The 144,179-nt window shown below is 42.2% G+C and overlaps 2 protein-coding genes across 7 annotated transcripts; both read right to left on the bottom strand.

The window, feature by feature from the left end:
• Positions 1 to 63,812: 63,812 nt before the first annotated feature.
• Positions 63,813 to 110,222, bottom strand: LOC106610669 (procathepsin L). 6 transcript variants are annotated; one of them, XM_045723357.1, is made up of 10 exons: positions 109,953 to 110,222; positions 109,765 to 109,798; positions 106,005 to 106,105; positions 89,909 to 90,051; positions 83,144 to 83,341; positions 72,880 to 73,077; positions 69,924 to 70,089; positions 69,212 to 69,320; positions 68,828 to 68,929; positions 63,813 to 64,655 (listed from the first exon to the last, which is right to left on the bottom strand). In XM_045723357.1, the coding sequence occupies exons 1-9, from the start codon at positions 110,032 to 110,034 to the stop codon at positions 68,830 to 68,832; spliced, it is 1,131 nt and encodes a 376-aa protein (XP_045579313.1). In that variant the 5' UTR covers positions 110,035 to 110,222; the 3' UTR covers positions 63,813 to 64,655; positions 68,828 to 68,829. The 6 variants fall into 6 exon arrangements, with proteins under 6 accessions (XP_045579313.1, XP_045579315.1, XP_045579314.1 ...); XM_045723359.1 differs by having other exon boundaries at positions 109,622 to 109,798; positions 109,953 to 110,204; XM_045723358.1 differs by having other exon boundaries at positions 63,813 to 64,574; positions 109,953 to 110,204.
• Positions 110,223 to 122,026: 11,804 nt separating this feature from the next.
• Positions 122,027 to 127,758, bottom strand: vgll2b (vestigial-like family member 2b). Its single transcript, XM_014210111.2, has 4 exons — positions 127,442 to 127,758; positions 126,592 to 126,934; positions 124,206 to 124,634; positions 122,027 to 123,245 (listed from the first exon to the last, which is right to left on the bottom strand). The coding sequence occupies exons 1-4, from the start codon at positions 127,526 to 127,528 to the stop codon at positions 123,202 to 123,204; spliced, it is 903 nt and encodes a 300-aa protein (XP_014065586.1). The 5' UTR covers positions 127,529 to 127,758; the 3' UTR covers positions 122,027 to 123,201.
• Positions 127,759 to 144,179: the final 16,421 nt, after the last annotated feature.

Genomic DNA, 144,179 nt, shown 5'->3' with positions numbered 1-144,179 from the left:
AATGAATAAACGTTGGTTTGATTTGATGTACCGAGCTGTGATACCATGATGTACCGGCAACATTTGAATGTACCATATACAGTAGGCACAAAATGTGTCAATGCCTTCAAATTATGTAGGCTATCTCACGCACATTTACGTTCACTACAGGATTGCTAAAAGAAGTGAAGTGTTAATATAAGGAATGTACCTTCGTATTTTGTCTCAAATTTCGAGCGGCTGATGGACCAACCACACAGACAACCAGAAGTGTAAGTTCAAATAAAATTGTATTCAACATACTGGCTTGTAAGGAAAACTTTGACGATTTTGCATTGCTATGTTTCAGATTGTATATCAAGTGTTGTTATAAAAGTCAGATTCATTAGGCATCCCATCTAGATGCTCAAGAAAGGGCCCCCATCACATACTAGGGTTTCCTGTAGCTCCCCCCTCTGGCATCAATGGCAACTTAGGGCACCCTTCAATGGGCTATAGGCTGCCTCTACTTGACACACCGGGTCACCATCCCCTGGGCTATGGCATGCTCCCCTTCAGGCAGAACAGAAACAGCACTCCCCATCAGTCATAGCGCCCTCTTTGGGCTCCGCTGCCCCGCCTCCGATTGGGCTAACAAACAGCCATCTCCAGCCACACACTGACATCATCCAGGATAACAGCTCTGTCCACCTCACTCAGTTAAAAAGCCTTTAAAAACATGGGTCAACCCAATGGACTGGGGCTAATCCCAACTGAGATAAAGAGGTTAAAAGTACTTCATTTATTTTAAAACTGCAGAACAAGTAAAACTACTGGCAGTAAAAACATCACCTTGCTTGGAGAACTCTCCAAACACATCTGACACACAGGTTAACACTAAAAGGCCAAGGGGATAGTTTTGACCCAATATGAATTTAAAGTTTAAATAACTCTACCATTTTCTAAGTCATGCCCCCCTCCGTCCTTGACTTTTCCCCCAAAATATATATTTAAAATGGCAATATGTAACTTTTTGGGCAACCCGACCAAATTCACATACTGTAGAATAGTTCTAGATTCATCATGTGAGTTATAGATCTATCATTCTACTTGAAAGCAAGTCTAAGTAGTGGTAAATCTGTTCTATGTGTGCTATTTCTATTCTTCCCGTTCTTAAGTTTAGTCTTTTACTTTCGGTCTTTAAACAGCTGAAACAGTTTTTTTGTTATGGAAAATATATTTCACAGCGGTTTAGATGGTACAAGGATTCTCTACACAAACACGTTACTTGCTCACAACAGCTAAATAAGTTATATTAAACGGAGGTTGAACTTCCTGATTTGTCTTGGGGGTGTGGTTTGATGTGGGTGTCGCGTTTGTCTTTGCCATTCAATAACAACAAACAAGGGCAGTGGTGAGTAGTGACATTAAGGTAAGCTAAGCTAGCTTTGCTATGGAGAGAAGTTCTGAAGTAGAGGACTTCTCCCTTCCTGACTAAGTCACCATCTCAAGATGGTCAGCTAATTCAGTTCTATCTGTAGGTTAAAGCCTGCGCTGACCTTGTGTTTTGCCAAGCTGACAGCAGCTAGCTACTGAAGCATAGCTTGGAGATAGGTGCAATTGGCTATCTAGATAGATGATATTTTTCTGTCAAATCACAGTTATGCTGAGATTTCAAGAGCCAGCGTCGGGAATGTGTTTCATTAAACATTCATTCTACAACACATTGCTACAAAAGTAGCTTGCAACTTTTCATCACATCATGTCGGTCTTCAGCTCAATATTCTACAACTGGCTAGTTTTGTCTCGTCTCTCCTTATGTCTGTTGTTAGATCTTTCCTGGGGGATATAATATAATTGGTACCATTGGAAAGAAAACACTTTGAAATTTGTAGAAATGTTAAAACAATGTAGGAGAATATAACACAATAGATATGGTAGGAGAAAATCCAAAGAAAAAACAACCAGAATTCTTTCTTTTTTGAGAGACCATGCTCTTACAATAGAAAGTATAAGGGCATAATGGAAATTAGCTCCCTGGATGCAATTCCTATGACTTCCACAGGGTGTCAGTAGTCTATGTTCAAGGTTTCAGGCTTGTAACTTCAAAAACGAAGAGGAAATATACATTTTTAGTACAGGGACAGTCAAGGGAAATTCGTGTTTGCGCGAGCCATGAAGAAAGGACGCACCTGCTAAAATCGGTTTCCTATTGAACATACTTCTTTCCGTAAGAAATATTATAGTTTGATTACATTTGAGGGTATCTGAGGAGTAAATAGAAACGTATTTTGACTTGTTGAAACAAAGTTTAGGGGTAGATTTTTGGAATCCTTTCTCTGCATGTTGAACGAGTGGATTACTCAAATCGATGGCGCCAACTAAACAGACTTTTTGGGATATAAAGAAGGATTTTATCTAACAAAACGACACTACATGTTATAGCTGGGACCCTTTGGATGACAAATCAGAGGAAGATTTTCAAAAAGTAAGTGAATATTTAATCGCCATTTGTGAATTTATGAAACCTGTGCCGGTGGAAAAATATTTTGATGTGGGGCGACGTCCTCAAACAATCTCATGGCATGCTTTTGCTGTAATAGCTACTGTAAATCGGACAGTGCAGTTAGAGTAACAAGAATTTAAGCTTTCAACCGAAAATAAGACACTTATATTTACTTACATGTTTAATATCCATAATTTTTATGATTATTTATTTTAATTGCGCGCCCTCCAGTTTCACCGGAAGTTGTCCTGCTAGTGGGACGCCTAGCCCTAAGATTATTAATCACCTTTTGTCCCTTGTGTTTGCCAGCCCCTGATGGGCATGGCAGCGTAGATCAGCTCCAGGCCACTCTCATCACAGATACTGGTCATGAAGGAGTCTGACTCACAGATCTGACCCAGTTCCTATCACAGAGAAAGAGAGGGAAGGAGACAGAGAAAACTGTCACCATTCAGTCATGGAAGGCAACAGTAAATACACCGTTGAACATAACCAATCAGAGATGATGAATAACAGCTAATTCACAAGGGATATGTGCCAGAATGGCACTTACTCATTGACATTACTCACCCGGGCCCAGGAGGAGTCCATAAGGGTAAGGGGGCACCTCTGTACAACATAAAGACACATACAAACACACAAAGGGCTGATTACATGATCAATGGTGCCTCGCTCCCGTACGAGCCGAACACCTTCTTTACCGGCTTCGAGGAAAACAACATCAAGCGGTGCTCATGAGGTCTGTGTGCTCTCGTTCTCTTTGGCCGACATGAGTAAGTCATTTAAGTGTGTTAACCCTCGCAAGGCTGCCGGCCCAGACGGCATCCCAAGCCGCGTCGTCAGAGCATGTGCAAACCAGCTGGCTGGAGTGTTTACGAACATATTCAATCTCTCCGTATCCCAGTCTGTTGCTCCCACTTGCTTCAAAATGTCCATCAATGTTCCTGTACCTAAGAAAGCGAACTTAACTGAACTAAATGACTACCGCCCCGTAGCACTCACTTCTGTCATCATGAATGGTTTTGAGAGGCTAGTTAAGTACACTATCACCTCCACCTTACCCGACACCCACTATAATTTGCATATCGCCCCAACAGATCCATGGACGACACAATCTCCATTGCACTGCACACTGCCCTATCCTACCTGGACAAGAGACATGCCTACGTAAGAATGCTGTTCATCGACTAAAGCTCAGCCTTCATCACCACAGTGCCTTCCAAGCTCATCACTAAGCTCAGGGCCCTGGGTCTGAACCCCTCCCTGTGCAACTGGGTCATGGACTTCCTGACAGGCTGACCCCAAGTGGTGAAGGTAGGCAACAACACCTCCGCCCTGCTGATCCTCAACACGGGGGCCCCACAGGGGTGCGTGCTCAGCCCCCCTCCTGTACTCCCTGTTCACCCATGACTGTGTGGCCACACACGTCTCCAACTCAAATCGTCAAGTTTTCTGATGACACAACAGTGGTAGGCCTGATTACCAACAATGATGAGATGGCCTACAGGGAGGAGGTGAGAGCCCTGGTGGAGAGGGGCCAGGAAAATAACCTCTACCTTAACGTCAACAAAACAAAGGAGCTAACCATGGACAACAGGAGACAGCAGTGGAGAGGGTCAAAAGCTTCAAGTTCACTGCCAACTTGAAATGGTCCCTTCATATAGACAGCGTGGTGAAAAAGGCGCAAATAACTTCTATCTCCAGGCCATCAGACTGTTAAACAGTCACCACTAGTCGGGCTCTGCCTAGTATCTTCCCTGAACCCTAGTCAATGTTCTAGCCGGCTACCACCCGGTACTCAACCCTGCACCTTATTAAAGATTGCTGCCCTATGAACATAGTCGTTGAACACTGGTCACTTTAATAATGTTTACATACTGTTTTACCCACTTTATGTGTATTTTCTTTATTCTAGTCATAGCTTATCCTACATAACTACCAGGATTGGGGAGTACTGGATTAGGATTACATGTAACCTGTTACATGTAACTGTTAGCTGATATGTTACCAGCTACAATATTGTAATCAGATTACAGATACTTTTGAAAAACAAAATTATTACTTCTAGGATAACTTTTAAATTCAGAAAGGATCTTTGCAAAAACAATATTTGACACTTTTCTGTTAATGACATTCAAATCAGCATTAAAAAAAGGCTCAAGGTTAAGTTTATTCTGTCTCAAGCGCGTCCGAGGACAAGACAGATACCACTATGATACCAAATACGTTCGATGGATCGCGGGAAAAGAGCGGAAATAGGCTTTTGTAGGCTCCAGTTCAAGCTGTCATCCAATGGTGTGACTACTGTCGGCATCCAAAGATGATCCAACTTGAATAAACATTTGGAGGTAAGGACAACAGCAGTGGTGTAGTCTACGGCGATACGGATATCACTTATTATTGATATCTACATAACGCATTGATGTGAAGTACACTGCTGCTGCTCTCATTTAGTTATTTGCACCTTGCGGATTGTAGTCGATGTGGATGACTGTTCAGTAATGTATATGTGTATTTTAAATCAATAAATGGTTGAATTGAAGAAGTTTAAGCTGCCTATCAATCATTGTTTTTGCGACCAGTGGACAGCCAGTGAAAAAAGTGTTCTTGCAACAGCTGCAGTGCAGATCACAGCCTATGGAATAAAAGTTTAAGGGAGTTCCTCCCTTCTAAACTCCCCCGTGGTGTTGTGCTCCATACTGTCAAACAGTTGTATAATTCCAGAAGGACACGATTGGGGCTTTTATTGCTCAATCTAATTCGTGCTGACACATGCTCAAACTCGTACACTTTTGATAGACTTAAGCAGCTGAAATTGTCAAGATATCAAAGTGTCACCCAAAACAAACATTTTAAACAATAGGCCTATAGGAAATGCAGCATATGGCAAACCTTTTTCAAATGCATATAGTACTTTTCAGTAGTGCTCAAAACATGCCATTCTGAAAGCAGCATTTATTTTCCAACTCGAAGCAATGGGCCCAATCAATCCTCCATCACAACAAAATCATAAACAACAGAGTAGGCTAATAAGTCCTTTGTTTTTGGGTTAGGCTCAGGTAAAACAGTTTGGCTAATCTACATTTCCAAATCCAAATCGTGAAGATCAAGGGGTGTTAAATATATTGGAATGACTGGGAATCTGACAGACTGTGTTTTTTGTTTTATGTAAAGATGTAGCCTAATCATATTATTATATGTAGTAGAAGCCTACATAACCAACCCATAAGATAAAATGCAACATCCATTTATGGTCAGCTATGAAATCTCTAACATTGATTTGTCCTGCAATAGATGTCGTTGAATTGGTAATACTAATTTGTGTCTTCTTCTAATACCTCTTGAGCAGGTTGGCGTTTATCGGGATGAGTCTTGTCCTTGAAGCAGAACTTAGCAATTTCCGCTAGATGGGGCAGCTGCAAAGTCAAAATTGGCTATTGTAAAAATGTATGAAAACCAAAATGTACTTTATTTTAAGGTTAGGGTTAGATTTAAAATCATCTGGTTTTATGACTTTGTGGCTGTGCCAGCTAGTGACCACTCAGCAGAGCTGCCTCCAGAACAACATTCATGATGAAAAACAGTAACCTGCACCACTTAATAAAACACCACCTCGGTGTTATTTTGTTAGTATCCCCGTTAGGTGTTGCAAAAGCAGCAGCTACTCTTCCTGGGGTCCACACAGAACATGAAACATGACATAATACAGAACATTAACCGACAACAGCTCAAGGACAGAACTACATTTTTTTATTTTTACAAAAGGCATGTGATGGAAAATTGTATGTTTGTGCTTTTCTATAAACCAATTTCTGTGTTCATGCAAATGACTGATTGAATGAATCCTCACCATCAGTATGTGCAATTTGGCAGTACGCCCATAACCTTGTTTAGAGAAAGGGATATCTCAGTTTCAAGGTCTTAGCTTAGAGAGAAGAAGCCTTGTGAGGTGTTGTCTGTCACATGCATGACAAAGTATTGGCCGTCACATGAATGAAGCAAACATTAATTATGAATGATGAATAACATAAATCATTGAAATATAACTTGTCAGTATATAAGGGAACTAATGGGGCTGCCCCGTTAGAGCTCACTTCTGACCGGTACTTTATGCATATAAGTTTGACTGTGACCTCTCCAGCTCGCTGACAATAAAGAGGGATTCATTTGACTGTCCCTGTGTAAGAATTTCTACAACAATTTGGCATCAACAAAAAGGATGATTGATTCTGCCTGCGGAGCTTTCCAGTGGGGGTCTATGAGGAAAACCGGTGGCGCATTTTATGAAGCGTGAGGAAAATTCCAATCTGACCAAAATTCGACGCGATCCGCTCAGGTCAAACCCAAACTGTGAGCTGCCCAGGAGGAGACACATCATCGGCGAACAATTGAGGGACGGCAACTGATTTCAGTAAGTCAATTTATATGAATTTGTATAAAAACATTATGAAACCAATAAAACTAAACATAAAGATGAAGGAGGGAATCAATCAATCAATCAATCAATCAATCAATCAATCAATCAATCAAATGTATTTATAAAGCCCTTCTAAAGGCCTTCATGGTAGTGTACAGTACATATCTAACCCAATTACCTCGTACCCCTGCACATCGACTAGGTACTGGTACCCCGTGTATACAGCCAATTCATCGGTACGCATTGTTTATTTTTTCCTTGTGTTATTATTTTATACTTCTTTCCCCTCTGCATTGTTGGGAAGTCAGCATTTCACTTAGTCTACACCTGTTGTTTACGAAGCATGTGACACATGTTTATTTTTGATGTCCTGGCCATCTGCCCAAGATTGTTGAACAACTTTATGGAAGCCCATTTTCACTAGAGCATTTCCAGAGCAATATGTGCATTGCACATCAAGCTACCGGCAAAAATAATCTGTGGCAGCAATTCTCCCTAGGCATTGCCACCACGTGTTAATGGTAAAAAACGGGGCATGTATGTTGACATAATTGGAATCCAAACCCAACCCTCGTGTATGGCATGACGAACTCACAAATGATTGGATGTGACTGACTTTATGGCCAAAGTGATCCTATTTACACGTTGTAGTAGGTTTTGACACTAGAATACATGTTTCTGACTCATATCGATGCCATATAGGCTGTTTTCAAACAAAGAAATAGCTTTTTTTTGGTGCAGTCGATCATTAAAAAGAGTCTAGTCCAAGTGAAGGTCTCCTTTACAAGGAGAAAATATACAGCTCTATCCTTGAAATGCACCGTTTTCAAGTGTCAGCAGGTTTGATCATGACTGGGGGTGCATTAAAGGCTTTTTATATCTGCCATATATTATGACTTTGTTTTGGCCCCATTTGGTTTGAAAGCTTTTTCCCTTTATGGCATTGCTCCTAACTTGCATCAATTTGTCATGGCAGATATTAGCCTGTCTCGATCGAGAAAAATATATTTTGTGGAACGATTATCGTATCCCTAAGCCCGAACCTCTACAACTTTCTGAAATGTTTTATTTAACCTTTATTTAACTATGAAAGTCAGTTAATAACAAATTCTTATTTACAATGACGGCCTACCCCGCCAAACCCTAACCCGGACATTGCTGGGCCAATTGTGTGCCGCCCTATGGGACTCCCTATCACAGCCAGTTGTGATACAGCCTGGAATCAAACCAGGGTCTGTAGTGACAACTCTAGCATTGAGATGCAGTGCCTTAGACCGCTGTGCCACTTGGGAGCCCAATGTTGTTTTATACTTTCTGGTTCCTTCAGGGTCAAAAGCTGAAGTCTTAAAGGGATACTGAGAGATTTGGGGATTTAGGTATTTTTTCTAGTTACCCAGAGCCAGATGAACTCACGGACAGCATTTGTATGTCTCTGCGTGCAGTTTGAAGATAATTGACGTTAGCTTAGCACAATTCCTGGAAGTCTCCAGGTACAGTAGCCAGCTCCTCTCAAATCAGGGAAACATACATGAACTACTCCAAAGCTATGTTTTCTTTATATATGAAGTATATATGAAACTATACGAAGTTGATTATAGATGTTTTAAATGCAGTTTATTTTGTAATTATTTTCTCCAAAGTACGCATTTCATTCATTTGCCATGGGTGCAAAAATAGGCTGTGTGTGACCTCTCAAGTCAACACAGCTAGCCAGCTGCAACAACGGGACTGCTTCAGTTTTGAGATTTCTGGTACTACCATCGTTTTTGCAATATGGTTCGTGAGTGTGCTGTGAGAATTTATAAAATATTGACTACTATGTCAGACTATAAATGACCAACCACCCAGCTTTGGAGTAGTTAGAACAGGGATGGGCAACTGGTGGCCCCCCTTTTGTAGGCTTGTGGATAAATAATAATAATAATAATAATAATAATATACACTGAGTGTACAAAACATTAGGAACAAGTTCCTAATATAGAGTTGCACCCCCTTTTGACCTCAAAACAGCCTCAGTTTGTGCTTCCCACAGTTGTGTTTAGTTGGCTGGATGTCTTTTGGGTGGTGGAACATTCGTGACACACATGGAAACTGTTAAGCATGAAAAACACAGCAGCATTGCAATTCTTGACACACTCAAACCGGTGCTCCTGGCATCTAATACCATACTCTGTTCAAAGGCACTTAAATATTTTGTCTTGCCCATTCTCCCTCTGAATGCCACACATACACAATCCATGTCTCAATTATCTCAAAGCTTGTCTCAAAGGCAATTGTCAAAAAAATCCTTCTTTAACCTGTCTTCTCCCATTCATCTACACTGATTGAAGTAGATTTAATAAGGGATCATAGCTTTCACTGGGATATACTTGGTCAGTCTATGTCATGGAAAGAGCAGATATTCCTAATGTTTTGTACACTCAGTGTGTGTATATATACATATGCACTGAACAAAAATATAAACGTTGGTCCCATGTTTCATGAGCTGAAACAAAAGATCCCAGAAATTGTCCATATGCACAAAAAGCTTATGTCTCTCAAATTTTGTGCATTAATGTGTATACACGCCTGTTAATGAGCATTTCTCCTTTGCCAAGATAATCCATCCACCTGACAGGTGTGGCATATCAAGAAGCTGATTAAACAGCATGATCATTACACAGGTGCATCTTGTGGTGGGGACAATAAAAGGCCACTCTAAAATGTGCAGTTTTGTCAAAGAACACAATGCCACAAATGTCTCATGCTTTGAGGGAGTGTGCAGTTGGGATGCTGACTGCAGGAATGTCCTCCAGAGCTGTTGCCATAGAATTTAATGTTCATTTCTCTACCATAAGCCACCTCCAACGTCGTTTTAGAGAATATAGCAGCATGTCTAACCGCAGACCATGTGTAACAACGCCAGCCCAGGAACCTCCACATAAGGCTTCTTCACCTGGACAGTTGATAAAACTATTGGTTTATACAACTGAAGAATTTCTGCACAAACTGTCAGAAACCTTCTTAGGGAAGCTCATCTGTGTGCTTATCGTCCTCACCAGGGTCTTGACCTGACTGCAGTTTGGAGTCGTAACCGACTTCAGTGGGAAAATGCTCACCTTCAATGGCCAATGGCACGCTGGAGAATTGTGTTCTTCACGAATTAATCCCGGTTTCAACAATACTCGGCAGATGGCACACAGCATGTATGGTGTTGTGTGGGCGAGCGGTTTGCTGATGTCAACATTGTGAACAGAGTGCCCCGTGATGGTGAGGTTATGGTATGGGCAGGCATAAGCTACGAACAACAAACACGATTGCATTTTATTGATGGCAATTTGAATGCACAGAAATACCGTTATGAGATCCTGAAGCCCATTGTTGTGCCATTCATCCACTGCCATCACCTTATGTTTCAGCATGATAAACCATGGCGCCATGTCGCAAGGATCTGTACACAATTCCTGGAAGCTGAAAATGCCAAAGTTTTTCCATGGCCTGCATTCTCACCAGACATTTCACCCATTGAGCATGATTGGGATGCTCTGGATCAATTTGTATGACAGTGTGTTCCAGTTCCCGCCAATATCCAGCAACTTCGCACAGCCATTGAAAGGGAGTGGGACAACATTCCACAGGCCACAATACACAGCCTGATCAACTCTATGTAAAAGGAAATGTGTCGCGCCGCATGAGGCAAATAGTGGTCACACCAGATACTGTCTGGTTTTCTTTTCCATGACCCTACTTTTTTTTTGAAGGTATCTGACCAACTGATGCATATCTGTATTCTCAGTCATGTGAAATCCATAGATTAGGGCCTAAATAATATATTTCAATTGACTGATTAACTGTAACTCTCAGTAATTGATATATATATAAAATGAGGAACTCAGTCGGGGTCTCAACTTACTGTTGAGAGCTAGAATAGTAGAATAAAGGTACAATCAAGGTACAATTTCAAAATTTGCTTGTGCATCAGCGGTTTTTGTTTGGTTATGACAGTCACTCAATTAACAGCAAAACATTTTAAGGTTAGTAAGTTAGTCTAGCGGCCAGCTATCTAAACTTGTAGTAATCATGGTCGAATTAATGACTGAGTGGCCCCCATAGATTTTGTTAGTCACTTTCACTCAAATATCATATTAAAAATGGCAAACATTTCTCTCCACTTTATGGCAAAATGTGTAGAATTGCAGCAAACTTAATTTAAAACTGCAACATTTTCTCTATGCCCCATGGCAAAATGTGTAGAATTGCAGGAAAATAAACTCTAAAACCAATTTGTTCTCTCTAATGTCAAGAGGAGGGCCACTAAAATGTTATGCTCGCAAGGTGGGCGGGGCCATGCAACAAAAAATTTCTTGGGGCCCCCAAAAGGCTATGGCCGGCTCTGACTGCATGTGTGGGGATGTGGGTACACAGACTGGGCCAGCGCTGGGCCAGTTATTGAAAGGTCGCTGGTTTGAATCCCCGAGCCGACTAGGTGAAAAGTCTGTTGATGTGCCCTTGAACAAAGTACCTTCATTTCGCTAAATTACTAACATTTATGTATATTAAAACATGTTTATCCTTCTTTCAAGTATGCTTATTTCCATATTCATGGGAGGCCCATCTTATCTATGCAGTCAGCCTGGTATGCCATCCCATGTACATTGCAAGTATCACAGATGGCCAGCTCTGTTGGGTAATGACTGGAGGGATGGAGAGATGAAGGGAAGGGAGTGTTCTGGCTTACCCAGGTGATGCAGACCTGGCGTGGTGAGTTCATGCTACCACAGAGAGTGGTTTGTGGGATTAGGACTGACCGACGTAAACGACCAGGCTCATGTTGTGGCCGAGCCACCTGGTCATCAGTGGGGCCGCAACGGTCCATCTGCCTGTCATCTGGTAAACATGTAGGAGGCCAAGGCTATTCTTACATTTGGTGGCAGCAGTGAAATACAGGCCAGTATCGCTACATCTTATTTGTCTACCTTTCTACCGAAGTGTGAATGTGTACACTCTTCACTATGGATTTAAATGTACCTTCCTTTAAAATCTGTGAAGGGAAGTGAACAAACGCACACTTAGGGTAGACAGGTAGAGAATCGTGACGTTGCATGTGTCATCATAGAGTTCCTTTTTTGTTCCACAAGCGTTCTCATCCTTCTTAAAGCAGCTAGAGCATTCATAACAGTATTGTTGCCTATAGTAGAGTATTTCAACCAAACTCAAGGCATTTATTCTGGATTTCTGCTAAATCCATGACAACTATTGTTGTTGGTGGCTGTCAAAAATAGTTTTTAATTTCTGTCTCCGAGTAGGAAGTTGCACAAATGAGAAATGCATAAACAGAGGAAAGAGTGGGAAGAAAACATCAACAGTAAAAATGAAAATGTCTCAGTCTGACGAAGTCTGGCTTGACACGATAGTTTGAACTGTTTGTTTCCGCATCAATATCTTTTAGCTGGAAATAGAGCATGAAGAAGTGAGATAAACAATAAAGTCATTACATTGTGTAAGTGGTCTAGCTTTTTGGATGTAACCTATTTTGTAAATGACTGTCTCTGCATGGGACTACTATATTGAATATGTTATTCTATAATTGATTGACTAGATTGACTGATGTTTTTTAAGATTGTCATTGCTTTATTTGTATAGCATTATAATCATATAGTGAAACTAACTACTGTAAAAGCATGAGCAATTTTGCTCCTGAGATTTTGGCAAAATACCTAGTTTCTATCACACATTCCTTGGGAAGCATTGTCTCTCTTAATTGTTCAAAAAAGAAAGAAAGAGGAGACTGGGAAAATAACAAGCTGTCAGTGGAATCTGTAAATAAAACTGATTTAAAATCTCTCTCTCTAACACAAACACACACACACACAAATGTTTTATCCCTTTTCCAGATGAATGAAATATTCTGTGAGCAGGTCAATTTGTGGTTGTGATGCACACGCTGGGACAGACACACAGACAGTCATATTAATTTGGTGGATGAGCGCCCAGATTTGCGCATGGTCCATCCATGGCGTTGTCCAAAAGACAGAATAACAGCTTTATCATATGTGGCATCATTAGCCTGTCTCATTGTCAGGAGGGGAACATGTATCATTAGCATTAACCCTGGATGAGGCAGTGTATTACACCTTTTGACTTTCACTGTGCAACACAAAACATGGCACATACATTGAGTTAGGGAGTGAGGCACAGTTGATTGCGAAATATATTATTCAAAGCTAAACATGGACACACACATGTGCATGTATACACAGACACACACACGGACACATGTGCATGTGCCAGCAAGGAGGGTGTGGGAGGTGCTGGAGCATGGCCCTCCCCTCTCCCCTCTGCAGCAGCCTTCATCTATATTCATGACCTCCCAGAGCGATGGAGGGAAGGAGGAATGGAGAAAGATAAATTATCACACACACCTCTCACACACACACTCCTGCCCAGAGGCAGTGTCAGAGGTCTCCCCAGCAAGGGGAAAAGCATTCATTTTAAAGTCAAAATCCCCTGCCCCTTCCCTCCCTTTTCTTCCCTCTTATCTGATCACTTCTTATCTCCTCCGCCATCTCTCTCGCCCTCTTTTAACTGTCTATAGCTCTGTATTCTGACAAAAAAAGACAACTGTACAATTTTTAACTGCTTGTTATAAGAAATGGCTCACACAAACATACACATACTGTATAGAAATGCACACACACAATGTACGTACATACAGTACTGTTCAAAAGTTTTCGAACACCTACTCATTCAAGGGTTTTTCTTTATTTTTACTATGTTCTACATTGTAGAATTAGTGACGACTTCACAACTACGAAATAAAACATATGGAATCATGTAGTAACCAAAAAAGTGTTAAACAAATCAAAATATATTTTATATTCTTCAAATAGCCACCTTTTGCCTTGATGACAGCTTTGCATACTCTTGGAATTCTCTCATGTGCTCTCTCTCTTCAGGACACTGTTGTTCAGAGGAGCTAGTCAACAACACAGCTAACACAATCACTTCAAACTGAAGCTGGAAAGACTGCAAACTAGCTGCACTTTGTTTTGTTTTACCTTTTTTTCAATTGACATTTCTTTGTATATATCAATACAAATGATGCCATCTAATTCACAATTTCGACTGGATTAGAAATGCTGCCTGCCTGTCTGCCTAGTCCCGACTAACGACACGCTCAATACTATGGGACAGCTGGAGATCAAATTTGAATATTGAAACAACGTTGCAAATGTCGGAGAGACAGACTGCAAGGTCCATACAAATCTCCGCCATTGAAAACTAATTGTTAATCTAAAAGAAATGTGAGAATGTCTAGATGCTTTTTATAGTGGAGATCAAGTTTATAAATTGCCTGGCTGGGCTGATGATTGCGCAGTCAGATGGAACAGAGTAAATAGGCATTTTAACGTCATAGATTTAGCTGGTGGTAATTTGTGGAATAGACACTGGCAGGAATGCGGTTAACCAAATCAGCATTCAGGATTAGACCCACCCATTGTATCAACACACATATGCACACCTACCCAACTACACACGCATGCACACACACCCATATCTACCCCAAGACTTCTCCATAATCTTCAGTAGACCTACCACCAGCACTTCTGTTATCACTACTCATATAAATATATTTATTTACTGTAGTACTGTCCCTTTACTGACAAGTCTAAGTATATAACCTTGTTATTTAAATTTTATTGTGTTAGTATTTCGTATTTAAATATATATATATATATATGTATATATATATGCAAATGTTTTATTTTTTATCTTACTTTTCAACTCTGCATTGTAGGGAAAGGGCTCATAAGTTAAGTCTACACCTGTTGTATTCGGTGCATTTGAAAAAATGTATTTGATTTGACTCAATTCCCTTAATATTGCACTACTTTTGACCCGGGGCCCATAGGTTGCCATTTTGGACATAACCTCAGAATACTGCCTATGAGGGAGGAAAAGCAAATTGGTTAAGATGAGACAGGCACGATCTAATTAGGGTATTTATGTAGCTGGCTCTTGTCACGACTATCTTAGGTAGCAGGAAAGGGGCAGAGTTAAGTGCAGGAGACTGAGGTCTGGTAACACAGATGTGTATTACACCGTTGAATAAGGTAGCCGCAAGGCAGGGTGCGCACAACACCAAAAAGGAGAATAGCTCCAAAAACGCAAACGCACGGGGCGCAGCCCGGCAATACAAAATTACTGATCCAAAAACACGCTGTGATACAAAGGCAGCGCAAAATACCACCTGCTTTCTTACATGACAATGAAAACAATCCCGCACGAATTCCTGAACAAAAAGGACAAACTAAATCCCCCCATCCCCACTAATGACAAAGAAGGAACAGGTGCGGACCTAGACAGACAAAACCAAAAGACACAGAAACATAGATCGGTGGCAGCTAGTAGGCCGGCGACGACGACCGCCGAGCACCGCCCGACCGGGGAGGGGCGCCACCTTCTGTGGATACTGTGACAGCTCTTTAGTTTGGAGATATCCAAACTCAGTAGGAGAATCTTATTCACGTATGCTGAGTGATTTAGCATTGCCCGTGCTGTCTATTAAACACCTCTCCTCCAGTTAATTACTGTCATTCATCCCTTATCAATGAGAGCTGTGGTGTAGAGCCGCCTGGATGTCTTGACACTCACACACACATACACACATAGACATATACACAGACAGAAAGATGTGTACATATACACAAACATACACGCACAAATGTGCTATCTCATCTCACACCCCTCTCACAGCATCATACGTCCCACCTGGACAAGAGAAATACCTTTGTAAGAATACTGTTCATCGACTACAGTTTATCTTTAAACACCATAGTGCCCTCTAAGCTCAGGGCCCTGTGTCTGAACCCCTCTCGGTGCAACTGGGTCCTGGACCCCAAGCGTTGAAGGTAGGCAACAACACATTCGCCATGCTGATCCTCAACACAGGGGCCCCACAGGGGTGCGTGCTTAGCCCCCTCCTGTACTCCCTGTTCACTCATTACTGCGTGGCCACACACGTCTCCAACTCAATCATCAAGTTTGCTGATGACAAAACAGTGGTAGGCCTGATTACCAACAACAATGAGACGGCCTACAGGGAGGAGGTGAAGAAATTTGTCTTGGCCGCTAAGACCTTCCAACTTCTACAGATGCACCATTGAGAGCATCTTGTCGGGCTGTATCACCGCCTGGTACGGCAATTGCACCGTCTGCAACCGCAGGGATCTCCAGAGGGTGGTGCGGTTAGCCCAACGTATCACGGAGGGCACATTACCTGCCCTCCAGGACATCTACAGCACCCGGTGTCACAGGAAGGCCAAAAAGATCATCAAGGACCTCAGCCACCCAGTTACCCCGCTACCATCTAGAAGATGGAGACAGTACAGGTGCATCAAAGCTGGGACCAATAGACTAAGAAACAGCTTCTATCTCCAGGCCATCAGACTGTTAAACAGGCACCACTAGCCGGCCTCCGCCCATTACCCTGCCCTGAACCTTAATCACTGTTGCTAGCCGGCTACCACCTGGTACTCTACCCTGCACCTGTACATAGACTCATTGAACAGTGGTTACTTTAATAATGTGTACATACTATTTTTATTTTACTGGATTATGTGTGTATTGTTTTTTTAATTGCTAGACATTACTGCACTGTTGGAGCTAGAAACACAAGCACTTCGCTGCACCTGCGATAACATCTGCAAATCTGTGTAGGCGACCAATGAACTTTGATTTGATTAGGAGGCTCTTCCTGTGCCTCTGACACCTAGATGTTGAGTCTCTCATTAGAACCTGCTGTGTAAGGGCCTGTGGACTAGTCTCACCTGAGCCTATGTGAGCACTACAACTCTCACCTCACTCTTCCTCTCTTCTCCCTTCCAGCCCTCCCTCTAATCCTCTAATCATCTAACATCTCCCAGCCCACCCTGCAATCCTACCATCACATCTCCCCTCCCCCTTGCCCTGGTGTCCCATGGCAACGCGCTAATTAGACCCTGCCACGGCAACAGAGGCGGCGTGGTGTCTCTTCCTCCTCTCTTCCTCCTGTACCTGTCACACCAGCAGCTCCCACCAGCCCCATGCCTGCGGGTAGCGTGTGGGGGCAGATAGGGAGGGGAGTGTGGGCGCTGAAGAGACAGGGGAATGTGGGGGCGGATGGGGAGGAGGGAGCGAGAAGGCCACTGCATGCCACTCCCCACGGCGACTAATAAAACGCCTGCCGGACCTCCTGATCGATTGAGGCGTGCTTTGGGCTGACGTCCTGCGAGGCCTCATAGATATATGCGACACATCTGAAAGTGAAGAAAGAGGGGGAAGGAGAAGAAACAGATTTGTGTCACTTTTGTTTGAGGGAGGGAGGGTATAGGTAGTCTAAGACGGGTGGATTTACGACCCAGACCAACGCAGAGGAGTTTAATTGACTGATTAGCTATGTATAAAAACATAAATGTACAGCCCTTTTATGTTATGGAGATACTCATTAGTGTTTAGTAAGCTCTATATTGCTTCACTAATTTGAGAGTCTTTGCCTTATTGTCTCATGGATGCTTACATTACTTTGATATGATGAAAAGATGGAGACAGAGAGGAAGAGGGAGAGAGGGATGTATTGTTGATAAAGAAAAAAGTGTTGAAAGGAAAAGGAGAGAGGGTCACAGACATGGGAGAAATAGAAAGAGGTGGTGGAAACAAGAGCAGGAGGTAGAAGAACACAGATAAGGAAGAGAGGGAGTGAGGAAAGGGGGCATCATTAGTGCCAAAAGAGCTCTAATATCATCCAACAAATGTAAACGCCTGGAATTTGCTAAACGGTATCGGCACATCGATTGGAACCGGTGCTATGGTCAGATGACATGAAAATCGAGCTCTTTGGCCACGCACACCAATGGTGGGCTTCGCATCGAAATAAGAATGCATTAGCAGAAACAATCCACATACCTAGTGTAAAATATGGAGGTGGATCTTTGATGTTACGGGGCTATTTTGATTCCACTGGTCCTGGGGCCCTTGTTAAGGTCAAAACACACACACACACAAAGTCATAAACAAATATGAGAATACTTCCACACACTTAGGCTGCAGACACAAATGAACAGAAACATATCCTACAAATCCAATAAAGTGAAAACACATTTCATAATTATGTCAACATTAAAAACACTGCAGTGACAATAACATATACATACTACACTCTATGGTTGCAAAATTCCAGTAAATATTCCCAAAAATGTCCCAAAGATTTTCTAGAAATTCCAGTTGGAAGACTCCTGGAATCAGATGTGAATAAGCAGGAAATCTGTGAATCCTTCAACCGGTATTTCTGGAAAACCTGTGAATCGGGAAAGTTACCAGAACTTTACAACCCTACTGCACATACACACCTCAAACACACATATTTGACACCTCAAATCTCTCCATACTTGTGAATGATAGCGAATTTCATCCAAGGTAACATTTGAGACAGCACCTCTCTTCTCAGTGTTGACATCCACAGTATGAAGTGTATACAGCCAGTCAGGCAGTATGCCAGGCCCAGAGAACAGACAACAGGGTTTGAAGAGCTCCTGTTCAACACACAGGCTTTGCTCCATCCATCATAACACCCTGGGCTCCTAGCTACTGTAGCTCCCCTGGCTGGCCCTGTCACTACCAGTCAGCCAAGGTAACGCTCATATCCCTCCGCTTCACCAAACAGGGCCCTGTGGAGAGATATGGCTCTGCAGACTTGTGTATTACTCCACTACAACTGTCCTGTGGAGAGTTTTGATTGGGCCTCAGGATGCCTTGGCTTGGGTTTGATTGATGTGGGGGATGTTTGGGTGTTGCTTGTGTTTACTATGTGGATAAATTAGGGCAAGCTGGATATTGTGCATTCTTCTATGAGGGGTTTTTATAGGTGTTATCTTTTTATCTTGTATCTTGTCTGCAGAAACTATGTGGCGTAGTGAGGTTGAGGGTGCATTGAAGAACGCTGTGCTGTTTTAGAAGACTCTTGCCACTTAGAGATGTTGATATCTGTCATTGGCATACCACAGAGCAAACACACACACACACCCATATGCACATGAATATAGACACACACACACAGAACGGATGGTTGTGTACACGTGGGGTCAAGTAAAGGGATACACACACTGACCTCAGCTGTTGACCTCTGCAGATAAACGATGGAAGAAAAACACAAGGAGGGCAGATGAAAAACTTGATTCCTCTCCGTCCCTCCCTCCCATAACAGCTCATTCATCATAGCACCTCAGTGGTGATTGTGGTGATTGGGTGCGGCGCAAAATTTATCAGAGCCTAAAAATATGAAATATGTGTTACGTTTCTAGCGGCAGGTGACTCAGGCAGCAGTGAGGCTGGAATCGTTGCTGGCCAGCAGAGTTAATTGGATTTATTTGTGTGGGCTTTAATAATGTTAGTTTGAAAATAAACATAGCAGCCATGTTTTTTGGTTGTATTTCTTTTTGCCACCCCTCTCCTCTGGCTCTGTCATGCCCAAATGCAGATTTGTGCTGTCGGGAGTGTTGACGTTGTGCACATTCTTTTTCCAGGGAGAATTGCCCTGTTTAAAGGCTTAATTAAATGGTAGGCCAGGAGTAAACACTCCTGTAGCATTGTGGAAATTTTTTATTATGGTGTTTTATTAGAGACACGCAGGCACACAGAGCTGTTAGAAGTTTCTCTGCTATAGTCAGGTCGTTCCATGAAAAGAGTGCCTTTTGAGTCCCTTTGATATGTTAAGTAGAGATAATGCACCAATAATGAACTGTAAAAGTCTGATATACAGTGCCTTCAGAAAGTATTCACACCCCTTCACTTTTTCCACATTTTGCTGTGTTACAGCCTGAATTTAAAATTGATTAAATTTAGATTTTCTGTTGCTGGCCTACACACAATGTCAGAGTGGAATTATGTTTTTTTAAATGTTTGCAAATTAATAAAAAATTAAAAGCTTAAATGTCTTGAGTCAATAAGTATTAAATCCCTTTGTTATGGCAAGGCTAAATAAATTCATGCGTAAACATTTGCTTAACAAGTCACATAATATCAATACACCAAATCACTACAAAGATACAGGTGTCCTTCCTAACACAGTTGCCGGAGAGAAAGGAAACCACTCAATAATTTCACCATGAGGCCAATGGTGACTTTAAAACAGTTACAGGGTTGAATGGCTGTGATAGGATAAAACTGAGGATGGATCAACAACATTGTAGTTACTCCACTATACTAACTTAAATGACAGACTAAAAAGAAGGAAGCCTGTACAGAATACAAATATTCCAAAACATGCATCCTGTTTGCAATAAGGTGCTAAAGTAAAATGTCCCCAAAAAATTGCAAAGAAATTAACTTTATGTCCTGAATACAAAGCATTATGTTTGGGGAAAATCCAATACAACACATCACTGAATACCAAGTATGGTGGTAGCTGCATCATGTTATGGGTATGCTTATCATCGGCAAGGATTAGGGAGTTTTTGTTTTTAGGATAAAAATAAACAGAATAGAGCAAAGCACAGGAAAAATCCTAGAGGAAAACTTGGTTCAGTCTGCTTTCCACCAGACACTTGGAGACAAATTCACCTTTCAGCAGGACAATAACCTAAAACACAAGGCCAAATATACATTGGAGTTGCTTACCAAGAATTTTCCTGAGTGGCCTAGTTAGAGTTTTGACTTAAATTGGCTTGAAATATATGGAAAGACTTAAAATGGCTGCCTAGCAATGATCAACAAACAACTTGACAGAGCTTGAAGAATTGAAAAAAGAATAATGTGCAAATATTGTACAATCCAGGTGTGCAAAGCTCTTAGAGACTTACTCAAAAAGACTCACAGCTGTAATCGATGCCAAAGGTGATACTAACATGTATTGACTCAGGGTTGTGAATACTTATGTAAATAAGATATTTCTGTATTTCATTTTGAATACATTTGCAAAAATGCCTAAAAACATGTTTTCAATTTGTCATTATGGAGTTTTGTATGTAAAAAATTATTTAATAAAATGTTGAATTCAAGCTGTAACACAACAAAATGTGGAATAAGTCGAGAGGTATGAATCATTTCTGAAGGCACTGTATTAAATGAAGTGCCCCTTTAATATAGACTACATGGACAATTCAATAAATCAGATTTTTTATACGAATAAAGACTTGCTAAAGTGCCAAGAAATTCCGCATTTTGGTATGTCCCTCGATCTGTGCACACGCTGTGACTTCTTGGAAGATAATTTTAACCCCCATAACCATGATTTTCACCATCATTGCAAGGCCCTAGTTATTTTGTTGCTTTGACAGTCATTTCTGAAGATTATTATTTATTTAATGTGATTAGTGATTCATTTACTTATGTCCCTCATTTAAGATCAACACTTTTACGTGAACTGAACTCTTGATTTAATATTGTGAAACCTTTAAAAAAAAAATCTAATTAAACATTCAGCATAATTGTCAAATCATAGTGTAAAAGCAGGTGCTGGTTCTACTCATTTTGGCCATTTCCTGGTGTTTTGTAGTGGAAAACTGAGTGGGTTGAGCATACCATGTCAACCCTATTACCCATAGATAGACAGGGCTAGAAATGTTTTAACACTTTAAATGTTTTTGTGAAGCTTGCATTCAATTGCCACTCCCTGTTGCACACAGCAAGCTTCCATTCCCCCTGTCACAAGGGGATCTATGACTAATTTAGAATTAAATCATCACACTGTTACATTATTTGGCACTTAATAGGCACTTACTATAGTACTTTTTGAAACCTCTTGAGATGGGAAAACATATTTTTTATGTGCGCTTTACGACAGAATGTTGAAATTAAGTGAAATCAAACATTTTTTTTTCTCTCCAAGATACACTTCTCAAAAGGCACCAAATTGGTAGAACGACCCTTTCGTCAGTCACCCTCCCTCCCTCTCTCCTTCCTGGCATTACCTGCCACTCAGGACTGTAAAGCCCACTCTTATGCTACCACACACATACACATATGTCCACGTTGGCACATGAACATGCACAACACACACACACAAACAAACACACACACACACACACTAAGCCCAAAATGAGCATCAATGTAACCTACAGAAGGAGTGTTATTTTTCCTGTTTTAGCACAGAACTCAAAAAGTACAATAATGGAGCCAGCTAATTTATAGAAAGCTGCAAGAAAACAGAAAGCCCTACAGCAGCAATATTTGCTTACCACCATGCTCCTTACCAGGTACATCATTATTTTGTATGATCATGAGGGATGCCTCTCAACTATGCTGCTTTGATGTAATCCTCCTAACCAACCCTACACGTACTCACCTTACAAAGAGCAAGACCAAAAGTATATCTTACGAACAGTAAGGGCCCCATCCCAGGATTCCCAGATTTCCTGCTTTTTATTGGGGGGGGGGGCACACTTCCTGCTATTCTACACATTTTGTCATGAGGTTAACCTCTTACATCTAGATGTTCCGCTAGCGGAACACCTGCTCCAATATCCAATGATAGGCGTGGCGCGAATTACAAATTCCTCAAAAATACAAAAACTTCCATTTTTCAAACATATGACTATTTCACAGCATTTTAAAGACAAGACTCTCCTTTATCTAACCACACTGTCCGACTTCAAAAAGGCTTTACAGCGAAAGCAAAACATTAGATTATGTCAGCAGAGTACCCAGCCAGAAATAATCAGACACCCATTTTTCAAGCTAGCATATAATGTCACAAAAACCCAGAAGACAGCTAAATGCAGCACTAACCTTTGATGATCTTCATCAGATGACACACCTAGGACATTATGTTATACAATACATGCATGTTTTGTTCAATCAAGTTCATATTTATATCAAAAACAGCTTTTTACATTAGCATGTGACGTTCAGAACTAGCATACCCCCCACAAACTTCCGGGGAATTTACTAACAATTTACTAAATTACTCACGATAAACGTTCACAAAAAGCATAACAATTATTTAAAGAATTATAGATACAGAACTCCTCTATGCACTCGATATGTCCGATTTTAAAATAGCTTTTTGGTGAAAGCACATTTAGCAATATTCTAAGTACATAGCCCAGCCATCACGGGCTAGCTATTTAGACACCCGGCAAGTTTAGCCTTCACCAAAATCAGATTTACTATTACAAAAGTTTGATTACCTTTTGTTGTCTTCGTCAGAATGCACTCCCAGGACTGCTACTTCAATAACAAATGTTGGTTTGGTCCAAAATAATCCATCGTTATATCCGAATAGCGGCGTTTTGTTCGTGCGTCCCAGACACTATCCTAAATGGTAAATCAGGGTCGCGCGCATGGCGCAATTCGTGACAAAAAAATTCTAAATATTCCAATACCGTACCTCGAAGCATGTCAACCGCTGTTTAAAATCAATTTTTATGCAATTTATCTCGTAAAAAAGCGATAATATTCCGACCGGGAATCTCCTTTTCGGCAAACAGGAAAAAAACGGCCACTTGACAAAGGCGATAATGTGTTTCAGCCTGGGGCTGGAATGACACCATTCAGGTTTTTCCCGGGCTCTGAGAGCCTATTGGAGCCGTGGGAAGTGTCACTTTACCGCAGAGATCCTTTGTAATTGAATGAGATGTCAAAGAAAGACAATAAATGGTCAGACAGGCCACTTCCTGTAAAGGAATCTCTCAGGTTTTGACCTGCCATTTGAGTTCTGTTATACTCACAGACACCATTCAAACAGTTTTAGAAACTTTGGAGTGTTTTCTATCCAAAGCCAATAATTATATGCATATTCTAGTTACTGGGCAGGAGTAGTAACCAGATTAAATCGGGTACGTTTTTTATCCTGCCGTGAAAATACTGCCCCCTAGCCATAACAGGTTAAGAGAAAATGTTGCAGTTTTAAAGCTAATTTCCTGTAATTCTAAACATGCTTATGAATGACTTTACAGTGCCTTCGGAAAGTATTCAGAGCCCTTGACTTTTTATAGCCTTATTCTAAAATGGATTAAATAAAGAAAATTCCTCAGCAATCTACACACAATACCCTATAATGCCAAAGTGAAAACAGGTTTATAGAATCTTTTACAAATGTATACAAAAATAAATAACAGAAATACCTTATTTACATAAGTATTCAGACCCTTTGCTCAGGTGCATCCTGTTTCCATTGATCATCCTTGAGATGTTTCTATAACTTGATTAGAGTCCACCTGTAGTAAATTCAATTGATTAGACATGATTTGGAAAGGCAAACAACTGTATACGTACATAAGGTCCCACAGTATGTCAGAGCAAAAACCAAGCCATGAGGTCAAAGGAATTGTCTGTAGAGCTCCGACACAGGATTGTATCAAGGCACAGATCTGGGGAAGGGTACCAAACCATTTCTGCAGCATGGAAGGTTCTAAGAACACAGTGGCTTCCATCATTCTTAAATGGAAGAAGTATGGAACCACCAATACTCCTAGAGCTTGCCGCCCAGCCAAACTGAGCAATCGGGGGAGAAGGGCCTTGGTCAGGAGGTGACCAAGAACCCGATGGTGACTCTGACAGAGCTCTAGAGTTCCTATGTGGAGATGGGAGAACCTTCCAGACGGACAACCATCTCTGCAGCACTCCACCAATCAGGCCTTTATGGTAGAGTGGCCAGACGGAAGCCACTCCTCAGTAAAAGGCACATGACAGCCAATTGGAGTTTGCCAAAATTTACCTAAACACTCTCAGACCATGAGAAACAAGATTCTCTGGTCTGATGAAACCAAGATTGAACTCTTTGGCCTGAATACCACGCGTCACATCTGGAGGAAACCTGGCACCATCCCTACGGTGAAGCATGTTGGTGTCAGCATCATGCTGTGGGGATGTTTTTCAGCAGCAGGGACTGGGAGACTAGTCAGGATCGAGGCAAAGATGAACGGAGAAAAGTACAGTGAGATCCTTGATGAAAGCCTGCTCCAGAGCACTCAGGACCTCAGACTGGGACAAAGGTTCACTTTCCAACAGGACAATGACCCTAAGCACACAGCCAAGACAACATAGGAGTGGCTTCGGGACAAGTCTCTTGAGTGGCCTAGCCAGAGCCTGGACTTGAACCCGATCTAACATCTCTGAAGAGGCCTGAAATAGCTGTGCAGCAACGCCCCCCATCAACCTGACAGAGCTTGAGAGGATCTGCAGAGAAGAACAGGAGAAACTCCCCAAATACAAGTGTGCCAAGCTTGTAGCGTCATACCCTGGAAGACTCGAGGCTGTAATCGCTGCCAAAGGTGCTTCAAAGTACTGAGTAAAGGCTCTGAATACTTATTTAAATGTCATATTTCATATATTTTTTAAATGAGCAAATATAAAAGAAATTAAAAAATAAAGGTTTTTGCATTGTCATTATGGAGTATTATGGGGTATTGTGTGTAGATTGATGAGGGAAAAAAACTATTTAATCAATTTTAGAATAAGGCTGTTGTTAGGTTCTTATTTTTCAGAGTAAATAACTCACGGACACTAGAGAAGCTTTAACCAAGTTTAATTCTTCCCAAAGGTTCTGTACAGTTGTAATCAGACAGTAAAAAACATTTCTCTCCATTGGTTATATACATCCTACTTAAGACACTCCCTCTCTCCAATTCTTAGTTTATGCCCCAGAGAAAGAAGGTAACCAGATACTAACCCTAATTACTCCCTTCAGGGGAACTGACCTCACCCCTCACCTCCTGACCCCAACCCCTCCTTCACCTAATCCACAGATATCCATCTGTCTTCCCTATATCAACACATTGCTCTCCTCCATCAAACACATTCCAAAGCCTTCTGGCTTTTTACAGAGAACCCTTAACTTCTGACACAAAACTCATTCTCTTCCAATCTTCCTATTCAAGGCTTCTTCTTCTCTATCATATATTTAATATCTCAATGTTCAAAGTTTAGCCGATTCCAACACTGTAAATTAACAAAATGTGGAAAAAAATCAAGGGTTCTGAATAATTTACGAAGGCACTGAATATACCAAACATTAGCAACACCTTCCTTTTGAGTTGCACCCTACCCCTTTGCCCTCAGAACAGCCTCAATTCATTGGGCATAGACTCTACAAGGTGTTGAAAGCATTCCACTGGATGCTGGCTCATGTTGACTCCAATACTTCACACAGTTGTGTCAAGTTGGCTGGATGTCCTTTGGGTGGTGGACCATTCTTTATACACACAGAAACTGTTGAGCGTGAAAAATCTAGCAGCGTTGCAGTTCTTGACACAAACCGGTGCGCCTGGCACCTACTACCATTCCCTGTTCAAAGGCACTTAAATATTTTGTCTTGCCCATTCACAATCCATTAATTTATCATGTGACATAAGGGATCATAGCTTTCAGCTGGATTCACCTCGTCAGTCTATGTCATGGAAAGAGCAGGTGTCCTTAATGTTTTGTAAACTCAGTGTACGTACAGAACCTTTCATTGCAAAGTTTGCTGTTTTAGTATACCCAGTGCACTCGGGCTCCCGAGTGGCGCAGCGGGTTAAGAAATTGTAAATAAGAATTTGTTTTTAACTGACTTGCCTAGTTATATAAAGGTTAAATAAATAATAATGTATATACTTGTAACGGTCTTCGTCGTCCTCGGATGAAGGGGAAGAGAAATCAGACCAAAATGCAGCGTGGTAAGTGTTCGTCATTTCAATGATAAAACTGAACACTAATGCGATAAGCAAACAAAAGAACAACCGAACAGTTCCGTCAGGTGCAAAACACTAAACAGAAAATAACCACCCACAAAACCCAAAGGAAAACAGGCTGCCTAAGTATGGCTCCCAATCAGCAACAACGATATACAGCTGTCCCTGATTGAGAGCCATACCCGGCCGAAACAAAGAAATACCAAACATAGAAAAAAGGACATAGAATGCCCACCCCAACTCACGCCCTGACCAACCAAAATAGAGAGCTCTTAGAGATCTCTAAGGTCAGGGCGTGACAGTACCCCCCCCAAAGGTGCGGACTCCGGCCGCAAAACCTAAACCTATAGGGGAGGGTCCGGGTGGGCATCTACCCATGGTGGCGGCTCAGGAGCAGGACGCAGACCCCGCTCCACCGCTGGCTCACCCCACTTTAATGGATCCCCTAGAGCGTGGTCTCTTGCCGCCGACCACGGACTGGGGACCCTCGCAGTGGGCCCCGGACTGGAGGGCGACTCTGGGAGCTCCGGACTGGAGGGCGACTCTGGGAGCTCCGGACTGGAGGGCTACTCTGGGAGCTCCGGACTGGAGGGCGACTCTGGCTGCGCCGGTTCCGGACTGGAGGGCGACTCTGGCTGCGCCGGTTCCGGACTGGAGGGCGACTCTGTCGGTTCAGGACAGTGGGCCGTCTCTGTCGGTTCTGGACTGTGGGCCGTCTCTGTCGGTTCTGGACTGTGGGCCGTCTCTGTCGGTTCTGGACTGTGGGCCGTCTCTGTCGGCTCCGGACTGTGGGCCATCTCTAGACGGGGCACTGTCGCCGGAAGCTCTGGATGGAGCACTGTTGCCGGACACTCTGGACGGGGCACTGTTGCCGGACACTCTGGACGGGGCACTGTTGCCGGACACTCTGGACGGGGCACTGTTGCCGGACTCTCTAGACGGGGCACTGTTGCCAGACACTCTGGGCAGGGCACTGTCGTCGGAAGCTCTGGACGGGGACTGCGCACTGAAGGGCTGATGCGTGGGGCTGGCTTTGGAGGCGCCAGACTATTTATATGCACCACAGGGCTAGCCCGAGGAGCAGGAGCAGAACATACTGGACTGGGCTGACGCACTGGTGGCCTGGTGCGTGGTGATGGCACTGGAGGTACCAGACTGGAGACACGCACCCCAAGGCTAGTGTGAGGAGTGGGAACAGGGCGTACTGGACTGTGGGGTCGCACTGGAGATCTGGTGCGTAGGCTTGTTACCCATCTTCCAGGCTGAATACCCAACCTGGCCCGGCGCGGGCAGAGCGCAGGCACAGGACGGACTGATTCATCCCAGCTCTCCGGAGACACAGTATGCAGCGCCGGCGCAGGATAACCTGGACCGAGACAGCGCACCGGAGACCAGATGCGCTGAGCTGGAACACTCCGCCTCGGCTCAATGCCCACTCTCGCCCGGCAGATGTTAGGAGCTGGGATGTAGCGCACCGGGCTCTCAACGCGTACTGGGGACACCGTGCGCTCTACCGCATAACACGGTGCCTGACCGGTACTACGATGCCTCCTGTAAGCACGGGAAGTTAGCTCAGTATTCCATCCTGACTCAGGCCAGCTTCTCGTGTGCTCCCCAAAAAATGTTTTGGGGGCTGCCTCTCGGGCTCCCGTAGCTCCCGTAACTTGTCCTCCCAGAATCTTCGCTTCTTCTGCCAAGTCCATCCGTCAACCCGATGCTCCAATCCACGCTGCTTGGTCTTCTTATGGTGGGTGGTTCTGTAACGGTCTTCGTCATCCTCGGATGAAGGGGAAGAGAAATCAGACCAAAATGCAGCATGGTAAGTGTTCGTCATTTTAATGATAAAACTGAACACTAATGTGACAAGCAAAACAAAAGAACAACCAAACAGTTCCGTCAGGTGTAAAACACTAAACAGAAAATAACCACCCACAAAACCCAAAGGAAAACAGGCTGCCTAAGTATGGCTCCCAATCAGCAACAACGATATACAGCTGTCCCTGATTGAGAGCCATACCCGGCCAAAACAAAGAAATACCAAACATAGAAAAAAGGACATAGAATGCCCACCCCAACTCACGCCCTGACCAACCAAAATAGAGACATAAAAGGATCTCTAAGGTCAGGGCGTGACAATACTGAACAAAAATATAAACGCAACTTGCAACAATTTCAAAGATTTTACTGAGTTACAGTTCATATAAGGAAATCAGTCAATTTAAATGAACAAATTAGGCTCTAATCTTTGGATTTCACATGACTGGGTAGGGGTGGACACACTGTGGAGTCAGGTCCACCCAATCAGAATGAGTTTTACCACACAAAAGGCCTTTATTACAGACAGAAATACAATCTCACCACCAAACCTGTTTAAAAGAAGGCCACTTTATCGTCCATTTTCCACACACACAGAGACTCCTAAAATACCAGCCAAATACATTTCGAAATAGGAAATAGTATATGCCAAGGAATTATGTTTAATAGATACAAATTATCATGAATGTGCATCACAGTACCCCTATGCTATGTAGTTTTTTATGACAGTGCATTGAGCTAGCTCATTTAGCCCTCCAGTCAGCACTGACAACGGTACGCTACTTTCTCAACATCAAATAGCAATTACAGGCATGCACATAACTGAGGTTCCACAAGAACTGTCACCAATCAAATAATTTCAAATACCCATCCCTAGTGGTCAGTGCACCAACCATACTGTAATTGTATAGTTTCGGGAATTGAAGACACAAAGAGACTGACTCTTCAGGCTGTTTATGTATTCCTGAAAAGATTTGTGCAATATACTGTGTACAGTTTCCAATTCTTATTGGTTTTGCATATGCCTTTGGAAATACATCTACTTTACAGTTCCACATTCTGATTGGTGTTGTGATTGCCCTTGGAAATACATTTTGGTTTGATTGGTAAATGTGTTAATGAAAAAGTTCACTCATTTGACTGTAGTGTGTACAGTTTCCTATTCTGATCAGTGTCATGTAAGCCTTTGGAAAAACATTGACATTTTTGGTAAACCCCAGAGCTCAAGATCTAATAAACCATTTGCTTCATCAAATTCCATCGAGGCCAACACTCAAGTGTAACTGACTACAGTTAGTTGAAACTCCAGTTCAGTTGTTTGTTCATGGAAATGGACAGTCACTCGTGGTACTTTTTTAACTCTTGGGGAAAAAGCTAATCACAAACTGTACAGTTTGTAGGCCTACCAGACTGCAAAAACATTTACCAAGCTGTATGGTTCGGTTTCAATGGCGTTTGGGGCTTTATAACTAGCCACAATTCCTCAGTGGTTTTGGCCAAAAGATGGCACTGAAATGCTCCGTTCTCCAGGGACATTTCAGGCTGCTTTCGTAAACAATCAAGATTGGGATGAATAATATCATAATATCATTATTGTTTTCTTATTCCTTTTCATCTCGCCGACTATGATTGGTTTGTGTTCCCTAATCTGCTGACGACACTGTCGATGACATCATCAGACTTAATTGTCATTTGGATTCAAATGAGTCTAGTCTCACATTCAAAGTCTCAGAATGTGTTTTGTCTGATTTGATGTTTATCAGTTGTCCTCCACCACACAGCATCTTCAAAAGTAAACACTCTTTACATAAATGTGCTCACACTAGCTTATGACTTGAAAACGCTGATGAATATTTGTGAGACATACAAAAATAGGCTTGCGTGGTTTCTCTTAGTTCTGACAACTCTCGCTCTCTCGCTCTCTCACACACACACACACACACACACACACACACACACACACACACACACACACACACACACACACACACACACACACACACACACACCACTATAATCTATTGGGCTATAAATTCTGGTAACCCCACATCAAATCTAATGACAAAACTACAAAATCGGAAAATGTGGATATTCACATCAACAAATAACCTTAAAATCATTACATTGTCATCTCTCTTATCAAAATGAAGACAACAAATACATACATTTACACAAAAACATTTTGTATTATCCCAGAAAATGATCTGTACGCTTAATTTTTTGTTCCCATTCTTATTCCATTTTTGCGACTCCACTGCAATTCCCCCTGCGACCCGGACTTACAGTTGAAGTCGGACGTTTACATACACCTTAGCCAAATACATTTAAACTCAGTTTTTTCACAGTTCCTGACATTTAATCCTAGTAAGAATTCCCTGTTTTAGGTCAGTTAAGATCACCACTTTATTTTAAAGAATGTGAAATGTCAGAATAATAGTAGAGAGAATGGTTTATTTCAGCTCTTATTTCTTTCATCACATTCCCAGTGGGTCAGAAGTTTACATACACTCAATTAGTATTTGGTAGCATTGCCTTTAAATTGTTTAACTTGGGTCAAACGTTTCTGGTAGCCTTCCACAAGCATCCCCCCAATAAGTTGGGTGAATTTTGGCCATTCCTCCTGACAGAGCTGGTGTAACTGAGTCAGGTTTGTAGGCCTCCTTGCTCGCACGGATTTTTCAGTTCTGCACACACATTTTCTAATGGATTGAGGTCAGAGCGTTGTGATGGCCACTCCAATACCTTGACTTTGTTGTCCTTAAGCCATTTTGCCACAACTTTGGAAGTATGCTTGGGGTCGTTGTTCATTTGGAAGACCCATTTGCGACCAAGCTCTAACTTCCTGACTGATGTCTTGAGATGTTGCTTCAATTTATCCACATAATTTTCCATCCTCATGATGCCATCTATTTGTTGAAGTGCACCAGTCCCTCTTGCAGCAAGCACCCCCACAACATGATGCTGCCACCCCCGTGCTTCACGTTTGGGATGGTGTTCTTCGGCTTGCAAGCTTCCCCATTTTTCCTCCAAACATAACGATGGTCATTATGGCCAAACAGTTCTATTTTTGTTTCATCAGACCAGAGGACATTTCTCCAAAAAGTACGATGTTTGTCCCCATGTGCAGTTGCAAACCGTATTCTGGCTTTTTTATGGCGGTTTTGGAGCAGTGGCTTCTTCCTTGCTGAGTGGCCTTTCATGTTATGTCGATATAGGACTCGTCTTACTGTGGATATAGATACTTTTGTACCTGTTTCCTCCAGCATCTTCACAAGGTCCTTTGTTGTTGTTCTGGGATTGATTTGCACTTTTCAAACCAATGTACGTTCCTCTCTAGGAGACAGAACCCGTCTCCTTCCTGAGCGGTATGACAGCTGCGTGGTCCTTTGGTGTTTATACTTGCGTACTATTGTTTGTACAGGTGAACGTGGTACCTTCAGGCATTTGGAAATTTCTCCCAAGGATGAACCAGACTTGTGGAGCTCTACAGTTGTTTTCTGGGGTTTTGGCTGATTTCTTTTGATTTTCCCATGATGTCAAGAAAAGACTCACTGAGTTTGAAGGTAGGCCTTGAAATACATCCACAGGTACACCTCCAATTGACTCAAATGATGTCAATTAGCCTATCAGAAGCTTCTAAAGCATGACATCATTTTCTGGAATTTCCCAAGCTGTTTAAAGGCACAGTCAACTTAGTCTATGTAAACTTCTGACCCACTGGAATTGTGATACAGTGAATTATAAGTGAAATAATCTGTATGTAAACATTTTTTGAAAAATGATTTGTGTCATGCACAAAGTAGATGTCCTAACCGACTAGCCAAAACTATAGTTTGTTAGCAAGAAATTTGTGGAGTGGTTGAAAAACGAGTTTTAATGACTCCAACCTAAGTGTATGTAAACTTCCGACTTTAACTGTATGTGGTACATTTTCACAACTCTTAAGGACAAAAATCTAAACAGATCATCAAAATAACTCATATTTCTAAGTACAACAAATAAATTAATAAAGTCCCTTGTTCACTCTTTCAATTTGGATACATATTCAATCTAAGTATTTGCTTTTAAAATGCAATATTCACTTTACTTTTCACATGATTTTCTTGTAATTTGTTAAAATAAAATGACAATAATTTAATCAAACTGCTCAAAACTGCTAAATACTAAACCAAAATGATGTAGTTCCTAGTTACTGTATCGTGTATAGTTTGATAACTGCTGAACACTACACTTCAATATTTTTACCTCAGAAATGTATCAATTTGACATAAATTTATTGGTACAACCAAATTATATATATATATATATATATATATCTCGATGTGGCTATAAATACCACATCATCATTCTCCATCTGCTTAAATAGGACAACTTGGAAAGAGTCACTATGTGCTACCATTTGGAATTATAGTGTATTTTAAAATGTACTATTCAATGTGTGTCAGTGCACATACTCTACCTCCTGCCCCTGTCTCACTGTGGTTCCAGCCATGCCGCTGGAACATTAGGGGCCGCATCCCCCCTCCCATCTGCCCCCGCCCTGACGTCTCCAGGCTGCGGGCTCCGACAGGCGGCGTTGCCGTGGTGATGGATGACTGTGCGCTGAGTTTCAGTGTCAGAGTGTTGCTCGGTTGCTACCTGCCGTGTGTGTCCCTGTCTCAGCCTCACAGTCAGGTCAACTCTCCTCTCCTCTGCCTTTATTTAGAGATCCCCCACTTTACAGGGAGAAGAATACCTTGTTTAGTTTAGTTTATTAGGGTCCCCATTAGCTGTTGCACATGCAGCAGCTGCTCTTCCTGGTTTGACATGCGTCAACGAATGGTGCTACCTGTTGGAGTGGGGCGGGGTTTTGCCTTTAGAGCACTCCAACCTGTACACGGATAAAATAAATCAGCTAAACACTGGGCATTTAAAGGCAAAACCCCACCCCACTCCAGCAGGTAGCACTTGCAAACAATCACCATTAGCTGACGCATGTCAAATGAGGAAGAAAGAGAGGAAGTACAGTATACAGAGGTAGACGGTGGAGTTCAGAACAACAAAGCTGGGTAGAGGAATGTAAGAGAGGGTTGCAATTAAGGGAGCGATGCTGGTAACGCTTTATTCAGATTGTCCCAAGTAGATGGTTTGTAGACTGTTTGTAGATGTTCAGTAGATGTTCAATAACTGTGAACAACATTTCAACTAACTATCCACTAACCCTAACCCTTACCCTAAACCTTACTCTAAACCTAACTCTAACTGAAACCTTAGCAAGTAGTTGCTTACCAACAGATGGTTTGTTGATAGTATGACTGTCCAAATAGTGGGACTACTACCTATGAGGAAGCCAGGGTCTCTGGGGAAAAAAGAGGGTTTGGTGTTGACGTGTGTCTGGCACAACATCCATCACAGGGCCTAATTAATTAGGGCGAGGCGTCCCGCTGTTGACAACTTCCGGTGAAATTCCGGTGAAAACGCAATTAAAATAAATAATCATAAAAAATATGGATATTAAACATTTAGGTACATACAAGTGTCTTATGTCGGTTAAAAGCTTAAATTCTTGTTAATCTATGTAACGCGGGTCGTATAAATGGGACCAAGGCGCAGCGTGTATAGTGCTCATATTTACTTTTAATGAATATACTTTAACAAAACAACAAAACGACCGACAACAGTTCCGTCAGGTGACATACACTAAACAGAAAACAACAAAACGACCAAACAGTTCCGTCAGGTACTACAGACAAAACGGAAAACAACTACCCACCAAAACCCAGGAAGAAAAACCCCTACTTAAATATGATCTCTAATCAGAGGCAACGAGGAGCTGCCTCCAATTAGAGATCAACCCAAACAATCCCAACATAGAAATAGAAAAACTAGAACTTAAACATAGAAATAGAAAACATAGAACAACCCAAAACACCCCCTGTCACGCCCTGACCTACTCTACTATAGAAAATGACATCTTACTAGGATCAGGACGTGACAATCTAACTGCACTGTCCGATTTACAATAGGCTTTACAGCAAAAGCATGCCATGCGATTGTTTGAGGAGGGTGGCCCACATCAACATATTTTTCCACCGGCACAGGCTTCATAAATTCACAAATAGCGATTAAATATTCACTAACTTTTTGAAAATCTTCCTCTGATTTGCAATCCAAAGGGTCCCAGCTGCAACATGTAGTGTTGTTCTGTTAGATAAAATCCTTCTTTATATCCCAAAAAGTCACTTTAGTTGGTGCCATCGATTTGAGTAATCCATGCAGGGAAAGGAATCCAAAAAGCAAACGCTAAACTTTGTTAAAACAAGTCAAAATACATTTCTATTTAAATTCTCAGGTACCCTAAAATGTATTTAAACTATAATATTTCAGAAGTATGTTCAATAGGAAAATGATATTAGCAGGTGCGCATCCTCTTCGCCACGCCCACAGACTGATTTCCAACTCTGAGTCCCAGTACTAAAACTCAGAATTCTTCCTCGTTTTGGAAGAAACAAGCCTGAAACCTTGAACAAAGACTGTTGACATCTAGTGGAAGTCATAGGAATTGCAATCTGGGAGCTGCATTTGGATATGCCCCTATACTTTCCATTGTAAGAGCATGGGCTCTCTCAAAAAAGAAAATATCTGGTTGGTTTTTCTTTGGATTTTCTCCTACCATATCTATTGTGTTATAGTCTCATATGTTATTGTAACATTTCTACAAACTTCAAAGTGTTTTCTATCCAATGGTACCAATTATATGCATATCCTGGCTTTTGGGCCTGAGTAATAGGCAGTTTCCTTTGGACACGTCAGTCAGACAGGAAGTGGAGAAAAATAGACCCTAGCCTGAAGAAATTTTAAGTTCCATAGTGGCACATACTGGCACTCGCACACACACAGACATGCACGCACGCACACAAACAGACACACACACACACACACACACACACACACACACACACACACACACACACACACACACACACACACACACTGTCATGGGCCCTCATGACAAAGAGACACTTTGTCAGCCATCTTCCCCAGTCAATCTTGCAAACTTCATCAACTCAATTAGCTATTCCCAAGGTGCTGAGGAACACAGACATGAATGGAGATACATGTGCACATGTAAACTTTTGTCTGTCTACATGATGCTACAGTTCAGTGACATGCCTCAATTCACTGAGGAGCAAGTCACATAGGGCATATTAAGGGGATGGTACAAATATACAGCATGCTAACCCCTACCACTCTCATTGGTTTACACTCCATGGTGTTAATGCTAAGTTGTAACCAATGAGGCAAGCCAACAGTTTTGATTATTGATTCTCAGGGGCCATACATAAACAATTGTCTAGGTATCCACACAATTTTGGTTTTGGGGTCCTGGTACTCTCCTGACAAGAGTTTTGAGTTTAGGTCATCCCTTCTTGACTGTAAAGCATTTTAGTTTTCAATTATGGGCTCCCGAGTGGCGCAGCAGTCTAAGGCATTGCATCTCAGTGCAAGAGGGGTCACTACAGTCCCTAGTTCGAATCCAGGCTGCATCACATCTGGCTGTGTTCAGGAGTCCCATAGGGCGGCGCACAATTGGCCCAGCATTGTCCGGGTTTGGCTGGGGTAGGCCATCATTGTAAATAAGAATTTGTTCTTAACTGACTTGCCTAGTTAAATAAAGGTTACATGGTCTACTCCAATGGCTCATGACTGCCAGGTTAAGGCTATACCAAAGCCCAATGGCTCCCTCTGCCTTCCTTTGCAGGCACCATCATTCTCTCGCTCGCTCGCTCTCTCTCTCTCGCTTTCTCTCCCCACCCACTCTCTCTCCCCTGTTGATCTGCTAGTACGGTCCTGGGGGATGATGTCACCAGCAGTAGGAGGACAGCCAGCACCCTTCCTGGTCACCATCTGGTCCAGAGTGTGGGGAGGGCACAGCAGTACCCCTCATGACCCACGGGCACCCACGCGAAAGCAGGCAAATGCCACACATGCCTTCTGCTGCCAGGTTAAAAAACACAGCCACCCCTTCTGCCCAATATATCCCTATCTCTGTGGCTTTACACTCTGCTTAGTCAGACTTGAGATTCATTTTTTATGCTTTATTGACTTAAAGGATATTTCGGGTGTCACGTCCTGACCATAGAAGCTTTTATTTTCTATGGTAGAGTAGGTCAGGGTGTGACGGGGTTGTGTCTAGTTTAGATTTTCTATGTTGTCATGTTCTTGTTTCTGTATTTCTATGTTTTTGGGGGGGATGATCTCCAATTAGAGGCAGCTGGTCATCATTGTCTCTAATTGGAGATCATACTTAAGTAGTTGTTTTTCCCCACCTGGGTTTGTGGGAGATTGTATTTTGAGTAAGTGTATGTTGCACCGCTTCGTCACGGTGTGTTGTTTTGTTTAGGAGTTTATTTGTATGTTTTGCATAGTTTCACAGTTTAAATAAAATGTGAAACGAAACACACACTGCGCCTTGGTCCCATTCTTCAGACAGCCGTGACATCGGGATTTATCTACTTCGCCAGAGTCAGATGAACCATTGTTATGTCTCTGCATCCAGTATGAAGGAAGTTAGAGGTAGTTTCGCAGGCCAATGATAACTAGCGTTAGAGCAATGACTTGAAGTCTGTAGGGACAGCTAGAATGCTAGCTATTTCCATGGTTAGCAATTGTGCTAGTTAGCAACTTCCTTTAAACTGCACGCAGAGACAAAAATGGAATCCACGAATTCATAGGACTCGTGCAAAGTAGATAGAAGGGGTTTATTGCCAAAATCCTGAACTATCCCTGTAAGTCCATATTAAGTAAACTTATCTCAAGTCTGAATAGTGAATGTGGTTAAAGTATTCAACTGATTATAGCGATCAAATTGTCCTGTGTGGATGTGATCACTATTAGAATAGTGCTCTGTAGTATGCTAGTGTGGATATTGGAACAGGGAATATGGCTCCCTCATTCACTAAGACATGATGGCTGGTGATGCACGTATTTTTGCAAAATAATCACTACAGTTGAAGTCGGGAGTTTACATACACTTAGGTTGGAGTCATTAAAACTCGTTTTTCAACCACTCCACAAATTTCTTGCTTTGTTTTGGCAAGTCGGTTAGGACATCTACTTTGTGCATGACACAAGTCATTTTTCCAACAATTGTTTACAGACAGGTTATTTCACGGTCTGTAAACACTGTATCACAAATCCAGTGGGTCAGAAGTTTACATACACTAAGTTGACTGTGCCTTTAAACAGCTTGGAAAATTCCAGAAAATGATGACATGGCTTTAGAAGCTTCTGATAGGCTAATTGACAACATTTGAGTCAATTGGAGGTGTACCTGTGGATGTATTTCAAGGCCTACCTTCAAACTCAGTGCCTCTTTGCTTGACATCGTGGGGAAATCAAAAGAAATCAGCCAAGACCTCAAAAAAATAATTGTAGACCTCCACAAGTCTGGTTCATCCTTGGGAGCAATTTCCAAATGCCTGAAGGTACCACGTTCATCTGTACAAACAATAATACGCAGTATAAACACCATGGGAACACGCAGCTGTCATACCGCTCAGGAAAGAGATGCGTTCTGTTTCCTAGAGATGAAAGTACTTTGGTGCAAAAGTGCCAATCATTCCCAGAACAACAGCAAAGGACCTTGTGAAGATGCTGGAGGAAACCGGTACAAAAGTATCTATATCCACAATAAAATGAGTCCTATATCGACATAACATGAAAGGCTGCTCAGCAAGGAAGAAGCCACTGTTCCAAAACCGCCATAAAAAAGCCAGACTACGGTTTGCAACTGCACATGGGGACAAAGATCGTACTTATTGGAGAAAAGTCCTCTGGTCTGATGAAACAAAAATAGAACTGTTTGGCCATAATGACCATCGTTATGTTTGGAGGAAAAATGGGGAGGCTTGCAAGCCGAAGAACACCATCCCAACAGTGAAGCACGGCGGTGGCAGCATCATGTTGTGGGGGTGCTTGCTGCAGGAGGGACTGGTGCACTTCACAAAATAGATGGCATCATGAGGATGGAAAATTATTTGAATATATTGAAGCAACATCTCAAGACATCAGTCAGGAAGTTAGAGCTTGGTCGCAAATGGGTCTTCCAAATGGACAATGACCTCAAGCATACTTCCAAAGTTGTGGCAAAATGGCTTAAGGACAACAAAGTCAAGGTATTGGAGTGGCCATCACAAAGCCCTGACCTCAATCCTATAGAACATTTGTGGGCAGAACTGAAAAAGTTTGTGCGAGCAAGGAGGCCTAGTTAAAGTTAAACAATTTAAAGTCAATGCTACCAAATACTCATTGAGTTTATGTAGACTTCTGACCCACTGGGAATGTGATGAAAGAAATAAAAGCTGAAATAAATCATTCTCTCTGCTATTATTCTGACATTTCACATTCTTAAAATGAAGTGGTGATCCTAACTGACCTAAAACAGGGAATTTTTACTAGGATTAAATACCAGGAATTGTGAAAAACTGAGTTTAAATGTATTTGGCAAAGATGTATGTACATTTCCGACTTCAACTGTATGTGCATATTAACTGATACCAGGATGCATTACACTATATACACAGAGATGCAGCACATGCATGAATGTATTCATGTACAGTATACACAAGGTCATATACCAATATCCCCAGGCACATGGAGAACACATGATACCACAAATAAAACACTCCTCTCGCTGAAGAAAGACCTGAGGCACATGACCAACATCTACACACACTTAAAATAGACATGGCATGCAAGTACACACACACGTGCAAAGAAATTTACTTTTTGTCCTGAATGCAAAGCGTTATGTTTGGGGCAAACACAACACATGACTGAGTACCACTCTTCATATTTTCAAGCATGGTGGTGGCTGAATCATCTTATGGGTATTCTGTCCAAGGTCTAGGGCATTTTTGGGGGTGATAAAAGAAACGAAACAGAGCTAAGCACAGGCAAAATCCTAGAGCAGTACCTGGTTCAGACTGCTTTCCAACAGACACTGGGAGACTAATTAACCTTTCAGCAAGACGCTAAAACACAAGGCCAAATCTTAACTGGACGACATTGAATGTTCCTGAGTAGACTAGTTACAGTTTTGACTAAATTGGCTTGAAGATCTATGGCTGGATTTGAAAATGGTAGTCTAGCAATGATCAACAATCAACGTGACAGAGCTTGAAGAATCTTTCAAGAATAATAAGCAAATGTTGTACAATCCAGGTGTGCAAAGCTCTTAGAGACTTATCCAGAAAGACTTACAGCTATAATCGCCGCTAAAGGTGCTTTTACAAAGTATTGACTCAGGGTTGTGAATACTCATGCAAATGAGATACTTCTGTATTTCATTTTCAATACATTGTCAAACATTTCTAAAAACATATTTTCACTTTGTCATTATTGGGTATAGATGGGTGAGAAAAACATCTCTTTAATCCATTTTGAATTGAGGCTTTAACACAACAAAATGTGGAACAAGTCAAAGGGTATTAATATTGCTGAAGGCACGGTATGTATATCACACCCACACTTTTCCACAACATACTTCCAGGATGGACTGTTAAAGCTTAAAAAATTACTGTTGGCTGTTATACCCCTCAACTCACTAAATTAACTCCAAATCTATTTACCACATTTACCACATGTTATGATATGGGGGGAAGGGTAGTGTTAGGACATAGACAAACACACTACCGTGATACACTTCCACACTCCATCCCCAGGTGGCAGCAATAACTGAGTCTAAATGCTGAGCGAAGCCCTTATTTGTACACAGGTGCTGCCAATTAGGGGGTTCGCCAGTCAGTGTCCCAGCTGGCAGAGCCGTGTGGCTGCTGGTTTTGTTTGATGACAATGGGCATGCCTTTTGTAATTTTTCCTTTTTGTACATATTTATGTTTCGTCACCATTTTAGCAAATAGTAATCTGCGTGGACTCGCCGAGAGGTCAAGAAGGATCTGGCCCTGGATCTAAGGTAAGGTAGCTGTCGTTCGGGTATATACTGTACATTCAACACCTAGTCGCACAAGCCTACTTTCTTACATTTATGCACACATCAAGTCAGGTTAAAGACCATGTAGCTAGGCCTAAAACCCCTTGGACATAACGGGCCTAGTGCAACAAACATTGGCCTAGCGTATTAACACAAGGTAATCTCTCGCTAAACCATCAAATTACCGAGTACCTCTAGACTTCGACTAGGTACTGGTACCCCATGTATATTGCCAAGTTATCGTTACTCATTGTGTAATTATTCCTTGTGCTATTTCTCTCTGCATTGTTGGGATAGGTCCGTAAGCATTTCACTGTTAGTCTACACCTCTTGTTTACGAAGCATGTGACAAATAAAACCCTATGGGATTTGATAAATACACACTAACATCCCCCGCACAGCTTATCTCAATTGTATCCATCACTGGCCACTGATTTACTGCTCCTTAAAGCAGATGTCGAGGATCTTTTAGTCCTGATCGCTGCCAAAAGAATTCACAAATATTTCGCCCTCTGGTGGGTGTTATCATCTGAACAAATTGATCCTGTTTTTTTACTAGACTAAGAACGATTGATCTATTTGACAATCATTCCATACAACTGACATAAAGTAGTTCCTCGTTTACCATGGCAAATCTACTATGGCAATTTACCCGACATATATGAATGAAAAACTAATGTTGATGGTGTAGCCTATTCTAATAATTTTTTTGTTTCCAATTTATGTAAGTTATTAATTACAACTCGTCTTTAAAAAGAGTGGTAATTTCTTATCAAGATCGGGACAAAATATCCCTGGACTGTCCATATTGGAAATGTTTATTAAATCAAGTCAATCGTGATGGAGTTAGGCCTATATAATCTATATTTTTGATCAAATGAAAATGTAGTCTAATAAAGTTATTTCAAATAGCACACATATTATTTTGACATCTAAGGTCAAATGTTTGAATGAAATATAGGTCTACTATTTCTATATTCTTATACTCTAATAAGTCTTTTTAAATTCATCAGCCTTCCGGTTTTCCCATACTCCGGATAGGTTGATATTTAATTGGGGGCGCGAGTAGAGAACGTAGACGCAGCTTTCTAGTATCATAATCACTTGACATGGTAACAATTTATCTGCTGGTTTATTATTGTGTGTTTTATGGTCGCAATCAAGTTTGTTTTAACATGCAGGTGGATGTAATCTCCCGTAAATAGCATTGAAATCCAGCGGTAACTTGCAGGAGCGCATTACGTTCTGCCTGTTTATTGCAATCCACCCCATGAGTGCATAAAAAAATCAGTAGGCTAGTTATTGGTTTTGTAACACCATTGCTTACAAACCTAAGCCCTCCAGTTTGGTTCTAGTCTTCAGAGGATTGTTATAATTGGAGTTTCTCATAATTACTGAGAAGCTAATGCATCTTAAATGGCCTCTAAATCAAGGGTAAATATTATTTTGGACACCTTCCACCTGTAATGATTGTGTGCTTTGGGCTTGAAGGAGCTCCCTTATTACTATGTATAAGAGATTGGTATCTGTGTGTGAGTGTGTGTGTGTGTGTTACCATGTTTGTTTTACCGTGTATGTGTTTATTAGTGTTTTTGTTTCAGTGCACATGTCTACTGTTGATGTGTGTTGTTGGCAAGAGTGAAACCGAAAGAGAACCAGACAGCTACTTGCAAGAGAATAAAGGATGAATAAAACAAGAGACAAAGGAGGAGAAATGACATATCCCATGAGATCACTCTCCCTCCCTCTCTTTCTCTCCCTCCCTACCCCTTTGTCTCTCCCTCCTTCGCTTTGTACTGTACATTGAATCCCTCCCTCCCTCCCTCTCTCCCTTTCTCACTCTCCCTAGCTCCTTCTCTACTGTACATTGAATCCCTCCCTCGCTCCCTTCCCAAGTCTGTCCAGGACTACCGCTCCAATCCGGGAGTATGCCGATGGGGTGTCCAGGGGAACAACCGGGCCTGCTGGCCTGCTTTTATTCTCCATAATACAACTGCCTACTCAGGAGCCATGAGCGAGCTGGGAAACATAGGCTTTTCACCTAGCATACAGGTTGACACTCCTCTCCTCCTCTCCCAACACATGAACGAATTGGAGGCTGATTCGCCCAGAGGAGAAACAGTGAGCAGGCAGCAAGTTTGCGTTGCAAATGGCACCCTATTCCCTATGTAGTGCACTACATTTGACCAGGGCCCATAGGAGTTGGTCAAAAGTAGTTTATTACATAGGGAATAGGGTGCCATTTGGGACAAAGCCCACTTCCCAGTATATCTCCAGAAGCGACTCCCTGTATGCTCTCCCACATGAAAGATACAGTGTGTTTTACAGTAGGGATATATCTCTTCTCTTGACAAATTATCTCTCATGCTGTGTGTGTGTGTGTGTGTGTGTGTGTGTGTGTGTGTGTGTGTGTGTGTGTGTGTGTGTGTGTGTGTGTGTGTGTGTGTGTGTGTGTGTGTGTGTGTGTGTGTGTGTGTGTCTCTCTTCCCTCTCTCTCTCTTTGTTTCTATACAAGTGTGATTTGCTTTCAACAAGTCAAGTACAAATCTTCAACACACAGAAATGGACAAACTCTGTATGTGTATGTGCACATGAACAACTACATATACCACATTGTAGGTGTACCATAGCCACAACCCATAGTCAGTTGCAATAAGCTAACAGAGAGCTTTACCTAGATCCACAGATGCCAAACAGTCTGCCTCCCCCTGGCCAGCTAAACAATCTTTTTTTGTCATTTATATCTCTTGCTAATCCCCTACTCATTGAAAGAAGTCAGAGTAGGATTACCCCATGTAACAGGAAGTGAGTTGGACTAGAACAGCTGGGCCCATTTTTGCAGGTCCTCTTCTCCTCACCCCTCCTCCTCCCCCTACCCTCTCCTCCTATATGAAACGTAACTGCCTGTATCCAATGCCCAGGGTCTGGGAGTGACGAGAGCGATGAGAATATCAAGAGCGACGAGAGCGATAACAGCCTGTGTTAACTGCGTACAATGTTGGGCGATGAAACAACGGAAGCTACTAATTTTCAATTGAAGAAAAGTGATGAGAAGCGAAGTGGGCAGGAGACCCTTGGACGATGTGAGCATGGGCAAGGGATCGTGAAAAGGGTGTGAGCTGAACTTTATGCAAATATTCCGATACCTCAGCGTGATTGACCAATCTAATTTCACTATAGCTTCCAAACCCTACTTGGCTGTTGATACCTACATGTCGGCTTGACAGCAGCAACATGGCGAGCCACTCTGGATGAAGCATGGCTAGGCAATGCATCGCAATGCATCGCCCCCGTAAGAGCCACGAAAGCGAAAAGAGAGAGAAGAGTGAGAAGAGCTACAGGAGCATGATGCTGTCTTCGTGGGCCAACTCTCTTTGCGTGCTGTTTTGTCATGTATTCTTATTCATTTGGATTTGAAGCCCCCTCTCTCTCTTACCTGTTGTGAAATTGCTCTCTGGAGACAAGGGTCTCCGAGATTAAATCAGGTGTTGTTTTATTTTTCCTGTCAAGCTGCTTTAGATTGTAGAATTCGCCCGGCGGAGGGATTGCATTGACTCAAGCAGAGATCTCTTTTGACGTGTCAGGTTTGACAAATAGCCTTTGGTCAAGAGGCAATAGCAGTGTATTACGAGTTTGTTTCAAACAGTAAAAAGTTTATTTTGTTACTTTCATTGTTTTGTTTATCACCTATGCTCTCTATCGCCCACACCTCTGTTTGTTGAGAATAAGAATTGTATGTGCGTGTGTTTGTGTTATTATTATTATTATTATTATTATTATTACTACTACTACTGCTATACACTATTGGTGTATGCTGAGCCCAACTGACAGCCATGCAACACGGTCAAACATCTTGTGTATGTGTGGGATGAGTGAAGGGGTGTGAGTGGGTGGTGGGTTTAGTGTGTGTGTGCGCAGCCAGGACATGCACAGAAAACATTATACAAACACATACACACCACTATTCTAGCCACAACAAGCTGTCAGAGCCCTTACGTCTCTCTGCAGTCTCTTTTAATTAGACCTTAATTGCCTGATTAACTCTATCCATCCATGAGAGAGGGAAGACAGAGAGGGAGAGCGAAAACAGCTGAGGCATCGAGAGAGAGATGAGGAGCGATGGAGGATGTATAGAGACATACATAGAGAGACGATTCAATTTCAAAGAGGGGTCAGTTCCAAAAGGAGTGAGAAGTCTAGGGCCATAATAAAGCATAACATGTGGTTAAAGATATGACCGCTGTTTCCATGATGGATACCCTGGAATTCCCTCCATGTTAACCTCTGACCCCTAGCCTCAGGATGCCATTTTGGTTGTACAGTCGTGGCCAAAGGTTTTGAGAATGACAAAAATATGAATTTTCACAAAGTCTGCTGCCTCAGTGTCTTTAGATATTTTTGTCAGATGTTACTATGGAATACTGAAGTATAATTATAAGCATTTCATAAGTGTCAAAGGCTTTTATTGACAATTATATGAAGTTGATGCAAAGAGTCAATATTTGCAGTGTTGACCCTTCTTTTTCAAGACCTCAGCAATCCGCCCTGGCATGCTGTCAATTAACTTCTTGGCCACATCCTGACTGCTGGCGGCCCATTCTTGCATAATCAATGCTTGGAGTTTGTCAGAATTTGTGGGTTTTTGTTTGTCCACCAATCTCTTGAGGATTGACCACACGTTCTCAATGGGATTAAGGTCTGGGGAGTTTCCCTGCCATGGACCCAAAGTATCGATGTTTTGTTCCCCGAGCCACTTAGTTATCACTTTTGACTTATGGCAAGGTGCTCCATCATGCTGGAAAAGGCATTGTTCGTCACCAAACTGTTCCTGGATGGTTGGGAGAAGTTGCTCTAGGATGATGTGTTGGTACCGTCATTTATTAATGTCTGTGTTCTTAGGCAAAATTGTGAGTGAGCCCACTCCCTTGGCTGAGAACCAACCCCACACCTGAATTGTCTCAGGATGCTTTACTGTTGGCATGACACAGGACTGACGGTAGCGCTCAACTTGTCTTCTCCAGACAAGTTTTTTTCCGGATGCCCCAAACAATCGGAAAGGGGATTCATCAGAGAAAATGACTTTACCCCAGTCCTCAGCAGTCCAATCCCTGTACCTTTTGCAGAATATCAGTCTGTCCCTGATGTTTTTCCTGGAGAGAAGTGGCTTCTTTGCTTCTTTTCTTGACACCAGGCCATCCTCCAAAAGTCTTCGCCTCACTGTGCGTGCAGATGCACTCACACCTGCCTGCTGCCATTCCTGAGCAAGCTCTGTACTGGTGGAGCCCCGATCCCGCAGCTGAATCAACTTTAGGAGATGGTCCTGGCGCTTGCTGGACTTTCTTGGGCGCCCTGAAGCCTTCTTCACAACAATTGAACCGCTCTCCTTGAAGTTCTTGATGATCCGATAAATGGTTGATTTAGGTGCAATCTTACTGGCAGCAATATCCTTGCGTGTGAAGCCCTTTTTGTGCAAAGCAATGATGACGGCACGTGATTCCTTGCAGGTAACCATGGTTTACAGAGGAAGAACAATGATTCCAAGCACCACCCTCGTTTTGAAGCTTCCAGTCTGTTATTCGAACTCAATCAGCATGACAGAGTGATCTCCAGCCTTGTCCTCGTCAACATTCCCACCTGTGTTAACGAGAGAATCACTGACATGATGTCAGCTGGTCCTTTTGTGGCAGGGCTGAAATGCAGTGGAAATGTTTTTGGGGGGATTCAGTTCATTTGCATGGCAAAGAGGGACATTGCAATTCATCTGATCACTCTTCATAACATTCTGGAGTAAATGCAAATTGACATCGTACAAACTGAGGCAGCAGACTTTGTGAAACTGTATATTTGTGTCATTCTCAAAACTTTTGGCCACGACTGTACATGATGCAACACTCATCATTACTCAGTTGTTTTTTGCTCTGGCTTCAATTGTAGTATCCCCCCCCCCCACACACACACTAAAACGCCCCACACACTCACACCCCTCCACTCACCCCACACATACACAAGATGTTTGATCCTGTTGCATAACTGTCAGTTGGGCTCAACGTACACCAATAGTGTGTAGTAGTAGTAGTAATAATAAAATTGGTTGGTGGGTGCTTATATTTGTCCTGTTATTTAGCAAATTCCAACTCTCCCTGACACACCCTCAGAGAGTGGGGTCACAGCTAGGGTCAGCCATTATCAACGGCGACCCTGGAGCAATTACAGTGGGGGAAAAAAGTATTTGATCCCCTGCTGATTTTGTACATTTGCCCACTGACAAAGAAAGGATCAGTCTATAATTTTAATGGTAGGTTTATTTGAGCAGTGAGAGACAGAATAACAACAAAAATATCCAGAAAAACGCATGTCAAAAATGTTATAAATTGATTTGCATTTTAATGAGGGAAATAAGTATTTGACCCCCCTCTCAATCAGAAAGATTTCTGGCTCCCAGGTGTCTTTTATACAGGTAACGAGCTGAGATTAGGAGCACACTCTTAAAGGGAGTGCTCCTAACCGCAGCTTGTTACCTGTAAAAAAGACACCTGTCCACAGAAGCAATCAATCAATCAGATTCCAAACTCTCAACCATGGCCAAGACCAAAGAGCTCTCCAAGGATGTCAGGGACAAGATTGTAGACCTACACAAGGCTGGAATGGGCTACAAGACCATCGCCAAGCAGCTTGGTGAGAAGGTGACAACAGTCGGTGCGATTATTCGCAAATGGAAGAAACACAAAAGAACTGTTAATATCCCTCGGCCTGGGGCTCCATGCAAGATCTCACCTCGTGGAGTTGCAATGATCATGACAACGGTGAGGAATCAGCCCAGAACTACACGGGAGGATCTTGTAAGTGATCTCAAGGCAGCTGGGACCATAGTCACCAAGGAAACAATTGGTAACACACTACGCCGTGAAGGACTGAAATCCTGCAGCGCCCGCAAGGTCCCCCTGCTCAAGAATACATATACATGCCCGTCTGAAGTTTGCCAATGAACATCTGAATGACTCAGAGGACAACTGGTGAAAGTGTTGTGGTCAGATGAGACCAAAATGGAGCTCTTTGACATCAACTCAACTCGCTGTGTTTGAAGGAGGAGGAATGCTGCCTATGACCCCAAGAACACCATCTCCACCGTCAAACATGGAGGTGGAAACATTATGCTTTGGGGGTGTTTTTCTGCTAAGGGGACAGGACAACTTCACCGCATCAAAGGGACGATGGATGGGGCCATGTACCGTCAAATCTTGGGTGAGAACCTCCTCTCAGCCAGGGCATTGAAAATGGGTCGTGGATGTGTATTCCAGCATGACAATGACCCAAAACACACGGCCAAGGCAACAAAGGAGTGGCTCAAGAAGAAGCACATTAAGGTCCTGGAGTGGCCTAGCCAGTCTCCAGACCTTAATCCCATAGAAAATCTGTGGAGGGAGCTGAAGGTTCGAGTTGCCAAACGTCAGCCTCGAAAACTTAATGACTTGGAGAAGATCTGCAAAGAGGAGTGGGACAAAATCCCTCCTGAGATGTGTGCTAACCTGGTGGCCAACTACAAGAAACATCTGACCTCTGTGATTGCCAACAAGAGTTTTGCCACCAAGTACTAAGTCATGTTTTGCAGAGGGGTCAAATACTTATTTCCCTCATTAAAATGCAAATCATTTTTTAACATTTTTGACATGCATGTTTTTCTGGATTTTTTTTGTTGTTATTCTGTCTCTCACTGTTCAAATAAACCTACTATTAAAATTATAGACTGATCATTTCTTTGTAAGTGGGCAAATGTACAAAATCAGCAGGGGATCAAATACTTTTCCCCCCCACTGTATGGTTAAGTGCCTTGCTCAAGGGCACATCAACTGATTTGTCAGCCTCAAACTAGCAACCTTTGTTGTTACTGGCCCAATGCTCTAACCGCTAGGCTACGTTCCACCCTATTCATGCAGTTCCCTGTGTGAATGTGAATATGAGCCAACAGATCCAGCTGTGCCATCCAGCCATGAGAGACCAAGTAATCCCCACTTTATTTTGATCTCTCTTTTGAACGTTTTCAATGAAAGATGTCTTCTTTTGAAGGCCTAATTGATAGATGCTGCTAAGTTCAGGCCTAGAGCATAGGTCTCTGTTTTCTTAGTGTTTTGTCAGTACAGGTAAAATAAGTTTTCTTATTTAAAATGTATTAAAATGTCCTTGAGATGTTCTTGTCTGTTAATATTGTGTATTAGGTCATGTTTTATGTTTTGTGTGGACCCCAGGAAGAGTAGCTGCTGCAATAGCAACAGCTAATGTGGATCCGAATAAAATAACAAATAACAAACAAATCTCGTCATTTTCTTTCCATTGTATCTCTGGGGTGCTATCATAGCGTCATAGTGTACATGCTGCATGCGCAGTGGGAGAATGGGAGTCAGAGTGAAGTTTTCATGTGGGAACTCCCTCTTTGCTTGCAGAGATGATACAGTAACGTACCTCCCTTTTACCTCTCCTCACTCACTCGCACGCTCGCACACACACACACGCACGCACGCACACACACACACACACCTCTCTACCTCTATACCTCTCTACATCTCTACCACACAGGCCTAGATAGGTACTTTCAACATCACTCACCCCACAACGTGGGTGGAACCGCAGATACAACTGAAAGGGAGAGTGCTGTAAGACTAACAAACAGGTTGTTTTTATTGTAGTGTGTGTGTGTGTGTGTGTGTGTGTGTGTGTGTGTGTGTGTGTGTGTGTGTGTGTGTGTGTGTGTGTTTGAGAGAGAGCGCGTGTTTGTGAGAGAGCGCAAGAGACTACAGTTTATTTGTAAGCTGATGTCATGCAGATAATAAAATGCATTTAAAAAATCAAGCATACATTTGCAACAATAACATAGCGATCTATAAGAGTGTCAAACTAGGATTGCCAGGATTATTTGTGAAGCATTTATATCATTATTTCAGTACTCAAAGAAAGCCGACAGAGTTTCCATCCAAGAAATGCAGCTGGGAGGAGGAGAAGAAGATTAAGGGAGGGTTTTCTTGGCTTCTTTTGTGGTTTTGATTTGTATTGGCCAATACTGGATGCTTTCTTAGCTGGAATGCCTTTCCCCACCTCTTTTCTTCCTCTCTTTCCTCCCTCCCTTCCTCGCTCCCTCTATCTATCTGTGTATTTGTGTGTGTGTGTGTGTGTGTGTGTGTGTGTGTGTGTGTGTGTGTGTGTGTGTGTGTGTGTGTGTGTGTGTGTGTGTGTGTGTGTGTGTGTGTGCGAGCGAGCCAGTGGAGCGCACTATCGAGACCTCCTGTCTGTCACAATTGCACATGTTTCCCATTAATGTGAGAAACACACTTGACATCCCATTTCCCCACACGCAACACCAAATGAATGATGGGAAGTTGATATCCTGCCGTCGCTGAGCAGCGCATACATGATACAGTCCCATCTGGGGTCCCAGAAGAGCGGCAGCGGCTGCCACCGCCACAGACCAAAATGGCTGAAATGCTTGACTGGCACCTGATTCCATCCTGAGTGAAGGGCAACGTCAAAGGGTGCAGAAATGCGTTGTGACACTCTTTATTAGGCCGACCAGACGTTTCGGTGGGCGACATGTGCTGCTTGTTGACATGAGACAATGTCTTGGCTGATTCATCGCGGTGGGAATGTGGTGGACATGTGGTGTCAGAAAGTTCTGAGCTCCACCTAGTACTGTACTGTGTGTGTGTGTGTGTGTGCGTGCGTGCGTTGTCACTGCTCTACTATTACTGATGTCAGTGATGGCTCTTTGTTGCTCGTGGAGGTGAGGTGGGCTGCTGTAGCTGTGGATGGTAGTTAGCTGTTGATTGTAGTGGTGGGAGTGTCTCATAAGCATTCAGTTGCTGCCATCTTTTGGTTGAAATGGCGACCTGCATATTTCTGCTCCAGTTGCTGCTCGTGAGTCAGTAATGTGTCAGTCACATCCTGTGACCACCTCACTTATTGGTACTGGTGAGTAGCTTGTAGTATCTAGCAATGGCAAAAGATGATGCAGTTTACATGTAAAGGATAGTTGATTAGCTTCTTGAACATAGATGTACTTAAACGCCAAACTGTTTCTAATCTACTGAACACAGACAGTGCACTTTACATTACAAGGTATAATTTCTCAGAGATTTAAAATTGAGCTCTATCATGTAAATACAACATGAGGCCCTAAAGCCAATCTTCTGAGTGTAGGCCTGTATGGCTGCATTTACACAGGCAGCTCAATTCTGATCGTTTGCCAATATTGGTCTTATGACAAATTAGAGCATTTGGCAATAATTGGGCAAAATATCAGAATTTGGCTGTGAACAACAGCACTTGATACACTGATACAATCAGATCATAAAGCCTTCCTAATGAGCAAGGACTGTGTATACGTAGCGCGATTCCATCACAGCATGCCGTAAAAAAATACTTTTGATATCTTCGATTATTCCGGCAATTCTCACAGAGAAACTTCATTGAGAGGAAGGATGTTTGACATTCTTTTTACATTTACATTTTTTGAAAATGGTGAAGAATGATACAGATCAGAACATATTGGTGTCATTATACTCCTTAGATTGTGCTCTAAAATATTGAGTATGTATAGATTCTGGAGAAGAAAAAAAATCACATGAATTTATTCAACATAAAAATTATTCATATGAATATCTCAAAAGTACCCTTTTTGACTGGCTGATTCAAAATGGCTACTGTGGGATCCTTCCGTTTCTTGTTGTTTTCCCATCTATGAAATACCACATTCATTAATACAGCATCATTTCCTGCTTTCATGCTCAGTCTCTCTTCTTCTGTGCTGTCTAAATTGATGGATCAATAAGCGTGGTTACTTTGCTTCCAACAACACCTCATGATGTTTTCACCCGTTCCATTCTGCACAATGCAGATTGGACCCCCTCTCTGGTTGGCTATGCTTGGAATCAAAAAGGAAAATTAAATGCCCTAATTGGTTTCCATGGGAAGGGTTCTAACATATTTCAATAGATTGCGGGTAATAGTATTTTGTGAGAACACATAGTCTTCGACTGTTAAAGGAAGATTTAACCAAATCAAATAATATGCTTCTCTCCTCCTATCCTTCTTCTCACACACTGGTCGTGTCCAAATACCCATACTTGCATCCTAAATAATGGGCTGTTTGAGTATTCCAAAAAAATTGGTTTAATAGTATGTGACATTTTGAAAAATCAAGCATACTTTAAATGCCTAGATCTCTTCAAGTAAATAACAAAACAACTTGAAAGATGGCAAAAAGCGAATCTTCTGCGGTGGTGTTCAAATGTAAGTCGTTTTTGTTTCCCTTAAAATGATCACAACTTTTTCATCGTAATGTTACATCTTTGAAAACAGATCGGCAGGCAGCCTTTAGCTAGCTACAGTGCGTGCTATAGTAGGACTAGAAGTAATAACTGTTCGAACAGTTACATTAGCTACAGGGTTACTTGCTTGCTGTTGAGTGACAACTTCATATTTCACTTTGGCTTGCTTGTTGTAAACACCAGGGCTTGTGTTCAAATTGTTACAGGGTCTGATGACAATACCAGGCATTTAATTCAGTGGCGAACACGGCAGGAGAAATACTACAATAAAGGTTTTGAGTAAGTCATGTGGCCATAGTTAGCTCTCTAGCTAACGTTAGTAACGCAGTAGCCTACATTCCTATTTTCCACAGCGGTGCTGGTCCCAACACCTTGTCATGTCGGTTCATCTGTGTTGACCTGATTGTAATGTTAATGCTATGCAATATTAGTTTCTACCTGAACGGTTACAGCCTGAACGGGTCTAGCTAGTTTCATTGCACATAACCTGTTACGCTGTAAGTAATGGTAAGGTGCACTTGTTACCGTTTCACCTTGGCTCTCCAACTTGATAAAACATGTTTCAGTCTAGCTATATGCAGAAAGTTCACAACTCTACTTTGCTCATGTTTTGGTTAATGTTTTACATCATCTTATATCAAATCAAATGTTATTGGTCAAATACACATGGTTAGCAGATGGTATTGCAATTGTAGTGAAATGCTTATGCTTCTAGATCCAACAGTGCAGCAGTATCTAACAGGTAATATCTAATAATTCCACAACAAAACCTAATTCATACAATCTGGTAAAGGGATGTGATAAGAATATATAGGTATAAAATATATGGATGAGCAGTGACAGAGTGGCTAAGATGCAATAGATAGTAAAGAATAGATAGGACCAATAACATTTGATTTGATATAAGAGCCATTGTTTACATACACCTTAGCCACACCTTAGCCAAATACATTTAAACTCAGTTTTTCACAATTCCTGACATTTAATACTTGTAAAAATTCCCTGTCTTAGGTCAGTTAGGATCACCACTTTATTTTAAGAATGTGAAATGTCAGAATAATAGTTGAGAGAATGATTTATTTCAGCTTTTGTTTCTTTCATCACATTCCCAGTGGGTCAGAAGTTTACATACACTCAATTAGTATTTGGTAGCATTGCCTTTCAATTGTTTAACTTGGGTCAAACGTTTTGGGTAGCCTTCCACAAGCTTCCCACAATAAGTTGGGTCAATTTTGGCCCATTCCTCCTGACAGAGCTGGTGTAACTGAGTCAGGTTTGCAGGCCTCCTTGCTCGCACACGCTTTTTCAGTTCTGCCAACAAATCTTCTATGGGATTGAGGTCAGGGCTTTGTGATGGACACTCCAATACCTTGACTTTGTTGTCCTTTTTTGCCACAACTTTGGAAGTATGCTTGGGGTCACTGTCCATTTGGAAGTCCCATTTGCGACCAAGCTTTAATATCCTGACTGATGTCTTGAAATGTTGCTTCAATATATTAACACCCCGGCCGTCCTACAATCTACGTGCTTAACACCCCGGCCGTCCTACAATCTAAGCTACATCCCCTCAATCTCACACAAATCATCAAGGAACCCACCATGTACAACCCTAAATCCGTAAAACATGGGCATCCTCATAGATATTATCCTGACCAACTTCCCCTCCAAATAACACCTCTGCTGTTTTCAATCAGGATCTCAGCGATCATTGCCTCATTGCCTGCATCCGTAATGGGTCCGCGGTCAAACGACCACCCTTGATCACTGTCAAACACTCCCTACAACACTTCTGCGAGCAGGCCTTTTTAATTGACCTGGCCCAGGTATCCTGGAAGGATATTGACCTCATCCCATCAGTAGAGGATGCCTGGTTGTTCTTTAAAAGTAATTTCCTCACCATCTTAAATAAGCATGCCCCTTTCAAAAAATGTAGAACTAAGAACAGAAATAGCCCTTGGTTCACTCCAGACCTGACTGCCCTCGACCAGCACAAAAACATCCTGTAGCGTACTGCACTTGCATCGAATAGTCCCCATGATATGCAACTTTTCAGGGAAGTCAGGAACCAATACACACAGTCAGTTAGGAAAGCAAAGGCTAGCTTTTTCAAACAGAAATTTGCATCCTGTTGCTTTAACTCCAAAAGGTTCTGGGACACTGTGAAGTCCACGGAGAATAAGAGCACCTCCTCCCAGCTGCCCACTGCACTGAGGCTAGGAAACACTGTCACCACTGATAAATCCCTGATAATCGAGAATTTCAATAAGCATTTCTCTACGGCTGGCCATGCTTTCCTCCTGGCTACACCAACCCCGGGCCAACAGCTCCGCACCCTCCGCCTCCCCAGCTTCTCATTCACCCAAATTCAGATAGCAGATGTTCTGAAAGAGCTGCACAACCTGGACCCGTACAAATCAGCTGGGCTAGAAAATCTGAACCCTCTCTTTCTAAAATTATCAGCCACCATTGTTGCAACCCCTATTACTAGTCTGTTCAACCTCTCTTTCGTATCATCCGAGATTCCTAAAGATTGGAAAGCTGCCGTGGTCATACCCCTCTTCAAAGGGGGTGACACTCCAGACCCAAACTGTTTCAGACCTATATCAATCCTGCCCTGCCTTTCTAAAGTCTTGGAAAGCCAAGTTAACAAACAGATCACTGACCATTTCGAAAACCACCGTACCTTCTCCGCTGTGCAATCCGGATTCCTAGCTGGTCACGGTAAACTCTCCTTCCGAGCTGGTAAACTCTCCTTCCAGACTCATATTAAGCATCTCCAATCCAAAATTAAATCTAGAATCGGCTTCCCATTTCGCAACAAAGCCTCCTTCACACATGCTGCAAAACATACCCTCGTAAAACAGACTTTCCTAACGATCCTCAACTTCAGCGATGTCATTTACAAAATAGCCTTCAACACTCTACTCAGCAAACTGGATGCAGTCTATCACAGTGCCATCCATTTTGTCACCAAAGCCCCATATACAACCCACCACTGCGACCTGTATGCTCTCGTCGGCTGGCCCTCGCTATATATTCGTCGCCAGACCCACTGGCTCCAGGTCACCTATAAGTCTTTGCTAGGTAAAGTTCCACCTTATCTCAGCTCACTGGTCACCATAACAACACCCACCCGTAGCAAGCGCTCCAGCAGGTAAATCTCACTGGTCATCCCCAAAGCCAAAACCTCCTTTGGCCGCCTTTCCTTCCAGTTCTCTGCTGCCAATGACTGGAATGAATTGCAAAAATCACTGAAGTTGGAGACATATCTCCCTCACAAACCTTTAGCATCAGCTATCTGAAGAGCTTACATATCGCTGCAGCTGTACATAGCCCATCTGTAAATAGCCCATCCAACTACCTACCTCATCCCATATTGTTTTTATTTCCTTTTTGCTCTTTTGCACCCCAGTATTTCTACTTGCACATCATCATCTGCGCATCTATCATCAATGTTAATTTGCTAAATTGTAATTACTTCGCTACTATGGCCTATTTATTGCCTTACCTCCTTAATCCATTTGCACACACTATATATAGATTTTTCAATTGTCTAATTGACTGTACTTTTGTTTATCCCATGTGTAACTCTGTGTTGTTGTTTTTTGTTGCACTGCTTTGCTTCATCTTGGCCAGGTCGCAGATGTAAATGAGAACGTGTTCTGAACTGGCCTACGTGGTTAAATAAAGATGAAATAAAAATAAATTTAAAAAATCCACCTAATTTTCCTTCCTCATGATGCCATCTATTTTGTGAAGTGTACCAGTCCCTCCTGCAGCAAAGCACCCCCAGAACATGATGCTGCCACCCCTGTGTTTCAAGGTTGGGATGGTGTTCTTCTTGCGAGCCTCCCCCTTTTTCCGCCAAACGATGGTCATTATGGCCAAACAGTTCTATTTCTGTTTCATCAAAAAGTACGATCTTGTCCCCATGTGCAGTTGCAAACCGTAGTCTGACTTTTTTATGGTGGTTTTGGAGAAGCGGCTTCTTCCTTGCTGAGCGGTCTTTCAGGTTATGTGGATATAGGACTCGGTTAACTGTGGATATAGATACTTTTGTACCTGTTTCTTCCAGAATCTTCACAAGGTCCTTTGCTGTTGTTCCGGGATTGATTTGCACTTTTCGCACCAAAGTATGTTCATCTCTAGGAGACAGAACGTGTCTCCTTCCTGAGCGGTATGACGGCTGAGTGGTCCCATTGTCACGAATCCCACCGAAGGTGGCTCCCCTGCCTGCTCGGGCGGCGGTCGTCGTCGCCGGCCTACTAGCCGCCGCTGATCCCTTTTTCCTTTTCGTTTGGTATGTGTTATTGTTTGCACCTGTTCCTTATTTGTGTCTCTTGATTTATGGCTCTGGCTCCATGGCACCAGAGCCAGACTGAGGCTCCTGCGGTGGAGGAGTGGGTGCAGCGCTCGAAGGACACTTGGAGAGCCATCCAAGACGCACTCACTAAGGCGAGTGGACGGCAGAAGAAGAGCGCTGACCAGCGCCACAGTGAGACCCCTGTGTTTGCACCAGGGGATCGAGTCTGGCTCTCGGCTCGAAACCTGCCCCTCCGCTTGCCCTGCCGGAAGCTGGGCCCGCAGTGTGTAGGGCCGTTTAAAGTCCTGAGGAGGATAAACGAGGTGTGTTACCGGTTACAACTTCCATCTTACTACCGTATTAACCCCTCATTTCATGTGTCTCTCCTCAGGCTGGTGGCTGGTCCCATGCAGGAAGGTGAGGTGCCGGAGGTCCCTCCACCCCCGCTGGACATTGGGGGGTCCCCGGCATATAAGATACGCGCCATTCTGGACTCCAGACTTCGGGCGGGTGGCCTACAGTACCTCGTCGACTGGGAGGGGTACGGCGTGGAGGAGAGGTGCAGGGTACCTAGGAAGGACATTTTGGACCCCTCACTACTGAGGGAATTCCACCGCCTTCATGGGGATCGCCCTGCGCCTCGTCCTCCGGGTCGCCCTCGAGGCCGGTGGCAGCGCGCTGCGGGAGCCGCGCGTCAGGAGGGGGTTACTGTCACGAATCCCACCGAAGGTGGCTCCCCTGCCTGCTCGGGCTTCGCTCGGTGGTCGTCGTCGCCGGCCTACTAGCCGCCGCTAGTATCAAGTCTGTAGGTAGGCAGCCACCTCTCTGTTCTAGTGGTGGCTGTTTAACAATCTGATGGCCTTGAGATAGAAGCTGTTTTTCAATCTCTCTGTCCCAGCTTTGATGCACCTGTACTGACCTCGCTTTCTTGATGGAAGCAGGCAGTGGCTCGGGTGGTTATTGTCCTTGATTATCTTTTTTGCCTTGTTGTAGGTGTCCTGGAGGGTGTTGTAGGTGTCCCGGAGGGCTGGTAGTTTGCCCCCGGTGATGCGTTGTGCAGACCCTCTAGAGCCTTGCGGTTGTGGGCGGTGCAGTTGAGGATACAGCCCAACAGGATGCTCTCAATTGTGCACGTGAGGGTTTTCGGTGACAAGACACATTTTTTCAGCCTACTGAGGTTGAAGAGGCGCTTTTGCGCCTTCTTCACCACACTATCTATGTGCGTGGACCATGTCAGTTTATCAGTGATATGTACACCGAGGAACTTAAAACTTTCCACCTTCTCCACTGCTGTCCCGTCAGTGTGGATAGGGGGGTGCTACCTTTGCTGTTTCCTGAAGTCTGCAATCATTTCTTTTGTTTTGCTGACATTGAGTGAGAGGTTATTTTCCTGACACCACACTCCGTGGGCCCTCTCTTCTTCCCTGTAGGCTGTCTCATCATTGTTGGTAATCAAGCCTACCAATGTTTTGTCGTCTGCAAACTTGATGATTGAGTTGGAGGTGTGCATGGCCACGCAGTCGTGGGTGAACAGGGAGTACAGGAGGGGGCTGAGAACACACCCTTGTGGGGCCCCAGTGTTGAGGATCAGCGGAGTGGAGATATTGTTTCCTACCTTCACCACCTGGGGGCGGCCTGTCAGGAAGTCCAGGACCCAGTTGTACAGGGCGGGGTCGAGACCCAGGGTCTCAAGCTTAATGATGAGTTTGGTAAGCAAATTGAAGTGGGTCTAGGGTGACAGGTAGGGTGGGGGTGATATGATCCTTGACTAGTCTCTCAAAGCACTTCATGATGAAAGAAGTGAGTGCTACGGGGCGATAGTCATTTAGTTCAGTTACCTTAGCTTTCTTGGGAACAGGAACAATAGTGGCCATCTTGAAGCATGTGGGGACAGCAGACTTGGATAGGGATTGATTGAATATGTCCGTAAACACACCAACCAGCTGGTCTGCGCATGCTCTGAGGACGCAGCTAGGGAAGCCATCTGGGTTGGCAGTCTTGCGAGGGTTAACATGTTTAAACGTTTTACTCACGTCGGCCACGGAGAAGGAGAGCCCACAGTCTTTGGTAGTGGGCCACGTCAGTGGCACTGTATTGTCCTCAAAGCGCACAAAGAATTTGTTTAATTTGTCTGGAAGCAAGACGGGGCTGGTTTTCTTTTTGTTATCGGTGATTGTCTGTAGACCCTGCCATATATGTCTCGTGTTTGAGCCGTTGAATTGCGACTCTACTTTGTCTCTATACTGACATTTTGCTTGTTTGAATGCCTTACGGAGGGAATAACTACACTGTTGTTATTCGGCCATATTTCCAGTCACCTTGGCATGTTTAAATGCAGTAGTACGTGTTTTAAGTTTTGCGCGGATGCTGCCATCAATCCACGGTTTCTGGTTAGGGAAGGTTTTAATAGTCACGGTGGGTACAACATCTCCTATACTCTTCCTTATAAACGCGCTCACCGAATCAATGTATACATCAATGTTATTATCTGAGGCTACCCGGAACATGTGATCCACGTCCATATGATCCATATGATCCACGTCCACGTGATCGAAGCAATCTTGGAATCCGATTGGTTAGAACAGTGTTGGCTAGACCATAAGCACGGGCGCTTCCTGTTATAGTTTCTGCCTATAGGAGAGGAGCAACAAGATGGTCATGGTCAGATTTGCCAAAAGGAGGACCTGGGCTTGTATGCATCGCAAAAGTTAGAGTTGCAATGGTCGAGCGTGTTACTCGCTCGTGTTGAGCAATTGAAATGCTGATAGAATTTAGGTAGCATTGTTCTCAAATTGGCTTTGTTAAAATCACCAGCTTCAATAAATGCAGCCTCAGGATATATGGTTTCCAGTTTGTATAAAGTCCAGTGAAGTTCCTTGATGGCCGTCTTGGTATCCGCTTGCGGGGGGGATATACACGGCTGTGACGATAACCGAGGAGAGTTCTCTTGGGAGATAATACGGTCGGCATTTGATTGTGAGGAATTCTAGGTCAGGTGAACAAAAGCACTTGAGTTCCTGTATGTTGTTACAATTACACCATGAGTCGTTAATCATGAAACATACACCCCCGCCCTTCTTCTTACTGGAGAGATGTTTATTTCTGTTGGCACGACACATGAAGAAACCCTGTGGCTGTACCGATTCCGACAACATATCCCGAGAGAGCCATGTTTTTTCCTGTCGGCGCGATGCACTGAAAATTCCGTTGGCTGTGTGGACTCCGACAGCATGTCCCCAGCTAGTCATGTTTCGTGAAACAGTGTATGTTACAATCACGGATATTTCTTCGGAAAGCAACTCTTGCCCTGATTTCATCTACAGTGCCTTGCAAAAGTATTCATCACCCTTCGTGTTTTTCCTATTTTGTTGCATCACAACCTGTCATTTAAATTTATTTTTATTTGGATTTCATGTAATGGACATACACAAAATAGTTCCAATTGGTTAAGTAAAATGAAAATGTATATTTTTTCCAAAAATTCACCCCCCAAATAAACTTCAGAAGTCACATAGATTGCACACAGGTGGACTTTATTTAAAGTCTATCTAGGTGCCACATGTTCTCAGTATGTATACACCTGTTCTGAAAGGCCCCAGAGTCTCCAACACAACTAAGCAAGGGGCACCACCAAGCAAGCGGCACCATGAAGACCAAGGAGCTCTCCAAACAGGTCGGGGACAAAGTTGTGGAGATGTACAGATCAGGGTTGGGTTATAAAAAAATATCAGAAACTTTGAACATCCCACAGATCACCATTAAATCAAATTTTTTAAATGGAAAGAATATGGCACCACAACAAACCTGCCAAGAGAGGGCCGCCCACCAAAACTCACGGACCAGGCAAGGAGGGCATTAATCAGAGAGGCAACAAAGAGACCAAAGATAACCCTGACGGAGATGCAAAGCTCCACAGTTGAGAATGGAGTATCTGTCAATAGGACCATTTTAAGCCGAACACCCCACAGAGCTGGAAGAGTGGCCAGAAAAAAAGCCATTGCTTAAAGAAAAAAATAAGCAAACACATTTGGTGTTCGCCAAAAGGCATGTGGGAGACTCCCCAAACATATGGAAGAAGGTACTCTGGTCAGATGACAATAAAATTGAGCTTTTTGGCCATCAAGGAAAACACTATGTCTGGCACAAACCCAACACCTCTCTGAGTATACCATCATCATTTTTTAACCTTTATTTAACTAGGCAAGTCAGTTAAAAACAAATTCTTATTTTCAGTGAAGGCCTAGGAACAGTGGGTTATCTGCCTTGTTCAGGGGCAGAACGACAGATTTTTACCTTGTCAGCTCAGGAATTTGATCTTGCAATCTTTTGGTAACTAGTCCAACACGCTAACCACTAGGCTACCTACCACTGTGGGGATGTTTTTCAGCGACAGGGACTAGGAAACTGCTCAGAATTGAAGGAATGATGGATTGCGCTAAATACAGGGAAATTCTTGAGGGAAACCTGTTTCAGTCTTCTAGAGATTTGAGACCGTGAGGGAGGTTCATCTTCCAGCAGGACAATGACCCTAAGCATACTGCTAAAGCAACACTCGAGTGGTTTAAGGGGAAACATATCTTGGAATGGCCTAGTCAAAGCCCAGACCTCAATCCAATTAAGAATCTGTGGTATGACTTAAAGATTGCTGTACACCAGCGGAACCCATCCAACTTCAAGGAGCCGGGAGCAGTTTTGCCTTAAAGAATGGGCAAAAATCCCAGTGGCTAGATGTGCCAAGCTTATAGAGTCATATCCCAAGAGAGTGTAATTGCTGCAAAAGGTGGTTCTACAAAGTTTTGACTTTGGGGGGGTGAATTGTTATGCACGCTCAAGTTTTCTGGTTTTTTTTGTCTTATTTCTTGTTTGTTTCACAATTAGAAAATATTTTGCATCTTCAAAGTGGTAAACATGTTGTATAAATCAAATGATTCAACCCCCCCAAAAAATCTATTTTAATTATAGGTTATAAGGCAACATAATAGGAAAAACGCCAAGGGGGTGAATACTTTCTCAAGCCACTGTTCGTACAGTCACAGTGGGGACGACGACATCGATGCACTTATTGATGTAGCCAGTGACTGATGTGGTGTACTCCTCAATGCCATCAGAAGAATCCCGGAACATATTGCAGTCTGTGCTAACAAAACAGTCCTGTAGTTTCGCATCTGCTTCATCTGACCACTTTTTTATAGACCGAGTCATTGGTGCTTCCTGCTTTAATAGTTGCTTGGTTATAGCATTTCTTTCACATGACCCATCAATGTAGACAAGTGTGTCTGGGTAAGAGTCATCTAATATTTATAAAATATTTTTATCTGGACACTGTTTACCTGGAATTTTTCTTTATTGTAGGCTACTACTTTTACCCATTTTAGTCTTAATCTTTACTACACTAGTCACTGCTTAGCACATGACCTCACATGTGCATCCTTAAAGAGATGGGTGGGGCTGGCTTAACAGGGTGTGAACAATGCTGAATGGCTGTAGACAAAGAAGAACTCTCCAGTAGGTGTACCAAAACATTCAAAGGCCATTTCTCAAAGTGAGGTGACAAGTTTATCATCTTTCAAAGCAGAATTACTTTCCCATTGTGCCTGTAATGTATGATATACCATTTTCTAGCTCTGAATCTCTACTTTTATCCAATGTACATAAGACCGAATCGAGCCAGTTGGTCACATATAGCTAGCTTGCTATCTTTTGGATACACACTTGAAAGTCTATTTCACCTATGCCATGGATGTCACTGCTAGACTGGTAGCTACCTTCAGCAGAGTAAACATGTTTATTTGTTTGTTCTTTGACTAAAGTTAGCTTATATAAGCGAGCTAACTTTAGCAAGTAAGAGTAACTCAATCTGGGAGCCATCTGTTCCAACCTTGTCTGGAAAAAACTCTGTTACTAAAAATAGAATTGTTGATATAGCTTACTCACTCTCTGTGTTTTGGTAGCAATGATAAATATGTATGCATATATGGTTGGTTTGTTGGTTCTCAGCTGGTTAGCAATCATGCTGCCAATTTAGTGATGCCAGCTAGCTAACAGCAAGCTGACAATATTGAAATGTTAGTGTTTGGTGTGCTAAGCTAGCCAGTCTAATACAATTAGTGAGGTGGTTAAATTGTGTATTGTTGTGTGTTTTGTTGGTGGTACAGAATCTTATTACACCAGCATGTTCTTCCAACCCCTAGCTCTGCACAAGGTGAAGCTAAGTTGGCAAAACTATTCACAAGTTAACTGCTAAGATAGCTCAACATACAGTAAGCATGGCATAAACCCGAGTTAGGTAGTGTTTGTATGGGTTTTTGTTTGTGTTCGTGGGGTTACATGTGGCTAGAGGTAGCCTGAGGACCACAGAGTACCTTCCAGATCATGTAATCAATTTAGTCAACCTGAGTTTTACAAAGGTGAAAATGGGTAATCTGTAGCCCTTCCACTGTGGCCTGCTGAAAAATACCTCAAAGCGGCAGCATTTTGGGTACACGAGCATGAAGAAAGGGACACATCTTGCGGTTATGGAGCACAACAAGATTGTGGGACAAAAATGTGCTCCATAACCGCAAGATGTGTCCCTTTCTTCATGCTCGTGTACCCAAGGCTCACTGAAAGGTATAAAATCAAGACTACAACATTAATGACAACCACCTTATTCTTCTCTCTGCAGATTCTCCAAACACAAAACAAAGTCACATCTACAGAAATCCCCTGCCAATGGCTACTACTGACAAGAATGATATGTCAAAGTCAATGGGCTGGGGGCGGATTACAGATAGGTCTTTGAGATGAGGAAGGGGTATTTGGTTGTGCACTGTTGTGCTTATAGACAGTAGATGTATTGTTGTGTATGAAAACAATTGAAAGGTGTCATTTCTCCCCAATCTTCCATACACAACATTACATACTGTGTAAGAACTGCCCTCCTAAATCTTTTCACACCTTCTGCAGCCTCCCAGCCCATTCACTTTCTTGACTGATCTTCCCTCTCAAAAGCAGCTCCAATGTCCCTCATTGTCCATCTCCAAATACTTAGGTCTCAACTGGTTAACACCTTTACCAACAAAGGTGTCACGTCCTGACCAGTAAAGGGGTCATTTTGTTATTGTAGTTGGTCAGGACGTGGCAGGGGTGTGTTTGTTTTGTGTTGTTAGGTTTTTTGGGTACTGTTCTATGTCATCTATTTCTATGTGGTTATCTAGTTGTTCTATTTCTATGTTCAGGGTTTTGGTTTGGCCTTCAATTGGAGGCAGCTGTTCTTCGTTGCCTCTAATTGGAGGCCATATTTAAGTAGGGGTTTTCAGCTTGTGTTTTGTGGGTGGTTGTTTCTTTGTATAGTCTGAGCACCTTACGGGACTGTTATCGTCGTTTGTTTTGTGTAAGTGTATTTTGTTTTTTTCTTCAATAAAAGGAAGATGAGCATTCACGTACCCGCTGCGTTTTGGTCTACCTTTAACGACGCTTGTGACAAAAGGTGTGTTGCCCTAAGTCCCTTCCACAAAAAGTGTAAAATGGCAACACCACAACCATGTCTTTCCAGGAGACGTGCAGTCCCAGCAAATCTGCAAGAGGTACAAACAGTTGGTGTTTAAGGGCTACGAGCCCTACACCACTTCTGGCAGAGGTTTGTCCAGCTGACCATACACCGCAGACAGGACAAGACCATTCGCCACAAGCACAGAGTCTTAGCTTCCTCAGCCTACCATGCCAAACAACATCGCTAATGTGCTGAAAGTGGATAAAGGACAGTGTGTCTCAGCATAAGAACATGTAGAACCATCATAAAATAAATATAACTATTTTCTATCAATCCTCAAAATTTGGCTGCCTTTATGGATACACAGAATATATTTTGAATAAGCTGTACAAGGCTCTGAAGCATCACACACATGTTAGACATTCAGATATATCCATATAATGTTTATTTGTCAAGATCTAAAATACAGGAGGAGTGTACAATATTTAACTCAAAAAGAGAACTTGGTATTCAACAATGTTATATAGTAAAAGTAACATACAGAAAATACAGCATGAACAGAGTAGTACAGAGAACTTTATATACAGATTGTTACACTAGATAATGTGATTTAACCAAAGATTTTTGGTATAATTTACTGGGAGTTACAGGATAGGTACTGTTTGGTGTAGCACAGCTGGGTGTCTACCCCAAAGTGCCGCATGTCATGATGACAGACACCCGTGTCGATCAATGAGATAACGGAGCATTTTCTGAATTCAAACTGACTCCTGACAACTGGTCACAGACATTTTATGAGACTCCTGTTCCCACAAGTCGAGGATGAAGACAGCATCGCTAAGGTTGGTCAAAAATGATCTGTGCTATTACACCAAACAGTAACTATCCTGTAACTCCCAGTAATGGATACCAAATATCTTTGGTTAAATCACTTTATCTGGTGTAACAATTTCTAGCCAAGAGAACTGGTGATCAGCAAATGATGGGAGAGGTGCTCATGATGAAATTGCCATTCACAAAGAAACATACAGTAAGATACAGTATGTAAAGTTCAGGGAATACTTGCACAGCCTGTGGGAGGAATGTTGTCATGATCAAACTGTCATTCAGCTCCTCTTGAGTCATCTTCTGCTTCAAATCCAGCATAATGTCCAATCCATCAAGAGGGATACAGTTCATGGGAAATGGTTCTGATACAATAACACACACAGACAAATAAATTCTGTTACGCTCCATCTTCAGGAAGAATCCCAGTCACCAAACACTATTGTCTGTAAGACAGAAAAAGATAATAAATGATAGTCTATTGTACAGTTTCAATGACAGTTGAACTGTACCAGCATAACATCAACATTAGCGTAGATTAATTGAACATGCATACATGTGCACAGGCACAGAGATTACATTTAGAACAATATCTAGCCTAATAGAAGAAAACAATAACAAGTTAGCAGGCACCAGGCTAACTAGCTAGACAACTCCAGTCATGTGCTAACATTTGCTGGTAAACCTAGCTTTAGGTGGCTGGTTGTAACCAGGGGTTGTAACTGGTTCAGGGAACAGAAAGTAAAACCGGAAAATAACGAAATCTTTAGAGCAACAAAACCAGAACGAAAGTGATTTATACGATTCCAGAACAGAACCGTTATTTTAAAAGCATGGGAACCAGATAATAACTTTCTTTTACATTTCGGGCATTTTTTTTCCAGCCCCACAAAGAAATGCAACAAAGTGCCAATGCAAAGCCCTCACTGTCACTCAGACACGTTTTCCAGTGTCAGTCAGTCAGTCGCATGTAACACCCTACACTACACTTGTCTGTCCAATGCATGCATATAGCTTTCCCACTCAATAGCAAGCTGCTCTATACATTGGTGAAGTAATGTAATGTTTATTACACAGGTTTAAAAAGGAGCAGAAAGGAAAGATATAAACCATTATTTTTGGGGGTATGAACCGATTCTGAACTTTAATTTGCTGGTCGGAACAGTGAAACAAAACGATTTAAAATAATTGGGGTTCCAGCCCTTGGTTGTAACATTGTAGCTTGCTGTTTGGTAGCCATACAGTCCATTCAGAAATTATTCAGACCCCTTGGCTTTTTCCACGTTCTGTTACGTTACAGCCTTATGCTAAAATGGATGACATTTGTTTTCTCCCCTCATCAATCTACACACAATACCCCATAATGACAAAGCAAAAACATAAATCTATATATTTTTTGCAAATGTATTTAAAATAAATCACAGTTACTTAAGTATTCAGACACTTTACCCAGTACTTTGTTGAAGCACCTTTGGCAGTGATTACAGCCTCGAGTCTTCTTGGGTATGACGCTACAAGCTTGGCAGACCTGTATTTGGGGAGTTTCTCCAATTCTTCTCTGCAGATCCTCTCAAGCTCTGTCAGGTTGAATGGGAGCGTAGCTGCACAGCCATTTTCAGGTCTCTCCAGATATGTTTGATCATGTTCAAGTCTGGGCTCTGGCTGGGCCACTCAAGGACATTCAGAGAAACCTGTGTTGTCTTGGCTGTGTGTTTAGGGTCGTTGTCCTGTTGGAAGGCGAACGTTTGCCCCAATCCTAAGTCCTGAGCGCTCTGGAGCAGGTTTTCATCAAGGATCTCTCTGTACTTTGCTCCGTTCACTTTTCCCTCGATCCTGACTAGTCTCCCAGTCCCTGCCGCTGAAAAACATCCCCACAGCATGATGCTGCCACCATGCTTCACCGTCACGTTCAGACGTGACGCTTGGCCAAAGAGTTCGATCTTGGTTTCATCAGACCAGAGAATCTCAGGGTCTAAGAGTCCTTTAGGTGCCTTTTGGCAAAGTTCAAGTCATGTGCCTTTTACTGAGGAGTGGCTTCCGTCTGACCACTCTACTGTACTGTAAAGGCCTGATTGGTGGAGTGCTGCAGAGATGGTTGTCCTTCTGGAAGGTTCTCCCATCTCCACAGAGAAACTCTAGAGCTCTGTCAGAGGGACCATCGGGTTCTTGGTCACCTCACTGAACAAGGCCCTTCTCCCCCGATCTAGGAAGAGTCTTGGTGGTTCCAAAATTCTTCCATTTAAGAATGATAGAGGTCACTGTGTTCTTGGGCACTATCAATGCTGCAGACATTTTTGGGTACCCTTCCCCAGATCTGTGCCTCGACACAATCCTGTCTCGGAGCTCTACAGGCAATTCCTTTCACCTCATGGCTTGGTTTTTGCTCTGACATGCACTGTCAACTGTGGGACCTTATGTAGACAGCTGTGTGCCTTTCCAAATCATGTCCAATGAATTTAATTTACCACAGGTGGACTCCAATGAAGTTGGAGAAACATCTCAAGGATGATCAATGGAAACAGGGTGCACCTGAGCTCAATTTTGAGTCTCATAGCAAAGGGTCTGAATACTTATGTAAATAAGGTATTTATGTATTTTGTATACATTTGCTAAAATTTCTAAAAACCTGTTTTCACTTTGTCATTCTGGGGTATTGTGTGTAGATTGATGAAGAAAAAAAGGAATTTAATCAATTTTAGAATAAGGCTGTAACATAACAAAATGTGGAAAAAGTCAAAGGGTCTAAATACTTTCCGAATGCACTGTATCTACGACTAAAAAGAGAAGGGATTTTACTAATAATAATAATTTCCCCCTACTGTAACATAGTAGTATGTTAACGTTAGTCAGCAATACACAATATGGGTTTTAGTAGATAATCGAAAGTTAGCTAGTTAGGTGGCTTGCAGTAAAAAGTAACTTACTTAGCTAGCCACCGTATTTGTCATCTGCCCTCTTGCTGCCGGCATCAGCTGTAGCTCAGCTTCTAGGTAAATCCAACTATTTGTTTTGAATCCTCTTCCGGTTGAAATATCTATGATTGAATGTCACCATGGAGCTAAATGAACATCAAAAAAATGCTCCATTGTCAAATTCGTGTTGATGAGAGGAATCACTTGAAGTCATTGTGGTCTGGTCAGTTCTTTCAGTTTTGCCCAAAGGATTGTGCTGTTAGTGTCTGTATCCCTTTCAAAAAAGCCTGCCTTGGGTGAGAGATGGGGCCCAGAGCACAAGGCACCACCCCACACGAGTTGTAGTCTTTCAGAGACCGGAAACAATGTGTGTCAGCTTGTTAATTTAGCAATTCATCCGCCAATAGGAACGTCACAGAAAGACGTCCAATGGCTCTATCGAACAAGATCAACGATATCTACATGCACAAAAATGTAAACAGATGTAGGATATTAGTTTGAACACTGTTTTGTTGATGAGAATTTTCCTGCATAGCAGGAAATGCAAACTTGTAGTGTATTTAAGGTTTAAAAAGTATTCTAAAGTTTGTAATTTCCACTTAAAAATGTCAGAATTGATTTACCCTACTGTAAAATGCCTTTAATTATATTTATTTAATTATAATATAAAAAATGCCTTTAATTATAATCCAGATAATAATTCATATTTCCTGTTGCTGCAAGATCATTTTTCCTGCTGTAGCAAACTGGCTCAAATTTAGATCCTACGTCTGGAGAGTGATCATTATCACATAGAACCGTGCAAGACCACATTTATTTTCAGACCCCCACACCCATTAATATACCAGAAGCCGTCATAGGGTGTATCATTCAGCGCGCGAAGCCCAGACCCACCTTCCTTCTGGGCAATGATGAAAACATGCCCAAATTCCCCATGGTGAAATTCCCCTTTCATTTGATCACCCTGTTGCAGGGGAACTTGTAGTGTATTTGAGGTTTTAAAAAGCTTCTGAAGTTTGTAATTTCCACTTTGAAATTTCAGACTAGATTTTTGTTTTGTATTAACCCCTACCAAAATTACCACCCAAATAACAATTAACATATCCTGTTGCTGCAGGATTATTTTCATGCTGTGGAAAACTGTCTTAAATGAAGATACTACATCTGTAGTGTGCATGAATCACTGTGCATCACAATGATTAAGTTGATTTGATATGTTTGTGGGAAAATGTGTGATGAATTGCCAAACGGAATTAACTTTTGGCCTTGCAAAGTAAATACGTTTTATTTACTTCTAGATCTGCTTCAATCCAATATGAATGTTTACTCAGTACACAAAGGCCCTTCTGTCTGGGAGGGAGGATACACAGTAAAGCTGTATCGTGTATCAAGCTGATCATGTTGATCATTTGAATAATTGGGATAGACACTGCTAGTAGGGTCTATTTAATCTGTATCGCTGAAGCGTTACCGATTGCGCGATAGAAATGTAAAGATAATTAAAGCAGTGAATGCAGTCTCCGCTAACACAGGAAAATTGCCTTCAAATTTCAGTCAAGCTGAACTTCCGCGATACGGATTGAATAGAGCCCTTGGTTATTAAACTATAGATATAGTTGTGATCTAATGCTATGGTAACTAATGAGATAGTAAGCGAGTATAGATATACAGTAGTTGTAATAGACACTGATGCCCGTAAGACTCACCCTTAGACCAGGGGGTAGCTGGAGGCCGTGGCGATGCCACACTGGTTGTGCTTATTCCTGGACATCATTATGTAGCCCTTATCTCCCCAGTCAAGGCCCCAGCTAGAACACACACATCAAGCAAACACTTAGCATTTAGCAATGGCATAGCAACATTGATATTAGTGTGTTGGACCGCTTAAACCACCTGTTTTAAGCATCATAGTTTGTTCTTGGCACATTAGATCCCATTCTAACTAACCACCGCGACCCTAATATAACAGAGCCCATCTCTGACAGTACTGAGATTAGGAAATACAACTGCAACACCATTGGCTTATGGTTTCTCTTGACCAATCAGATAGGCCTAGCTTGATTTCATACAGCATACAGTATGTTGTTTACCTGTTCTTCACCAGCCAGTAGTCCTGGCCATCATCACTAGTGCCATAGCCCACAGCCAGCACACCATGATCCAGCTGATCGCTGCTGCAGTCTGGCTCATCATAGACACCTGGGAATGAACAACCATTCAGTTATTCTCAATATACTGTACACACAATCAGCCTGGTATGAGGTTATATGTGTCACATATTGAATATTTTGCAAAGGATATGTATCATGACTGTTGATGCCCAAGTCAATACATTGCTTTCAATGTACAAAACACACAGGGAGTATTACTGTACATCTAAGAAAAAAGATAACAAGTCACAGATCATTCAGTACACAGTTATGAACCATAACTTATGGAGTCTCAATTAAGCTTTCATAAGCCCTTTATAAGGCCTACCTACATAAATGCTTCAAAAATCATTCATGAGAAAATGTCATACTATTTAAAGGGCAGTATAAAACCTATGCCACATTTGTTAAAGAACCAGATGTCACGACCTGTTATTAGCTAAAGGGTTAAGGTTACAAAGGGTTTATAAAGGGGTTATTACGCTTTATAAGTTATAGTTTGTTTAAAGTTTGACCAAGATGACAAGTGTAGGTCCAGGTTGGAGAAAGGCATGTCTTAAAAAGACTAATCTGATTAATCTAGAGAGAGCCGGGTCTTAAAAGGCCTAACCATATTCATCTGGAAAGAGGCATGTCTAAAAAAAGACCTCACCTGATTTGTAGAGCTGGAAGGAGGAGTGTGCAGCATCAATGGCTACAGACACAGGTCCGACGGTGGCCACGGCCTGCTGCAGGGCGCTCTCGTCACCGCTGGTCATGTCAACGTACCCGGTGCAGGTGGCACCCAGACTGTCTGGCTTGTAGTGGCACTTCTTGTCCTGTCATAGAAAGACATTGTTAAATATACACTGTGGAAATGTAGTTGCAAATTGTTTACGGCAAAAGTTCAGTAGAAAAGCATTATTTTGCCGGTAGGTTAAAATATTATGTATTCTTAAAATTGGCCAAAAATAGCATGAACTAGTATAAGTAAGCACATATATTATATTCACACCTAAATGTGTCATTGTAAAATGAGGCTCTCAACTGTCTGCTCCTTGTCATCTGATTATATTGCACCACTAAGCATTTACACTAGATGTCACTGTTGTGCTTCTTCCTTGAGTCAGGAGGGGGTTAATTCAGAATGTTGGAATTGGCTCCAATTCAATTCATGAATTGAAATTAGAATGGAAATGGCCACACCCCACAAGATGTAGAATTAGAATTTGAGTGACAGGAAGTAGAATTGAATTCAGTGCAATTAAAATACATTTCACTCAGTCATAGAACATGAATTTCATTGAATCTGACAGTTCATTCTTCCAGCTACCAAAGAACATATCACCTTTCTCTGGAAACAATGTTCATACTCCTTTAACCTTAGTGCTTAGAATAGCGAAATATATTTCCACCAACCATTTTCATTTGTTTTGCTTCTTTTTGAAGGCCTCAGGGTCAACTTGAGGGTTCAACTATGCATTCTGGGAAATGTAGTTTTTACCCCATATTTTAAGAACATTAAGTGATTAATGAAATATAACAACTTAGAATATTCACGTACAAGTTTTGTTTTCCTTGATCATTCACGTTTTAAAAGTTTGTCCTGATAATCAATTGTTTCAACAATATTTTATATGCATGTATATAACAACATGTTTGATGTATTTATGTACAAGATGTAGGACTGTATAGACTACACCTATTACGGAATAGAATAATTCGAATTTAATTTAATTTCACTTTTCAATTCTATTTCCTTTCATTCAAATTCGAATTGCAATTTTGTATCCTGTTTAATACTTCAATTAAAATTAAATTCAAATTCAAGAATTGAATCGGAATTTATGAGGCATTCTCATTTAACCTCTATGTGACCGGCGGGACGAATTCGTCCCACCTACGTAACATCCACTGCCAGCCTGTGGCGCGATTTTCAAAATCTTCAAAATCCTATTACTTCAATTTCTCAAACATATGACTATTTTACAGCCATTTAAAGATAAGACTCTCGTTAATCTAACCACACTGTCCGATTTCAAAAAGGCTTTACAACGAAAGCAAAACATTAGATTATGTCAGCAGAGTACCAAGCCAGAAATAATCAGACACCCATTTTTCAAGCCAGCATATAATGTCACCAAAACCCAGAAGACAGCTAAATGCAGCACTCACCTTTGATGATCTTCATCAGATGACAACCCTAGGACATTATGTTATACAATACATGCATGTTTTGTTCAATCAAGTTCATATTTATATCAAAAACCAGCTTTTTACATTAGCATGTGACGTTCAGAACTAGCATACCCCCGCAAACTTACGGGGAATTCGCTAACATTTTACTAAATTACTCACGATAAACGTTCACAAAAAGCATAACAATTATTTTAAGAATTATAGATACAGACCTCCTCTATGCACTCGATATGTCCGATTTTAAAATAGCTTTTTGGTGAAAGCACATTTTGCAATATTCTAAGTATATAGCCCAGGCATCACGGGCTCGCTATTTAGACACCCGGCAAGTTTAGCACTCACCATAATCATATTTACTATTATAAAAATGTCATTACCTTTTGTTGTCTTCGTCAGAATGCACACCCAGGACGTCTACTTCAATAACAAATGTTGGTTTGGTCCAAAATAATCCATCGTTATATCCGAATAGCGGCGTTTTGTTCGTGCGTTCCAGACACTATCCGAAATAGTAAAGAAGTGTCGCGCGCTTGGCGCAATTCCTGACAATAAAATTCAAAGTATTCAATTGCCGTACGTCGAAGCATGTCAACCGCTGTTTAAAATCAATTTTTACGTCATTTTTCTCGTAGAAAAGCGGTAAAATTCCGACAGGGAATCTCCTTTTCGGCAAACAGAGGAAAAAATCCCAAAGGCGGGGCGGTCGGGGTCACGCGCATAAGCTAGTGTCTCTTGATGGGCCACTTGAGAAAGGCGATAATGTGTTTCAGCCTGGGGCTGGAATGACGACATTCTCTTTTTTCCCGGGCTATGAGAGCCTATGGAAGACGTGGGAAGTGTCACGTTAGAGCAGAGATCCTTAGTAAATGATAGAGATGGCAAAGAAGTTCCAGAAATGGTCAGACAGGCCACTTCCTGTAAAGGAATCTCTCAGGTTTTGACCTGCCATTTGAGTTCTGTTATACTCACAGACACCATTCAAACAGTTTTAGAAAATTTAGGGTGTTTTCTATCCATATGTAATAAGTATATGCATATTCTAGTTACTGAGTAGGAGTGGTAACCAGATTAAATCGGGTATGTTTTTTATCCAGCCGTGTCAATGCTGCCCCCTAGCCCTAACAGGTTTTAAATTATGAATTGAGCCTAACCCTGTAGCCTACTACTGCTCTGTGTGGGGCTGATGTGGGCTGGCGTGAGAGAAGGATGAATTTGATCCTATTGATCTAAGGTCAGTTTGGCATTTCTCATTTCTAATGCTTAACCATTGGGCTTTAGGGAGAGCCATCTGATGCAAGATCTGTACCTAAAGACAACTTCTATCAAGATCTGGGGTGTATTCATTAGGTACCAAATGGAAGAAAATGAACTGAAATGTTTTTAAATGTGTGGTCCAATGAACACAACCCTGCCCACTGTTCAATGCTCACCTCAGCATGGTAGGCATAGGAGTCCTCAGTGTCCAGGCCTCCAGGGGCCAAGGACTTGATGTACTCGAAGGCCTGGTCCATGAGACCACCCATGCAGCCCATGTTGCCAAACTTGCCGGAGCAGTCAACCAGCTGCTGCTCACTGAGGGACACCAGCTTATTGGTCTTCCTGTAGTGCTGGCCTTCCAGAGAGCCAGTCTGAGGGAGGGAGGGATGGAAGGAAGGGGAGGTAGGTGGGGAGAAAAAGTACACTTAAAGCCCACACTAGTAGATATCTACTTTTTCGAGCTGAGAGACGATGGCCAGAGCTTACCCATGATATTACACAACGATCTAAGTCAGTAAGTCATTGTTTTAGTCAAAGTATGATATTTTGGGACTTGAAGTGACAAATCCAAACTGCCCACTTCGTGCAAATCCATGTGAATGTGGTATATTTTCCTGTCATATGACAGCCTACGTTTCATTTCAGGAATGGGTTTATTTGAATGTTACCACTCATCAGCATGGCATTGCTTATTAATCAGAAACAGATGCAAAGTTATTCCTATTTGTGACTGAGATGAGCCAAAGAGCCTTGTGTCCACTTGGCTGCCTGAGTCGTGGCCTAAATTAAAAAAGGAAGTGCAAACTTATGTTTTCGGACCTATAATTTTCCCACCCAGAAAATTGTCATTATCCATTGGCTAATTTTGTAAATTCTCACTTATTTTTACATTTTAGTCATTTAGCAGACACGCTTATCCAGAGAGACTTACAGTAGTGAATACATACATTTTATTTTCATTTCATGCATTTTTGTATTTTTTTTTGTACTGGCCCCCCCGTGGGAATCGAACCCACAACCCTGGCATTGCACACACCATGCTCTACCAACTGAGCCACAGGGAAGGCTGTTTTTGATGTAGTCTGTATTAAATATATATATATATATATACACACAGTGTGGTCCAGTGCATTCGGAAAGTATTCAGACCCCTTGACTTTTTCCAGTCTTATTCAAAAATTTATAAAATCGTTTTCCCCCTCATCCATCTACACACAATACCCCCCAATGACAGAGCAAAAACAGGTTTTTAGACATGTTTGAAAATGTGTAAAAAAAATAAATTTAAAACTGTAATATATTACATTTGCACAGAAAAATACAAAAATTGTAGGTTTTCTTTTGCTTTACGTTGTTAAAGCACCTTTGGCAGTGATTACAGCCTCGAGTCTTCTTTGTTATGATGCTACACGCTTGGCACACCTGTATTTGGGGAGTTTCTCCCATTCTTCTCTGCAGTTCCTCTCAAGCTCTGTCAGGTTGGATGCACAGCTATTTTCAGACTACAAAGAGAAGCACAGCTGCGAGCTGCCCAGTGACACGAGCCTACCAGACGAGCTAAATCACTTCTATGCTCGCTTCGAGGCAAGCAACACCAAGGCATGCATGAGAGCATCAGCTGTTCCGGACGACTGTGTGATCACGCTCTCCGTAGCCGACGTGAGTAAGACCTTTAAACAGGTCAACATACACAAGGCTGTGGGGCCAGACGTATTACCAGGACGAGTGCTCCGGGCATGTGCTGACCAATTGGCAGATGTCTTCACTGACATTTTCAACATGTCCCTGATTGAGTCTGTAATACCAACATGCTTCAAGCAGACCACCATAGTCCCTGTGCCCAAGAACACAAAGGCAACCTGCCTAAATGACTACAGACCCGTAGCACTCACGTCCGTGGCCATGAAGTGCTTTGAAAGGTTGGTAATGGCTCACATCAACACCATTATCCCAGAAACCTTAGACCCACTCCAATTTGCATACCGCCCAAACAGATCCACTGATGATGCAATCTCTATTGCACTAAACACTGCCCTTTCCCACCTGGACAAAAGGAACACTTATGTGAGAATGCTATTCATTGACTACAGCTCAGCATTCAACACCATAGTACCCTCCAAGCTCATCACTAAGCTAAGGATCCTGGGACTAAACACCTCCCTCTCCAACTGGATCTTGGACTTCCTGATGGGCCGCCCCCAGGTGGTGAGGGTAGGTAGCAACACATCTGCCACGCTGATCCTCAACACTGGAGCTCCCCAGGGGTGCGTGCTCAGTCCCCTCCTGTATTCCCTGTTCACCCACAACTGCATGGCCAGGCATGACTCCAACACCATCATTAAGTTTGCAGACGACACAACAGTGGTTGGCCTGATCACCGACAACGACGAGACAGCCTATAGGGAGGAGGTCAGAGACCTGGCTGGGTGGTGCCAGAATAACAACCTATCACTCAACGTAAACAAGACTAAGGAGATGATTGTGGACTACAGGAAAAGGAAGACCGAGCACGCCCCCATTCTCATCGACGGGGCTGTAGTGGAGCAGGTTGAGAGCTTCAAGTTCCTTGGTGTCCACATCAACAACAAACTAGAATGGTCCAGACACACCAAGACAGTCGTGAAGAGGTTACGACAAAGCCTATTCCCCCTCAGGAAACTAAAAAGATTTGGCATGGGTCCTGAGATCCTCAAAAGGTTCTACAGCTGCAACATCGAGAGCATCCTGACTGGTTGCATCACTGCCTGGTATGGCAATTGCTCGGCCTCTGACCGCAAGGCACTACAAAGGGTAGTGCGTACGGCCCAGTACATCACTGGGGCAAAGCTGCCTGCCATCCAGGACCTCTACACCAGGCGGTGTCAGAGGAAGGCCCTAAAAATTGTCAAAGACCCCAGCCACCCCAGTCATAGACTGTTCTCTCTACTACCGCATAGCAAGCAGTACCGGAGTGCCAAGTCTAGGACAAAAAGGCTTCTCAACAGTTTTTACCCCCAAGCCATAAGACTCCTGAACAGGTAATCCATTGGCTACTCGGACTATTTGCACTGTGAGCCCCCCCAACCCACCCTGCAACCCCTCTTTTTACACTGCTACTACTCTCTGTTTATCATATATGCATAGTCACTATAACTATACGCTCATGTACATACTACCTCAATTGGGCCGACCAACCACTGCTCCCGCACATTGGCTAACCAGGCTATCTGCATTGTGTCCCACCCACCACCCGCCAACCCCTCTTTTACGCTACTGCTACTCTCTGTTCATCATTTATGCATAGTCACTTTAACCATATCTACATGTACATACTACCGCAATCAGCCTGACTAACCGGTGTCTGTATGTAGCCTCGCTACTTTTATAGCCTCGCTACTGTATACAGCCTGTCTTTTTACTGTTGTTTATATTTCTTTACCTACCTATTGTTCACCTAATACCTTTTTTGCACTATTGGTTAGAGCCTGTAAGTAAGCATTCCACTGTAAGGTCTACACCAGTTGTATTCGGCTCACTTGACAAATAAACTTTGATTTGATTTGATCTCTCCAGAGATGTTTGATCGGGTTCAAGTCCAAACTTATTCCATCAAGAATGATGGAGGCCACTGTGTTCTTGGGGACCTTAAATGCTGCAGAATTGTTTTGGTACTCTTCCCCAGATCTGTGCCTCGACACAATCCTCTCTCGGAGCTCTACGGATAATTCCTTCAACCTCATGGCTTGGTTTTTGCTCTGACATGCATTGTCAACTGTGGGACCTTATATAGACAGCTGTGTGCCTTTCCAAATCATGTCCAATCAATTGAATTTACCTGCATTGTTTTCAAAAGAGCAACAACAAATCCTTTTGAGAGTAGCAGGAGAGGAAATGTCACATATCGGTGTGTAGCCTCAGTTCGATCGATAAGTGGTTCATATAGATTACAGTTTCTACGTGAAGGAAGATGTATGAGATCAAGTCTTACTTAACTTTTTAGTAGAGGCCAGGGATCAAACATCGTGGATTCCTTACGATGAGAAATTGGCTAAATCTTCCACAGGTAAACGTATTTTGGGTTGAAGAATCTAGGCGAAATGCCAGGGGAATGGATTCTAAAGGTAACACATTTAATTATATAGCCAAACACTCCTTGCAAACTCAGAAAGCCTTGGGGGGGGGGAATCCTCAGTCTTCAATAAACAGAGGCAAGAAGAACGACACCATGTCAGACAGGCCACTTCCTGCATGAAATCTTCTCAGGTTTTTGCCTGCCATATGAGTTCTGTTATACTCACAGACACCATTCAAACAGTTTTAGAAACTTTAGGGTGTTTTCTACCCAAAGCCAATAATTATATGCATATTCTAGTTACTGGGCAGGAGTAGTAACCAGATTAAATCAGGTACGTTTTTTATCCAGCCGTTTTTTATCCAGCCGTTTCAATACTGCCCCCTAGCCCTAACAGGATATCGACATAACCCGAAAGGCTACTCAGCAAGGAAGAAGCCACTGCTCCAAAACCGCCATAAAAAAGCCAGACTATGGTTTGCAACTGCACATGGAGACAAAGATCATACTTTTTGGAGAAATGTCCTCCTGTCTGATGAAACAAAAATAGAACTGTTTGGCCATAATGACCATCGTTATGTTTGGAGGAAAAAGGGGGAAGCTTGCAAGCCGAAGAACACCATCCCAACCTTGAAGCACGGGGGTGGCAGCATCATGTTGTGGGGTGCTTTGCTGCAGGAGGGACTGGTGCACTTCACAAAATAAATGGCATCATGAAGATGGAAAATTATGTGGATATATTGAAGCAACATCTCAAGACATCAGTCAGGAAGTTAAAGTTTGGTCGCAAATGGGTCTTCCAAATGGACAACAAAGTCAAGGTATTGGAGTGGCCATCACAAAGCTCTGACCTCAATCCTATAGAAAATGTGTGTGCAGAACTGAAAAAGTGTGTGCGAGCAAGGAGGCCTACAAACCTGACTCAGTTACACCAGCTCTGTCAGGAGGAATGGGCCAACATTCACCCAACTTATTGTGGGAAGCTTGTGGAAGGCTACCTGAAACATTTGACCCAAGTTCAACAGTTGAAAGGCAATGCTACCAAATACTAATTGACTGTATGTAAACTTCTGACCCACTGGGAATGTGATGAAAGAAATAAAAGCTGAAATAAATAACTCTACTATTAGTCTGACATTTCACGTTCTTAAAATAAAGTGGTGATCCTAACTGACCTAAGACAGGGACATTTTGCTAGGATTAAATGTCAGGAATTGTGAAAAACTGAGTTTAAATGAATTTGGCTAAGGTAAGTAAACCTCCGACTTCAACTGTATGTATTGCTGATTTCATTTTGTGTTTTTGTTTCGATTCAAATTTCACCAGATTGGGATACTGGAGTGTGGGATTTCTGCGAGGGGTTAGGGTGCTAACTTCATGATCTGGTAACTCTTCCGAGAGGTCGCCAGTAGAATAAGGGAGTATGGACTAATTTTGAAAATGGTTTTAGCAGTAACAGTATGTTGCTATGCTCTTTGACATTTGTCGACGAGATAATGTTTTTAAGAAAAGTTTAATGTAATAATTTGTCATATTATCAATGCTTGTCTGGATTTCCTGAAACAGAAATTAATTGAACTAAACTGTTGTTCTGATCTGTGCTTTTTTGAGGTTATCATGGAAGGTGACGTCAGATCATATCTTAATGCATGGTAGGAATAATTTGACCACAAACAGGATGTGTGAACCTCAAAACCCTCCCTTACCGGCTGAAGAAAGAGAGACAAAGGCGTGCAATGCGACAGTGACTTTTAACACTTCTGAGTCTGAGCCATAAACCGGGGTGCAAGCGGCAGGAGTGCTGAGAACTGCTCAGGTGAGAGACTCTTGTATGTGGGAGAAACGGATGTGTCTATTTGGATGTTGGAATCGGGACATTAGCCAGGGCCATCAAATGGGACAGGCAAGAGTTACATTTGTCGTTGGGAAGATGAACTGTAAACAATATCTGAAAAAGACACGCTAGAATGATAAGAAAAGGACGGGGGGGGGTTCTACACACTGCGAACAATTTAGACTAAGGATGCATTGGGATACTGATCTTTCATTACCAGGCCACTCGTGACAGGAAAACAGGGACAAAGGGGGGCTGTAATGAGAATTACAGACAATAAAAGGTTTTGTTTATAAATGTATGTTCTAACAGGGATGATGTGTGCTGAATTGAGAAGCTGGAATTCGAGTCCTATACTCAAAGTAAGCACTAAGGACTGTCATTTTAAATTTGGGTTGGATAATTTATAAAATGTTGTAATTATGATTTGGATACAGCAAGAGAGAGTTTCTACAGAACAGTGAGGGGTGGGGGCCCTGCTAAAATTTATTTGGCCCGAGGGAGGCTCCAGAAACATTATCTCTAAGTGTCCTCCGACAGGGAGGTTGTTTGTTATAGAAATCACTTGATATCTTGGGTCAACCATGATTTTTTTTTCTCTCTTTTGTTTTACCATGTCATCATAATTATGATGTTAGTCGCATCAACGGGTGATGTGAAGTTATTAAACATGTACTTTTTTCTCTTTTCTTTTCAAATCAATATGTTTTTAGGTTTCGTGGAACATAAGATTGATAATTTTTCCAGAGGAGGGACTGATGTATATTGACTAATTGATTTGAGAATGTTTTAGTATGGGCAAATGTATCTATAGCAGGAGGCGAGGTGTTTGAGACAGAATGTTTACATAGGGCTGTTAAGTGAGATGGAACGTGACTGCAGTGGAAATCTGTGGGAACTCATAAATTAACTTTTTGGGGATAGGGGGCAATATTCGGAATTTTGGATGAAAAGTGTGCCCAAAGTAAACTGCCTGCTACTCATGCCCAGAAGCTAGGATATGTATATTGGTAGATGTGGATGGAAAACACTCTAAAGTTTCCAAAACTGTTAAAATAATGTCTGTGAGTATAACAGAACTGAAATGGCAGGTGAAAACCTGAGGAAAATCCATCCAGGAAGTGCTATTATTTTCAAATGGCTGTTTTTCCATTGAAAGCCTATCCACCATTTAAAGGGATAGGACCCAGATTCCGTTCCCTATGGCTTCCACTAGCCGTGAACAGTCTTTAGACATGGTTTCAGGCCTTTATTCTGAAAAATTAGGGAGAATGAGCAGTTTCAATGAGAGACCAGTGGAAAGTCCCCAACGTGTTTGGTGCGCAATCCCGAGAGCGCGCCTTTCGTTGTTTTTCTTTTATATTGACAACGCTTTTGTCCGGTTGAAATATTATTGATTATTTAGGCTAAAAACAACCTGAGGATTGATTATAAACATCATTTGACATGTTTCTACGAACTTTACGGATACTATTTGGAGTTTTCGTCTGCCTCTTGTGACCGCATTTGAGCCATTGGATTACTGAACGAAACGCATTGGATATAAAGAGGGACTTTATCGAACAAAACAAACAAGTCTGCATAAACGTTCGGCTGGAGACAACCTAGCTCTGCCGAGTTGCATCGGCTCCGTAAGAGACGAGTCGGCAGACCTTGGAGACTGTCAGGGGAAATCGGGTAACCTCGGATTCTCTCGGGAACGTAGACGCTGGGGACTCCTCAGTGGGATCCTTAGGCGAGGGAGTGGGACCGGAATCAGACCTCCTCTCCCTCCTACATTCCCGTAGCCGCCCATTGATCCGGCTGGTCAAGGCAACGAGCGAGTCAAGATCCGTAGGCAGCTCCCGGGCTGCGAGCTCGTATTTTACTTCCTCCGATAATCCGTGAAGGAACGTGTCAAATAGGGATTCTGGGTTCCAGGCACTCTCAGCAGCCAATGTGCGGAAATCAACCGCGGGAGTCTTGAAGAAGATGGAGTACCTTTTGGGCAGCCTCTCTCCCGGGACAACTGAGAATCTAAAAAGATTTTTACCTCAGCCACGAACTCCTCCAGACTGAAGCACATGGCAGATTGTTGTTCCCACACCGCTGTAGCCCAGGCGAGAGCCCACATCAGCGTTATAAGGTACGCTATCTTTGAGCAGTCCGAGGGATATGACGAGGGCTGTAGCTCAAAGATGAGGGAGCACTGGGAGAGAAACTCCCGACAGGTTCCCGACAGGTTCCTGAGGCGGTAAGCAGGGTTTTTGGGTAGCCGTGGTATCCTGAAGAGATGCGCAGCTGAAAGCAGGGTAACTGAGGGGCTGAGAGGTTACTGTCATGGCTGGCTGCCTAACAGACAATAATTGGTCCAGCAAATATACTTCCATAAGACCTCGAAGAAACTCCTCGTGTCTCCTTGGGAGGAGACGGCGTTGCGGAGCTGGTCTGAGTCTGCTGAGGTCAGTGATGGCCAGTTCGTACTAACACGACTCAGGATAAGACCCAGATGCAGACACAGGAGAGAGACTGAAGGTTCAATATAGAGAGAAGTTTATTAAAACCACAAGAGGCAGGCAAAGGGCAGGTCGAGGATAGGCTGAGGTTCGTAACCAGGTCCGAGTCTGATAGGTACTGGGCGGCAGGTAGGCTAAGGGTCAGGACAGGCAGAAGTTCGTAAACCAGGTCAGAGTCAGATAGGTACAGGACGGCAGGCAGGCTTGGGGTCAGGGCAGACAGCATAGGTCGGAACCAGAAGAACTAGAAAACAGGGACTACAGAGAACAGGAATATGGGAAAAACACACTGGTAGGCTTGAATGAGACAAGACGAACTGGCAACAGAGAAACAAACCAGGTACTGTATAAATGCCCAGAGATAATGAGGAAAATGGGCAACACCTGGAGGGGGGTGGAGACAAGCACTTGACAGGTGAAACAGATCAGGGTGTGACACTTAAGTATCAAAACTAAATGTAATTGCTCAAATATAATTAAGTATAAATCTTTTCAAATTCCTTATATTAAGCAAACCAGATGGCAAATTATTTTTTTTCTTCTTTTTTTTTTCTTCCAAATGAAGCCAGATCAGAGGCAGTAGGGATGACCAGGGCGGTTCTCTTGATAAGTGCGTGAATTGGACAATTTTCCTGTCCTGCTAAGCATTCCAAATATAGCGAGTACTTCTGGGTGTCAGGGAAAACGAATGGAGGAAAAAGTACATGATTTTTTATTAAGAATGTAGTGGAGTAAAAGTAAAAAAATATAAATAGTAAAGTAAATGACTAAAAGTTCTTAGGGATAGGGGGCATTATTCGGAAGTTTGGATGAATGAGGAGCCAAAGGTAAACTGCCTGTTACTCAGGCCCAGAAGCTAGGATATGCATATAATTGGTAGTATTGGATAGAAAACACTCTAAAGTTTCCAAAACTGTTAAAATAATGTCTGTGAGCATAACAGAACTGATATAGCAAATTTATTTTTGGAGGTGACACCTTTTAAAATGCCTGTCTATGGGGAAATCAATGGAATACGTCCCAGATTGCAGTTCCTAGGGCTTCCAGCAGATGTCAACAGTCTTTAGAAAGAGTTTCAGGCTTGTTTTTTTTTTAATTAGTTAGAATTTGTAGTTTTTGTAAGTGGCTCCCATTTTGTCTGTAGTGTTGTGGCGCACTTCGTTATTTATCTCCGGTAATGAACATACTATTCTCCGTCTTAAATTTGATCATTTATTTACATATTAGAGTACCTGAGGATTGATTAAAAACGTAGTTTGACTTGTTTGGACGAAGTTTATTGGTAACTTTCGGGATTCATTTGTATGCATTTTGAACAAGGGAAACCGGTGGATTACTGAGTCAAGCGCGCCAACTAAATGGACTTTTTTGGGATATAAAGAAGGACTTTATCGAACAAAAGGACCATTTGTGATGTAGCTGGGACCCTTTGGATTGCAAACAGAGGAAGATCTTCAAAGGTAAGTGATTTATTTTATCGCTATTTCTAACTTTCGTGACGCCTCTGGTTGGTTGGAAAATGTTTGTAATGCTTTTGTATGCGGGGCGCTGTCCTCAGATAATCACATGGTGTGCTTTCGCCGTAAAGCCTTTCTAAAATCTGACAAAGCGGCTGGATTAACACGAAATTGTGCTTTTAAACGATGTAGGACACTTGTATTTTCATGAATGTTTAATATTACGAATTTTCTATTTAGAATTTCGCGCTCTGCAATTTCATAGGATGTTAGCCCAAAGAGGTAGTACATTAAAGTATTTTTACTTCAAATATATGTACCTTTGCATAGTTTTAGGGCCACAGCCCACAATGTTTGGAAAACAGCCGAATACAAAAATGTTGACATTTACAGACTGGGGATATAAGATACACCACCCAAACACACACTCATTTCCCTCTGCCGTCTCTGTTGTTTCGCTCTCAGCACACAAACACAAGACATGATACAACGGTAAAAGAGTAGAACAGGCCGAACAATTACTCTACATCTAAGTAGAGCAGAGTCTATGCTGTAGTTAACTCACTCTCTTAACACCTTCCAACCCTCTCCCTCCCTTACCGTGCTGAAAGCCCAGCAGGAGCCACAACCCTTCTGATCCTTGATGGAGGTGACATAGCCCTTGTCCCTCCAGTCCATGGTGGTGGGCAGATCGTTGTCCCCAAGCATGGGTAAGAAGGTAGAGCCACCGCGGGGCTTGGAGGCATTGAAGGAGCCCAGGCAGCGCTGGGAGATGATGCGTCTGTACTCCTCGTTTTCCTGTGATAGCACAACAATAGACATGCACTGAGTGTAGAAAACATAAGGTAATACCTACTCTTTCCATGAAATAGACTGTCCAGGTGAATCCAGGTGAATGCTATTTTCCCTTATTGATTTCACTTGTTAAATCCACTTCGATCAGTGTAAATGAAGGGGACGAGACAGATTGAAGAAGGAGTTTTGAGCCTTTAGACAATTGAGACATGGATTGTGTATGTGTGCCATACAGGGGGTGAATGGGAAGACAAAAGATGTAAGTGCCTATGTACGGGGTATGGTAGTAGGTGCCAGGCACACCGGTTTGTGTCAAGAACTGCAACGCTAGTGGGTTTTTCCACAGTCAACAGTTTCTCCTGTGTATCAAGAATGGTCCACCACCCAAAAGACATCCAGCCACCTTGACACAACTGTGGACAGCTTGGGCCAGCATCCCTGTGGAACGCTTTCGACACCTTGTAGACGTTGTTGTGATGGCAAAAGGGAGTGAAAAGGCGACTCTCACAGTGAAGAGGTGACTCCGGGATGCTGGCCTTTTAGGCAGAGTTGCAAAGAAAAAGCCATATCTCAGACTGGCCGATAAAAATAAAAGATTAAGATGGGCAAAAGAACACAGACACTGGACAGAGGAACTCTGCCTAGAAGGCTAGCATCTGGTGTTTTGCAGGTACTATTTAATGAAGCTGCCAGTTGAGGACTTGTGAGACATCTGTTTCTCAAACTAGACACTCTAATGTACTTGTCCTCTTGCTCAGTTGTGCACCGGGGCCTCCCACTCCTCTTTCGATTCTGGTTAGAGCCAGTGTGCGCTGTTCTGTAAAGGGAGTAGTACACAGCGTTGTACGAGATCTTCAGTTTCTTGGCAATTTCTCGCATGGAATAGCCTTCATTTCTCAGAACAAGAATAGACTGACGAGTTTCAGAAGAAAGTTCTTTATTTCTGGCCATTTTGAGCCTGTAAACGAACCCACCAATGCTGATGTTTTCTTGCTTCTCTAATCAGAACAACAGTTTTCAGCTGTGCTAACATAATTGCAAAAGGGTTTTCTAATTATCAATTAGCCTTTTAAAATGATAAACTTGGATTAGCTAACTCAATGTGCCATTGGAACACAGGAGTGATGTTTGCTGATAATGAGCCTCTGTACGCCTATGTAGATATTTCATAAAAAAATCTACCGTTTACAGCTACAATAGTCATTTCCAACATTAAAAATGTCTACTGTCACGTCCTGACCAGTATAGAGGATTATTTGTTATTGTAGTTTGGTCAGGACGTGGTAGAGGTTAGTTAGTTTATGTATTCCGGGGTTTTGGGTTTCTTTTCTATGTTTGTGTTTCTATGTTAGTTAATTGGGGTATGGACTCTCAATTGAAGGCAGGTGTTTTCTAGTTGCCTTTGATTGGGAGTCCTATATATTAGGGTGTGTTTGGTCTTGTTGTTTGTGGGTAGTTGTTTTAGCACTGCTATACGTGTGTAGCCTGCTATACTGTTCCTGTCGGTCGTTGTTTTCTTGTTTTGTTCGTGGTGTTCACTTTATAATAAATTAACCTCTTACATCTAGATGTTCCGCTAGCGGAACACCTGCTCCAATATCCAATGATAGGCGTGGCGCGAATTACAAATTCCTCAAAAATACAAAAACTTCCATTTCTCAAACATATTACTATTTTACAGCATTTTAAAGACAAGACTCTCCTTTATCTAACCACACTGTCCGATTTCAAAAAGGCTTTACAGCGAAAGCAAAACATTACATTATGTCAGCAGAGTACCCAGCCAGAAATAATCAGACACCCATTTTTCAAGCTAGCATATAATGTCACAAAAAACAAAACCACAGCTAAATGCAGCACTAACCTTTGATGATCTTCATCAGATGACAACCCTAGGACATTATGTTATACAATACATGCATGTTTTGTTCAATCAAGTTCATATTTATATCAAAAACCAGCTTTTTACATTAGCATGTGACGTTCAGAACTAGCATACCTCCGGTGAATTTACTAAATTACTCACGATAAACGTTCACAAAAAACATAACAATTATTTTAAGAATTATAGATACAGAACTCCTTTGTGCAATCGAGGTGTCCGATTTTAAAATAGCTTTTCGGTGAAAGCACATTTTGCAATATTCTGAGTACATAGCCTGGCATCACAGGGCTAGCTATTTAGACACCCAGCAAGTTTAGCCTTCACCAAACTCCGATTTACTATTAGAAAAGTTTGATTACCTTTGGTGTTCTTCGTCAGAATGCACTCCCAGGACTGCTACTTCAATAACAAATGTTGGTTTGGTCCCAAATAATCCATTGTTATATCCAAATAGCGGCGTTTTGTTCGTGCGTTTAAGACACTATCCGAAGTGTAAATAAGGGTCACGCGCACGACGCATTTCGTGACAAAAAAATTGTAAATATTCCATTACCGTACTTCGAAGCATGTCAACCGCTGTTTAAAATCAATTTTTATGCCATTTTTCTCGTAAAAAAGCGATAATATTCCGACCGGGAGTGGTGGTTTTCGTTCAAAAAGAAAGAAAGTAAACAATGGAGTCGACTCGTGCACGCGCCTCAGTTTCATAGTACTGTGACCGGCCACTATCCAAACGCGCCAATGTTTTTCAGCCAGAGCCTGCAAAGCCACGATTCAGCTTTTTGCCGCCTTCTGAGAGCCCATGGGAGCCGTAGGAAGTGTCACGTAACAGCAGAGATCCCCTGTATTGGATAGAGATAATCAAGAAGGCCAAAAAATGGTCAGACAGGGTACTTCCTGTACAGAATCTTCTCAGGTTTTGGCCTGCCAAATGAGTTCTGTTATACTCACAGACACCATTCAAACAGTTTTAGAAACTTTGGAGTGTTTTCTATCCAAAGCTAATAATTATATGGATATTCTAGTTTCTGGGCAGGAGTAATAATCAGATTAAATCGGGTACGTTTTTTATCCGGCCGTGAAAATACTGCCCCCTAGCCATAACAGGTTATGATGAGCACGCAATCCGCTGCATATTGGTCCACTTTTTCCGACAGCGATTTCAACATATCTTCTGACGAAGAGGATCGTGACATCTACACTGTATTTATGTTATTATGTTATTTTAATGGACCAAAAATGAGCTTTTCTTTCAAAAACAAGGACATTTCTAAGTGACCCCAAACTTTTGAACGCTAGTGTAATTGTGTGCTGTAGCGTTAAGATTTCCCTTCACTGGAAGTAAGGGGCCTAACTCGAATCCAGACCATTATTCCTCCTCCACCAAACTTTACAGTTAGCACTATACATTCGGGCAGGTAGGGTTCTCCTGACATCCGCCAAATCCAGTTTCGTCCGTTGGACTGACCCAGATGGTGATGGTGAAGCGTGAATCATTACTTCTGAGAATACATTTCCACTGCTCCAGTCCAATGGAAGTGAGCTTTACACCACTCCAGCAGACAATTGTCATTTTGCATGGTGAACTTAGGCTTGTGTGCGGCTGCACTGCCATGGAAAACGATTTCATGAAGCTCCCGAAGAACTGTTTTATGCTGACGTTGCTTCCAGAGGCAGTTTGGAACTTGGTAGAGAGTGTTGCAACTGAGAAAATACATCAAATCAAAGTTTATTTGTCACGTGCGCCGACTACAACAGGTGTAGACCTTACAGTGAAATGCTTACTTACAGGCTCTAACCAAAAGTGCGAAAAAAAGGTGTGTGTGTGTGTGTGTGTGTGTGTGTGTGTGTGTGTGTGTGTGTGTGTGTGGTGTGTTTGTAGGTAAGTAAAGAAATAAACAACAGTAAAAAGACATTTGAAAATAAGAGTAGCAAGGCTATATACAGACACCGGTTAATCAGGCTTATTGAGGTACTATGTACATGTGGGTATGGTTAAACTGACTATGCATATATGATGAACAGAGAGTAGCAGTAGCGTAAAAAGAGGGGTTGGCGGGTGGCGGGACACAATGCAGATAGCCCGGTTAGCCAATGTGCGGGAGCACTGGTTAGTCGGGCCAATTGAGGTAGTATGTACATGAATGTATAGTTAAAGTGACTATGCATATAAGATAAACAGAGAGTAGCAGGGAGGGGCAGGGGGAGGGCACATAGTGCAAATAGTCTGGATAACCATTTGGTTACCTGTTCAGGAGTCTTATGGCTTGGGGGTAAAAACTGTTGAGAAGCCTTTTTGTCCTAGACTTGGCACTCCGGTACCGCTTGCCATGCGAGAGAGAACAGTCTATGACTGGGGTGGCTGGGGTCTTTGACAATTTTCAGGGCCTTCCTCTGACACCGCCTGGTGTAGAGGTCCTGGGCCGTATACACTACCCTCTGAAGTGCCTTGCGGTCGGAGGCCGAGCAATTGCCATACCAGGCAGTGAGGCAACCGGTCAGGATGCTCTCGAACCTTTTGAGGATCTCAGGACCCATGCCAAATCTTTTTAGTTTCCTGAGGGGGAATAGGCTTTGTCGTAACCTCTTCACGACTGTCTTGGTGTGTTTGGACCATTCTAATTTGTTGTTGATGTGGACACCAAGGAATTTTAAGCTCTCAACCTGCTCCACTACAGCCCCGTCGATGAGAATGGGGACGTGCTCGTTGCTCCTTTTCCTGTAGTCCACAATCATCTCCTTAGTCTTGGTTACGTTGAGGGATAGGTTGTTATTCTGGCACCACCCTGCCAGGTCTCTGACCTCCTCCCTATAGGCTGTCTCGTCGTTGTTGGTGATCTGTTGTGTCTGTTGTGTCGTCAGCAAACTTAATGATGGTGTTGGAGTCGTGCCTGGCCATGCAGTCGTGGGTGAACAGGGAATACAGGAGGGGACTGAGCACGCACCCCTTGGGAGCTCCAGTGTTGAGGATCAGCGTGGCAGATGTGTTGCTACCCACCCTCACCACCTGGGGGCGGCCCGTCAGGAAGTCCAGGATCCAGTTGCAGAGGGAGGTGTTTAGTCCCAGGATCCTTAGCTTAGTGATGAGCTTTGAGGGTACTATGGTGTTGAACGCTGAGCTGTAGTCAATGAATAGCATTCTCACAGAGGTGTTCCTTTTGTCCAGGTGGGACAGGGTAGTGTGGAGTGCAATAGAGATTGCATCATCTGTGGATCTTTTTGGGCGGTATGCAAATTGGAGTGGGTCTAGGGTTTCTGTCATAATGGTGTTGATGTGAGCCATTAGCAGCCTTTCAAAGCACTTCATGGCTACGGACGTGAGTGCTACGGGTCTGTAGTCATTTAGGCAGGTTGCCTTTGTGTTCTTGGGCACAGGGACTATGGTGGTCTGCTTGAAGCATGTTGGTATTACAGACTCAATCAGAGACATGTTGAAAATGTCAGTGAAGACACCTGCCAGTTGGTCAGCACATGCCCGGAGCATTCGTCCTGGTAATCCATCTGGCCCCACAGCCTTGTGAATGTTGACCTGTTTAAAGGTCTTTGTCACGTCGGCTACTGAGAGCGTGATCACACGGTCGTCCGGAACAGCTGATGCTCTCATGCTCATGTTGCTTGCCTCGAAGCGAGCATAGAAGTGATTTAGCTCGTCTGGTAGGCTCGTGTCACTGGGCAGCTCGCGGCTGTGCTTCCCTTTGTCGTCTGTAATAGTTTGCAAGCCCTGTCACATCCGACAAGCATCGGAGCCGGTGTAGTATGATTCAATCTTATCCCTGTATTAGATGTTTCCGTGCTTCATCACTCGGTTGTCCCGTTCTGTGAGCTTGTGTGGCCTATCACTTCGCAGCTGAGCCGTTGTTGCTCCTAGATCTTTCTACACAATAACAGCATTACAGTTGACCGAGGGAGCTCTATCAGGACAGAAATTTGATGAACTGACTTGTTGAAAAGGTGGCATCCTATGACGGTGCCACGTTGAAAGTCACTGAGCTCTACAGTAAGGAAATTCTACTGCCAATGTTTGTTTATTAGTGGATTTGGCTATTTCAGCCACACCCATTCCTGACAGGTGTGTAAAATCGAGCACACGTCCATGCAATCTCCATAGACAAACATTGATGATGTGGCTGGTGACACTTTGATTCTTGAAAGTACAATATTTCAAAAACTTGATTGCTGACATGCATATCCTTTTAGGACTGTATCAACAGTGGACTAATGGAAGAAATACCAGAATATAGTTTTTGAGTGGATTTTCCCTTTAAATTCCTTTTTATTTTAGGATTTGGATAATGTGATGAATCGTAATTAATCAAAACAAATTCTGCAATAAATGTTTGAATTGTTCGATAGACCTAATTGTTATTTATAATCAATGGAAACAATTATTTCAGAAAGACTAGATGTATTTCCCTTGTTTTTGGGGGAATCTATCATTCTGTTGTATCTAATTATTAAGTTCAGGTAGACTAGAGGATACAGAATCAGTAGCCTATAGGTACAGTAGCCTACATACTATCAGGCTGTTTTTCAAGTTGAATTTTCTTTATTTTCTACCAATGCTGTAACTCTGAAAAGGGGGATGGCAAATAGATCCTTCTATTCTTCATTTAATCCTTTTATCTTTACACATATGTTAACTATTCTTCACTGTGCTATTAAAATGGCATGTGTCTGGGCCATACCATGTCAGCGAAGTAAGTCATGCCCAGGCGATAGGACTTGATGCCCTGGTCAGCCAGCATGTTGTGGACCAGCACCAGTTTGCGGTTGGAGATCCAGGAACTCCTGCGCTGAGACTCCTCCACTGGAGAGCTGTAGGACTTTCCTGTAGGGAATCAAAGTCAGTTCATTCAGGGCCCTATTCAGACATGAGAAAAGTTGACCAAAGACCTGAATTGAAACAATAACAAAGCGGGCTCCCAGCCTCTGTTTTGGTAAAAAAGCTGAGGGATAGGCCTGGAGAAATGTAACCACTCTCAAATTCATATGGATGCAAGGACTGACCATCCATGATATCAAAATTATTGTTTTAACTACGCATGAGGCAATACAGTGTTGGTTTACGTTTACATTGTTTACAAACATTGGAGTAAAACAAGGTTATATTTTAGGTTCGGATGGGGTATGACAGTTGAACTAAGCTCATGAGGCATTTATTAGTTATAATCAATAGGTATATATAATTAATTTATAAGTCCAAAAATGGATGTAGCAACTATCTCTTGACGCACGTTAAGGACAGGGGGCGCTATAGCGAATTTTGAAAAAAATACGTGCCCATTTTAAACGGCCTCCTACTCAAACTCAGAAGCTAGGCATATAATTAGTAGATTTGGATAGAAAACACTCTAAAGTTTCTAAAACTGTTTGAATGGTGTCTGTGAGTATAACAGAACTCATATGGCAGTCAAAACCCCGAGGCAGATCCTAACAGGAAGTGGAAATCTGATTTGTGGAATCACTTTCAAGTCTTTGGCTATGAAACACACCGTGAGTTAGGATTCATTGAGCACTTCCTAAGGCTTCCACTAGATGTCAACAGTCTTTACAAAGTGGTTTGAGTCTTCTCCGGTAGAAACTGACCGAACGAGAGGCCTGGAAAGTTGGTCATAGGGGGAGGGCCATTACTACTATGACGCGGGCACCCGCGGGGTACCCTCTCGTTCCGAAACGTTTAGTAAGACAATGCAATCGTCCGCCTTCAATTTTATTGAAGCTCTGATTGAAAAAGGCCCTAAAGATTTATGTTATATAACGTTTGACATGTTTGAACGAACTTAAATACATTTTTTTTGCACATTCGTGACGACAAGTCCCGCGCGCTTCAGTACATTTTGAGTAGCCTTCGGAACGCGCTAACAAGAAGGAGCTATTGGTACAGAAATTATTAACTTTTTCGAACAAAACTACATTTGTTGTGGACCTGGGATTCCTAGAAGTGCCTTCTGATGAAGATAATCAAAGGTTAGGGAATATTTACAATAGTATATTTGATTTTAGATGGTTCCAAGATGGCGCTAACCTGTATCGCCTAGCCTATTTTTCTGAGCACAGCACCTCGTTTATTGCAAAGTGTGATTTCCCAGTAAAGTTATTTTTAAATCTGGCAATGCGATTGCATTGACGAGATGTTAATCTATAATTCTTTGAATGACAATATTACATTTTAAAAATGTTTTCGAATAGTAATTTAGTAAATTGTAGCGCTGATCCACCGGATGCATTTGAGGGAAAATATCACGCGCCGATGTAAAATGCTGTTTTTATATATAAATATGAACTTTATCGAACAAAAGAATGCATGTATTGTGTAACATGATGTCCTAGGATTGTCATCTGATAAAGATTGTCAAAGGTTAGTGCTTCATTTAGCTGTGATTTGGTTATTTGTGATGCATGTGGTTGGTCGGAAAATGGCGGTGTGGCTATTTTGACGATGTACTCTCCTAACATAATGTAATGTTTTGCTTTCGCTGTGAAGCCTTTTTGAAATCGGATTTTAAAATAGCTTTTCGGTGAAAGCACATTTTGCAATATTCTGAGTAGATAGCCCGGCCATCATGGCTAGCTATTTTGACACCCACCAAGTTTGGCACTCACCAAACTCAGATTTACTATAAGAAAAATTGGATTACCTTTGCTGTTCTTCGTCAGAATGCACTCCCAGGACTTCTACTTCAACACCCAATGTTGTTTTGGTTCCAAATAATCCATAGTTATATCCAAATAGCTGCGTTTTGTTCTTGCGTTCAAGACACTATCCGAAGGGTGACGCGTCGGCGCATATCGTGACAAAAAAATTCAAAATATTCCATTACCGTACTTCGAAGCATGTCAAACGCTGTTTAAAATAAATTTTTATGCGATTTTTCTCGTAAAATAGCGATAATATTCCAACCGGGAGACGTTGTATCCGTTCAAACACTGAAAGTAGAAAATGGAGTCGTCACATGCACGCGCGCACCAGTGTCATTGTTCTCAGAACGACCACTTTCCAAAACCCCTACTGTCTCTGCAGGCTCCGGACTGTGGGCCGTTTGTTTGATATTAATAGTTAGCAATTAATACTGAACAAATAGGAGGATATTTCTGTCCTGTTAGTTTCTGTGTTTTCATGGGCTCCACTCTAGTTCCCTGCAGCTAATCTGGGCGTATGGTCACCAGAGATGGCTTGAGCTGACAAATTAGTTAGTTAAAGACTGCATTACATAGACAAGATGAGGTGGGTGTAACCGAGACAGAGATAGTGAGGAATTATTCTAAACTCCTCCTGGCTGTCTCTAAATCATCCTTGCATCTGGGAAACTAAGCCAGGAAGGGGTTAAGACAACACCCCGTGCAGATAACGACAGGATGAACCCAGAGTGGCTTATGATGCTCCTTGGTCTGCATGAGGGGGGTTGAACCAACCATTATTAGTGTCAGCTATTTTTAGTACTCTGCATTTGTGTAAGGTTACATGGTTAGGTTACATGGTCCAACACTCAAGGGTCGACCAGCCTCATTATTGCAATAATTAATCGATATTAAATAGAGATGATTGTTTAAAGAAATTACCAATTCTCTCTCAGTACTGAATTTCCACAACATTTTTGGCGACGAGGAGGTGATCTGCAACTTCCCCGGTTGACCGCTCCTGAAGATCTGGGTAAACTGTGCACAGGGGATCAGATATTGGGATTTTAGGGTAAACCACGCTTATTATTGAGCAGCTGAACCCGCCTATGATCGAGAGGTAGCGGGCACAGGTGGATACCGGATCTCGGACATAGTACTGAGAGAGGTAAGCTTGGACAATCTATCAATATGTGTTTTTTAAAAGATAATAAAAAATAAAAAACAATAAAAACATAAAAGCCCCTGTTGAGGGTACGCTCAGAGCGAGGTCTTCCTTAAGACGTCCACAGCTGAGGTAACTGGCAGGACTGAGTTGAGTTGATAAGAGTGTTCTTAAATGAGGTATCCTTGGGCATAATTGTTAATCAGCCAGTTGCGGGCAAACAAAAGTCCAGATCCGTGGTCCTGAGTTGATCCCAGTGGGATTGGTGAGGTTAATGTAGAGTGAAGGACTGGAGAGCGGGTAATCTTGCGAGAAAACTCGGTTTGGTGAAGCGCATTGAATGAGGGACAGTAGTGCAGGTGACGCCTTGCTAGGGCGTCTGATTTGAAGTTCAAATTTTAACATATATATGTAATTGAGAAAATGTTTTGTTAAATGAGGTAAACAGCTATGCCCTGGCTTACGATTGTTAGGTGTTATTGTAAGTGTTTTGTTGTTACTGATAAATAGAAAATACGAGGTAAGGTTGGATTTTTTTGGGACCGTGTTGCATAATTAGATAGTAGACATGGGTAATCTGTAGGTAGTTTTGCACATTTGGATAGACATAAAATATTCTATACCATAGGAATCACAGTAGGCGATATCACAATGTGGATACAACACCCCGTTGTGGGACCACTAATTAGGCAATATTTTGATAATGGTATGGGTTTCCCTTTTCATATAGACAGGGTTTGAAATCTAACACAGCGCTAACCGTTTTTTCCTCTTGTCCGTCTTATTCCCTGTGTTTGTGAATGTGATATGAGAGTTGTGGGAGTAAGTGTCAATCTGAAGTTTGGAAGCTGATTTAAAATTGTGATAATAAGTTTTGATATGGAGCGTTATCTTGGAGTTCTGTTCAACACTGCCCATCATAGAATGTCAAGGACTGGTATTATTAAGTGCTAGATGTTATTCTGTAATTTCCTTTAAGACTTGAGAACCGTTGAGCATTATTCCCATAGGGCAGCTTCCAAGAAACTAACGTTTTTGGGTTCCGCTGGGAGTGTATGGATGAGGAGTTGCTGGAAACGGAGTGATTCATTATATAATGACTTTGTGACGATGTGAAAAAAAATGGAATGAGAAATTGTATGTGTGTATAATCGATTACTAGAGATTTGATCAAGTAATATAATGAGATGCAACTTAAACAACCCATACGTAGACGTACATAGGTTCAAGAGTGGTCTCTTTATGGATAATTTGTTAGAGAGAATGTTAAAGCATTATGACTGTCTACTGGATCTGGGAGATAGTCTCAGAAAAAGATTGGCATATGTTAAAACCGCAAGGAGAGAGGAGCAAAATAAACATCACTAAAGCAAAGTCATAAAGACACTAATAGAAGCGCGCGAGCATTCTACCATTGTGTACTTGGCACAATTATATAAAAGAAGAATCATTAGCTCAATACACCAGCGTATTGATGTTAGCGTTCTATCAGCGTCATTGCACTAACCGTACTATTTGTGAAGTAATTTGAGTATGGACATTGTTAAACGGGGTACTTGGCAAATTTGCTCAGGCTATTTTGTTTGGATTTCAGAGCACTGGTTTGAATGTACCAGAGCTCAGAATAACGGATTAATTTACGGATGCTCAATGCCAGGTTGAATATGGCCGTTGTCAGTAAACGTTAGGGAAATAACGTAATTTGAATTATTGCCAGCAGCACAGTTCGTCACCAACATTTTGAAAAAGCATGTAAAAAGCCTAACCAGCTCTGCTAGGTGAGTAGAATGGAGAGTGAAGATGTATTCTCTTGTTTGTGTCTGGAAGTAACATTATCTAGCTAACTCTAGCCAGTTAGCTTGGTTGCTTAACTGCCTTGTGGCAAGACAAGTATTATGCATTATGAATCAGAGAGTTTAGCGGATTTTGAGGATGAATAATCCTTGTGAGAATCAAGGACAGTGGATATTAGGTGACATTAAAATTAGCAGTATATATGGGCAAGAGCACGAATGATTTTTACGAAGAGTTAACAGTTTGTGTCACGCCTGTAAGCATGTAGATTTGAGGGTTCTGTGTTGATACAATATGTAAGTTAGTGAATTTGTTATTGGCGTGAAAAGACGAAGAAACTCGTATGCCAAACATCGCCACATTAGTAAACTATGTGGTAGAGTAGGGTCACAAGGAATTATATGGTAAATCACAACCGGCGAAACAAGAGATAACAACATGTTTGGGGGTTTCGATAAAAATGCGACTAAGGAAAACCCTAGAGGTTTTAATCTCGTGAGACACTACTTCATTTTATTCTAAAATAGATGTATTGACTTGAGGAAAGGGAGGAGGAGGTAACAGAGTAATTAAAGTGGCCTCCCTGAGAACCGAAGGTATGTTTGTTTTGACTATCATTAAAAAAAATGTGTTTACCTGGTAACATGGCGTTAGACAGGAAAACAGATGTAGAGTACAGTAGAGATGGTAGAGGGTTTTCTGAGTTTAAGGGAAGAAATGCAGACTAGTGAAGCTAACAAAGGAAAGTAAGTCAATTGGAAAGTAGGAATTTCACATTTGAATTGTTTCTATTGATTAAGAATTGGCTGATGTATTTTCTACATTTGGAGCATTACAGGTTAATCTTAAAATAACAGATGTTTAATGAGTGTGAAGCAGAGGTTGGTATAAAAAAATCGAGTAATATTGTTAGGTTAGACTACATGTAACATTTTATTTTTCTAGTAAGGAGGGAATTATCATGGTTTGGTTTCTTTTATTTTCTAAACCGGACAGTGACGAAGATATTGATAAGGAGTATTGATGGAAACTTAATGAGTGTTGACAGTATGTGAATGGTAATATGTTATTATTGTTTTTTTATAGCACTAATGATGTGATATTTTAGTAATACAAGGTACAAGGTTAAATGATGAGTAGAGGGATTGAGCCTTGAGATTGTAAAAACGATTAGCTGAGGTTGAAAGTGAGCAGGCAGTGGGACATTTGAAGTAGAGGTATGAGAAACATTTTTTGACAGTTTCTGAATATTATTGCTTGGTTTTGTAGTTTTGGTAACACCAGTGAACTTGAGCAGGAAGTTAATGTATTCTAAAATTATAATCTGTTTCCATTACGTGGAACTGTCACGTCCTGACCCTAGTAAGATGTAATTTTCTATAGTAGAGTAGGTCAGGGCGTGACAGGGGGTGTTTGGGTTTTTTCTATGTTTTCTATTTCTATGTTTAAGTTCTAGTTTTTCTATTTCTATGTTGGGGTTGTTTGGGTTGATCTCCAATTGGAGGGAGCTGATCCTCGTTGCCTCTGATTGGAGATCATATTTAAGTAGGGTTTTTTTCTTCCTGTTTTGTGGGTTATTATCTTTTGAGTAGTGTTTGTTTCTCTCTGCGTCACGGTTTGTTGTTTTGTTATATTCAGTTATTTGTGTATTGCAAAAGTTTCACGGATTATATAAAATGTGGAACTACAAACACGCTGCACCTTGGTCCGCTCCTTTTGACAGCCGTGACAGAATAACCCACCATAAAAGGACCAAGCAGCATGCCCAGGAGCAACAGAAATTGACCTGGGAAGACATTCTGGACGGGAAAGGACCCGGGAGGCAGGCTGGGGAGTATTGCCGTCCGAGGGAGGAGATTGTAGCAGCAAAAGCGGAGCGGCGTTATTATGAGGCGCTGTACCAACCAAGAGGCAAGTGCGAGAGACGGCCCCAAAAATGTTTGGTCCAGAACTCCCAGAGATGTTCCCTAGTCCAGAACTCCCAGCGACGTTCCCTAGTCCAGTGAGACCTATTCCAGCTCCACGAATGAAGCTTCCAGTGATGATCTATGGTCCGAAGCCTGTAGAGATGATCCATGGAAAGAAGCCTGTAGGGATGATCCATGGCCCGGAGCCTGTAGGGATGATCCATGGCCCGGAGCCTGTAGGGATGATCCATGGCAAGAAGCCTGTAGGGATGATCCATGGCCCGGAGCCTGTAGGGATAATCCATGGCAAGAAGCCTGTAGGGATGATCCATGGCCCGGAGCCTGTAGAGAGGATCCATGGCACGAAGCCTCCAGTGATGATCCATGGCACGGAGCCTGCAGGGACAGCCCACAGTCCGGAACCTCCTGAGACGGCCCACAGTCCGGAACCTCCTGAGAAGTTCCTCAGCCCGGAGTCTCCAGCGACAGCCTGCAGCCAGGAGTCTCCAGCGGCGGCCTGCAGCCCAGAACCTCCAGCAATGATCTACAGTCCGGTTCCCCCGACAACGATCCACGGTCCGGTGGTACTAGAGCGCGGAGGGATCAGCGGGTGGAGCGGGAATTATGCCCCGAAGCCGCCTCTTCTGCTGGAGGTTAAGGTTATGTGGACTGCATTTGAGCTGCCATAGACAATTATCACCCTCCCTTTTGTTTTGTGGTTTCTTTATTGATTATGTTGCATTTGGAGTCTGCACCTTTGGGGGGGGGTACTGTCACGTCCTGACCCTAGTAAGATGTCATTTTCTATAGTAGAGTAGGTCAGGGCGTGACAGGGGGTGTTTTGGGTTTTTCTATGTTTTCTATGTTTAAGTTCTAGTTTTTCTATTTCTATGTTGGGGTTGATCTCCAATTGGAGGCAGCTGGTCCTCGTTGCCTCTGATTGGAGATCATATTTAAATAGGGGTTTTTTCTTCCTGTTTTGTGGATTATCTTTTGAGTAGTGTTTGTTTCTCTCTGCGTCACTGTTTGTTGTTTTATGTTCAGTTATTTGTGTATTGCAAAAGTTTCACGGATTATATAAAATGTGGAACTACAAACACGCTGCACCTTGGTCCACTCCTTTTGACAGCCGTGACAGGAACAGTGTCCAGTAATTAAAGTACATTAAAATAAGTATTGACTATTAAGCTGATAAGACGGCAGCAACTTTTTGAAGGTTCTACATTTGCTAATCAACAGTTTTATATTTTTACTAAATTAATACAACAGGTAAAACTGATAAGATTACCGGAAAGGGGCTCTGGGATTGTTTATTTTAGACTGTGTCGATTTCCACTTAATGGAACAGGGTATTATCTGATGCTTCTTGAGTAGGATTCTTGCTTCCAGGACTGATGGAAGTCCAATACAGTTGAAGTCGGAAGTTTACATACACCTTAGCCAAATACATGTAAACTCAGTTTTTCACAATTCCTGACATTTAATCAGAGTAAAAAATTCCCTGTCTTAGTTCAGTTAGGATCACCACTTTATTTTAAGAATGTGAAATGTCAGAATAATAGTAGAGAGAATGATTTCAGCTTTTATTTCTTTCATCACATTCCCAGTGGGTCAGAAGTTTACATACACTCAATTAGTATTTGGTAGCATTGCCTTTAAATTGTTTAACTTGGGCCAAAAGTTTCGGGTAGAGGTCGACCGACAAATCGGAATGGCCGATTGCAACGATTCATAACAATCGGAAATCGGTATTTTTGTACACCGATTTAAAAAAAAATGTAACACCTTTATTTAACTAGGCAAGTCAGTTAAGAACACATTCTTGTTTTCAATGATGGCCTAGGAACGTTGGGTTAACTGCCTTGTTCAGGGGCAGAACGACAGATTTTTACCTTGTCAGCTCAGGGATTCAATCTTGCAACCTTACGGTTAACTAGTCCAATGCTCTAACCACCTGCTTTACATTGCACTCCACGAGGTTACGCAAATGCAGTAAGAAGCTAAGGTAAGTTGCTAGCTAGCATTAAACTTATCTTATAAAAAACAATCAATCAATCATAATCACTAGTTAACTACACATGGTTGATGATATTACTAGTTTATCTAGCCTGTCCTGCGTTGCATATAATCGCATATAATCGCTTAGGTACACGTTGCGCCAACCATAAACATCAATGCCTTTCTTAAAATGAATACACAAGTATATATTTTTAAACCTGCATATTTAGTTAATATTGCCTGCTAACATGAATTACTTTTAACTAGGGAAAATGTGTCACTTCTCTTGCAATAGAGTCAGGGTATATGCAGCCGACTTCGCCAAACGGGGGGATGATTTAACAAATGCGCATTTGCGAAAAAAGCACAATCGTTGCACGACTGTACCTAACCATAAACATCAATGCCTTTCTTAAAATCAATACACAGAAGTATATATTTTTAAACGTGCATATTTAGCTAAAAGAAATCCAGGTTAGCAGGCAATATTAACCAGGTGAAATTGTGTCACTTCTCTTGCGTTCATTGCACGCAGTCAGGGTATATGCAACAGTTTGGGCCGCCTGGCTCGTTGCAAACTAATTTGCCAGAAATGTACGTAATTATGACATAACATTGAAGGTTGTGCAATGTAACAGGAATATTTAGTCTTAGGGATGCCTCCCGTTAGATAAAATACGTATTTCACTGAAAGGAAAAATGTTTTGTTTTCGAGATGATAGTTTCCGGATTTGACCATATTAATGACCTAAGGCTCGTATTTCTGTGTGTTTTTATTATAATTAAGTCTATGATTTGATAGAACAGTCTGACTGAGGAGTGGTAGTAGGCAGCAGCAGACTCGTAAGCATTCATTCAAACAGCACTTTCGTGCATTTTGCCAGCAGCTCTTCGCTGTGCTTCAAGCATTGCGCTGTTTATGACTTCAAGCCTATCAACTCCCAAGATTAGGCTGGTGTAACCGATGTGAAATGGCTAGCTAGTTAGCGGGTGGTGCTAATAGCGTTTCAAACGTCACTCGCTCTGAGACTTGGAGTAGTTGTTCCCCTTCCTCTACATGGGTAACGCTGCTTTGAGGGTGGCTGTTGTCAATGTGTTCCTGGTTCGAGCCCAGGTAGGAGCGAGGAGAGGGACGGAAGCTATACTGTTACACTGGCAATACTAAAGTGCCTATAGGAACATCCAATAGTCAAAGGTATATGAAATACAAATCGTATAGAGAGAAATAGTCCTATAATTCCTATAATAACTACAACCTAAAACTTCTTACCTGGGAATATTGAAGACTCATGTTAAAAGGAACCACCAGCTTTCATATGTTCTGAGCAAGGAACTTAAACGTTATCTTTCTTACATGGCACATATTGCACTTTTACTTTCTTCTCCAACACTTTGTCTTTGCATTATTTAAACCAAATTGAACATGTTTCATTATTTATTTGAGGCTAAATTGATTTTATAGATGTATTACATTAAGTTAAAATAAGTGTTCATTCAAAATTGTTGTAATTCTCATTATTACAAATACATTTAAATAAATCGGCCGCTGAATCGGTATCGGCTTTTTTTGGTCCTCCAATAATCGGTCGACCTCTAGTTTCGGGTAGCCTTCCACAAGCTTCCCAATTTTGGCCCATTCCTCCTGACAGAGCTGGTGTAACTGAGTCAGGTTTGTAGGCCTCCTTGCTCGCACACGCTTTTTCAGTTCTGCCCACAAATTTTCTATAGGATTGAGGTCAGAGCTTTGTGATGGCCACTCCAATACCTTGACTTTGTTGTCCTTAAGCCATTATGCCACATCTTTGGAAGTACGCTTTGGGTCATTGTCCATTTGGAAGACCCATTTGCGACCAAGCTTTAACTTTCTGACTGATGTCTTGAGATGTTGCTTCAATATATCCACATAATTTTCCATCTTCATGATGCCATCTATTTTGTGAAGAGCACCAGTCCCTCCTTCAGCAAATCACCCCCACAACATGATGCTGCCACCCCCGTGCTTCACATTTGGGATGGTGTTCTTCGGCTTGCAAGCCTCCCCCTTTTTCCTCCAAACATAGCTATGGTCATTATGGCCAAACAGTTCTATTTTTGTTTCATCAGACCAGAGGATGTTTCTCCAAAAAGTACGATCTTTGTCCCCATGTGCATTTGCAAACCGTAGTCTGGCTTTTTTATGGCGGTTTTGGAGCAGTGGCTTCTTCCTTGCTGAGCAGCCTTTCAGGTTATGTCGATATAGGACTCGTTTTACTGTGGATATTGATACTTTTTTTACCTGTGTCCTCCAGCATCTTCACAAGGTCCTTTGCTGTTGTTCTGGGATTGATTTGCACTTTTTGCACCAAAGTGCGTTCCTCTCTAGGAGACAGAACGCGTCTCCTTCCTGAACGGTATGACGGCTGCGTGTTCCCATGGTGTTTATACTTGTGTACTATTGTTTGTACAGATGAACGTGGTACCTTAAGGCATTTGGAAATTGCTCCCAAGGATGAACCAGACTTGTGGAGGTTTTCTTCTGAGGTCTTGGCTGATTTCTTTTGATTTTCCCATGATGTCAAGCAAAGAGGCATACATGTTGCATGCTAAATTAAGTGCACATAAACATTGGGGTAAATTAAAGCAAACGATCTTGTTTTGTTTGTAGTTAAAACCTTTGGGTTACTTATTATGATATTGGTATAGTGAATTCTGAAGAAATTGACACTTATTCTTCCAGGAGACTGGGGGTGGTAATTTTTTTTCTCTTTGAAATGTTTCCTGAGGCTATGGTCTTGGGAGAGGGGTTAGTGAAATTCAGCAGTTTTATAGGTATAAAGGTATCCGGATTCGGTGGTAAAGATGAGTTACCAAATTAAATAAGGCCTGGACATTTTTGTTTGTTTTTGCCATATGATTTACCACACACACACACACCAGCACGCACTTTACTGATTAGGAATTTGGGTTAGTGTCGAGGCATCTTAAAGGGGCACACGCACACAGTTTTAATTGAACACGTGAATTATTATGATAAATGTACTGAAGAAACTTACTGTAACTCGGGATAAGAAATGTATGAAATGTTTGACTGTTTTAAAATAATTGGTCTAATAGAGAAATAAACATTTATTTGAAGGGTTTGAATGACCTCTGACCTGACCTTCTAGTATGGTTTGATATCCCTCATTGGAAAGCCGAGAGATGGTTGGATGATGATTTAAAGGTCATTTGTAATACTATTAATTATGGAGAAGTTTATAATTAATAGGACCACGAGAAAGATAGACCTGTCTATTTTTCTATTTCTTGAATCAAGTTATTGATACAGTTTTTTTTTCTGGGTAGTGATTCTAATTTGATTTGTTATTTAAAAATGTATACAATTTTTAACCAGTGGTGGTGTTGTTACACATTAGTCACTATGTGAATTATGTCAAAATTGGGGAATCACCTGTTTTTTTGGGGGGTTTTTGGATTGATGTATTAAGGAGTGTGTTGTTGCATTGTTTGTTCTGTTTTGTTTTGATAAATCTCACCAGACTGGGTCTGCTGGATGATCGGGATAATTTCCTGATCCTATGACTCTGCGATGAGGTTGACTGTGTGATAATACATATAAGATAATTTGAAAATGTGTTTAAACAGAGTGCCATGTTATTTTTTTTCTTTGACATGTGCTTTAGAGATTTGCATTTAGAATATTGGTAGTAGTAATAATTTGTCATACAGTAGAACATTTGTTTGGATTTCTTGAATGCTTGTCTGGATTTCCTGAATCAGAGATGCACTGAACTGAATTGTTGTTCTGATCTGTCCTTTCTCGAAGTTATGGTGGAGATGGTATCTAGATGCATGGAAGGGAATTCGACCAAATGGTGTCAACCTCAAACCCTCTCTAACCGGCTGAAGAAATGGCGTTCACTACGGCCCTGTCCTGCACCACTTCTCTCGAGAGACCTGAGTCCGAACCAGCAACCGGTGTACAGCATCCAGTTGAAGTCATCAACTGCCTTTTCTCTCAGGAGTGCCTAAGAAATACATTTGGAGTGAGCATGGAGAGAGTTCTGTTCCAAAACTTCTCTCATATTGCTGGTATACTGGTTGGCAAATGGACAAGACATACAGTGCCTGGCAAAAGTATTCATGCCCCCCTTGGCATTTTTCCTATTTTGTTGCATTACAACCTGTAATTTAAATGGACATTTATTTGGATTTCATATAATGGACATACACAAAATAGTCCAAATTGGTGAAGTGAAATGAAAAAAGAACTTGTTTCAGAAAACAAATTTATAACAGAAAAGTGGTGCGTACATATGTATTCACCCCCTTTGCTATGAAGCCCCTAAATAAGATCTGGTGCAACCAATTACCTTCAGAAGTCACATAATTAGTTAAATAAAGTCCACCTGTGTGCAATCTAAGTGTCACATGATCTGTCACATGATCTCAGTACATATACACCTGTTCTGAAAGGCCCCAGAGTCTGCAACACCACTAAGCATGGGGCACCATCAAGCAAGCGGCACCATGAAAACCAACAGGTCTCCAAACAGGTCAGGGACAAAGTTGTGGAGAATTACAGATCAGGGTTGGGTTATAAAAAAATATCCGAAACTTTGAACATCCCACGGAGCACCATTAAATCCATTAATAAAAAATTGAAAGAATATGGCACCACAACAAACCTGCCATGAGATGTCGCCCACCAAAACTCATAGACAAGGCAAGAAGGGCATTAATCAGAGAGGCAACAAAGAGACCAAAGTTAACCCTGAAGGAGCTGCACAGCGGAGATTGGAGTATCTGTCCATAGGACCACTTTAAGCCGTACACTCCATTGCTTAAAGAAGAAAATAAGCAAACACGTTTGGTGTTTGTCAAAAGGCATGTGGGAGACTCCCCAAATATATGGAAGAAGGTACTCTGGTCAGATAAGACTAATATTGAGCTTTTTGGCCATCAAGGAAAACACTATGTCTGGTGCAAACCCAACATCTCACACCATCCCCATAGTGAAGCATGGTGGTGGCAGCATCATGCTGTGGGGATGTTTTTCATCAGCAGGGACTGGGAAACCGGTCAAAATTGAAGGAATGATGGATGGTCGCTAAATACAGGGAAATTCTTGAGGGAAACCTGTTTCAGTCTTCCAGAGATTTGAGACTGGGACTGAGGTTCACCTTCCAGCAGGACAATGACCCTAAGCATACTGCTAAAGCAACACTCAAGTGGTTTAAGAGGAAACATTTAAATGTCCTGGAATGGCCTAGTCAAAGCCCAGACCTCAATCCAACAGAATCTGTGGTATGACTTAAAGATTGCTGAACACCAGCGGAACCTATCCAACTTGAAGGAGCAGGAGCAGTTTTGCATTGAAGAATGGGCAAAAATCCCAGTGGCTAGCTTATAGAGACATACCCCAAGAGACTTGCAGCTGTAATTGCTGCAAAAGGTGGATCTACAATGTTTTGACTTTGGGGGGGTGAATAGTTATACACGCTCAAGTTCATTTTTTTGTCATATTTCTTGTTTGTTTCACAATAAAAACTATTTTGCATCCTCAAAGTGGTAGACATGTTGTGTAAATGAAATTATACAACCCCCAAAAATCGATTTTAATTCCAGGTTGTAAGGCAACAATATAGGAAAAATACCAAGGGGGGTGAGTACTTTCGCAAAAGTGGTCCTATTGACAGATACTCCAATCTCCGCTGTGGAGGGTTATCTTTGGTCTCTTTGTTGCCTCTCTGATTAATGCCCTCCTTGCCTGGTCCATGAGTTTTGGTGGGCGGCCCTCTCTTGACTCTTTTGTTGTGGTGCCATATTTTCAATTTTTTTTAATGATGGATTTAATGGTGCTCCGTGGGATGTTCAAAGTTTCAGATATTTTTTTTATAACCCTGATCTGTACTTCTCCACCACTTTGTCCCCGACCTTTTTGGAGAGCTCCTTGGTAATTTATTTCATTTCACCAATTTCGACTATTTTGTGTATGTCCATTATATGAAATAAAAATCAATTTAAATTACAGGTTGTAATGCAACAAAATAGGAAAAATGCCAAGGGGGATGAATACTTTTGCAAAGCACTGTAGTACTCTGCATTTGTGTAAAGGTTAAGTTACTCGGTCCAACACTCAAAGGTGGGGGATCGACCAGCCTCCTTATTGCAATAATTTATCAATATTAAATAAAGATGATTGTTTGAAGAAATGACCAAGTCTCTCTCAGTACTGAATTTCTACGACAGTGTCCATATAGCCAGAGAGGAAGAGGCGAAGCGAGAGGCCCAACTCGGCTAAAAATCTGCCTTCTCCAGCAGGTGGCGTTGTTAGTTTCTTTTGCTCACCAATCGAGGAGTTTCGAATTTAGCCCCTCAAATGGAATGGTTAATTTGCCCTTATATGGTTTATTTGATAGAATAGAAGTTCTGTAATGCTTAAGTTGTTATAAGTATACTGATTGACTCCTTGTTAATTCTCTTGACGATATTTTCAGAATTGATTTGTGTGGGCCGTGACTGTTCTTATGTTTGTGCAACTTTGTAGGCTATGTTTTGAAACCAACAAGTGGCCTTTGCTGTGGTGACAAAGAGAGAGAACTGTGCTCCTAGCCATCTCCCTACCTCTGCTCTGATAGACATAAGCCTGCGACTCTCTCTCTCTCTATCGCTCCAGTGTTGCACTGCATCATTTACTTTAAATTATCTAATATGCCCATTTGTTTGATTTTCTTCCCCGTATAGATAGGTTACTGTTATGCTTAGGTCTAGATACGTTAGATAGGCTTTGCGACATTATTTGCGGTTGAATTGGGACACGTTTACCTGAATGCTGGCCTATAGACAGCAGGCGAGGATGCAACTGCACTTTGAAGAATAGACAGACAGTAGCCCACTTTTAAGCCACAAAATGGAAAACCAACTGAAATCTTTTCGGGAACATCAATATTGGCATGTTTAATAAACAACAAAACTAATTTCATTAAACTGATGAGAGCTCTTATTTCTGCTCTTTCTATAATAATAATAATAATAATAATATAAATTAAGCGCTGGGTGCCTCTATTAAATATACGCCTACAATAACAAAATATGCAGGCTGTGAGTAGCTCCATAAATGTTTTATTTGTATGAAGTAGCTCTTATGAAAGTAAAGGTTGGCGACCCCTGCTCTATATCATCTTTAACACGACAGTGAGAAAGAAGAGGTTCAGATTGACAGATAATAAACATGAAGAACAGAGGAGAGAGTCACACACTCCATTATTGTCAATGATAAGAGGCTGAAATGAAATAGGCTAAAGATGCATCTCTTACCAAACTTCAGTTTCCAGGCATGGAACTCCAGGTCCTCCAGTGAAAGGCTAGCAGCGCTCGCCACTGCCAGAGCAGCAGCCACAACTACCAAAAACTTCATTCTGAGGAGAAAGACAGCAGAGATTTACTGAGAATTAGGAGACAGATATCATACAGGAGGCCATGCACCAGATGTTTCTCTTTATCTCACTCTCATACTGTATACAGTCTTTCTTTTCTCTGTTTCTCTTTCTCTCTTCCTCTCTCTGTCTTTCTCTCTCGCTCTGTCTCTATCTTTCAATACATTTTTTCATCCCATCTCAGCCACAGGAAGTGTGTGTGTGGCTGCTCATCTCTGTGTGTGTGTGTGTGTGTGTGTGTGTGTGTGTGTGTGTGTGTGTGTGTGTGTGTGTGTGTGTGTGTGTGTGTGTGTGTGTGTGTGTGTGTGTGTGTGTGTGTGTGTGTGTGTGTAGGATGTCTTGAAGCCACTGGCTGGTGATGGACGCCTGTCACTCTGTCCTCTGCTTAACCTCTCTAGGGTAGGGGGCAGTATTTGCACGGCCGGATAAAAAACGTACCCGATTTAATCTGGTTATTACTACTGCCCAGAAACTAGAATATGCATATAATTGATTTGGATAGAAAACACCCTAAAGTTGCTAAAACTGTTTGAATGGTGTCTGTGAGTATAACAGAACTCATATGGCAGGCAAAAACCTGAGAAGATTCCTTACAGGAAGTGCCCTCTCTGACCATTTCTTGGCCCTCTACACTCTCTTTATTGAAAACTGAGGATCTCTGCTGTAACGTGACACTTCCTACGGCTCCCATAGGCTCTCAGAAGGCAGCAGAACGTTGAATGATGACTTTGCAGGCCATGGCTGAAAAACAGTAGCGCATTTGGTAAGTGGTCGATCAGAGAACAATGAGACTGGCGCGCACGTGCACGAGAAGAGTCTATTTTAGATTTTTAGTCTTTGAACGAAAACAGGGTTTCCCGGTCGGAATATTATCGCTTTTTTATGAGAAAAAATGATTTTAAACAGCGTTTGACATGCTTCGAAGTACGGTAATGGAATATTTAGAATTTTTTTGTCACGATACGCGCCGGCGCGTCACTCTTCGTTACCCTTCGGATAGTGTCTTGAACGCACGAACAAAACAAAGGATATTTGAACATAACTATGGATTATTTTGAACCAAACCAACATTTGTTATTGAAGTAGAAGTCCTGGGAGTGCATTCTGACGAAGAACAGCAAAGGTAATTGTCACAACTGTCGTCATGGAGAGAAGAAGTGGACCAAAATGCAGCAAGAGTTAGTGTTCAGCATCATTTAATAAAAAAAAAGATCACTGGAACACTACAAAACAAGAAAATACCGACAGCTCAACAGTACTGACAGCATAACACACTGAACAGAAACAATTACCCACAACCCCAAAGAAAAACACACTCCTATATAGGACTCCCAATCAAAGGCAACTCAACACACCTGCCTTCAATTGGGAGTCCTAATCACCAACACAACCATTCACACACACAAAAACCCTGCCACATCCTGACCAAAACTAATCCAATTGCTCCCTCTGCTGGTCAGGATGTGACAGTAATCCAATTTTTCTTATAGTAAATCTGAGTTTGGTGAGCCCCAAACTTGGTGGGTGTCAAAATAGCTAGCCCGTGATGGCGAGCTATCTACTCAGAATATTGCAAAATGTGCTTTTGCCGAAAAGCTATTTTAAAATCGGACATAGCGATTGCATAAAGGAGTTCTGTATCTATAATTCTTAAAATAATTGTTATGTTTTTTGTGAACGTTTATTGTGAGTAATTTAGTAAATTCACCGGAAGTTTGCGGTGGGTATGCTAGTTCTGAACATCACATGCTAATGTAAAAAGCTGTTTTTTGATATAAATATGAACTTGATTGAACAAAACATGCATGTATTGTATAACATAATGTCCTAGGAGTGTCATCTGATGAAGATCATCAAAGGTTAGTGCTGCATTTAGCTGTGGTTTGGGTTTATGTGACATTATATGCTAGCTTGAAAAATGGGTGTCTGATTATTTCTGTCTGGGTACTCTGCTGACATAATCTAATGTTTTGCTTTCGTTGTAAAGCCTTTTTGAAATCGGACAGTGTGGTTAGATTAACGAGAGTCTTGTCTTTAAAATGGTGTAAAATAGTCATATGTTTGAGAAATGGAAGTAATAGCATTTCTAAGGTATTTGAATATCGCGCCACGGGATTCCACTGGCTGTTGAGTAGGTGGGACGATTTCGTCCCACATACCCTAGAGAGGTTAACTTTGGGATCGGTGTCCCCTTCCACGGGACTGTTGAGCTAACGTAGGCTAATGCGATTAGTATGAGGATGTAAGTAACAAGAACATTTCCCAGGACATACACATATCTGACATTGGTAGAAAGCTTAAATTCTTGTTAATCAAAATGCACTGTCCAATTTTCAGTAGCTATTACAGTGAAAGAATACCATGCTATTGTTTGAAGAGTGCACAATTTTGAACATGAAAAGTTATTCATTAACAAGTTAGGCACATTTGGGCAGTCTTGGTACAAAACTTTGAACAGAAATGCAATGGTTCATTGGATCAGTCTAAAACTTTGCACATACACTGATGCCATCTATTGGCCAAAATCTAAATTGCACCTGGCCTGAAATAATACATTATGTCCTTTCTCTTGCATTTCAAAGATGATGGTAGAAAAACAATACAAAAGAACGGTTGGATCTTTCTTTGTATTATCTTTTACCAGATCTATTGTATTATATTATACTACATTGCTTTCACATATCCATAAACTTCAAAGTGTTTCCTTTCAAATGGTACGAAGAATATGCATATCCTTGCTACAGGCAGTTAGATTTGGGTATGTAATTTTGGGCGAAAATTTTTTAAAAAAAAGGGGCTAATCCTTGGCTGTCAGTCAGGGGCCTGTCACTAAGCTGTAAACATAAGCAGGGGAAGACACCTGTTAGAGACCAGAGCATGCTTACCAGTCAATTTACTGATAGAAAACCAGGTGTGGGGAAATCATGCTGGAACATTTGCATGGCAAACAGCTCATTGCTTTAGGAAACATCTTGTCAGACCTTTTTTATTGTTGAAGGATAGCCTGCACTTTCATTGCACATTGGTCTTTACAGTATGTTGTGACAGAGTAAAAAAAATATTATTAATGTCTCATTGATTGACTAACGCAAATTCAATTTGCAATCAACCACAACTTGAAACCATGTTGTTTTTGTCTATGTTTGGTTTAAACCTACGGTCAATTAAGATGAAAACTGCATACATATTGTATGTCAATTAATTTCTGCTAAATAAAAAAAGCTATCTTGATGCAACATGATTACATTGCAATAATAACAAAGGTGGAATAACATGGAAACAATATTGACTCAACCACTTTGTTTCCGGTGCAGATGTAAGCCTACATCTACCGTTGTGCGGTTTGTCTGTTTGATTTTGTGTTTGTTTGTTTCCATGCTCTTAGTAGTCATACAAAATTGGGTGCGTTTCATTTTCTGTTCAGAGTTTCTGTCAACGGCTTTTTCAGCTATTTGCAAGAAATGACTAACCCATTATATATAAAAAGGTTTTCGTTACCCTGTTTCTCATCTATCAGTGGGTGGTGTGATGGGTATATGTGGTGCTCTCCACTACCACATCTTCCTGTAATGTCTACTGGATTGTTTCTGTGGTGTCCTGTCCAGATGTCCTGTGGTAATAGTAATGGTAATTTGTCTTACCTTCTCTTCAAGTAACCACAGGTATTAGGGGAAGCTGAGAGGGCATAAGAGGAACACACACATGTGACGTCACAGCTGTTTGAGTGTCAACTGCATGCTACACATCTTGAGGTTCGGGTCATCTCGCTGGAAACACATTGGAACAAAAAGACTGTTGATGACAGAATTTACTTCTCAGAAACACTTACCCATAACAGAGCAACATCTATGTCTCTTATTCATGGCCCCGTACATTTTGTATTTGTAGCCAAAACATACATTTATTACCATCAGTATCAAATAGCAACACCTTAGCTAAGATAGTTTTTGACAGGTTACTCATCAATCTAGAGAACCCTCTCCTGCACCATCAACCTGCTATCGTTCTAATCTTGTGTGAGTTCAAGCCACAGGTAGGTCTATTGAGGGACAAACCGACTTCTGTAGATTAACTATTTTTGCCTGCTCTAATCAAAAAGATAGCTTACTCTTTTCAACAACAGTGCAGCACATCCTGTCTACCCACAAACTTCCTGTTAGAAGTTCGGGTTGGAGAGTTTCCCTCTCAATGTTTTTCATCTACCTCCTTTTACCTGTCCCTAACCGTAGTGTAATTTTTCAAGTTTATCTTATTTACTGGTGAAATAGTAATAAATTATGATAGTAACATAATTAATATGTTACCAACAGTGACAAATATGTCAGCTTCAGTGACACCTAATATGTCAGCATTAGTGACATATCTACAATGATTAAATGTCACTATTTTTGACATAACTTTTCCAATGGTGAATTTCTGCATGGCCATTGTAGGTCAATGGTCGTCGTGAGGGGAGTGGACGTGGGTGTGCTTGCAAGTCACAAGACTTACCTGTCAAAACAAATGCCACACCCTGACCTTAGAGATCCCTTTTAGTCTCTATTTGGTTAGGTCAGGGTGGGAAATCTATTTTTTTCTATTTCTTTGTTGGCCGGGTATGGTTCTCTGATTGGGGATCATACTTAGGCAGCCTTTTTCCACCTTTAGTTTGTGGGATCTTGTTTTTGGTACTGTGCTGTATGCCCTACTGAACGTTACGTTTTCGTTTTGTATTTATTTTGGTTTTGTTTTGGTGTTCATCTAATAAAGAATGATGTACACTTACCACGCTGCACCTTGGTCCGATCCTTCAATCAACGTACGTAACAACAAAAGCCCCAAACAATAAAATATAGTAAAAATATAAATGAAAATGCAAGCCAAACACTGTGATCAGAATGGCAATGAACTCATTAAAACCTTTATTTATTTATTTCCGGTCTGATCTATTTTGGTAGGAAGGTAAGGTACAGTGCATTCGGAAAGTATTCAGACCCCTTGACTTTTTCCACATTTTGTTACTGTACATAACAGCCTTATTCTAAAATGTATAAAATAAATGTTTTTCCTCATCAGTCTACACTCATTACCCCATAATGACAAAGCGAAAACAGATTGAGAAATTTGTGCATATTTATAACAAATAAAAAACGTATTTACATAAGCATTCAAACCCTTTGCTATGAGACTCGAAATTGAGTTCAGGTGCATCCTGTTTGCAATTATCATCCGTGAGATGTTTCTACAACTTGATTGGAGTCCACCTATGGTAAATTCAATTGATTGGACATGATTTGGAAAGGCACACACCTGTCTACAGTATATAAGGTCCCACAGTTGACAGTGCATGTCAGAGCAAAAACCAAGCCATGAGGTCAAATGAATTGTCTGTAGAGCTCAGAGAAAGGATTGTGTCGAGGCACAGATCTGGGGAAGGGTACCAAAACATTTCTGCAGCATTGAAGGTCCCTCAGGACACTGTGGCCGCCATCACTCTTAAATGGAAGAAGTTTGAACCACCAAGACTCTTCCTTGAGCTGGCCGCCTGGCCAAACTGAGCAATCGGGGGAGATGGACCTTGGTTAGAGGTGACCAAGAACCCGATGGTCACTCTGAAAGAGCTCTAGTTCCTCTGTGGAGATGGGAGAACCTTCCAGAAAGACAACCATCTCTGCAGCACTCAAACAATCAGGCTTTTATGGTAGTTACCAGACGGTAGCCCCTCCTCAGTAAAAGGCACATGACAGCCAGCTTGGAGTTTGCCAAAAGTTTGACTTTTACTTGAGTCATTTTCTAAAAAGATTTTTCCGTTTTAAATGTTTTATCAATTTGCCCCCAAAAAATGTAAAACCTGTTCTTGCTTTGTCATTATGGGGTATTATGTGTCGATTGATAAGGGGAAAAAACTATTGAATCAATTTTAAGATAATGCTGTAACGTAACAAAATGTGGAAAAAGTCAAGGGGTCTGAATACTTTCCGAATGCACTGTATATGTCTGTGTGTTTTACTGTATTTTGCTTATTTCTTTTCAAATAATGTATACTGTAGTTATCAAACTGAGCCCAGGGCTTGTGGGGGAGGTGTACTGTCACCTAAGCCACATAAAGTGACTTTCTGAATGAGACAGTGAGACAGACAGACAGACAGACAGACAGACCACCACAGTCTTACAGTAAAGCCGCCACACACACACACACACACATAGTGGTGAAAAAAGTACCCAACTGTCAAACTTGAGTAAAAGTAAAGATGCCTTAATAGAAAATGACTCAAGTAAAAGTGAGTCACCCAGTAAAATATCACTTCAGTTAACATCTAAAAGTATTTATTTTTAAATATACTTAAGTATCAAAAGTAAATGTAATTGCTGAATTATACTTAAGTATCAAAAGTAAAAGTATAAATCATTTCAAATTCCTTATATTAAGCAAAGCAGACGGCACCATTTTCTTGTTTTTTTAACATTTATGGATAGCCAGGGGCACGCTCCAACATAATTTACAAACAATGCATTTGTGTTTAGTGAGTCCGCCAGATCAGAGGCAGTAAGGATGACCACGTGTTCTCTTGATATGTGCGTGAATTGAACATTTTCCTGTCCTGCTAAACATTCAAAAAGTACTTTTGGGTGTCAGGAAAAATGTATGGAGTAAAAAGTACATTATTTTCTATAGGAATGTAGTGAAGTAAAAGTAAACGATGTCAAAAACATAGAAGTAGTACTTAAATATTTTACACCACTGCACACACTCATGCATGCATGCACAGGCAAGCAGGCAGGCACATGAACATGTTCACAGCAGTCTGCTGCTAAACCACTGAACACCTGTGCTATGTGAGTTGTGTGGGTGCATAAAGATTACAACCTGTGCTGCATTTCAGGTGACAAGTCTGCAGGGGTACGAGGTAATTGAGGTAGCTATGTACATATAGGTAGGGGTAAAGTGACCAGACAAAGGATAGATAATAGACTGAGCTGTAGCAGCAGCGTATGTGGAGCAATAGCAGCAGCTTGTAAGTGCATGTGTGTATGAGTGTGTCTCTGACACCGCCTGGTATAGAAGTCGTGGATGGCAGGGAGCATGGCCCCAGCGCCATGTGGTCGGGTGCCTTGCAGTTGCCGTACCAAGAGGTGATGCAGCCAGTTAAGCTGCTCTCAATAGTGCAGCTATAGAACTTTTTGAGGATCTGAGGGCCCATGCCAAATCTTTTCAGCCTCCTGAGGGGCCCTCTTTATAACTGTGTGGGTGTGTGTGAACCATGTTAGTTCCTTAGTGATGTGGACACTAAGGAACTTGAAGCTCTCGACCTGCTCCAATACAGCCTCGTCCCTCTGTTTCCTGTAGTCCACAATCAGCTCCTTTGTCTTGCTGACGTTGAGGGAGAGGTTGTTGTCCTGCCAGGTCACTGACCTCCTCCCTATAGGCTACTTCATCATCGTCATTGATCAGTCCTACAACCGTAGTGTCATCAGCAAACTTGATGATGGTGTTGGAGTCGTGCAAACCCACGCAGTCGTGGGTGAACAGGGACTATAGGAGGATACTAAGCACACACCCCTGCTGAGGGGCATCTATGTTGATGGTCAGCGTAGCAGATGTGTTGTTGCCTACTCTCACCGCCTGGGGGGCTACGCGTCAGGAAGTCCAGGATCAAGTTGCGGAGGGAGGTGTTCAGTCCCAGGGTCGTTAGCTTAGTGATGAGCTTGGAGGGCACTATGGTGTTAATCGCTGAGCTGTAGTCAATGAACAGAATTCTCATATAGGTGTTCCTTTTGTCCAGGTAGGGCAGTGTGGAGTGCATTTGAAATTGTGTCATCTGTGGATCTGTTCGGGCGGTATGCGAATTGGAGTGGGTCTAGGGCTTCCGGGATGATGGTGTTCATGTGAGACATGACCAGCCTTTCAAAACAGAGCATGACAACAAATGAGTGCCTGCTGCAGCACAGGAGACGTTTTCATTTTAATATTTTACTAGGCAAGTCAGTTAAGAACAAATTCTTATTTACAATGACAGCCTACCCCAGCCAATCCCGGATGATGCTGGGATCAATTGTGTGCTGCCCTATGGGACTCCCAATCACGGCCGAATGTGATGTAGCCCGGATTCAAACCAGGGACTGCAGTGACACCTCTTGCATTGAGATGTTGTGTCTTAGACCGCTGCACCACTCAGGAGCCCCCCCCCCGAGTGGTGCATACAGGCTATTGTAAAAAAAAAAAAAGAGGATAGTTTGGAACAGTTCTAAATTTGTCTATCAACTGTAAAAATGTAGCGTATCAGAACCAGTTACAACTGAAGTATCTGATCATCAATGAATTTGAGAAGAAAACATTATTTTTTTTTTAACACAGCAGCCGTTTGTCAGGTAGGCCTATATGCACTTGTAAAAAAAAATATATTTGGGAAAGTATCATTTTAAAATCTATTTTATTCCATGATATTGTTGTTACAAAATAGATTTGTATTGACTGTGATTTGGACATGGGAATATAACAGTATCTGCTAGGCTAAATGAACAAACTAGGCATGCAATGCTCACCGCATGATCCCCTTAATAAGTGAATTAAAAGGCACTGTAGAATGACTATAGCCTAATATGGCATTTTTTGTTTCATTATTATTTATTTTATTTTATACGACCTAAATGCAAAATGTATAGGGATGTTGTAGAAGTGCTGTTGTTGATGTGTTGTTGCTGATCACCCCTGCCAGTCTGTAGCGTGTCACAAATGCTTCACCATTTTTTCTTTAATGGCTGGCTATAGCTGTAACCTCATATAAACATCTTGGAATTTTAAATTGCATATTCAACAACTTACAAAAAAATAAAGCTGAATTTGGGATTTTATTTTAGGAATAAGGCTGTTTTTTTGAAGCCAGAAGGAGGCTAGTATCAGCTACGTTTATGGGGTGGCAGGTACCCTAGTGGTTAGAGCGTTGGACTTGTACCTGAAAGGTTATACGATCAAATCCCCTAGCTGACAAGGTAAAAATCTGTCGTTCTGCCCCTGAACAAGGCAGTTAACCCACTGTTCCTAGGCCGTCATTGAAAATAAGAATTTGTTCTTAACCGACTTGCCTAGTTAAATAAAGGTAAAATTATAAATGTATGCCTATGCTAGACTATGGTGATGTTTTATATATGAAAAGGGTCAAATCAAATCAAATTTTATTTGTCTCACACACACATGGTTAGCAGATGCTAATGCGAGTGTAGCGGAATGCTTCCGCTCAGTGTTTGAGATCAATTGACACCCTTTACCACGGAGCATTGAGATTTATTTTAAACTAACATAATCAGTTCCATTCAATTTCTTTCTAAGTCTTAAACTAACAAGGGGTAGGCCTATGCTTTTAGCCGTTATTTAACAAAAGCTACAATACCCTCACGTGCCCTCACATATCCCCTCAATTCGAGCCCTAGCCCTGGTTTTAACTTAACACACCAAGCCCTTCACGGACACTGAGATATTTAAGGAGTGCATAGTCACTGAAGGAATTGGCTGACAAAATCTATGGATAGTAGACTTTAATTTAGTCTGTCAAACAGGTAGACCTACCTTTTTTATTTCTTGAATAGGATGAAATAGTCTCCAACACAAAGCCCTCTTGTTGTTAGTAGCCTAAAGACAAAATTACAATGAACACTGTTTTAGCACCCATACACTGTCCATCTTCGCGACTGCCTCTTCATAGTAATGTAAATTACTCTAATATGGCTTATTGTGAGGTCAAAAACTCTGATAAATAGCTCCATTATGGAAAAAGAAACATTGTTTTCATTAAAATCAATTATAGCAATAGCTTACCTCCGGTCCTCATCTTCATGCTCTCCCTCTCAAACTGAACACGGCATCAGTAGGCCTAGTTTGGAAGAAGCCTTTGACTCGCCTCCTGTGCCACCGTACAAGCACAGACATTTGTTAGGCAGCACAAAAGGGTTTACATCAGCAAGAGCAGGGCAGGCCAGGGCTCATGATTGGTGTAGCCTATCCATTGCAGTGTGTAATGCAGTGTAGCATAGTTTTACATGCACCATCCCAGCATGGCAAAAGCTCGGGAAGGAAGTACATTTTCTAAGAAATATAATTTTGCCCTGTGCTTCTCCGAGCATGCTCTTCGTATAGCCGTGACCTATAGCCTATAGTATAAACTGGATGGTTCGAGCCTTGAATGCTGATTGGCTGTCAGCCATGGTATATCAGACCCTATAACACGGGTATGACAAAATATTTATTTTTACTGCTCTAATTGCATTGGCAATCAGTTAATAATGGCAATAAGGCACTTTTTGGGGAGTTTGTGGTATATGGCCAAGAGCTAAGATTGAGGAGAGGCCACTGGATTTTAGCTAGCTGACGTTAGCATTGCTAGCTATTTTTGACTAACTTGGCTAGCTAATGACAACATTGCCATTTGTCAAAAGTAAATTTGATGACATGATAATGCTGGCAAAATTGTTTCCTGATAAATATTTGACTACTTTCGCAATGTCATCGTATTCCCAGGCACTATAGTGTAATTTAGACGAAACAGTAGTTAGCCTTCGTCCGGGATGACTGGGTTTTTCACCACTTTAGGACACCACTATAGCGCTGCCGGTAGAGGGCGGCTTGAGAGCGTTCATAACAATTTCATGACGCGACCGAGTGACATTTTAATTGAGACCACACTAGGCACACTTGATTTTGTGCGCCCAGCAGAGAATCAGGGATGAGGGGCATCATTGGACACATATTGATATATAATAGCCAACTAATTCTCAAACCCTGAGCAAAATTACATTTATTCAGTTACAAGTTACATGACCCTCCCCTAGACAACAAAAATATATATACTAAACCCTCCCCCTGACTGAAATTGAAAAAGCATTACCCCCCCCCCATTTTCCTCCAGGTAACAATTGTGTACATTTTGACCGCTCCCTTACTTTCACCTTCATCACGATTATTTATGATAGTTCATTAACTTCCCATTCTGCTTTTTAATTGAGACCGGTTTGATAATATTTTATTATTCTTTTTTTTTTTACATCAGTTGTGATATTGGTTATATAATATTGTTCAATGTGATTTTATGGCAAAGTAATTTCCCTTCATAGGAAGTCAGCTGATTTTACTTTATTGGTTAAATTGATTTCAACATTTCTAGAATGTTAGTGGCCAACTTTTTTTTCTTGTTCACGGTTCCTTGTCATAGACTACCAGGTTATTGGTCTTGAATTGCATCCAGGTGACATTTCTTGGACAGCAATGAGGCTTTAATGTCAAAGAATTGCTGTGCATTTGCTGGCACGAAGTATGTCAGTCACATTATATCACAGTACCTTAGACTTAGGGTTGGGGCGTAACTGATTACATGTAATCAGTCTATTTGTTAAAATCTGCTGGTGTGCGATCTCTAATGTTAAGGAAGACTCGAGCTTCACCTATGGGATCGTCAGAGGGGGAGGGGGGTATTTCTATCTACAATGAAGCCCTTTTGTGGGGAAAACTCATTCTGATTGGCTGGGCCTGTTTTCCCAGTGGGTCGGCCAGGCTCCCAAGTGGGTGGGTGGGCCTATGCCCTCCCAGGCCCACCCATGGCTGCGCCCTTGCCCAGTCATATGAAATCCATAGATTAGGGCCTAATGAATTTATTTAAATTGACTGATTTCCTTATATGAACTGTAACTCAGCAAAATCTTTGAAATTGTTGCATGTTACGTTTATATTTTGGTTCAGTAAGTATACACTAGCATTCAAAAGTTTGGGGTCACTTAGAAATGTTCTTGTTTTTGAAAGAAAAGCAGATTTTTTTTGTCCATTAAAATAACATCAAATTGATCAGAAAACACCAGTCTCAACGTCAACAGTGAAGTGGCGGCTCCGGGATGCTGGCCTTCTAGGTGTCCAGTGTCTGTGTTCTTTTGCCCATCTTAATATTTTATTTTTATTGGCCAGTCTGAGATATGGCTTTTTCTTTGCAACTCTGCCTAGAAGGCCAGCATCCCGGAGTCGCCTCTACACTGTTGACACTGGTGTTTTGCGGGTACTATTTAATGAAGCTGCCAGTGGAGGACTTGTAAGGCATCTGTTTCTCAAACTAGACACTTTAATGTACTTGTCCTCTTGCTGAATTATGCACCGGGGCCTCCCACTCCTATTTCTATTCTGGTTAGAGCCAGTTTGCGCTGTTCTGTGAAGGGAGTAGTACACAGCATTGTACGAGATCTTAAGATTCTTGGCAATTTCTCGCATGGAATAGCCTTAATTTCTCAGAGTAATAATAGACTGCTTTTCTTTCAAAAACATGTGAATGTCTAAGTGACCCCAAACTTTTGAACGGTAGTGTATGTTGATAAAGGAATATACCTGGTGGCCATTCTAAACTCAAATTCCTCTCCATTTATTTAATATAATATATGCCATTTAGCAAAAGCTTCTATTCAAAGCAACTTACACTCATGGGTGCATAAATGTTTTACAAATTGGTGGTCCAGGGATCGAACCAACTTTCCTGGTGTTGCAAGCAGCAATTGTTTTTGTCTCGCTTAGGGCAGCATATAGACCTAGACCGGGCTGAGCTGCAGAGGACCAGTTCCTGTATTGACATAAAAGTACATGACCTATTGTTATGCACAAGTACACTGGACAAAAAAACGAACACAACATGTGAAGTGTTGGTCCCTTGAAATAAAAGATCCCATAAGTCTTACATACACACAAGCTTATTTCTTTAAAATGTTGTGCACAAATGTGTTTACATCGCTGTTAATGAGCATTTTTCCTTTGCCAAGATAATCCATCCACCTCACAGGGGTGGTATATCAATAAGCTAAGTAAACAGCATGATAATAAAACAGGTGCACCTTGTGCTGGGGACTATAAAAGGCCACACTAAATTGTGGAGTTTTGTCACACAACGCCAACACAACACAATACCACAGATGTCTCAAGTATGCAATTGGCATGCTGACTACAGGAATGTCCACCAGAGCTGTTGCCAGAGAATTGAATGTTCATTTCTCTATCATAAGGCCAGTCTATCATAAGGCCAGCACACATAAGTCATTTCAGAGAATTTGGCATTACGTCCAACTGACCTCACAACCCCATATCACATGTATGGCGTCATGTGGGAGATCAGTTTGCTGAGTGCCCCATGGTGGCAGTGGTGTTTATGGTATGGGCAGGTATAAGCTACGGACAACAAACACAATTGCATTTTATCTATGGCAATTTGAATGCACAGAAATACCGTGACGAGATCCTGAGGCCCATTGTCGTGCCATTTGGCGGCAGGTAGCCTTGATGTTAGAGTGTTGGACTTGTAACCGAAAGGTTGCAAGATCGAATCACCGAGCTGACAAGGTAAAAATCTGTCATTCTGCCCCTGAACACGGCAGTTAACCCACTGTTCCTAGGCTGTCATTGAAAATAAGAATTTGTTCTTAACTGACTTGCCAAGTTAAATAAAGGTCAAAAAAGATATATATAAAAAATTCATCCTCTGCCATCACCTCATGTTTCAGCATGATAATGCCCTAAGTCGCAAGGATCTGTGCACAATTCCTGGAAGCTGAAAACGTCCCAGTTCTTCCATGGCCTGAATGCTCAATATACATATCACCCATTGAGCATGTTTGGGTTGCTCTGGATCGATGTGTATGACAGCATGTTCCAGTTCCCGCTAATATCCAGAAACTTCACACAGCCATTGAAGAGGAGTCGGACAACATTCCACAGGACACAATTAACAGCCTTATCAACTTTATGCGAAGGAGATGTGTTGCACTGCATGAGGCAAAGAAATGGTCACACTAGATACTGACTGGTTTTCTGATCCACAACCCTTTTTTGATTAAGGTCTCTGTGACCAACAGATGCGTATCTGTATTCCCAGTCATGTGAAATCCATAGATTAGGGCCTAATGAATTTATTTCAATTGACTGATTTTCTTATGTGAACTGTAACTCAGTAAAATCTTTGAAATTGTTGCATGTTGCATTTATATACTTTACTCGCACTGGCGGATGGCATTTTGTTTATCTGGAGTGGTAATGAGAACTCTCCACCAGAAGGCAGCACTGTCCACACTTACTGCAAGGTAGTGGTTTGCATTGACACCTCTGCCTCAACACATGCAAAACAATTGTTTTTGGAAAAACTATAAGGGAAGTGAAGTGAGAAGTTCACTACCAGGCTAATGTAATACAATTCCCATGCAATGACCAATTAAAATGAGAACATACACTGAGTATACCAAACATTAGGAACACCCTCAATTCGTCGGGGCATGCTGGCCCATGTTCACACCGATGCTTCCCACAATTGTATCAAGTTGGCTGGATGTCTTATGGTTGGTGGACCATTCTTGATACACATGTGAAACTGTTTAGCGTGGAAAAACCCAGCAGCGTTGCAGTTCTTGACACAAACCGGTGTGCCTGGTATTTCAATTTTTTGTCTGGCCCATTCTCCCTCTGAATGGCACACATACCCAATCCATGTATCAATTGTCTCAAGACTTAAAAATCCTTCTTTAACCCTCTAGAATCTAAGCCCTGTCTAAGCCGGAGGAGAGAGAAGGGTTCTAAGCATTTAGTGTTTTAAGTTCCCTTAAGGAAGAAAAAAATATATACAAAACTTAATGGATGAAACATTGAATTTGGCAATACTGGTATTAACCAATAGAATAGAAGTCTTTGTCATGGAAGGAGCAGGTGTACATCTCAGTGTACATCTTTGGGGGACACTAATGATAGTCTAACTGGTGTAGCTAAACAATATGCTGTTACACGTTCTTTAGGTCATTACAGTTGTAGTGGCAGATTTGATATATAAACATTTCTATGCTTACATCATAGAATTACATCTTAGAACTCTAATTCATTCATTCATTTTAAGTATTTGAATATGATCTTTGTGGCTTAAATGGGATATAATATACCCTATGCTTATACCATTTACAAAACTGTATACCTTATAATATACCTTTTGTAATTGTGTACATGCATGGCTTTAAGTTGCCTGATACAGTTCCTCAAAAAGTCATTCCAACTTGATTACTTTACATGTGTTTTTCCAAGCCTCGGGGCCACGCTTGTGTCCCGAATGGCACCCTATTCACTACTTTTGACTGGGGCCCATAGGGCTCTGGACAAAGGTAGTGCACTGCATAGGGAATAGGATGCAATTTGGGACTCGACCAGTGACATACTTGGCTGCTCCCGAGTGGCTCAAACATAATGTCCATCTAAATGAACATGTACGATGCTTGGCATACTTACACAATTTGATTATCATCTGGATCAATAGTGCAGCAACACTTGTGCATAACTGGGAGGGTTGGAGTCCTCTCTGATTACACATAATTGGAATTCAAAGCTCGTTTCCACTCCATAGGTGTCAAAGTGTCACATGGAAGTGGAACAGAATGTCTTTGGAGTTGTTTGGATTATTTGGAAAAATAACTTCAACATTGAGATTTTGGAATTTAATTCTGTTTAAATTTACACCCCACAAAACTATGTTGTTTACATTGATGACTCAATCACGGTAATTTCAAGTGTGACATATCTTCAGGCTTTCAATAGTTTTCCCAAGCAGGCAAAATGTGACATGTAACGTAACAATTACATCATTCCCTGGTTGAAAAGACATCATATGACCAGATTACAACAAGGGAAAGGTGATTTTTTTTCTTCTTCATGACAACATAAACACGTCATAGGAACGATGTGTCATTTGGTCAGATAACACATTTTTTATTTTAGAACCCGTTTATAAGCTGACCCTGACGTCACAAAAGACTTCATGATGATATCATTGCAACCGGTTTTGCCACTGGGTTATGCTGACTGGTCCATATACTTTTTAATAATCACTCAAATAATTCCGTACAGATATTGAAAGAAAGTCTGAATTTACCATAACATTATTGTCAATAAATATTTTTTATTTCTTGACACAAGCAAGAGAATGCACACCCTGAATAACACTTCTAAGGTCCACATTTTAAAACGGCTAAAAATCATATGTATAACGAAAGGAACATCAATGGAACACACTCAAATTATTCAAAGTAAATGTGGTGTCTGATCAATACTTGATCAACAGCTTAAAATGCTTATTATTAAACGGGCTGATCATTCACATACATTGTAGTGTTTCCTTTCCTCAGACTAAAAGGTTAGTTCATAGATCAACAAATACTGTCAGACACCTTTTATAGTAGCCTCTCGCAATCGTCCTTCAAGAATTTCTCAACCATCTTTTAATAAACCACAACCACAGTATTTCCAAAGCACTGGCCAAATGAAGATTTCATTTCAGAAATGCATATTAAAACACAAATAAATAGAAAATAGAAAATAAAAAAAACAACATTATGATTACAGTCACAATCCAAATCCATACACAGCCAGTCCAATCATCGCATGTCCATTTGTTGAAATGCAGATAACTGCCCAGATAATATAGATGACGAGTGCAGTGTCAACACAGAGAAGAGAACCTGCAGTAGGGAGGGGTGTAGTGAAAGATTGGGCGACCGGTATAAGCATTTCAATGTTCGTCTACACCTGTTGTTTACGAAGCATGTGATAAATACCATTTTATCTCATCCGTCTTTGTTTGCACTTCCCCTGTGTCCAAAGGACGTTTCTTATGAGCCTGTCCCTCTCTGTCTTTCTATCCAAACCAGGACACTGTTGTTAGCACATTGCTAGTGGCCTCCAAGGGTCTCTATGCTGCTACACCACACAGATGAGCCCTGAGCAGCGATAGGAGAGGTGAGGGATAGGCCAGTCATCACAGAACACAGAGCAGTGGTCTCCAAGGCTGTACATCTTCTCTCTCTGCTCTGCTCTCCATAAGCCCAGCCTCTGAGTCTTTATCTCCATGGTACACACATGCCGACCTGGAGCCTCTCGGCTGCGCTGGCACTGTGGGCCTGGGGGAGGCGAGGGCAAATGAGGGGGGATGAGGGGGTGGTGGATAAGGGATAAAGGGGGATGAGGGAACAGCGAGGAGGGGGCGCTTCAATGGTACAGGTCCAGACGTCCTAATTGGATCCGGTAATGGCTGGTCGATGGCAAAGGAGGAGGGTTGTTAAAACCAGTACAGGTCCTTCCCTTTCTTGTGATGCTGGAGGCCTGGGGATGTAGAAAAAAAAGAAAGAAGATACAATGGAGGAAAACAATGAGAACGAGGCACAATGGTTGTCATGGCTGCTCCTGCTCTTTAATCCAAACAGCTTCAAAAAAAAAAAATGTAAAGGCTATTGATGATGTGTTTTCTCTGACACTAATTTTCTGTTTATGCCATACAACAGCAGCAAAGAAACATACAGTAGGACAGCTCACAAATGTGACCTAAAAGTGACAAATATAGCTGAAAGAAATAAACTGCAGAGGTGGCTTGTAAGACCAGGTTAATGTAGAGTTGTAGTGTACCGAGACTGAAGACAAAGTTGTGGGTGGATGTTAATCGCCAAATTGGACTCTGGTTAGAGAATGAGGTGGACAAAACTACAACAGTTTATTATTGGCACCAAACCGTCCCAGCACATAGGGCAAAACACACTGATAGAGAACTGGTAAAAGTATGTTTTTTTTCGGTCAATAACGCATACTGGTGAAGAGTCCTCTGACGGCTACCAAACCAAATAAATGTTTGGTGTGCTCGGCAGCCATCGTTATATGGTCAGGTGACAGGTCGTCTGGTGGGAAACTGACATGTAATAGTGTTACATTATTGATCAGCTTACATTGAAGAATTCGGAACAATAGCACAATGACAACTGAAATGACTAAGCCATGTTGACAGATGATATTGGAAATTCCATTTCATTGGGGTTGCGGGTACACATTCATCTGTATTAAAATACTTTCTGGGGGCTCAAAAATCAGCTGACCAATGTTAATGTCAGTGGTCATATGCCTGTCGAGCATTTGAAGTTCATGGTGTTAACCGATATTGCACATTTATGGGACTATGGACACGCAGGTGACTGTGGCTGCAGCAGAGAGGACTGCTATTGAAAAGTTGCAGGTGGTTGTTGTGGTTGTGCTTGTTGTGGTAGGCCCCGCTGAAGTAGAGAAGCGACTCCATACCTGCGTCCATGTTGAGGGCCATCTCTCCGGGGGGCAGCAGGCCCGGCCAGGGCGCGGTGGGGTCCAGCTTGGTGACGTCATAGGGATGGTGCACAGGGAGGGATCCCAGGTGGTGGGGCCGCACGGTGGGCATAAGCAAGGGGCTGTAGGGGTGGTGGGGCTCCAGGCCACCAGGAGTGTAGAGTTCGTGGAGGGGCCTGGGGGGCCCGTAGGCCTGGCTCGGGGTGTAGCCCCACCCCTCTGATGGGTGGATGTGCGAGTGGGGGTGAGCGTGAGGGTGCGGAATGCCCGGGTGGAGTCCGGAAGCGTAGGGGTCCATGGAATAGATGGGCATTCCGGGTTCGCAGTGGGAGCGACTTTGGGGGGAGGAGTAGCTGCTGTCCCAGAAGGAGGGGGGGAAGCTGCGGCGACTGCTGGGAGAAGGGGTATCTGAGAGAGCGAGAGAGAGAGAGCGAGAGAGAGAGAGAGAGAGAGAGAGAGAGCGAGAGAGATCAGCTTTAGGCATATGTCACGGACAGTAGTGTTACTGTATGGCATGATTTAGAGACACATATGGAATAGCCCGTGAGAGATGCATGCAAGTCATGAAAACAACATTAGGTCACATGGTTTTTACACATATGTACATACAGCACACAGTCCTACCAACAGTAGTCTCCTGCAGGCCACAGAAATAAATACTAGAGACTCTTAGAGAGAGCGAGAGAGAGAGAGAGAAAACAGACAGACCGAGTCTGACACCAAGACTGCTAACAAAATGGCGACATGGACTGAGTTGACCTTGTATTTTTATACTGACTCTATGCACACTCACAGGACTCTACACACTCACACACACTGACGCTCCAACACACACATAACATACACACATATTTATACTGACTCTACACACACGCACACGCACTCACATACAATCATCATATACACTATATCCTGATGCCCAGTCATCTTACCCCCGATACATATCTACCTATATCACTCCAGTAAATTGGTATTGGAACAGACCCTGTATATACAGTAGCTTACTTACTTCTCATGTTCTTATTTCTTATTTGTATTTATTGTGCGTTTTTGTTCTGCTTATGTTATTTTTAGTACTACATTGATATTGATTACTGTAGAGTTGGGTTTAGAGCTAGTAAAGAAAGGCATTTCACTGTACTTGTGCACGTGACATTAAAACTTGAAGCAGAGAGAGATACAGACACTCATTGACACAGAGAGGAAGAGAACCCTGTCGCTGTGTCCTGCCTCCCCCTCAGCCCCCTTACTTACACCCCCCCCAAAAAAAAAACAACCCCCACCTGTTGTTTTTTCTGCACCACTTCGTTTGCCCAAAGCAGAATGTCAGTGGGACAGTTTTAGGCTTTTAGACGTTACTTTTTATATTTAGAATTACTCTGAAAAAAGACACCGTCGTGCGGCAGTGCATGCAGTAGCCCCAATCATACCAGTTGTGTGATAAATCAGCAGCGGCCATTGTGGGGCCGACCGGAGCCGTTTGAAGGCGATATGCTGGCCCGCGGGGTTCAACGCTTACGGCCGCGTATAAACATAGTATCTGTTGTCAGGCAGGAAGACGTCCAACGAGAGAGGGAGAGGGAGGATCTAAGTCCTACATGGAAATCGGGAGGACAGGCAGAGCGCAACTCGAGTTTGGGTGACTACTTTGGCAAATGTAATAGTGGTACCATTGATCGAGAGAAAGTTGAAAACATTTGTAAAAAAGCTGTAGAACACAATTAATGTGAATACATTGGTTGACGCGAGAGGAATATGAAAATCTTTTGCACTGTCTGCACCTGTGGGTGATTGTAGAGCAAATGTCCACTGATTGTTAATAGCCCATTCATCTAAGCAATGTCAGTCTCTTTTGTGTAAAACAATCTCTTTACCTGGTTCTCTCTATTAATATTAGTTTCATTTATGACATACTGCCTACCATTGGGTCATTTCTTGGCCCAAATCCTGAACTTTGTTGATCTTACCTGTATCTGCATTAATATTTTTCGGAAAAAATCATCAAACTACACTTAACTGCCCAAAAACACACTTAACTGAGAGCATGAAGCATGTCACACTTGTCTAATAATATCCCTGACCCTTGACCCTCAAGCCTTCCTAACCTCTGACCCCATTAGGGCAGAGGACAACAGGCACCACTAAACAAGCACCCTTCTGTCCATTTCTTTGCCGTTTTGGTTTGCCATTTTATATCTACACACACACTTCTGTGTGTCCTCTGACAGCCTCACCTGGTGCACACACACACACACACACACACACACACACACACACACACACACACACACACACACACACACACACACACACACACACACACACGCACAAACACCAAAAACACTCCTAACTATGCCTACGCTACCTGTGCCCAGGTCCGATGCCCTCCTCTTGCCCTCTCCCTCCATGTAGGAGCTGAGTGCCCTGGAGAAGTGTTCGTCTACCACACTGCTGATGTCCCCTTGGTAGTACGTGAAGAGGACACAACGAGACGTCAGGTACTCAGCCTCGGGCACTTCCTGTTTCTCCTTATGGCACTCCTCTGGTCGAGTGGCACGGGGATATGAGGATGAGGAAGAGGCGGAGGAGGAAGAGCCAGGGCCCGTGCTGGTGCCCACCGATACCCCCTCCTGACACCTTGTCATCTCCGCGCTCTCCATCATGAAGTCTCTGCGGTGAGGAGAGGGGCTCCTCAGACCGATGGGTGCCTGAAGGGGGAGGAGGAAGTGGGGCAGGGTGGGGGCAATGGACAGTTGTTAGAAGGGAGAGATCTTGAAGACCAAGTCTATTGTGACATAAGACGTGTGTGCGTGCATTGGCTAATAGTCTTGTGATCATGACACTGTTTTCTCCACAACTATTCAAACGAAATCAGTATGTGCCAATTAGTAAGCCTCCTGTCATACACATACCGACAACATACCTCCACTGCTTATGGATCTGATAAATTACCAACATTAGACAAAACAAATGTGAAATCCATAGCATTGATCATGGAAAATTGAGAAACAGAGAAGTGCAGGTTTTGGAAATGTTTGGAGACATTTGGTTTCTTACAGACCTCGTTGATAATCTGCCCATAGATCCAACATTTTGTGTAGGTAAAACAATCAAATAGGTTACTTTTTTATGCAAATAAACTTATTCTTGGAAAACAAAGTTTCTCTCGCGCGTTTAATTAATTAATTCGAAAACATTTGACAGCGCCTCCTTACCTGGAAGCTGTTGATGAACGCGGGGGCGGCTGGAGCGTACGGTGCGTAATGTCCATAGGCTGGGTACATAACATCCAAACAACTCATGGTAATGACACGGTGTCCTCTCAGGCCAGGGAAGGGAAGTGTCGCACTGTCATATGGAAACCAACGTTGTAAGAGAGCGACAACATTCCGCTACCAGCAGCAGCAAGGCAACTAGAGAAGGCGCTCGGTCAGTGGCAATCCGCAGCAGGCAGCACGAGGCTCGACATCACTCCAGAGCGCGCTCTCTGCTACGCTGCGCAACAGCAGCTGCGCTCTCAGATTGTGGTGAGAGAGGTTTATACAACAAAACCCACACAAGAGTGTCCTGTACATCTCGACCCACCCACCCTTGTCCAGTAGCTACCCGCTAAAATAAATGCTCTGATTTGTAATATTACATAAGCCTAAGCTGTTTAGTAAAGAATACGAAAATATATTACGATTTCTTTCTATTAAGATAAGAATTGTAGGCTATTAAGAAATGTAGCCAATGATAATCTGTGAGAAATCGGTTCATTATTGTAAAGTAAATCTATTATTATCTAATTACCTATTGTCCATGCACGTTTTCTACTGTCCATGCACGTTTTCCAATTTCCATAATGCATTCTGTCTAATTTAGTTGGCATGATCCTTAACTTCTTTGACCCCAAAATAAACTATTCCAAGGGTTACACAGAGGGTCATAGGCCAATAGGCCCACTGCAGAATTAGATTCAGTTATGGTGTAGAGGCAATAGAGTAATTTAAAAAGCAAGTGACTTCATTAAAGGATATAGGAAATGTGTATTCTATTCCCATTTAAAGTGTTGAGTTGGCCATCCTTTAAAACATCCATGGGGTAGCCAAGTAAAGTCTGCGGACATTGGAGCTATTTGGTGGAATTCTCAGAATGACACTTAGGTGTCAACTGTAGGGTGCACACACTGGCCATACCAACACCAGGAGAGAAAAAAATACACAATTCCATGACAAATTATCACCCATCAGTTACACAAACAAGGAACTTTCCTCACGTAGTATGTCATCTGATGTCATAGTACGATTTTATAATAACAAAAGAAAAATATTAATCAATTTACACTACATTACTTTACTTTGATACGTTAGATGTCCTATCAAAAATGTGACCCATTAAAACCCGTAACAGTCCAAGCCCTGTCTAAGCCCGAGAAGGTTTTTTTTACTAAGCTATTTGGAATTGTTTTAAGAAGGTCATACCAAGGATCATTTATCTATTTGATTTTGAATTTTAAGACCCCTTGAAGTATCTAAAAAATAAATACAAAATATTTTTGGCCTTACTGCTATTAGCCCATACAAACGCGTTGAATAACAGATTCACGACAGATAGTCCCCAAAATAATCGATGGGGTTGAGGTCAGGGTTCTTTGTGCATGGGGGCATTGTCATACTGAAACAGGAAAGGGCCTTCCCGAAACTGTTGCCACAAAGTTGGAAGCACAGAATCGTCTAGAATGTCATTGTGTGCTGTAGCGTTGAGTTCCATTCACTGGAACTAAGTGGTCTAGCCCAAACCATGAAGACCAGCCCCAGACTATTAATTCTCCTCCACCAAACTTTATAGTTGGCACTATGCATTGGGGCAGGCAGCGTTTCCTGGCATCTGCCAAACCCAGATTAGTCCGTCAGACTGCCAGATGGTGAAGTGTGATTCATCACTCCAGAGAACGCATTTCCACTGCTCCAGAGTCCAATGGCGGTGAGCTTTACACCACTCCAGCCGACGCTTGGCATTGCGCATGGTGATCTTAGGCTAGTGTGCGGCTGCTCTGCCATGATAACCCATTTCATGAAGCTCCCGACGAATAGTTCTTGTGCTGACATTGCTTCCAGAGACAGTTTGGAACTTGGTACTGAATGTTACAACCGAGGACAGACGATTTTTACGGTTTTTTTTTTTGCGTTTTAAGCACTTCACGGTCCCGTTCTGTGAGTTTGTGTGGCCCATCCTTTCGAGGCTGAGCCGGTGTTGCTCCTAGACGTTTCCACTTCACAATTAAAGCACTTACAGTTGACCGGGGCAGCACTAGCAGGGCAGAAATTTGACGAACTGACTTGTTGGGAAAGGCGTCATCCTATGACGGTGCCACATTGAAAGTCTTCAGTAAGGCCATTCTACTGCACAGGAGGTTGGTAGCACCTTAATTGGGGAGGGCGGGCTTGTGGTAATAGCTGGAGCGGTGTCAGTGAAATGTTATCAAATACATCAAACACATGGTTTCCATGCGTTTTTTTTCCATTTCATTCGTGCCGTTCCAGCCATTCTTTTTTCTACAGAGATTGCATGGCTGTGTGCTCGATTTCATACAGCTGTCAGCAATGGTCGTGGCTGAAATAGCCGAATCCACTAATTTGAAGGGGTGTCCACATACTTTTGTATATACAGTGCATTTCAAAGTATTCAGACCCATTCACTTTATCCACATTACGTTACAGCCTAATTCTAAAATTGATTAAATCGTTTTTTTTCTCCATCAATCTACACACAACACCCCATAATTACAAAGCAAAAACAGGTTTTTAGAAATGTTTGCAAATTGAAAAGATAAATCAAATTAAATATAACATTTACATAAGTATTCACACCCTTTACTCAGTACTTTGTTGAAGCACCTTTGGCAGCAATTACAGCCTCGAGTCTTCTTGGCTATGATGCTACAAGCTTGGCACACCTGTATTTGGGGAATTTCTCCCATTCTTCTCTGCAGATTCTGTCAAGCTCTGTCAGGTTGGATGGGAAGCGTCGCTGCTCAGCTATTTTCAGGTCTTTCCAGAGATGTTTGATCGAGTTCAAGTCCGGTCTCTGGCTGGGCCACTCAAGGACATTCAGAGACTTCTCCTGAAGCCACTCCCACGTTGTCTTGGCTGTGTGCTTAGGGTTGTTGTCCTGTTGGAAGGTGAACCTTCGCCTCAGCCTGAGATCCTGAGTGCTCTGGAGCAGGTTTTTATCAAGGATCTCTCTGTAATTTGCTCCGTTCATCTTTCTTTAATCCTGAATAGTTTCCCAGATCCTGCCGCTGAAAATCCTCCCCACGGCATGATGCTGCCACCGACCATGCTTCACTGTAGGGATGGTATTGGCCAGGTGATGAGCGGTGCCTGGTTTCCTCCAGACGTGACGCTTGGCATTCAGGCCAAAGAGTTCAATCTTGGTTTCATCAGACCAGATAATCTTGTTTCTCATGGTCTGAGAGTCCTTTAGGTGCTTTTTGGCAAACTCAAAGCGGGCTGTCATGTGCATTTTACATTTACATTTACATTTTAGTCATTTAGCAGACGCTCTTATCCAGAGCGACTTACAGTAGTGAATGCATACATTTCATACATTTTTTTTCTTCTTTTTTTTCCCTGTGCTGGCCCCCCGTGGGAATCAAACCCACAACCCTGGTGTTGCAAACACCATGCTCTACCAACTGAGCTACAGGGAAGACTTTTAATGAGGAGTGGCTTCCGTTTGGCCACTCTACCATAAAGGCTTGATTAGTTGAGTGCTGCAGAGATGGTTGTCCTTCTGGAAGGTTCTCCCATCTCCACAGAGGAACTCTGGAGCTCTGTCAGAGTGACCATCTGATTTTCAGTTTGGTCGGGCTGCCAACTCTAGGAAGAGGAAACTTCTTCCATTTAAGAATGACGGAGGCCACAGTGTTATTGGCGAACTTCAGTGCTCTACGGACAATTCCTCATGGCTTGGTTTTTGCTTTGACATGCACTCTCAACTGTGGGACCTGATATAGAAGGTGTGTGCCTTTCCATATCATGTCCAATCAATTTAATTTACCACAGGTGGACTCCAGTCAAGTTTTAGAAACATCTCAAGGATGATCAATGGAAACAGGATGCAGCTGAGCTCAATTTCGTGTATCATAGCAAAGGGTCGGAATACTTATTTAAATGAGGTATTTCTGTTTTATTTCTTTTTAATAAATTTGCACAAATGTGGAACGTTTTCTGAAATGCTGTTTTCACTTCGTCATTATTGGGGTATTGTGTGTAGATTGATGAGGAAAATGGTTTATTGAATCCATTTTTTAATAAGGCTGTAACATAACAAAATGTGGAAAAAGTGAAGGTGTCAGAATACTTTCCAAATGCACTTTTGTATATAATTTTTTCAAACCATACCGGAGGACCTTCAGATGAGTGTTGTGACGCCTGTGGACGTCCTAGAGCAAAACACCTTTCCACAGAGTGGTCATATTAGTGTGGAGCCCAAACCATTCAGACGCTACAGATGATTTTGTGAGAAGACTGATTTTCGGGATGTCTCACTGTCTCTTTCACCTTTCACCACAGATACGGAAGTGCGAAAGTGCGACACTGTGCGACACACTGGCGGATACGGTGGATTAAGACATATACAATGCAAAAACATAAATATCTCTAGCTTAAACGGACAGATTTTTATGGGGATTTGTTTATTATGCTAATTCGATTTCCATGGAGGCGCGGACTTTGACTCTGGGGGGGTTTAATAGTTAAAAAGAGCAAGGTGGTGCTTTAAGTTTTAAAGGAGCCTGATTTGGTCGGCATGCCAGTCTTTTTGACAGACACTCGGGACTGCCTGGGAGAATTGTGTGGAATATTTGCAGAATTCCTTCGACGAGTGTCAGATGAGTTGGAATGCCTCTGATGTCTGTTAGCAGATGAGACCGGTGGGAAGTTGGGTGAAGTCGTGTTGCTGCTTAGGTGGGTGGGTGGATGTTGATGTCTAGAATCCCTGTGATACAATGTCTACAGAAGGTAGCAACATTGCAAAGGACATTTGGACATCATGTTGCTGTGTTTATGTGTATCAACTAATGCTTTTACTTTTGCAGTTTAAGCTCTGATTCAGCACTGCTGTGGCATTATTTCATTTATCTTGTCTTTTTCTTTCTTACAATGGTCTTTTGATGTTGTCATGTGCCTAAATATTTAACAAACAGGACAGAGCTGGGCAGAGCCGGCGGGTAGGGTGCTGGAGCCAGAGCCGTGTGTGATGCAATGTTGGTGCACTCCAACTTACAGCGTGATAAACAGCCGCTGCTGATGCAATGGAGACTTTCTAGTATTAATGACCATGACTTTCTATCTCCCTCTTCCCCCTCTCCCCCAGCAACACATAAACCTCATCGTTGTCTTACCGCACTTCGCCTTTCCTTCGGAACAGTCATCTACAGTCATTTGTCACTATTTGGCAACAGTGTGTGTGTGCGTGGTTAGCAATGCAACACTTGTCATGTACTGACCACACTAGGAAAGGGAGGAGGGCGAGTGACTCAACCCCTTGACTGGAGCAGAGAATAGAGGCAGGGCACAAGCAGGTTAAAATAGGTTAATGTCTACAAACATCATTATCAGCATTAGTGTCCATTATTTGTGCATAATGATTGCTCATTTGGGTAATTGATTTATAAATAATGAATTGTATTGATTTATACTTTATTTATTTGAATGATTTATTGTGTATTGCATATTTCGTTTTTTATTATTATTAAAGCACAATAATGTGTATGTGTTTGCGTGTGTGTGTCCGTGCTAGCTGAAAATAAACAAGTTACATCACTGCTGCATATGACCCCGGACATCCAAACCCATCCTCTTTCTGCACAGGCTAAATGAGAACTGCTCCGACGCCTCTGATTGGCTGACCTGTTGAAAGAAGTAATGGCACCAGCTTTATTTAGACCTCCAATATGATCGTGACACCAGGAATACTTTATAATCCATGCTATAAATCACCGTTGAACAAATAAAAACAAATTAAGTAACATCCAAGAACATGTCGCTGTGGTCAGCAAAGCATGACTTGCATACAACATACAGGCTATATACAGTACTGCATGTTTGGACAGAGCACAGATAGATAGCATGGTTAAAACAGACAACCATTGTTTTACTTTACTTCAATTGCGAACGCAGTGTTCATTCTGGTTTAACCAGGCTATGGAAGATTGAACCATAACCCCTGAAACAACAACGTCTTTTTTAAGGTCTCTGTCTGGCATGGACCCAAGGGGGTCACTCTGCCTCTCCCAGCATTCCACACTTGTTTATCCTATCGGCCTGCTTTAGCTTTAGCTACACAAATCCCCCCTGCTCCATGCAGCATGTGTTAGAGAGACATAGACATAACAGCTGCTCTCTTGTCCTGGTCTTCCCAGTGGCTCACTGGCTCACAGTCCCTCCAGCTGTCCTGAGCCATCCCTATAGGTCTGACAGTGACACACACACACACACACACACACACACACACACACACACACACACACACACACACACACACACACACACACACACACACACACACACACACACACACACACACACACACAGGCCCAGTTTCAGACTCTTAGACAGGTCTGGCTGGTTCACAGTCAAAGGTAGCCCAGACTGAATGCTGCACTCACCATTGTTTCACTTAAACCAGGCTGTAACCTGGCTAAGTCAAAGGTGCCATCCATGACAATATATTGAATATAGGAAAACTGCATTATTAGGCTTGAGTTATTAGGTCTAATGTTACGAAACCAATAACTAGCCTACGGATATTGTTGCACTCACTTTGACTAGAGGTCCTAGGCCTAGTTATATGGTCTGTAACCTGAGTGAATGTGTGCATCTATATGTGAAATCAGCGTTTGAGAGGACCGTGTTGGATGCACATGTGCCCAGGGAGACAGCAACCTTACCTTAGGTCCAGGGCCAGTTGACTCCTTTGGGTCAGAGAGCCCAAGCAGATTATGTTCAGATGGTAGCAGAAACAAATACATACAAAAAGGAAAAATACAAACAGGCAAAACCCAGCAGCCTCACAGCTCTGCCAGCTGGGACACTCACTGATGATCACCTTAATTTGCAGAACATGTCCTTATCAAGGCTTGGCAGAACAACACTTGGACCTGGGTGCTGGCAGCTGCCCCCTGGGGGAATAGAGTGTGGAAGTGGTAGTGGTAGTGAGCTGAAGTGTGCAGTGTAAACTACATAACCTATTGCATAACACGAAAGTGGCTGTTATAGGGTTTATCTCATTTACATAAGTATTCACACCACTGAGTCAATACTATGTAAAAGGCGCTTGGGTGGCGATTACAGTCAGTCGTCTTGGGTATGTCTGTATCAGCTTTGCACATCTGGATTTGGGGATTTTCTCACATTCTTTCTTGTAGATTTTTTCAAGCTCTGTTAAGTTAGATGGGGAGTAGCGGTGAACAGCAATCTTTAAGTTTTTCCACAGATTTGAATGGGATTCAAGTCTGGGCTTTGCATGGCCACTCAAGGACTTCTACATTCTTGTTCTGAAGCCCTTCCCGCATTGCTCTGGCTGTGTGCTTGAGGTCATTGTCTTGTTGGAACGTAAATCTTTGCCCCCTAAGGTCATTTACGCTCTGAAGCAGGTTCTCATCAAGGATTTGCCTATACTTGGCTCCATTCATTATTCTCTCTATTATTACCACTATGATGCTGTCATCACCATGCTTCACGGTAGGGATGGTGTTAGATGGGTGATGAGCTGTACCTGGTTTTCTCTAGACAATTTGCAGAGTTGTTTACGCTGCTGTGCGTTTTGTTGCCGATCTTACTTTGCTACCTGACTACCTCACGGTTTTTACTTTTTCATTACCGTATATTTTTACTTTTTCCTCACTCAACTTATTTCATTCAACTTTTTCACCCCGGAGGTTTTATCTGGACATGGTTCGTCAGGACTTCAAACAGCCGAAGCTAAGTAACATTAACATGATGCCTTCTAATTGCAGTCGTTGTACTTATAATATACAGGAGAACGATCGCCTTACGGCAAGGATAGCTGTGCTACAAGCCCAGCTTCAGACGCAATCGTTAGGCAAGGGCAATTTCAGTGTAGGAAAGGATGAAACAGCGTCTGTGCCACCAGTAAGTACAGATAGTAACGTTAGTATAAACCCCCTCGCACGGTCCCCGCAGCCGGACAAGTTTCTCATGGCTTCTGGAGGGAAACGCTGTAGGAATGCTCAACCGGTGTCGCTTATTCAGCCGACAGAAACTTTCAACCGGTTCTCCCCATTAAGCGAGTCGGAGTCGGAGGCCGAGACTTCTCTGGTCTCTACTCCTCCCGTTGTGGGGTCTGAGACGCCGACGGCTCCCACCATTAGCTCTGACTAATTGAAAACCCTAGTCATTGGCGACTCCATTACCCGCAGTATTAGACTAAAAACTAATCATCCAGCGATCATACACTGTTTACCAGGGGGCAGGGCTACCGACGTTAAGGCTAATCTAAAGACGGTGCTGGCTAAAGCTAAAACTGGCGAGTGTAGAGAGTATAGAGATATTGTTATCCACGTCGGCACCAACGATGTTAGGATGAAACAGTCAGAGGTCACCAAGCGCAACATAGCTTCAGCGTGTAAATCAGCTAGAAAGATGGGTCGGCATCGATTAATTGTCTCTGGCCCCCTCCCAGTTAGGGGGAGTGATGAGCTCTACAGCAGTCTCACAACTCAATCGCTGGTTGAAAACTGTTTTCTGCCCCTCCCAAAAGATAGAATTTGTAGATAATTGGCCCTCTTTCTGGGACTGACCCACAAACAGGACCAAGCCTGGCCTGTTGAGGAGTGACGGACTCCATCCTAGCTGGAGGGGTGCTCTCATCTTATCTACGAACATAGACAGGGCTCTAACTCCTCTAGCTCCACAATGAAATAGAGTGCAGGCAAGGCAGCAGGCTGTTAGCCAGCCTGCCAGCTTAGTGGAGTCTGCCACTAGCACAGTCAGCGTAGTCAGCTCAGCTTTCCCCATTGAGACCGTGTCTGTGCCTCGATCTAGGTTGGGCAAAATTAAAAATGGCGGTGTTCGCTTTAGCAATCTCACTAGTATAAAGACCTCCTCCATTCCTGCCATTATTGAAAGAGATTGTGATACCTCACATCTCAAAATTGGGTTACTTAATGTTAGATCCCTCACTTCCAAGGCAGTTATAGTCAATGAACTAATCACTGATCATAATCTTGATGTGATTGGCCTGACTGAAACATGGCTTAAGCCTGATGAATTTACTGTGTTAAATGAGGCCTCACCCCCTGGTTACACTAGTGACCATACCCCCCGTGCATCCGGCAAAGGCGGAGGTGTTGCTAACATTTACGATGGCAAATTTCAATTTACAAAAAAAAAAAACAATGACGTTTTCGTCTATTGAGCTTCTAGTCATGAAATCTATGCAGCCTACTCACTCACTTTTTATAGCTACTGTTTACAGGCCTCCTGGGCCATATGCAGTGTTCCTCACTGAGTTCCCTGAATTCCTATCGGATCTTGTAGTCATAGCAGATAATATTCTAATTTTTGGTGACTTTAACATTCACATGGAAAAGTCCACAGACCCACTCCAAAAGGCTTTCGGAGCCATCATCGACTCAGTGGGTTTTGTCCAACATGTCTCTGGACCTACTCACTGCCACAGTCATACTCTGGACCTAGTTTTGTCCCATGGAATAAATGTTGTGGATCTGAATGTTTTTCCTCAAAATCCTGGATTATCGGACCACCATTTTATTGCGTTTGCAATCGCAACAAATAATCTGCTCAGACCCCAACCAAGGAGCATTAAAAGTCGTGCTATAAATTCTCAGACAACCCAAAGATTCCTTGATGCCCTTCCAGACTCCCTCTGCCTACCCAAGGACGTCAGAGGACAAAAATCAGTTAACCACCTAACCGAGGAACTCAATTTAACCTTGCGCAATACCCTAGATGCAGTTGCACCCCTAAAAATTAAAAACATCTGTCATAAGAAACTAGCTCCCTGGTATACAGAAAATACACGAGCTCTGAAGCAAGCTTCCAGAAAATTGGAACGGAAATGGCGTCACACCAAACTGGAAGTCTTCCGACTAGCTTGGAAAGACAGTACCGTGCAGTATCGAAGAGCCCTCACTGCTGCTCGATCATCCTATTTTTCCAATTTAATGGAGGAAAATAAGAACAATCCTACATTTCGTTTTGATACTGTCGCAAAGCTAACTAAAAAGCAGCCTTCGCAAATGGAGGATGGCTTTCACTTCAGCAGTAATACATTTATGAACTTCTTTGAGGAAAAGATCATGATCATTAGAAAGCAAATTATGGACTCCTCTTTAAATCTGGGTATTCCTCCAAAGCTCCATTGTCCTGAGTCTACACAACTCTGCCAGGACCTAGGATCAAGGGAGATACTAAAGTGTTTTAGTACTATATCTCTTGACACAATGATGAAAATAATCATGGCCTCCAAACCCTCAAGCTGCATACTGGACCCTATTCCAACTAAACTACTGAAAGACCTGCTTCCTGTGCTTGGCCCTCCTATGTTGAACATAATAAACGGCTCTCTATCCACCGGATGTGTACCAAGCTCACTAAAAGTGGCAGTAATAAAGCCTCTCTTGAAAAAGCCGAATCTTGACCCAGAAATTATAAAAAACTATCGGCCTATATCGAATCTTCCATTCCTCTCAAAAATTTTTGAAAAAGCTGTTGCACAGCAACTCACTGCCTTCCTGAAGACAAACAATGTATACGAAACGCTTCGGTCTGGTTTTAGACCCCATCATAGCACTGAGACTGCACTTGTGAAGGTGGTAAATGACCTTTTAATGACGTCAGACCCGAGGCTCTGCATCTGTCCTCGTGCTCCTAGATCTTAGTGCCGCTTTTGATACCATCGATCACCACATTCTTTTGGAGAGATTGGAAACCCAAATTGGTCTACATGGACAAGTTCTGACCTGGTTTAGATCTTATCTGTCGGAAAGATATCAGTTTGTCTCTGTGAATGGTTTGTCCTCTGACAAATCAATTGTAAATTTCGGTGTTCCTCAAGGTTCCGTTTTAGGACCACTATTGTTTTCACTATATATTTTACCTCTTGGGGATGTCATTCGAAAACATAATGTTAAATTTCACTGCTATGCGGACGACACACAGCTGTACATTTCAATGAAACATGGTGAAGCCCCAAAATTGCCCTCACTAGAAGCCTGTGTTTCAGACATAAAGAAGTGGATGGCTGCAAACTTTCTACTTTTAAACTCGGACAAAACAGAGATGCTTGTTCTAGGTCCCAAGAAACAAAGAGATCTTCTGTTGAATCTGACAATTAATCTGGATGGTTGTACAGTCGTCTCAAATAAAACTGTGAAGGACCTCGGCATTACTCTGGACCCTGATCTCTCTTTTGAAGAACATATCAAGACTGTTTCAAGGACAGCTTTTTTCCATCTACGTAACATTGCAAAAATCAGAAACTTTCTGTCCAAAAATGACGCAGAAAAATGTATCCATGCTTTTGTTACTTCTAGGCTGGACTACTGCAATGCTCTACTTTCCGGCTACCCGGATAAAGCACTAAACAAACTTCAGTTAGTGCTAAATACGGCTGCTAGAATCCTGACTAGAACCAAAAAATTTGATCATATTACTCCAGCGCTAGCCTCCCTTCACTGGCTTCCTGTTAAGGCAAGGGCTGATTTCAAGGTTTTACTGCTAACCTACAAAGCATTACATGGGCTTGCTCCTACCTATCTTTCCGATTTGGTCCTGCCGTACATACCTACACGTACGCTACGGTCACAAGACGCAGGCCTCCTAATTGTCCGTAGAATTTCTTAGCAAACGGCTGGAGGTAGGGCTTTCTCCTATAGAGCTCCATTTTTATGGAATGGTCTGCCTACCAATGTGAGAGACGCAGACTCAGTCTCAACCTTTAAGTCTTTACTGAAGACTTATCTCTTCAATAGGTCCTATGATTGAGTGTAGTCTGGCCCAGGAGTGTGAAGGTGAACGGAAAGGCACTGGAGCAACGAACCGCCCTTGCTGTCTCTGCCTTGCCGGTTCCCCTCTTTCCACTGGGATTCTCTGCCTCATACCCTTTTACAGGGGCTGAGTCACTGGCTTACTGGTGTTCTTCCATGCCGTCCATGGGAGGGGTGCGTCACTTGAGTGGGTTGAGTCACTGACGTGGTCTTCCTGTCTGGGTTGGCGCCCCCCCTTGGGTTGTGCCATGGCGGAGATCGTTGTGGGCTATACTCGGCCTTGTCTTAGGACGGTAAGTTGGTGGTTGGAGACATTCCTCTAGTGGTGTGGGGGCTGTGCTTTGGCAAAGTGGGTGGGGTTATATCCTGCCTGTTTGGCCCTGTCCGGGGTATCATCGGATGGGGCCACAGTGTCTTCTGATCCCTCCTGTCTCAGCCTCCAGTATTTATGCTGCAGTAGTTTATGTGTCGGGGGCTAGGGTCAGTCTGTTACATCTGGAGTATTTCTCTTGTCTTATCCGGTGTCCTGTGTGAATTTAAATATGCTCTCTCTAATTCTCTCTTTCTCTCTTTCTGTCTTTCTCTCGGAGGACCTGAGCCCTAGGACCATGCCTCAGGACTACCTGGTATGATGACTCCTTGCTGTCCCCAGTCCACCTGGCCGTGCTGCTGCTCCAGTTTCAACTGTTCTGCCTGCGGCTATGGAACCCTGACCTGTTCACCGGACGTGCTTGTTGCTTGTTGCACCCTCGACAACTACTATGATTATTATTATTTGACCATGCTGGTCATTTATGAACATTTTAATATCTTGACCATGTTCTGTTATAATATCCACCCTGCACAGCCAGAAGAGGACTGGCCACCCCTCATAGCCTGGTTCCTCTCTAGGTTTCTTCCTAGGTTTTTGGCCTTTCTAGGGAGTTTTTCCTAGGGAGTTTTTCCTAGCCACCGTGCTTCTTTCACATGCATTGCTTGCTGTTTGGGGTTTTAGGCTGGGTTTCTGTACAGCACTTTGAGATATAAGCTGATGTACGAAGGGCTATATAAATAAATGTGATTTGATTTGATTTGAATAGAGCTTTGCATTCAGGCCAAAGAGGGTTTTTTTTCTCATCAGACCACAGAATCTTTGGCTTAAGATCTCAGAGTCTTCACAAGACTTTTTGCACATTCCAAGTCATGCTGTTATGTGCCTTTTTCTCAAAGTGGCTTCCGTCTGGCCACTCTCCAATAAAGCCCAGATTGGTAAAGTGCTGTAGAGACTGTTGTCCTTCTGGCAAATTCTCCCATCTCAGCCAAGGCACTCTGTACTACTGAAGGAGCTGCTTCCTGTGCTTGGCCCTCCTATGCTGAACATAATAAATGGCTCTCTATCACACCGGATGTGTACCAAACTCACTAAAAGTGGCAGGAATAAAGCTTCTCTTGAAAAAGCCAAATCCTGACCCAGAAAATATTTTAAAAACTATCGGCCTATATCGAATCTCCCATTCCTCTTTAGGAAGGCAGCAACTCACTGCCTTCCTAAAGACAAACAATGTATATGAAATGCTTCAGTCTGGTTTTAGACCCCATCATAGCACTGAGACTGCACTTGTGAAGGTGGTAAATTACCTTTTAATGGCGTCAGACCGAGGCTCTGCATCTGTCCTCGTGCTGCTAGACTTTAGTGCTGCTTTTGATACCATCGATCACCACCTTCTTTTGGAGAGATTGGAAACCCAAATTGGTCTACACGGACAAGTTCTGGCCTGGTTTAGATCTTATCTGTCAGAAAGATATCAGTTTGTCTCTGTGGATGGTTTGTCCTCTGACAAATCAACTGTAAATTTCGGTGTTCCTCAAGGTTCCGTTTTAGGACCACTATTGTTTTCACTATATATTTTACCTCTTGGGGATGGTGAAGGCCCAAAATTGCCCTCGCTGGAAGCCTGTGTTTCAGACATAAGGAAGTGGATGGCTGCAAATGTTCTACTTTTAAACTCAGACAAAACATAGATGCTTGTTCTAGGTCCCAAGAAACAAAGAGATCTTCTGTTGAATCTGACAATTAATATTGATGGTTGTACAGTCGTCTCAAATAAAACTGTGAAGGAACTCGTCGTTACTCTGGACCCTGATCTCTCTTTTGACGAACATATCAAGACTGTTCCAAGGACAGCTTTTTTCCATCTACGTAACATTGCAAAAATCAGAAACTTTCTGTCCAAAAATGACGCAGAAAAATGTATCCATGCTTTTGTCACTTCTAGGTTAGACTACTGCAATGCTCTACTTTCCGGCTACCGATAAAGCACTAAATAAACTTTAGTTAGTGCTAAATACGGCTGCTAGAATCTTGACTAGAACCAAAAAAATTGATCATATTACTCCAGTGCTAGCCTCCCTACACTGGCTTCCTGTTAAGGCAAGGGCTGATTTCAAGGTTTTACTGCTAACCTACAAAGCATTACATGGGCTTGCTCCTACCTATCTTTCCGATTTGGTCCTGCCGTACATACCTACATGTACGCTACGGTCACAAGACGCAGGCCTCCTAATTGTCCCTAGAATTTCTAAGCAAACGGAGGCAGGGCTTTCTCCTATAGGGCTCCATTTTTATGGAATGGTCTGCCTACCCATGTGAGAGACGCAGACTCGGTCTCAACCTTTAAGTCTTTACTGAAGACTCATCTCTTCAATAGGTCCTATGATTGAGTGTAGTCTGGCCCAGGAGTGTGAAGGTGAACGGAAAGGCACTGGAGCAACAAACCGCCCTTGCTGTCTTTGCCTGGCCGGTTCCCCTCTCTCCACTGGGATTCTATGAGGACTGGCCACCCCTCATAGCCTGGTTCCTCTCTAGGTTTCTTCCTAGGTTTTGGCCTTTCTAGGGAGTTTTTCCTAGCCACCGTGCTTCTACACCTGCATTGCTTGCTGTTTGGGGCTTTAGGCTGGGTTTCTGTACAGCTGATGTAAGAAGGGCTATATAAATAAATACATTTGATTTGATTTGATCTGTAGTTCTGTCAGAGTGGTAATTGGGTTCTTGGTCACCTCCCTGACCAAGGTTCTTCTTGCCCGGTTGCCCAGTTTGGTCGGACGGCCAGCTCTAGACAGAGTCTATTTCCCAATGATGGAGACCACTGTGCTCTTACAAACTTTCAACACTCTAGAAATTGTTTTGTACACTTCTCCAAATATATGCCTCTTCACAATTCTATCTCACACATCTACGGACAGTTCCTTGGAAGGATGATCAAAGGAAATTGGATGCACCTGAGGTCAATTTGGAGTTTCATAGGAAAGGGGTGTGAATACTTACATAAGTTAGATATTTCTGTATTTCATTTTCAATAAATTTGCAAACATTTCTTAAATGTTTTTTCACTTCATCATTATGGGGTATTGTGTGTAGATGGTTGACAAAAAATGTATGTACAGTACCAGGCAAAAGTTTGACCAAGGAGAGTGATGGAGGGCTGCATCAGATGACTTGGCCTCCACAATCGCCCAGCCTCAACCCAATTGAGATGGTTTTCAGCCAACAAGTGCTCAGCATATGTGGGAACTCCTTCAAGACTGTTGGAAAAGCCTTCCTCATGAAGCTGGTTGAGAGAATACCAAGAGTGTACAAAGCTGTCATCAAGGCAAATTATGGCTACTTTGAAGAATCTATCATCTAAAATATATTTAGTTTTGTATAACAATTTTCTGGGTAATACATTATTCCATACGTGTATGTGTTATTTCATAGTTGTGATGTCTTCACTATTATTTTAAAATGTAGAAAATAGTAAAAATAAAGAAAAACCCTTGAATGAGTAGGTGTGTCCAAACTTTTGACTGATACTCTATATATAATCGATTTTGAATTCAGGCTGTAGCACAACCAAATTAGGATTAGTCAAGGGGTATGGATACTTTCTAAAGGCACTGTAGCTAACTAGGAACACAACCCAGCTTCACAGGCTGCCCAATTCTGATCCTTTGTCACTAATTGGTCTTTTAACCAATCAGATATTTTTCCCATAATTGGGCAAAATATCAGAATTGGGCAGCCTGTGTAAACACAGCCTCTGATTTCCAGGACCTATATTATTTTTAAATTTAAAAATATATATGTATTATTGTTATTATTTTTTTTTTCACCTGTATTTAACCCGGTAGGCGAGTTGAGAACAAGTTGTCATTTACAACTGCGACCTGGCCAAGATAAAGCAAAACAGTGCGACAAAAACAACATCACAGAGTTACACCTAAACCAACGTACAGTCAATAACACAATAGAAAAAAATCTATGTACAGTGTGTGCAAATGTAGAAGATTAGGGAGGTAAGGCAATAAATAGGCCATAGAGGCGAAACAATTACAATTTAGCATTGACACTGGAGTGACAGATGTGCAGATGATGATGTGCAAGTAGAGATACTGGGGTGCAAAATAGCAAGAGGATAAATAACAATATGGGGATGAGGTAATTGGGTGTGTTATTTACAGATCGGCTGTGTACAGGTACAGTGATATGTAAGCTGCTCTGACAGCTGATGCTTAAAGTTAGAGAGGGAGATATAGGACTATAGCTTCAGTGATTTTTGCAATTCGTTCCAGTCATTGGCAGCAGAGAACTGGAAGGAAAGGCGGCCAAAGGAAGTGTTGGCTTTGGGGATGACCAGTGAAATATACCTGCTGGAGCGCGTGCTACTTGTGGGTGTTGCTATGGTGACCAGTGAGCTGAGATAAGGCGGGGCTTTACCTAGCAAAGACTTATAGATGACCTGTAGCCAGTGGGTTTGGCGACAAATATGTAGTGAGGGCCAGCCAACGAGAGCATACAGGCCACAGTGGTGGGTAGTATATGGGGCTTTGGTGACAAAACGGATGGCACTGTGATAGACTGCATCCAATTTGCTGAGTAGAGTGTTGGAGGCTATTTTGTAAATGACATCGCCGAA

The sequence above is a fragment of the Salmo salar genome, chromosome ssa09 (assembly GCF_905237065.1).
Source record: "Salmo salar chromosome ssa09, Ssal_v3.1, whole genome shotgun sequence".
Classification (NCBI taxonomy): Eukaryota; Metazoa; Chordata; class Actinopteri; order Salmoniformes; family Salmonidae; genus Salmo; species Salmo salar.
Note: the sequence above shows the minus strand (reverse complement) of the source record. Positions and strands in the feature narration are given on the sequence as shown.

Excerpts from the sequence above, each read along its gene's own strand:
- LOC106610669 (XM_045723357.1), bottom strand. The coding sequence starts at position 110,034 with ATGGTAATAAATGTATGTTTTGGCTACAAATACAAAATGTACGGGGCC. Across the intron at positions 73,078-83,143 it reads CCTGCTGGGCTTTCAGCACG|ACTGGCTCTCTGGAAGGCCA; the intron begins GTAAGGGAGGGA and ends TCCCTCCCTCAG. Across the intron at positions 69,321-69,923 it reads CTTCCAGCTCTACAAATCAG|GTGTCTATGATGAGCCAGAC; the intron begins GTGAGGTCTTTT and ends GTTCATTCCCAG.
- vgll2b (XM_014210111.2), bottom strand. The coding sequence starts at position 127,528 with ATGAGTTGTTTGGATGTTATGTACCCAGCCTATGGACATTACGCACCG. Across the intron at positions 126,935-127,441 it reads CGTTCATCAACAGCTTCCAG|GCACCCATCGGTCTGAGGAG; the intron begins GTAAGGAGGCGC and ends CTCCCCCTTCAG. Across the intron at positions 124,635-126,591 it reads GGCATCGGACCTGGGCACAG|ATACCCCTTCTCCCAGCAGT; the intron begins GTAGCGTAGGCA and ends TCGCTCTCTCAG.